The sequence below is a fragment of the Pipistrellus hanaki genome, assembly GCF_964339955.1.
Source record: "Pipistrellus hanaki genome assembly, chromosome: 5".
NCBI classification, from domain to species: domain Eukaryota; kingdom Metazoa; phylum Chordata; class Mammalia; order Chiroptera; family Vespertilionidae; genus Pipistrellus; species Pipistrellus hanaki.
Genome location: NC_140507.1, coordinates 18,243,561 through 18,384,769, shown reverse-complemented (window position 1 = coordinate 18,384,769; position 141,209 = coordinate 18,243,561). Strand labels below are relative to the sequence as shown.

The 141,209-nt window shown below is 46.0% G+C and overlaps 3 protein-coding genes and 1 long non-coding RNA gene across 8 annotated transcripts; 2 read left to right on the top strand and 2 right to left on the bottom strand.

Moving 5' to 3' along the window:
• Positions 1-8,979: 8,979 nt before the first annotated feature.
• LOC311622718 (proton-coupled zinc antiporter SLC30A2-like) lies at positions 8,980-10,143 on the bottom strand (the record flags this gene model as incomplete). The annotated part of the gene is given in 2 exon segments (XM_084883993.1): positions 8,980-9,945; positions 9,949-10,143. Coding segments are annotated over 2 exon segments (1,131 nt in total). The 5' UTR covers positions 10,114-10,143.
• Positions 10,144-23,873: 13,730 nt separating this feature from the next.
• LOC311622747 (proton-coupled amino acid transporter 1) lies at positions 23,874-63,078 on the top strand. Of its 3 annotated transcripts, none has more exons than XM_084884058.1 (11): positions 23,874-24,034; positions 30,146-30,276; positions 35,567-35,657; positions 36,639-36,727; positions 37,414-37,509; positions 39,685-39,769; positions 40,182-40,400; positions 45,602-45,700; positions 48,496-48,662; positions 51,659-51,828; positions 58,702-63,078. In XM_084884058.1, exons 4-11 carry the CDS (start codon positions 36,639-36,641, stop codon positions 58,971-58,973), a joined length of 1,197 nt encoding a protein of 398 aa, XP_084740184.1. In that variant the 5' UTR covers positions 23,874-24,034; positions 30,146-30,276; positions 35,567-35,657; the 3' UTR covers positions 58,974-63,078. The 3 variants fall into 3 exon arrangements, 2 of the variants coding, with proteins under 2 accessions (XP_084740184.1, XP_084740183.1); XM_084884057.1 differs by having other exon boundaries at positions 23,875-24,034; positions 30,129-30,276; XR_014795020.1 differs by lacking the exon at positions 23,874-24,034 and having other exon boundaries at positions 30,113-30,276; positions 58,702-59,991; positions 60,029-63,078.
• Positions 51,838-55,989, top strand: LOC311622764. Its single transcript, XR_014795022.1, has 2 exons — positions 51,838-55,460; positions 55,671-55,989. It is a non-coding gene; the product is annotated as an uncharacterized lncRNA (long non-coding RNA).
• A 3,642-nt stretch (positions 63,079-66,720) lies between the features above and the next one.
• FAT2 (FAT atypical cadherin 2) lies at positions 66,721-132,265 on the bottom strand. Of its 3 annotated transcripts, none has more exons than XM_084884037.1 (24): positions 132,109-132,265; positions 110,847-114,121; positions 108,812-109,126; positions 106,038-106,096; positions 104,235-104,546; positions 103,110-103,320; positions 101,346-101,485; positions 100,210-100,491; positions 98,954-99,164; positions 93,007-97,065; positions 91,834-92,030; positions 90,648-90,801; positions 88,178-88,411; positions 86,204-86,587; positions 84,540-84,754; positions 83,411-83,548; positions 82,677-82,820; positions 82,172-82,369; positions 79,641-80,451; positions 76,467-76,612; positions 72,113-72,554; positions 71,027-71,135; positions 69,688-70,145; positions 66,721-68,696 (listed from the first exon to the last, which is right to left on the bottom strand). In XM_084884037.1, the coding sequence occupies exons 2-24, from the start codon at positions 114,100-114,102 to the stop codon at positions 68,164-68,166; spliced, it is 13,008 nt and encodes a 4,335-aa protein (XP_084740163.1). In that variant the 5' UTR covers positions 114,103-114,121; positions 132,109-132,265; the 3' UTR covers positions 66,721-68,163. The 3 variants fall into 3 exon arrangements, with proteins under 3 accessions (XP_084740163.1, XP_084740165.1, XP_084740164.1); XM_084884039.1 differs by having other exon boundaries at positions 69,835-70,145; XM_084884038.1 differs by lacking the exon at positions 132,109-132,265 and adding an exon at positions 115,992-116,415.
• Positions 132,266-141,209: the final 8,944 nt, after the last annotated feature.

Here is a 141,209-nt window from a genome sequence, read left to right as displayed (position 1 = left end):
TTCACAGCTAACTGGTAGCATTCTAGACAGATTTTTCTGGTCCTCCCTTCCATGGGAACCTTTCCAAGGTCCAGATTTGTAATTTTGTATTCTCTTCCTTTAAGGGGCCCTCTCTCCCCCTTACCTTTACCCCAACCTCCTCCCCAATGGTGTAAGCTTCAGACTCCACAAAGCCTGGCTACTTCTATGCGCATCATTGTTATTTTGCTTTTACAGATGTGGAAACTAAGGCTCAAGTACTAGTAGAGAACAGCTTGTTCAAGGTCACAGCTAATCCTCAGCAGATCTTGAACTCCCTAGCCAGAACTTTAAAAAAAAAAAAAAAAAAAAAATGTTTTTATTGATTTTCAGGGAGAGGGAGAAAGACAGAGAAATGTCAATGAACGCCCAGAAGCGTTGCCACTCTTTAATAGATTAGAGAATCATCAATTGGCCACCTTTTGCACACCCCCTACTGGGGATCCAGCTAGCAACCTAGGCATGTACCCTGACTGGGAATCAAACCCTGTCCTCCTGGTTCATGGGTCGACACTCAACCAGTGAGTCACAGCAGCTGGACAGAGCTTTCTCTCATTTTTGAATTATGCTCACCTAAAGGTATTTTTCCATTGATTTTTAGAGAAAGTGGACTGGAGAAGGGAGAGACACACATGTTGTCGATTGGTTGCCTCCTGCCTGCGCCCCAACCCAGGCTGGGATTGAGCCTGCAACCAAGATATGTGCCCCTGACAAGAATCAAACCTGCGACCTTTTAAACAAGTTCCTTTAAACAGAGGCCTTGTTTCCTTTGTTCTTTCATGGCAGTTTGGAAATTTGATGTGTATCAGAATCTACTGGGGAGATAGAGCACACAGAGACCCAAACTCGAGGAAGCAGGAGAACCTGGGCCTCTGTAGTTTTACCAAGTCCTCCAGGTGGATCTGATATTGGCCAGAGTTTCAGCTCCAAGGCTCTACGGGAAGTGTTGCCCCTTTTTCTTTAATCGATTAGAGAATCCAAGCTTAGAGCTGGGAAATGCTTTGCCTGAAGTTGTATAATGTGGGGGAAATGAACCTAAGTGCTCCTCTGAGCTGGAAATTGGCAACTTTAGTAATAATGAAACCCTTTCCCAAATGGGAATTCAATTGAGTCTATTCTAGGTGCTTTACTCTATTCTGACATTCCAGAGCTAGCATCAGAGACTACGGGTTAAGGATTCAGTCCTACAAAGGCCTCCCTTCCCACTCCAGGCTCTTACCTGTGCTTCTGACCAATTGGCTATAGATTGAAGGTTCAACAACCTCCACCAGCTGAGAATGCCAATCACAATGTTACCGGAAATGGGACCTGCGGTTGTGTGAGGTTCTTGACTTCGTGCAGGAAAATTTTCACAACTCGAGTCCAGGAGATTTTTAGAGGATGTTTATGAAAGCTGGGGGCAGTGAGACAAGGAAGGGTTGGGGAAATAAGCCCAGGCTGGCTGCTCTGGCTCACTGAAAGTCAGAGTGAAGAGAACTTGGGGACAGGCTCAGGGCGTTTGCCCAGGATGAGCTGCCACTGCCCAGTGCTGCCCTGGCTGCAAGAGTTTAGGAGATGCATGCCTATGGGGAACAAGAAGGGGGAGGCACAGGTATACTCCTGGGAAGGAGAGCATGTGCCAGACCTTTGTTTTGAGGGGTTTTAAAGGCTGGGCATTTTAGGGGAGGTTGTAGGGGAGGAGCTCAATAGAATATTCATCAGTTTTATGCTGATGTACCAAAATTAGGTTTATTCTTAACTTAATCTGTCATTGAGTATGGTTGGCAAGTGACCCTAATTGGATTTCTGCTGTTTGTCTCCTTAGTAGGGTGATTTAAGTTATACCCTCTGTTTGGGGAGGAGAAGTACAGATGTGGAAACTAAGGCTAAAGTACTTGTAAAGAATAGCTGTTCAAGGTCACAGCTTGTAGGGAGCTGCCCTGAATGCAGGGGTCCTATATGCCTGAATGCAGGCATGGGTATAGGACACAGCTCTCCATGTGCCCCCCTTTCCATTAACCTAAGTGGAAAATTACTACTACCCCTAGGAATGCTGCTAACTGCAGATGTCTTTGCTTTAGGGTAAAACAATTGATAGGAGCCTGCTAACACAGAAGGAGCTGTAAAAGGAGTTGTAAAAGGTCAGGTGGTTATAAAAGGTCAGGTGCTGAAGGAACTTATCTGTACAGGAACTCATCATGCTAGCAGAAACGGCCACCTGCACGATTGCCTGAAATAAGTACTCCTCCTTCAGAATTGTATTTAAAGGTTGGAAAAATAAAATTCGGGGCTGCAGACCTCGGGTCTTGAGCCCTCCCGACCCCATCTGTTTTGTCTGTCTTTTTCTTATCCTCACCCCCTCATTCAGGTACTGTTGCTGGCAGGTTCCAGCAACAGCTAATTCTGTTTTAGGGAACATAAGATTTACTGGATGCCTGAAAACTGCTTGACATCTACAGAGGCAAAGAGGGAGAGAGGAACATCAATGTGAAAGAGAAACATTAATCGGTTGCCTCCCATAGGCGTCGCAACTGGGGATAGAACCCATAACCTAGGACCAGGAATCAAACCCTAAATCCTTTGGTGCCCGGGATGATGCTTCAACCAACTGACCCCCACCCCTTTTCCAGGGCTCCTGGTTGCTTCTTGTATGTGCCCTGACTGGAGATGAAATTGTACACCAACTGAGCTACCCGGCCAGGGCTGCATCCCTTGTTCTTAATACAGTAGCTTACCAAACAGGATGTTGCTTAATTCACCCAGGAACTGCCATCCCCAAATCAACCAGCTTAGATGATGAGAGCTGTTTACAGGACACTGCCCAAGTGACAACAGAATCCAGCATCTCCTCCTGCAATTCCAGAGTCAGTCCTGAGGAAAAGACAAAAAGACACTCTCTGCTCGTGAGTATCCTTTTTGCATTCCCCAGGCAGCGTGAGCCTGCACAAGCCACTTCTATGGTTCATAGAACTCATGACTGTGGAACTCTTCTGGGCACACCGTCCCCATCCATTAGAGTGTTCCAATTCCCTAGCCCAAAATCCCAATAGTCATCACTAGGTACTCTAGGCTCTTGCCACAAACCCCGGTCTATGCCCAATAAAGGGCTATGGCAGAGAATCTGTTCCTACTAGCACTCCAGCTCCACTGTGTGGGCTCAGGCAATCCTACTGGTTCCCATCAGCATGGTCCACTAATATTGTTTGAAGGGTGGATTTACATGCTTTTTGTTTTATAATACCTAGATAGGGGCAGTGTCCCCCAATCAGTTATGATAAAGACTAACTGGAACTTTAAGCAAACCATCAGTTGGGAGGGTCTCTGGGAGGAGCTAGGGCTTATGGAAGTTCTTGCATTCTGTAATCTAGAGAACCCTACACATGAGAACCCTCTAGGAAACTCTAAAATAAAGCTCTGCAGCCATTTCACATAATGTATATTTCAAACTTACCAACGCAACAAACTTTTACCTTAATTCCATCAACTTTGATGTTCCTAACTGTAGCCTCTCTTAGGACTTAATGAACAAGTTTGGATTTCACAGTTCATGGGAATTCCATATTAAGGAGGCCTCCTTTCTGTCCCCTGGTTTTTATCCGCTCTGTGCGAAAGGCTTTGGGTCCCCAGTAAGGGGCTGAGCCAAGGAACCTGGGTCCTTCTGCTGATTTTTAATTTCCTAACTGCTACCCCAGGTGATTGCTGATCAGGTCTCTCATTGCAGTTTTTGCCTTCAGGCTTTAAAATTTCTACAAATTGGAGTTCATTGAGCACACTTATGTGAAGCCCTTTACTAGCAGGGGTTCCCTTTGGTCTGCCCAAGCTTAGGTAGTGCTAGATTAAAACCTGTGTTTTAACCTCATCAGTAACCATGTAAAGATTTCTGCCCTACTGGGACATTTCCTAAGACTCTCCCTCTTCTGTTTCCAATTTGTTCCTCCCTTTTCAATATTTGCTTTATTCCCCTTATTTCTTAATAACCTTTAAGCATTATCCATCTTGTTGGGAAGTCTCTTAACTCTCCCCTCTTCCCACTCTTTTTGTTAAGAAACCTGTTTTTAATGAACATCTGTAAAACCCATCAGGGGGAGCTGAGACACCATGTTTGATAAGGCTTCCTGAACTGTTTTTCTATTTTGCAACAATGAGGTTACCTAGGTATGTGCCCTAGGCACATACCTAGTTTCAGAATGGACTCGTGAAAATTTTCCTGCACTCTCTTAAATCAAGAGTTTCAACAGCTCTCATCATCTAAGCTGGTTGCCATGAAAAATGAGCCCCCTTAACTACAGCATTTACTGTCACCTGGGAAACGGGCATATTCAGCAGGTGAATATCCTGGTTATCACAAAGTCCACATGGCTTGCTAACGAAGCATATCAGCTGCTTCCTCTGGGATGTTCCACTTGGAATTTATGGGGGGAGCTGGGAAGTCCCCATTCTCAGGATAAACTCTTTACAGTGGCTTTTAACCAGTCCACTAGGCTTGCTGTTCCCTCAATAATAACCTCCTGTTTTCTGAATCATGCATAGCCATCTGTGATTATTTCATAGGAATTGTGGGTCCTGAGTCAACCCAAACATCTCTTTCCACTCTCAATATTACAACCATATCAGACAACCAGAACCATTCCCCGAACATGCAATACACCTTCACAATTGGTGTTTTTGCATGTGCTGTTCCCTGTGCCAAGAATATTATTTCCCTTTATTCGTAATCTCTCACATTCCTGCTCATCATTCAAGTCTCAGAGGCTTCTGTGATGCCTCTCTGTTCCTTGGTCAGGATTAATTCTCTTTTTGAGTTCCCTTAACACTTAGTCATCACCAGGTTAGAGAGCCTCTCAGGTGGAATATGAATTGGTGGTGTATGAGGCCAGGGAATGTGGCCAAATCATGTCAGGATTCCTATCTTCTATGTGGTAGATGGGCAAATTAGATATGTCTGGAAACCACTTTGTGCAGGGGAAACATTCAATAAATACTTGCTATTCTTTCTTCTTCTTCTTAATGATGAGTGTGAGTTACTCAGACAACTAAATCTAAGTTATCACATATTTTTCCAAATGTTTATGCATTAGATTAAAATATGATTTTCTGTTCTTCAGGACCATAAACTTAAGCCAGCCCCACCTGCATGTCATCCTTCTGGCTCTGAGGCCTGAACTCACCAGCCATCAAAGAGGTTTCAGATGATGCATGTGTAGGTGGTGGCACCAAAAACTTAAGGTAGCCCAGGGTCCCAGGGCTTACGTACAGGGTGGTGATCACAAACATCTCTTGGCATAGGATGAGTGGAAACTGGGCAGGGTCCTTCATCTTTTTTCAAAGACGCAAAACTTGTGAATGGAGGGGCCATAACTACACAGTGGTTCCCATTTATGTGGAGACCCCATTGTCTATTATTCTAAATTCATTAATCTCATCCATCACAAAGCTTGAGAGAGGAAAAATACTCTAAAAGATAGAACTCTAGGTACAAGGAATTATATCAATTTTAGTATATCAATAATATAAATTATATCAAGAATATGAATATATGTCAATAGGAATTATAACAATATCAATTACTGAAAAGACTTGAAAGACCTCCAATTCGGCCATCCATACCTGAGTATTCACGTTCAGGAAAGGCTCTTCCTCTGGGCAGCTTTGTGGTCTATGGATGGTGATGACGATTATTGATGTTACAGAAAATCAGTTAAAATGTACAGGCTGGTCTAAAGGAGTTGTGCTTCTGTACTCTGACCACCAGGGGACGCTCCATTGCTAATTTCAGGTCTGGAAGGTGACCTTCCCCTGTAAGGGAGGTGTGTGGGGCTGCATTGTAATTTTGGATTCCTCCTGCTTGTGGGATAGGGAGGGGACTACTGTCTTATACATTGGAATATGGAATAGGAATATAAATTGTTCTGGAACCAGAATGAAGAAACCTGTTTCCTTATTTGTTGTTTGACTTAGTCAACTAGAAAATCTCTAGATTTTCCTTTATTCCAGTTCCAGCTTTATTCCAGTTCCAGCTCTGTGTGATCTGTGATTCTTCATCTCAGAACCAGCCCCATGGGACATTAGCTTTAAATAATGGTTCAGGCAAAAACATAAATTTTATAAAAAACTAAATATAAAAAATATTTTTCTTCAATCATAATTAACTATAGCTTACTGTAACTTATTACTTTATAAATTTAAATTTCATAACTTTTCAACTCTTTTGTAACAACACTTAGCTTAAAACACAAACATGGCACAGATGTACAAATATTTATATCTTTATCTACAATATGTTATTTTTTTCTATTAACTGCTTTTTTTTTTAATTTCTGAACAGGGTCAGGATCATCCATATCACATCTTGTCCCACTGAAGGTCTTTAGGTGCAATAACACTCATGGAGCCATGGAGCCATTGTCTCCTATGGCAACAGTGCCTTCTGGAACACCTCCTGAAGGACCTGCCTGAGGCTCTTCTTGAAAAGGTGTCACTCTTTCAGAAATATGTCCATGGTGGTTTGTTTCACTCATCATAGATTTGCTTGTAAGCAGATAATGCACAGTGAACATTCCTCTCTATTGATGAAAACCTACTGGCATTGGGGTCGATGTTATCAAACTTTTTAAGGAGCTTGATGAGGTCTGCAAAAGATTCTGCTAAAACCTTCGTTGTGAATTTTCTTATGGGTTCTTCTTTTTCTTTTCCTGCAGTCTCCTTGCCTCTTGCCTCTTCTTCAGTTACACAGTCCTGTTCTAATTCCTCTAACAACACCTCATTACTCAGTTCCTTAGGAACAACCTCAGGAGCTCCTCAATATCATCTTCATCCACACCCAAGTTGAAGTTGTTTGCTATCTCAACACCTGCCTTGTTGATTTTTGCAACCTCATCCTTGGCAAAATCTTTGAACTCATCACGAAACCTTTTGAGGGTCTTCTTCCAGATGCCACTCATACACTCCTTGGTGACATCGCCCCAAGTCCAAGCGAGATTCATCACCCAGTCATAGATGTAATCGTTCCAGAATTGCATTCAGCTGCAGCAATAGCTTGGGTAATGGTCCTCCTCAGGTAGGAGGCCTTAAAAGCTACGGTAACTCCTGGACCCATTGATTAAATCAAAGAGGTAGTATTTAGAGGGAGAAAAACCACTTTGATATTGGGCATAAAGATCACCAATAAAATGAGGATGTTCAGGAGCATGATCAACAATAAGCAAAATTGTAAATGGTGTATTATTTTCCAAACAGTATTTCTCCATGTTTCTGGCATAGCAATTCAGAAGGGCCTATTGGGAGGGGATCAGGGTAATTCATGACTTCTTATTGCTCTTGTAGGACACTGGCAGTGCGTGTTTAGTGATTTGCTTGAAGGTACTGGGGTTCTCACCACGCCAGATCACAAAGGGTTTCAATATGTAGCCTGCAACATTGCTCCCAAGCAAAACTGTCCTCCTGTCCTTAAAAGCCTTGAAAGCTGGCATTGACTTGGCCTCCTTGTAGGTGAAAGTCCTTTCAGGAGTCATCCATTTCCAGAATAGGGAGGTTTCAGTTACCCTGAATATTTGCTCTGGCAAATAGTTTTCCTCCCCAGTCAGCTTATCTAGAGTTTCCAAAAATTCTTTAGCTGCTTTCACATCAGCACTCACAGACTCACCATTCACTTTCACATTATGTAACAAATAATGATTCTTGAATCTTTAAAATCATCCAGAGCCAGCAGTAAATTGAACCCTGAATTTGGGCCGAGCCTTTTCTTTCAACATCACAAGCTTTTTGCTTTGGCCGTGATTGTCACGGTGCCGAGAGAGGGCTATGCTGTGTCTGGACTTCAATTCAGGTCATCAGAAGTTTCTCCATGTCTGATACAGGTCCTCCTCAACCTTTGGTCAGTCTCATTGTCTTCAATGAAGCCGATTCTTTAAAAAGTTTGTCACTATGTTCTTGTTCTTCAAGATTGCAGCTGTAAGTGAAATGGGACAAGCCTGACCGGTGAGCAGTAACCATCTCAGATTTTCCAACTTTGTAGTCCTTAACCATATTTTTTCTTCTTCAAATTTTAAGAGAAAGTTTACTTAGAAATTTACAGAAGGGCCCTTGGAACTCAGAGAAAGGTAATGCATGGGGGGATAGGGGGGATGGGAGGGGTGAGGGGAAGGGAGAAAAGGCTCCTAAGTCCTTCATCTTGAGGGTTTTAAAGGCTGGGAGTTGAGGGGAGGCTCTCAATAGACTAATCAGCTTTATGCTGATGCACCAAAATGAGACCTATTTCCCTAACTTCACCTGTCCTTGGGTGTGGTTGGTATAAATGGCACTCCTTGGTTTTGTGATCCGTCTTCCTGAGAGTTTAGCTGTTTATCCTCTGGTTGGGGAGAAGTGCAAACCACTTACTCTTAAGTGTCTTCGGCTAGGGGAGATGGGATTTTGTGATTTCCTCCATGGCTGGCTGGAACCAGCTTGGCCATTTATATGTGTGTCTCTGTTTCCCTATCCCACTGTCCTGGCTCACCAGTCTGTCTCACAATTCCCTAACCCCCATGGCCTCCTTAAACCAGATCCTGTTAGAGGCAGAGGAAGGGGGCTCAGTCCCAAGATTTCTTTACAGGTTCCTAAGGACAAGACGATGGGAAATGAGGCAGGTAGGCAGGGGGTGCTGTGGCCAGGCCCCCCTACAGCACCCTCCACTGCCTTTCCCTGAGGCTGGTGGTGAGACAGCAAAGCCAGCCCCACCAAGAACTGGCCCGGGAGCAGGAGGAGTGGGATTGCACCTGCCGAGTCCCCCTCCTGGGGCTGCCAGAGTCAGAGGGGAAGAGCCCCTTCCCGGAGCCCCTTCCACCTCATGTTCCTTCTCGCTGAACATGGAGCTCAAGTCAGAAGAGGGATCTGGCTTATGACACAACCAAGGTCAACAGAGTCCTGGCTGGGCCTGGGGGGGACGGGGACCCACCCTCTGCAGGTCCTGTCCATGCTCCAGTTGGCACCGGGCCAGGCAGTCAATCAGTCCAAGGGTCCCTGGCATGCCTGGCAGCCCTTCATGGCCTCAGAGTAGTCCTCGATCTGGATGGTCAGGGTGTGGAAGTTGAACTTCCAGTGTAGGCTGGTGCTGGCTGCCTTCAGCACGGCCTGGGCATCTGTGTTCTGAGCAATGGCGATGTGGACAGACAGCACAGGCTGGGTCACAGTCAGGGCCCAGATATGAAGGCTGTGCAAGGCTTCTACCCCCTCCACCGACAGCAGCAGGTCCCGGACAGCTGTGAAGTCCACGCCCTTGGGGGTCCCTTCCATTAGCACCAGGATCACGTCTCTCAGGATGGTTAGGGTGGTCCCCAGGACCAGGACGGAGAAGATGAAGGTGCAGATGTGGTCTACGTACTTGTGCTCTGGCTTGAAGTATAAAATAAAGGCTGCCACCAGGACACCCACACTCTGCAGCAAGTCTCCGATCACATGGATAAAGGCAGCTCGGACACTGGGGTTCTCCTGCTGCTGGATGGTGTCTTGGCTGTGCCCTTGGCCTTGGCCATGGCTGTGTCCGTGGCCAGACTGGTGAAGAGTTAATCCCATTATCATGTTTACGGCCATGGCACAGCCCGCGGTGATCAGTATCGTCTTCCCCTCGATCTCATAGTTCCCAGAGATTAGCCGCTCTATCGCCAGGTACATCAGCACCCCTGTCACCACCCAGATGGACAGCACAGAGAGCAGGGCTCCCAGGATCTCAGCTCTCTGCCAGCGGAAGTTCATGGTCTTGGTGGCCGGCCAGGAAGACATCCAGAGAGAGAAGAGGCTGATGAGCATGCTGGCAATGTCATTGAGGAGATGGGCTGCATCAGTCATGATGGCCAAGCTATGTGCTAGGTACCCACAGACGATTTCCCCAATCATGAACACCAGGCAGAAGGCAGAGGCCACGTACAGCTGCCGCCTGGCCTGCTCCTTCTTGGGGTCACTACCAGGACCCTTCTAGGAGTGGCAGTAGTGATTGTTATCTACGGGCAGCTCAATGGATGGCAAGTCCAGCTCAGGTCGTGACACGGAAATCCAGCCAGCCCCGTTCTGCCACAGAGACCCCATGTAAGATCGCGTTCCAGACCTGGCGTCCAGCAGGCGCTGCTTGTCCACGGTCTTCATCGCCCGGCGCCGGGGCGGGAGCCGCACGCCGACTCCCCGGAGTGGGACCTAGAAATTCGCCCTACGCTGCGCGGGCCGCGCTCACCTGCGGGACACGCTCACCTGCGGGGAGACCTCACTGTGGGGCGAGCTCACCTGCGGGGAGAGCTCACCGCGGGGAGAGCTCACCGCGGGAAGACTTCACTGTGGGGAGACTCACTGCGGGGCGCGCTCACCTGTGGAAAGACTTCACCTGCGGGGAGACCTCACCTGTGGGGAGAGCTCACCTGCGGGGAGAGCCCAGCCGGACGCTCGCGCCGCGCCCCGTGCGCCCCTTTCGCGCTCGCCCCGCCGCGCTGGGACCGTTCCGCTTCGCCCGGCTCCGCGAGCCGAGCCCTTTATCCGGCCGCGCCGACCCGTGTGAAGCGCCCGCCGTGCGTCGTGTGCAAAAGCCCTCGGGGAAGGGGGGTGGGGCGGCCGGGTGCAAAGGATGCCCAGAAGCTGCCGCCCCCTCCCCGCCCTCCCTGCCCGGCCCCCATCCCCGCGTCCCCGGGGCCCAGGGAGCCCACGCCCCTCGCGATAAAAGTCTCTGCTGAGTTGGGGCAGCGCGCTGGCTGCTCCACTCCCTTAACCATATTAATATCATTTCCAGTTCAAGTATAGCTTGGCCTTTTTAAAAAATTGTTTTGTTAATTCTCATCTGAGGTTTTTTTCCCCCATTAATTTTTAGAAAGAGTCAGAGTAACATCAATGTGAGAGACATCGATTGGTTGCTCTCAGCACATGCCCCAACTAGGGCTGGGGATCCAGCCTGCAACCAAGGTATGTGACCTTGATCAAAACTCGTACTGCAACCCATCAGTCTTGGAGCCAAAACTCTATCCACTGAGCCAAACCAGCTAGGGCACTTAGCTTGGCCTTTAATCGGCAACATTTGCAGTTGCTTTTGTATGTTTAGGGACCATCAGGAACAAAAATACACAAGATTAAATCAAACTCAAGAGAAAATGATGCAATCAAGAGATGTAAACAAGAGATGAGACAAACTTTCTAAGTAGAAAAGGTACACTCTAAAATAATAAAATGAATGTAAATACACAAACCAGTAACATAGTTGTTTATCAAGTATTATGCATTTTCCATAACTATATGTACTATACTTTTATACAACTGCGGGTTTGTTTATACCACATCACCACAAACCAGTGAGTAATGTTAGTGCATCATGCAAAGTGACTAAGTGGTAGGAATTTTTCAGCTCCACTGGGACCACCATAGTGTTTGTGGTCCATAGCTGTCATTATGTGGCACATGACCCTATTTGTGAAATGAATGAATAAATGAATGAAGTCATTCATTGAAAGAGCGCATTTAATGAAATTCTGAACAGAGACAGAAAGATGGCTAGACACTTCATTTTTTTTAAGTGAAAATTTTGTTTTATGATGACAGAAAATATTTATGGTTAAAAATTTAGAAAAACTAAAGGAACAAAGAGGAAATAGAGAGCAAAATTATCTCTGGAGATTCTCTTTTTAGCACTTTATGATAGTAATAACGTAAAAAAAAAAGAAATAAGTCATTAAATGTCTGTCAATAAGGAGTTGGTAAATACATCATGGATAATGAGTCATTAAGCAAGAAAAAAAGTTACATGGCATCACTGCCTGCCCCACCCATGACAAGCACTGGCCCAGAAGGCTGCCACAGAAACACTGTGGCGCATGGGCCCTGATCCCCTCTGCTGGGCCTCAGGGATAAATTTGGCTACAGACAAGGGGGGAAAAAAAGAAAAAAAGTTACATGGCAAATTAATATCATAGTGTGAAACTAACTTATATATGCATATTCAAATATTCATGAAAAAATGGAAAAACTATTCACATAACTTTTAGTGGTATGTTTTTGCAGGAAGAGAGATCTATGGGGACTTTTAACTTGATGTCTATATTAGTTTGTTTTTTTCTAAGAAGGAGCTATGCTGTTTTTGTATTCTGAAGGGAAAATAATATATATATATATATATATATATATATATATATATATATATAAGCTTAAGCGACCGTTAAGACTAGTCGACAGAACGACTGGTTGACTGGTTGACTGGTTGCTGTGACATGCACTGACTACCAGGAGGCAGTAGCTCAATGCAGTAGTTGCCCTCAGTGGTCAGTGTGCTCCCAAAGCCAACCTCCTGCGGCCAGCCAACCTCCTATGGTCCCTACCCCTGCTGGCTAGCCCGATCAGCCCCGATTGACAGCCAGGCCGAGGGACCCTACCCATGCATAAATACGTGCACCAGGCCTCTAGTCAACTATAAAGATTTAAAAATGAAGATACACACCTGTAGATTCGTTTCAGAGAGGCAATTGCTATTAACCTTTTAGAGTAAACATTATATTTGTACACATGTAAACTATTTGTGTTTCTTCCAGCATTAGGGTTTGAAGATCTATTGCTGAAAAGCAGTTACTTTAGTAGTTGCAAAGAAACTTTTATAGCCTCAGTTAGCTCACAGACTATAGAGAATAAATATGCATATATAACAATACTCGAGGAAAACTGAGTATTGACTTGAGAAAGGAAAAACAAGGTGGTGATTCCACTGTGTATATCAGGGAACAATACTCAAGAAGATCAGCATTCAGGATGGGGTGATTTGGATCATTGGAGAGGACAGAGTGGAGGGAGAAAATTGTGTTTGGGAAGAACAGCAGAAGTATAGGCTCAGTGATGGGAAAGGACTGGATAGCTTTGAGAATGGGAGATGGCTCCAGATGGGTTGAAACACAGGACACATACTGAAGAGAAGTATGTTTTACTATCATAAAACACTGGGCCAGAGGGTAGATGGAGGCCTGTCTGCTGAGTCTTTTGAGCCAGAGTAAGGAGTTTAGAAGGTACCTTGTTCAATAGGAAGATCTTGAAGATTCTCAAGTAGAAAAGGTGTGCTCAGTTTTCTCTGTTGCTCTGAGATGAGGACATGGAGGTTCCAAGGCAAAGGTTGGATTATTTGGGTTTTACTAACTTGGCTGCTTTGGAGGCAGCTGCTCGAGCTCCAGCTGGGCTATCTTTGCCATCTTGTATGCCTGTGCTAGCGCTCTGCCCTACCTGTTTACGGTTATTTGCCAGAAACATATGAAATGCGTAGCACGAGTCCAGCTGGCCCATAGTCAGGAAGAACACCGTGTACCTGGCATTGGAGAAGATTATGTATTAAAAAAAAAAGGGGGGGGGGCGGGGGGAGAAGGAAGGCAGAGAGAAGATGGGCCCTCTTGATGTGCTGGTATTACTGGCTCCTGCTTCACTTCTCTGACCTGGGTGCCTTTGCAGGTAAAAAGCCTTGTGGCAGCCTCAGAACTCCTCCTGCTTCAGAAGAAACAGGAACACACTTGCAGGCGCATTACACCTATATCCAGGTATCTTTCTAGGCAGAACCTTTGTGTCCAGGTGTTTATGGGGTCAAGAGGGCCTGCCTTGGCCTCCCTGTCCCTTTACCTGCTGCCCAATCTTATCTACTTAGAGAAGGAAGGCTCTGTCCGCCTGCAAATTCCAACTGATTTGACTTGGACACTCAATACCCTGCACAGAAATGGCTTCCCCTTCCCCCATGGAATGAATCTGCCTCCACTCTTGACCCTCCAATCTATGCTCCACACACAGCCAGTGATCTTTTTAAAATGATTGCTTATACTAGAGGCCTGATGCATGAAATTAGTGTAAGAGTAGGCCTTCCTTCCCCTGGCTGCTGGCACCAGCTTCCCTCCTGCCACCAGCAGGCACCCAGGACCTGGGCTTCCCTTGCAGCTCCACTTCATCTGGAAGGTCATCCTGAAGGACATCTGGTCTAATTAGCATATTATGCTTTTATTATTATAGATCATGCCCTTTCTCTGCTTAAAACCCATAAGGAACTTTCCTCTGCTCTTGGAAAAACATTCTAAGCCATGATTTGGCTCCTGCTATCTTTCCATTCTTTTCCTTTTACATCTCCTCCTCTTCAACTCATTATGCTTCTCCAGTTTCTGAGGGACTGTGAGTTCTTCCACTTTGTGATCTTTTGCTGATACCTTCCTTAATTAAGATAGTTCTCCCCATACCTCTTCAACTGGTTGGCTCTTACAGATCTTGGCTTAAACTTCACCTCCTCCGAGAGGTTTTTCCTGTCCCCCTATAGCTCTTATCTTAATGCATAATTATGAATTTACTTCTTTTATTTATTTTCCAACTCCACTTCCAGCTTGTGAAACTCCATCAATGTAGGGATCATACCTATTTTATTTACCCCCATCTCCCTAGCACCAAGCATGGTGCCATTGTAGGCACTAAATTGATACCTGTCCAATGAGTGGGTGAGTGAATTAATAAGTGAATGGGACACTGTTTTTTCAGTGAATAGAATGATCTTCTAGAAAGTATAGAATCCATTTGACTTTGAGTCACTGCATGCAGGCTGGCGTCCCCTGATGTTCAGGGTCCTGAACCATTGCAGACTGGCCCAGGGCCTCCTTAGTCTGGTCCCTTTTTGCTTACATGTAACTTCTAGCTTCTTGGCCCTGGCTGCTACAGTGCCTAGAGTATGAGGGTCTCTGCCACCCATGTCCTACAGCTTGGTCCCAGCATGCCATAGACCTATGCTCTTTCTGTTTAGACAGGTGTACAATGAACTTTTCTAATAAAGGGCATCTGTTGAATTGAGAATGACTTATTTCACACAGTGAGAGCAGTAGGAATATAGTCCCATTGTGTAATACTTTGACTTCCAACGACTCCAGACTAGTGGGCAGTGAGGCTGGGGTGGAAGGGTTTGGGGATGGCTGGTGAAAAAAACAATACAGCTCAGCTGTCAGACTGTCCCCTAACCACTGAGAGAGGTGGCTCCAAACTCCAGCCACCAGAATCAGTTAATCCACACTCACAGTAACTAGGATTATCCTTTCCCAGGATAACTAGCAGTTGACCCCATTTACACAACACTTTTATTCAGAGTTGTGGCTTTCAGCCTGTCATGACTCACTGTGCACCTGTGGGCACATTAAAGACTTAATTTCCCCATCATTCTAGGGGCTGGATCTAGAAGCACCTAGCTATGACTCAGTGATAGTCCACCTGGACCCATGTGCAAGTCCTGAGTCTGGTCCTTGCTAACTTCCTTTAATGATTAAAGAAAATTATCTGGGTAAGCCCAGAAAATGTCTTTTAAAACATACACACAAACATATTAATTTGCTCCTAGTAGCTGCATTGCATAACAATGTACAGTTATTTCTTTAGGACAGTGTTTCTCAAACTTTCATATGCATCAGAATCATCTGGATATCTTATTAAAATACAGATGAAGACACCCTCCCACCCTCCAGAGTTTCTAATTTAATAGGACTGGGGTGGGGCTGAAGAGTTTGCATTTCTAACAAGTTCCAAGGTGATAGTGATGCAGTTGAACTTGGGACCAGCATTGAGAACAATTGTCTTAGGACATCCAAAAATACTGGTATTAATTAGGATTGTATTTCCAGCAGGACAGATATCAACCTTGGATCACAGCTTCCCTGGAACTTCATTGGGGCCCACCATCCTATCTCATTTCAGGCAAGGAGAGAACAAAGTAGCTCTCCTAGTGGGTGTGTCCTGAAGCCAAGTGCAGGGCGGGCCTTCTTTCCTGCATCACTGTATTCCCACAGTACATTGCCGGCTTGTTGAGCCTTGGGAGAGAGCACAGGAACTTGGACTTTGTTGGGTTCAGAGGTATATTCTGGGGAGAGAGCAAGACAGGTCTTTCCCTACGAAAGGCTGAATAGAAAAATACGTTAGAGCCCTGGCAGAAATAATGGGTGCCACTGTGCCTCATTTCCCTGAAGAGCTCTGAAAACTCATTCACTAATTCATCTTAGATATGCAGTGAGTGACTACTGAGTGCCAAGAGCTGTGCAAGGCACAGGGTTCCATATCAGTGAATAAGATAAGGCAGGGCCCCGTTTTCCTGGAGCTATCAGCCAAGTGGATTAATGAATCCCTTCTAATGGCTGTGTAAGCCCCTAAATCCCATTATGAAATATATTTCTGCATTTTTTTTTGTGTGTGTGTCTAAAAACTTAAGTTTCATACCCTAAACCCTGACTGAGAGAAGGCAGGGATGTATAGGACAAGATGGCCTCCACAGTGGTTCCCTACTCTCAGTTTCTATGACTGCATGATATTGTCCCACAGCAGAAAAAGTACTCCTCAAAAACTGAGTGTTTTTACTGGGAGAAGAGGGAGCTGGGAGGAGCAAGAGGTGGCCCAGCTCCCATCTCACTGCCCTTTCCCCTTCCCCCGACTATGTCTCCAGGCCCTGTCATAGTGGTTCTTCAAGATCCATTGTTCTTTCTTGTTCCCTTGGCACTGACATCAATTCTAGATTCAATTGTACTCAGGGTTCCAGAACAGGAGGCCTGACCTTATCTTGGGGATGTTCTGGGGACAAATGATAAAGAACAAACATTTCCTCCTTTCACTGCCTTGTGAGCTCTTAAGGGAAAAGCTACTCATGAAATGGATAAAGTTGTGACAAAAAAAACCCATGACTGCCAACAGCAGACTCAGACCCTGCCCTGCACAGGATCTGAGGAGAAATGCTGGACATAAGTGCTGCCTGCATGAGTCTTAACACCCACTCCTCTTTTAACCCTCTCAACAACTCTAAGCAGTAGGGCTTCTTCTCACTATTTTACCTGTGGCTCAGAGACGGGAGAGCTTTGCCCAAGGTCACCTATGGGAGTAGCAAATTTGGGATGGGAATGAATGTTTCTCTGAGGTCTTAACCACAGGTTGTCCTGAAAACCCAGAAGCTATTAAGTTCAACATTGCCTTTCCTCCTATAAAATGCTACAGACAACGTTCCAACACTTTTAGAGATAAACCTCAAGCAGACTGGCCCTTAAACCTTCAAGATTCGATCATGCTCATGCCCCCTTGTCCCCCAATCTTCCCTGGTGCAATGTGAGAGGTTGATCAAGAGGATTTCTCCTTTGTTCATTCATTTTGCAAACCTTACTGAGATCCTTGTGCCCAGGCTCTGTGCTAAGTTTGGGAGGATACAGAAGTAAATGAGGCCTGGCCATTAACCTCGGGTTGCTCGCAGTCTGACTCTAGATTATTCCATGCTAGAGTTAGTTGACTTTTTATTGAACAATTATTATATGCCAGGCATTGTTTTAAGTGCTTTGCATGGATTATCTCAATTGATTACTTTTTTTAAATTAAAAAAATATTATTTTTTTATGATTTCAGAAAGGAAGAGAGAGGGAAGCATCAATAATGATAATTTATCAGCTGCCTCCTACATGCCCCCCACTAGGGATCAAGCCCTCAACCCAAGCACTCTAACTGGTGTCCTCCTGGTTCATAGGTTAATACTCAACCACTAAGCCATACCAGCTGGGCTCAACTGATTCTTAACTGTTTGAGGTAGGTGTTATTAATTATCTCCATTTACAGAGGAGAAAATGGAAAATAAGACAGGTCCACTAACTTGTCCCAGGTTACATAGCTAGAAAGTGATAGAGCTGGGATTTGAGCTCAATTTTTACTCACTCTAAAACCAGTGCTCATTTCTACAATGTTCTACTGAACCGGGTTAATGTCAAACCGGGATTCTTTGATTTTGCTGGTGAAAGTTTGATCTACTTTCTTGAGTGGAGACAGAAAATACTTTACCCCAAGGACTAGCAACATCATTACCTCAAGGACTAGCTCAGATGCCACCTCTACCACAAGCCTTCCCTCTTTTCATTGTCTAGGAAGAACACCTTCCTCTTCTGAACCCCCCAGAATACCTGACTTCCTGGTGCCGTTCCTTAGGGAATTTTAGTTATGTGTGTACATCTCTTCCTCCCTAGGCTGACCCTTGGAGGCCAGGACTTAATGGTGCCTCCTGTTCATTGCTATGGCCTCACAATGTTCAAGTATTCGGTAATGGAATGAATGCACCCCTAAAGAGCTACATTTAAGATTCAAAGCAATGACTTCAGGGAGCATTATCTTTGTCACTAATACAACTTCCTACACCTCTCTTTGCCTGTTTGTCCAGTATAGAGAAGAGCCCAGATTTATCTCCTTGAGTTACTGGAAGGAAGAAGGAAAAAAACCTCCCATAACAGTGTCCAAGTACAAGATGTCAGGCCTAGGAGCTCTTGGGAGGAAAGGACATTTACAAGATCCCACCAGCCTCCCCCAGGCAGCAGAAGCCCAGGTGGAGGAGTTGCTGATTCCAGGTGGAGGTGTTGCTGGCCCTTCCTGGGGGCATCTGGGGCATTCCTTGGGGTGCACCATCCCGGGTGGAGGTTTCCCAACTCTAAGTAGGAAGATACTCTGCTCCATGCACTGGGTAGATGAGGGGTTGGGAATGGCCATGGCTTTGGCAGGAACAACTTTGGCACGAGGAGCTGCCAGACACAGCTTGCAGCTTCTTGAGCCTTAATGGCTCAGGAGTTAAAATACAGTCCACCTCCCTCACCTGGAGTGACACAAGCTCTGTTCCTGAAAAAGAATAAATGGCCAAAAACATAAATGGGTGGAAATATGGGCCTCTCCACCCACACGGACTCCTCACAGTTGCTCTAACATCTGTTCTTTTCCCTCTTCCTTCTTGCCACAAATATTGATTGAGTATCCTTATGCTGACCCTCTGCTGGGTGCTGGGGACCCACTGGTGGCAGGCAGTGCAGCCCCCTGCCCTCCAGGAGCTTGGCTAGAAGCCAAGAATATTATTCAGAGTTTCCCAAACATAGGTAAAAAATTTCAACTGTGATAACTGCTCTGAAGGAGAATGAAAAGAGGCTTGCATGGGTATAGCAAAGCAGTTACTCTTGTGAAGGGGGCCAGCAAAGGTTTTCCCCAAGGAAGAGGGAAGCTTCCTGAATGGCCATGTTTGCTTCACCTTCTTGTCTAACTAAATGTGGTTCCCTCTGAGGTCACTGCTTCCTCTGCAGACCTCTAAGAGGGGGCTGCTTTCCCCCATACCTCTCATACCACATGGCTAGAACCCTGGCTCCTTGTTGCTTTACTCCCTCCCCTCTAAAAATGCTGGCTCCTTTGGCACCCTGTCTCTTTTTCCCTCCCTCCGCCATTTCACAATTATTGTCGATGACTTCAGCCACCATAAATGAGTCATCTGTACTCCAGCCTCTTCTACCCTTGATCACTTTTGCTTCCAAATCCACCCTACCTGAGTCACCCATTTCCATCATCAAACCCTAGACCTTGCCATTACACCAAATGGCAGCACCTTCAATCTCTATTTTATGCATCCCATTCTCTGGGTGGCTCATCAACTAACTCCTATTGGTCCACCTCACACCTATTAGTTGGCCAACTCAAAGCAGAGGCCCCAGTTAAACCAAGCCTGAACTTCTAACCCACAGGGACTGGGAGACAATAAACACATGCCATTTTAAGCCATTAAGTTTGTAGCAATTTATTACACTGCAATATAAACCTAATATAATCACCCATCTTTTTAATATGGTGCCTATAATGTTTGTTTTTTTCCCCACAACAGCATCTTATATTTTTTGAAAACTCAAACACAATTTATTTACATATTAAACAAGTACCACTCTGTACCCTCATATGGAAAATTGTGACCGCTAGGGTCTCAGGAGAAGGCCTCATAGGAGAACCCCACTTCTCACTCTTGTTACCAAGAGTGACCTTGAACAAAAATCTTTGTCTCTCTGAGGCTCAGTTTCCCATGCGTAAAAGGAATGGGTTACAGCAGATCATCTCAAAGAAACTCTAAAGTGTGAGATACAATGATTCTCTGGCTGACCTAGGATCCACCCAGCCATCTTCGAAAGGAGGAATGTAGCAGAAGTGGGGGAAAAGAAGGACTCGGTGCTAAAAGATTTGAGAGATAAACTTCCTTTTGAGTCCTTTCCTCCTTCATGGGTGAGAAACTGAAGTCCACATTAAAAAGGACTTGCTGCCGAAACCCGTTTGGCTCCATGGTGGAGCGTCGGTCTGCAGACTGAAGGGTCCCAGGTTCGATTCCGGTCAGGGGCATGTACGTTGGTTGCGGGCACATCCCCAGTAGGGGTTGTGCAAGAGGCAGCTGGTCGATGTTTCTCTCTCATCAACGTTTCTGGCTCTCTATCTCTCTCCCTTCCTCTCTGTAGAAAATCAATAGAATATGTTTTGAAAAGAAAAAAAAAAAAAAAAAGGACTTGCTACTAAGCTGCAGAGCTGGCCACAGCCCTTACCTCTGGATGCCTGCTTCAGGGCTTTTTTCAGTGGCAACACGAGCCCCTTCTCTCTTTAAAGCTCTCCCAGGCCCTTTGTTAGCACTGTGAGGTAACCCCAAGGTCTGCCTTACCTACAGATGGCCTTTGTAGGTTTGCTCTAGATCTCATCAAGTGCCTGGACACAGTTCTGGGAATATGTCTCACTCAATGGTGCATTCTTCAGCGCTCTTTCAGGGGATCTATGAGTTGTTCCTGTCTTGTGCCTAGGCTGAGAGCAAGGAAGCTGTTGGCTGAGTAAGCGGTTAAGGGAGGGTCTGGGAGTGAGGTGGAATCTGTAACCAGATTCAAGGAGGGCAGGGCTAAACCTTTCCAAACTACCATAAATCTATTTTCAGAACCGGATCACTTCTTGTCACCTCACTGCCATCACTCTTGTGTAAGTCATCATAATCTTACCCTGGATCTCCAGCTGGCCTCCCTGCCACTGCCTATGTCAACCCAAAAGTCCAGGTTACTAATTTATCTTTATTAACCTGTCTGCTGAGAACAATTCTTTGTGTGGACTATTGGCAGGATTAGGGTGAGGCAAGCTAGGAAGCTTGGGTCACAAAATTTAAGGAGGCATTCACTCTCTTGTTCATATTAGAGCCAATCCTGCATTTTCCACAACCCCAAGAGTAAGGACCTCCTTAATTTTTTCACCTGAGTCTTTATCCTAGTCCAGGCCCTGGTGTAAATACATGTTTTGATTTTTCTTGGGTAAATACCTAAGAGTAGAATTGCTGGATCATAGATTATGTGTGTAACTTTATTAAAAAAAAAAAAAAAACACAACAAAAAACAAAATACTGCCTGTCAATTTTCCAAAGTGGTTGTATCATTGGTATCCTCCCAACATCAATGGATGAAACTTCCAATTGTTCCACATTTTCACCAACCTGTGTATTTCAGTCTTTTCTTCTCTGTTGCCACAGATGGATTGCTTCCTGTAAATATGGCTTGTCTGTGTGATCCTCCCCCCGCCCCCCCCGCCCCTGTTATATGATGTGGCTTCCCTGATCCAAACCAGACTCAGGAGAGCTTTTGTTGCTAGTCTTGCTGAACTGTTTCCACGCCCACTGTTGCAAATAAAAGGGATATGGCTGTGCAGCTCTGGGTAAGCTCTTCACCTCAGAAAAGGTCTTTAATCGGTGCTTTTCTGAGATCTGCCCCACTGGGTCATATCACTATTCTCTGGATTTCTTTCTCATTCTCCTTCACAGCTTCTGTCTGATCTCTGCTGCTTCTGTTGGCCTTACACATATTTTGGTAATCTATTTATCTCCTGACTTTGCTGAATATAGAATTTTCAGAGTTTTTTCCTTTTTGCTTTTGCATTGTTTCCAGGAGTAAAAGAGTCAAAATGCTTATGTATGTATCCATTTTGAACTGGAAACCTTTATTTCTACTTTTGAGTAAGTAATGGGAGCAGAGGTGGAGATCTGTGTATTTGGGAACCATAAGATGTTACTGAATGTTAATCAGGACTGCATACTGACAAGATTGGTAAGAATCCTAACAGCACTTGAAAATGCTGCAACTTTTTTTCCAGGGTCTCTCTAATCAGGGTGTGATGGTCAGATACATGAAAGAATCCTTATTTATAGTCAATGCATTCCAGGAAGAGATTAAAGAAGGCAAGTTCCCACTTGCACCAGTAAGTCTAACTGTGTGGTTCTCACAAGATCTGGCTTCTTTAGGTAAGAAATTAGGAAGAGCCATAGAATCAATGATATTTGAGGCCTGGGGAAGATGTAAAGGTGCATTGATACGGCTCAGCAGTATTCCAAGAGTTACTCCTGGTACTGAGCAGTCACTTATCAGGTGGGTTCTTCCAAGGATGGGATAAGCTTACTGGCCTTCACATTTTGATTTGAGCATGTATCTCCATTTTCTTTTCTCTTTCCTTGGAAAGATGAACCAACCTGAGTAGATTTTTTTAAAAAGTCAACTAGGTTTTAACCATATGTAAAGTAGTATATGTTTATGAAAGAATTTAAACAGTATAGACAGTGAAGAGTACAAGTCTGAAGCAAAACAATATATAGGTATTTCCATCAATACATAGTGGAAGGTTTGGTGAACAATACTCACATGATAGTAAGTTTATCTTTGGAGAGGAGAGTGAATTTGGGAGAAGGGGGATTTCCACTATGAATATACTTACATAATCTAATGTTTCTGATAAGAATATGTCAATATATTGCTTATATAATTTTGCTAGATACTTTAAAAGCCTATTAAATATAATTTATACAGGGTATCCCAAAAATGTATACAAACTTTGAATAATTACTAATTCCAATGGGTTAAATATGAAAAGAAAGAAACATCAGTTGAGCTATCAGCTGTAAAGTGTGTATACATTTTGAGGGGACACTGTATATAATAAATTGCACATATTTAAAGTGTATAAATTGGGTAAGTTTCAACATATATATTTACCTGTGAAACCACCACCACAATCAAGATAGTGAACATATTTCTTGCCTTGAAAGTTTCGTTATGCCTCTTTGTAATCTATTCTCCTGACCTCCCACTCTTTGCCAAGCTACCACTGATGTGCTCTTTGACACCATAGGTTAGTTTAAATTTTCTAGAACGTTATATAAATGGAATTTTTTTTTCTGATTTCTCTCACTCGGCATAATTATTTTCATATTTGTCTATTTTACAGCTGCTCCCATAGTTTTTTTGTTTTGTTTGAGAGGGCAGGGCGGGGCAAGGATGAGCTCCCGACTCCACCCCGCAGGGCGGAGTTATCCCTAGCCCTCAAAACCCCTGGACTGGGAGAAATTCGCTCTCTTCCACCATGCTGCCGGCATGAGTTGGGGGGCCCATGCTAGCATGGTGAAGGCTCTTTTGTTTATTGCATCGGACTTGGCTCCCTGGTGGTCCTTGGGGATCATGAAGTCTGGGCATAACAGTTTTGTTTTGGTTTTTTTTTGGCTCAATAGTTAAATAATTTTTAAAAGTAAAATCTGCGGAGGACAAGGAGGAAAGAGAAGCACAGATAACACATAAACCTCACACATACTGAAATGTTGCCATTCGTTGAAAAACGTTGCTTAACATTTTTAAATATATTAAAAAGATAATGTTGCCTTACCTCACAGTCCTATTTCCAGTAGCAACTACAAGAGTTTGTGTCAACTTCTAAAAAACATGGCCAGGTGATTTTTTAAAAAGATGTATTATCTCTTGATTATAAAAGCAATGTGTGCTCATTGGGACGTGTTAAAGAAAATACAGCGAAAATAAAAACGACCTTTCACAAGCCCACACTCAGGGTACAGCGCGCTTAGACTCGGTGCTCACTGCGCATGCTCCGAGCCCTGGTCCCGCCCCAGCCCCGCCCCCAACCCCGCCCCCGCAGTGCCCTCTCGCAGTCCCAGCCCCAGGAGCGCGGTCTTGCCTGCAGTGGCAGCACTGGGTCGCCAGGGGGTGCTGCGCAGCCGCGCTCCGGAGCACCGCGAGAGGGGAGGAGCCGTGGCTCGCGGGAGTTTGTGACCGGGGCTTGGAGCTCGGGCGTCTGCATCACGTGACGAGGCCCGGAAGCGGCTGCCGGGCCGCCCAGGGGATGGAGAGACCTCCGCGCTGAGGTGGGGTGGGACGCACTTCACTGAGGCGGGAGCCCCGGCTGGAGCCGAATCGGAACCGGAACAAGAGCCGGATCCCGAGCGGTGAGTCCGTGGGCTGACAGGCTGTGTGGATGGCGGCCAGGCAGTGCCTTCCTCAGGACCGACGTCGCCTCCCTCCAGGGGAGCAGCGGGGATGCTCAGGGTCAGGCGCCGACCGGCCTGGGATGCGGGTCCGAGCCGCCCGGGCTCCGGGCCGCACTGTGGTACCGCGGGCACCCCTCCTGGGATGAGGCGGCCCGGAGACTCCCCTGTCCCTCACGCTGCCTCACGCGACCTGCCTGTCCCACTTGACAGGTAGGGGCACTGACATGGGGAACATCACCCTGACAACCGGCCAGGGCTCTGACCCGCATCCCAGCGGAGCCCGGCCGCGTCCCGCGAACTACCCGCCCCCTGTGGGAGCCGCGCCGTGGGGACTGAATCCCCAAATCGCAGGGACCTTGGAAATCATCTGGTGCAACTCCCCCCCCCCCCCCCACACACACCCTGCCCCGTCCCCCTGGGCTGTCGGGGAAATCGAGGCCCAGGAGGGGGAGGGGCTGGCTTAAGGGCACCGCGGAGGTCGCAGCGCCTGACCGGTGTCGGTCTCCCTGGGCTCCGACAGCTGTTGGTTTCCCACCGCCGCCGCCGCTGGCAGAGAACTTGTCGCTTGAAGGCACCCGCGCCCCGTCCCCTTCTCTCCGGTTCCGCTGCCCCTTCCGCTCTGCATCCTCCAGCGCCCCGTTGGATCGGCTCTGGGTGTGGTTCCCTGCCCAGTGTTCAGGCTTTTTTTTCCTGCAAACTCATCATTCTGTAGGTTTGTGTGTGGTTTTTTTTTGTGTTTTTGTTTTGTTTTGTTTTTGCCGTCCTGCAGTTTTGTGTCAAGTCAAACCCAATTACAAAGCAAGCCTCGGAGGGAGGCGACTCCCAGCGGAGGCGGTGAAGAGCCCTGGCATGAACTTGAAACTTATAAAGATCAATGCTTTTGTGTGTGTGTGTGTGTGTGTGTGTGTGTGTGTGTGTGTGTGTGTGTTATCCTGTAGCTGGTCAGATTCAGAGGGGGAGGGGATAGTGGTTATTTGGGGCGATGTTTTGCAGTTATGTGAAATATCTTATTTTGCAGCTTGCTGAAATAAGATAGCAACGCGGTGTAATGGAAAGAACCGAGATTGGGGAGTGGGGAGATTCTGTGTTAGCTCTGACACTTGCATGCAGCCTCCCGTGGGTTTAGGTTTCCCAGTCTGTGCAGGGATGGGGTTAAATCCCTAAGGATCTCCTCCTCTCCTGTGACATTCTGTTTTCTGATCAGAGAGCTTCCCTCCAGCCCTCTTCATCAGCATCTGCCTTGCAACAGACTTAACCCTGTTTTCCAGGAAGCAGTTTTCCTATTGAACATTTCTTTCTCCGTTGCTATGAAATCCTCCTCTTTCTTCCTATCTCTGTATGATGGCCAAGCTAAATGATGACAGCAGAAAATGAGTTGGACTGTCTTTTTTTTCTTTAAATAGGATCAAGGCTCTCTTTGACTCTTGTCAAGAGTGTAGTCAACAGTAATCAACTTGTACATTTACAGCACATTTTCTTTCTTCTTATTGTTTTAATCCTCACTGAGGATATGTTTATAGATTTTAGAGAGAAAGGAAGGGAGAGAGAGAAGAACATTGATATGTTCCTCCCATACGCACCCCCACCGGGGATCAGATCCAAAACCTAGGTATGTGCCCGGACCGGCAATCGAGCCTGCAACCTTTTGGTGTATGGGAAGAGAACCAGCTGGCCATGGCTAGAACACATTTTCTTTAAAGATGTTCTTAAAGTCAGGAAGCAAGAGGACACAAAAGTCTTTGGTCATTTGCTCTGTGCCCGAGACCCATTGCCTGGGATGAAGGCTGTAAGCCACGGAGGCTGCTTTGATGATGGCATTAAGTTTTTCTCCCTTTGTTTTCCGATGATGCCATTTATAATTGCCTGCTCTTGGGTCCTTATTTTCCCTTGACTGTTCATTCGGCCTCATCCTGTGCCAACTTGAAGTGCTCAGATCTGTCCTTGTCTATTTTAAAGGCAGAGTAAGGAGGTGGGTTCCATTTCTTTTGCAATCGTCTGGAGATTACAACAAGGATGGAAGTGCCGTAAGGGAAGTGGTTTGTGAGTGAGCATAAGAACTCTGAAAGAATTAGTGCTCTCTCACGTCGCAGTACAGCGTGGAGTTCCCTGCCACCGAAGCTAATTGTCAAGGGGCAGTTAGTTTTGGGGATGTTGTAGATTAGAAGATTGTGTTGGGTAGATGGTTGGACTATCGAAAGTTTTAAGTTTTCTCCCAATTCAGAGGTTCTGTGCAGTTAGGATGTGGGATATGAAATAGAATAGATAGATGTCTACTTTCAGGAATGCTTTATTTTCCCCCTTGCTTCAGATAACTGTTCTCACAGTTAAGTACTCCTGCTTTTTCTTTTCTTTTCAACCCCTCCACCCCCTCCCAGTGAGTACCTCTTTTTTACATGCTTGTGTCTTTGAGGGTCAGACGCTGAAGAATCATTGCTGTTAATAATACATTTTTTCACACCTTGACCTGAAGCAAGATCCTAGAACTGAGTCCAGTGAATAGACTTTGGGTCTATTTTTAAAAATATATATATATTATTGATTTTTTACAGAGAGGAAGGGAAAGGGATAGAGAGTTAGAAATATTGATCAGCTGCCTCCTGCACACCCACTACTGGTGATGTCCCTGCACTCAAGCTACATGACCTTAACTGGAATCAAACCTGGGACACTTCAGTCCGAAGGCCAATGTTCTATCCACTGAACCAAAACAGTTAGGGCATGGGGATCTATTTTTGCTAGCATGGTCCTGATAACACCTTCCAGAAGTAGGTGATTGACTAACCACTAACACCTAGCCTTTTCTTACTTAGTAGTTCACGCTTTTGGACCTAAATATCTTATGGAGATTTTGACTTTGCATTTATGGGCCACACATAATGTTCACTGTTCTCAAGGATGTGAAGGACAAGCTTGTCTTGAACTCTCACATATTACAACCCCTCATTTTGACAGTCAATAGGTTCTCCTGTTAAAACTTCCCACAAAACAGGAACTGCCTATTGCAGAAGTAGACTTGGAAACCAGGTTTCATCAAAGGGAGCCCAGGGGCAGGGTGACCTTGCAGGCTAGCACTCAGTGGGGAGAGCTAGAAAGCAAGAAGAGGAGCCTTAGTTGCTTGAAGGAACTTTAGGGAGTGACTGCTTAAATCCCTATCTAACATCTCTCAGGAGGGTTTCTGCTTGGGCTTTGCCAGGGATAGGAAACACGCTGCCTCCCAGAGCGAACCATTCCACCTGGACAACTCCTTTTGATAGAAGGTTCTTCTAAGCACCTGCCTCCCTTCACATTCCACCTCCTGATAATATTTCTAACCTACCTTCGAGGCCTCACAGAACAAGTCTTATCCATAGGACAGCTTCTGATGGCAGTTTTTATGCCTCCAGGTTGAGCCTTCTCTGTGTTTCCAACCATTCCTCACAGAGTTGGCGTTCATTCCCATCCTGCTGCTAACCCCTGGCTGCACCACAGTTTGCCATTGCTGCCTTTTATAGTTTGCTACCCGAAATACCATGCATAGCAAACTGAACAGTGCTATATCATCTGCATGGGGTTTCCTAGTGTAACCTAGAATTACATTGGCTTATTATTATTATATCACTGACTTCTGTGAAGCTTATCAACTAAAATATAAGTAGCATTTCTTCCCCCCTTTTCAACATTCACACAATTGCCAAGCCACATCTCCCACATCCCACCGTTGTTGCTTGGACTTTAGATCTATAGATGTCAGCCTCTTTTTGAGCAGTTTCTTAACAATAATCTGCTGTGGGTAGGTAACTGCAGTTTTTATACACAATATGAAAAGTCACCTTTACAGTGTTTGAAACAAGCATCTGTACCAAGAAGGCAACAGAGTTGTTTCTTGGTTGATGGGGAAGGATCGGGGAACCCGATGGAGAAGGTTTGTATACTGTCTCTTCTCCCTCAGTAACATGCAGGATGCAGTTGGAAAGCCCTGTTCCTCAGACACTTTTGGCATATTGGAGGAGACTAGAAATTAGCTGTTGCTTGCATAAATAGTTAGACTAGTTGATTCCTACAATATTAGAACTAGAGAGTTACTGAGAGAGATTTTAGTTCACCCCTTCCCCTTTTTGCATGTTTGGGGAAAAAGACCACAGACATAAAGAGAATTGTTCCAAATTACTAAGCAAGTTAGTGATAGAGGCAACATTAGAACCCAGGTCTTCTAAATTACATAGAAAGTAGCTTATTTATTATACTTTTGCCTGAATAGTAGCTTTTAACTACTTCATAATCCCCCTGCCCCCGACCCCTTTATGAACTTAACTGCCCCAGAGCTAGAAGACTTTCTTGAATTCTTCCAGCCTGTGAATGAAGGACACCCTGTTAGATATTTGGCAAAGTTGCTCTGGTGGTGAAGCTAGGCACGATCCTCTCTGGGACTTTCAAGCCCTTAAACTGGCTTTCTACCAAGCACTTTCCTTGTGAGATTCCATGGGGTCTCATTTCTATGTAATTACAGTCGGTGGGGAAAAATGAGGCCACCCTGGATCACTCAGGTGCCAGGGTGGGGATAGTTTCTGAAAAGTTCTGGGACTGGACTGTGGGAGCACTCACCACAGAGCTATCCTTCAGCAGTGTTGGGTGACAGGTGGAAGGCATGTTGTGTTGGCCGTCAGAGGTCCTGTCTCCTCACCATGTCTCTGAGATAGCACAGCAGATTCAGGGTGAACATCCAGCCAACATACTTTAGGCAGGCAGTTGTGCCAGTCTGCAAAGCGTCAGGAGGATTTTTATTTGTAATTTTAATATCCATGTACCTTTTATCACTTGATTGCAATTCTTGGAGAGCAGGAAGTTGAATCGTTTTCATCATAATATTCCCTCACTACAACTGGCACTGTATTCAGTAGATGTTTTCAGATTCAGGTAGTGTCAGGAGATACATTTATTGCTTTGCTCCTACCTGGCTGTAGCAGAGCAGGCCCCTTCATCTTTTTTTTTTTTCCCCCCGGGGGACGGGGGAAGGGGGTGTTGATTCTTCATCTGTAAAATGAGCAGCTGGAGTGACCTCTGAAGGCTCTTTTAACAACAGCCTCTAGGATTCTGGAGTCTATACGACTCTCAAATGTATCCTCATTATGTATCTTAGAGAAGTCATCGTTCTTTTCGGTAATAGCATTACTGAGAAAGGCCACCCAGGGAACACCACCCTCACCATCCTTTCCCAGCACAACAGGAAGGGTTTCTTCTTTCACCATCTTTAAAATATTGGCAAATCTATAAAATAAAAAGGAAGAGGCATTGTGGAAGGCAGCTATTGACACAAAGGCCAGTGGTGAGCACATCTCATGCTCCTGCTTTTCTTCTGTGCTGCTTTTAGCTGCCATTTTCTCAGTATTCAGGTTTGGTTACAAGCAAAGAGTCCTAGGGTCAGGGGATGAGAGTCACTGATGACCTCCCAAGAATATAGGATATGCCAGAGCTCATAGCAAAGAGAAAGAGAAAGTCATTTGTGGCTCTAGGACCTGGGGAGGAGTTTGAGCAGAACTGGAGGATCTGGAGGGCATTTCTTGAATGCAGCAAGGTCCTTTCTCTAATGAATGCAGAGGAAAAATAGAATATTCAGGTTTCTGTCCTCTGAGAGCTTGCTCTTGGGGAAAATGGAAATACATACAATTTAACTGTTGTTCAGGGTCCAAGAAATTAGCTCAAAGAAAAGGATAGTTCACTGGCCCTATGGAACAGGGAAGGCTTCCTGGAATCATCTGTTTGCCTCTTCGCCTACCTCTCCCAAGTATGCCTCACCTCTGCTCAGTCCAGGTGTGCTGGGACAAATTTAGAAACATATAAGTGTGGCACCAACTGGCAAGGCAGAGAGGTAAAAGCTGAGTCAACTCAGCCTGCCCATGTGAACTTTGCACCTTTTTCATTTTCATAAATCCAAGCACTTGCATTTGCACTTACTGCATAGTGCAGCCTCGTTGAGCGACTGTGACAATGGCTGCTTCTGCCCCAGAGCCCACCCCAGGTGTGGAGCTTAAGGCCCCAGCCACAGGAAGTCTTAGCACTGACTCTGCCCCCACAGCTACCATGTCCACACAGAGACTTCGGAATGAGGACTATGCTGACTACAGCTCCACTGATGTGAGTCCAGAAGAGAGCCCATCTGAAGGTCTGAACAACTTCTCTTCCTCGGGCTCCTACCAGCGATTTGGGGAGAGCAGCCGAACAACGTAAGTAACTGTTTCTTTTACCTCCTGGGGGAGAATCACATCCCTCAGTTTTATATCAGTGACATAGCCTCCCTTGGAGTTATTTTTGCTCCCCATCTTACCAGTTCCCCCCTCTATAGATGAAAATAAGAGGTTGGGCAATTAACTGCCACTCTGTGGTCTGTTTCTATCTTTCTTCCTTTCTTTCTTCCTTTCTTTCTTTCTTTTCTTTTTTTTTTAAATTCTGACTTTTTTAAAAAAATATATATTTTATTGATTCTTCACAGAGAGGAAGGGAGAGAGATAGAGAGCCAGAAACGTCGATGAGAGAGAAACATAGACCAGCTGCCTCCTGCACACCCCCCACCTGGGATGTGCCTGCAACCAATGTACATGCCCTTGACCGGAATCGAACCTGGGACCCTTCAGTCCACAGACCGACGCTCTACCACTGAGCCAAACCGGTTTCGGCTGTAGTCTGTTTCTTATTCTTTGTTCATTACAGCTGTATTGGTCCTAGAAGACTAAGAGCATAAACATAAGAAAAACTTGTAGAAAAAACAATCTCTTAATTTAGAACTAAGGGTCTTCTGTACTAGAACCTCAAGTACCTCCAAGCCCAGTTGGAAGCCTCCTTTGCAAAGTCTCCTCCAGACTTCTGTCCCTGTCACCAAACAGCCAATTCATCTGGCTGAAGGAGTAGGAAAAGGGAGGAATAACTTCTGCACTTAAAAAAAATCAAGGGGGTTATAGAGAAGAGGAGATCTGCTTTGCATTTCTAAGAAGGGCTTAGGTTTCATCCTTGGAAACTGAATCCCATCTCATCTGGGCTGAGTTTGGTCCTCTTTGGGCCTCAGTTCCCCCAAAATGTAAGTTAACATTGAGGACCTCACTGTGAAGCTATGCTTACTGTTTGGTATTCTCCACTCAAATTAGAAAATTCAGAGGAGCATTTTCTATTCCATTACATTCTCCAACCACTAGTAGATCCGCAGCAGACCCCTGACATTTTCTTGGGATCTCAGCATCCCATCTTTTGCAGTCCTTATGTTTATTCCTCAAGCTTAGCCATCACCCTTTTGAGTTCCTTTATGGATTAAGTATGACTCACTGAGGCATCCTTTGTATCATAGATTTATTCTGTCTCCTATGACTGCCCAAGGAGACCATAGGAGTTTCTCTTGGAAGCTATTGGTAGTGAAGCTCCTCTGGCTGCAGTCTCTCCCAGTGTAGGGCTCTTTCTGCAGTGAACTGGATAGAATTGGAGGATCTCCACCACTAGCTGATTTCAGCTCAGGAAGCTTCACACTCTATAGCTTCTTTATCATGTAATATTCTCTCTCTCTCTCTCTCTCTCTCTCTCTCTCTCTCTCTCTCTCTCTCTCTCTCTCTCTCTCTCTCTCTCTCCATTGTTAGCTGATGGAAAAGATACTTGGAGCACAACTTGGAGCAATGAGGAACATTGTTCTCTTCCCCCTTAACCTTTCCACCTAATTGGCTTCCCCCAGGCAGAGCTCCAAATGCAGCCAATGACATGTGATAGCTTCCCCTCAGAAGTCACACTCATTATTGTGAAATATTTCTTCCAAGTTTTTCTCTCTATAGTTTCCCTTCCAGTTTTTGCTCCTTGTTCTCAACTGTTGTCCATGCAATGCTTACCAGACAGTCTAGATTTTCATTTTTAAAGGGATGTTTCTGAAGTTCAACACCAACTAGCTAGCTACTTCAGGATGGTAGCTGATAGGTTTATATGTATTGAAGCTAATGCATGCCTGTTAGCTATTCTGAGTATCTCCTTTATTCACATTGGGTTATAACTAGTAGGCAACCTCACAGTATTTACCCTTGTTTATTGGAAATTGAGCGAATAAGAAGATACTTTCTTTAGGTTTTTTTATTGGGACATTTTCTAGGGTATACTTTGTTCTAAGGGGATCCTGCCCTCATATTGTGATACAAGTTAGGTGACCCAAAAGCCCATCTGTAAGTGATGGCGGGTATCACGGTCCCATCACAAGGAGACTGTCACCTCAAGAAAAAAAGTCAATAGTATTTGTTGTTTACAATAAAATTTGAGCTTTCAAAATTAGAAGAAAAAAAACAAACTTGTTTCTAGCCCTGTGACCTGGATGGTTTCCCTCTACTTAAAGATTTTCTGATGAGATCAGCTATGATATTCATACATGTAATTTTTTTATGTTATATAAGGTAATATGTCAGCATTTGGAAGGTCTATATAACCCAGAGAACCAATATCTTCCAAATGACCAAAGTGTGATGTTAGAACATTTTGCATGGGTAAAAGATCACTCAAAAAGCGAAATCACTAATGGGTTTTAATGTAATAGAGGATAAAAAGTTCAGATTCCACATTACAGCTTCCAAGAAGTGACCACATGTTGAGTTTTGATGTAGTATCAAAGAAAATTACCACAATTTTCTGAAGAGGTAATTAAAATACTCCTTCATTTTCCAACTACGTGTCTGTGTGAGGAGAGACTTTCTCTATACTTCAACCAAAACAACATATTGCAGCAGAGTGAATGCAGAAGTAGATAATCCAGCTATCTTCTATTAAGCAAGACATGAAAGAGATTTCTCACATTGTATTTTTGGGAAATAGTTACTTTTCATTAAAAATCTGTTATTTATTTATATTAACATTTATTCTGTCTCCTCTGATGCTTATTGTTATTTTAATTTGATAAATATTTGTATAATTTCTTGGTTTTAATTTGTAATATAGTATATATCCATAGACATAATCCATATAAGCTAAAGCTATTTGTGATCTTCAATAATTTATAAGTGTATTAAGAGATCCTGAGACCAAAAAGTCTAAGAACTACTGATTTGGAACATAAACAGAACCAGAAAAATTTGTAAGGCTTATTAAGATGTTATTTGCCTCCCTGTCCCCTCCACCCCCCACCTCCATAATTAAGACTTTGCAGTCCCTTAGAGTTGATTTTGTGACATGGTTTTGAGTAATCTCAACTTGGGGTCATTGAATAAAAAGAGTAATATTGGTCAGTTGCTTCAAATCCTGGTGTTTCAGAGCTGAAGGGACCTTGGAGAGTATGTTTTCCTAGTCCAGTCTCCTCACTCTACAGACGAGAAAACAAGCCCAGTGAAGGGAGAAGGGAATTGTCATATGGAGTTAGTGGCAGAGCCAAGGCTAGAGGGACCTGGTCTCATAAAAACCAGCTTAGGCCTTTAGGGGAGGGCTCTGGGAGGCATGTAGGTTTGGTACAGTGCTTATTTTGTTAAAATAGAAATTTGATTGGCCCATCATCCTGCCCATGATCTCCTGGTCACTGGCTGCTGATGATAGAGTCACTCCTGGAACCTTGCAGTCTGGTCCTTAAGCTGTTTCCTCACAATAGTCCAGAAGAGCACTCAGCCTCTCATTTTTAGACTCGAAGCAGGATCCTCTTTTTCTTGAAAAGCTTGGGGACAGTAGGACATTAGAGAGGTTTTCTTCCTGGAGGCAAAAGGAGAAAGGTTACAAAAAATAAAATTTCCTTTATAGAGGGTAAAGATCAGTGTAATATGGTCAAATAACATGTTGTTTGCTTTCTGTTTCTACTAAATTGCACATTTGAAGACATGTGTAAGCAGCATTTAGGAGGGATTTAGGTTATTTGTACAGAAGAATTTTAAGACAGTGCCAGGGGCTAAATCTTGAGTGAGTCTGTGATTTGGGTAAAAGCCATACCATATATGACTTAGTCTTTCTGGAAGTAACAGAAGAATAGAAAATGCTGAAGATGAGGCCTCTGCTCTGTCAGTCCTTTGACAAGTTCCAATTCCCCAGGGAAAAAGTAGAAATTCTTTGCCCATCCTCACCCCTACCCTAGGGGCCTCAGAACCAAGGCATTCTTTCATGTTGGTGCCCTGCGTTTCTCTCTCTAGGCTTGTGTTCCCAGGCCTTTCTTCCTTATTGGCACTTACAGACCCTGCCTGTCTTGCTGGACTCTGCTCAGACCTCTCCCTTTTGAGCCCTCACCTGCCTCCCCTCCCTGGGCATTGTTCCTGGCTTTTCTTCAGATCGGGATCTTTCTACCTTGCAACATTGTTAGCTTCTAGAGACGGAGATCCATATCTGATTCTTACTTATTTCTGTCACTGAGTTAACACAGTGTTTTACACATGATAGCAGTTTGCTGAATGAAAAAATAAATGAGGCTATAAGAGGCTTTATAATTGTACCTTTGAGGGGGAAAATCTGGATAATAGGTGAGGGAAAACTCTGCCCTCAAGGCAGAAGGAAACTAGGTGACTAACTAGGGCTTATCCAACCCTAGATCTATGGCAGCAGTCACCAACCTTTCGGACCTCTGTCGACCACCGGTTGGTCTATGGCAAACTGTTTTTATTAGTTTGTTTTTTAAAGTAAAGTATGCCAGGGATTTCTGGCCTGTTGTGGTACTGCATGACTTTTATTCTGTTCACTTTGTTTTGTTTTATTAATCCTTACCAGAGGATACTTTTTCCGTTGATTTATTTTTAAAGAGATTGGGAGGGAAGGGAGAGGGAGGGGAGGAAGAGAGAAATAATGAGAGACATTGATTGGATGTCTCCTGCACATGCCCCCGACTGGGGTGAGGGATCAAACCTGCAACTCAGGTATATGCCCTTGACTGGAATTGAACCCAAGACCCTCCAGTTCATAGGGCAATGCTCTAACCACTGAGTTTCATGGGCCAGGACAAAAAAATTTTTTTTTTTTTAAACAGGAGAAAAACTTTAATACAAGCATAAGGAAAATTAATGTAAGCATGAAAATTCCCTCCATAAAATTTTCTGTTAAGAGTTTTGGGCTTCTCTTTTTTATTTTTCCTGTTCTTTGATACTAGTGTCTGTCCTTTGCAGTTAAGCTTGTCATCCTGTTACAGTGTGGTTCTGATTCTTTACAGTGAACGGGCCTGTGGTGAAAACCAGGCCCAGATACACTAGGAAAGGATACACTGCCTAGAGAGATCCCTACTGTCCCTCTGGTATAATCTCCAAGAAAGAGAGGGTTCTCAGAGATGCCGCAGGGAATGGACCTTATAGCCCAGTGGCTAGGAGAGTGAGTTTGGGGAACAGACTGCCTGAGTGTGAAACCTGGTTCAATTATTTACCAGGTATGTGACCTTGGGCAAGTTATTTCCTCAACCATAAAATAAAGTTAAAACATGTCTCATAGGGTTGTTGTGGAAACTGAATGGGGTAATAACATACGAAGGCACTTAACACAGTACTAAATGCCTAATAAATGTTAGCTCTTGTTGTTAACATGTGCTTGTCTACCTTCTTCCCACTTCAGATGGTTCCAGACCTTGATCCACTTGTTAAAAGGCAACATTGGCACAGGACTCCTGGGGCTGCCCCTGGCAGTGAAAAATGCAGGCATCTTGGTAAGGGTCTGCATCAGCGGAGGGAAGTTTCATGACAATCTTAGAATATAATGGATCTTTAAAAAATATGTTTACTTTCTTTAAAACATTGTAATGGGAAGCTTTAAAAAAATATCAGCTGAGAAAAAGCAAAATTCAGATGTTCATTTATCTACAATATTTATTGAGGGCCTTTAGTGTGCCAGATATTGTTCTAGGCTCTTAGGATGCTATCAGTGAATAAAACAGACATAGATTCCTGCCCTCAGGGAGCTTAGTTTTTGGTGGAAGGGTGTAATTAAAATGTCTCAGGCATTTTCTATCAGTAATGTTAACTAATGAATTAGTAACAGAAGTCTGTCCATTTTCTACACAGTTCTTCCACACCCTGTCTCTAGATGGCCAACTCTGAGAATATTTTTCTTTTATGATTCACTCTCTAATGTCCAAAGCCATTCTGGTTTTTGTTAGAGTTGGAGATAGCTCAGAGATGTGGGTTGTCCTTAGCTGAAGGACAACCTTTATCCTTTCTTGATCTGATACTGCTTTTTTAAAAAAAATTTCTTTATTGATTAAGGTGTTAAATATGTGTCCTTATTCCCCCATTACTCTCCATCCCCCCTAATGAACAACATAAACTGATCATACTGCTTTTAAAAGAACTTTCACCTTCCTCCCACACTCCTGAACTCATCTCTTTTTTCTCAGACACAGGAGCCTTCTGTTTTACTGATTGGCCACAGTCTTGGAACAGCCTTATCTTGTGTCATTCTCCACAAGGTTAATTCTCTGGAAGGCATGCTAAGTTTCAGATGATGCTCATCTCACTGAGCTAATCTCCATGCTCACATTTCTGTTTTCAGTGCTGTGTCAGAACTTCTGTCATTGGAAAGTACCTTAGTGGAGTAGCATTGTGATCATCTGCAAATCCAGTCTCTGTTAGCTCACTCCTAATTGTCGCTGCTTGTCTCTCCCTCTCTTGCCCGCAACACCTGTCCCCAGATGGGTCCCCTCAGCCTGCTGGTGATAGGCATCGTGGCCGTGCACTGCATGGGTATCCTGGTGAAATGTGCTCACCACTTCTGCCACAGGTGAGAGCCCTCTGAGTTACCTCTTTTTTAAAAATATTTTTTTTATTGATTTCAGAAAGGAAAAGAGAGGAAGAGAGATAGAAACGTCAATGATGAGAGGGAATCTCTGATTGGCCGCCTCCTGCATTCCCCCAACTGGGGATTGAGCCTGCTACCCTTCCATGTGCTCTTGACCAGAATCAAACCCGGGACCCTCCAGTCTACAGGCCAATGCTCTATCCACCGAGCCAAACCGGCCAGGACATGAGCTTCCTCTTGAGTGACAGATTGTCCCTTCAGGTTTCATTATCTGAAAGTGAGCACTTACACAGATCACTCTAAATTTTTTATGCTACCTGAAGGTGATTGCTGATTAACATTGCCCTGTTATTTTTGTGTCCTTTTTTTTTTTTTTTTTTTTTTTTTTTTATCATGTGTCATCTGTCAAATTATGTGCAGTGGACAGAAGTAAATTATAATTTTATATTTACCCATTGAAATGATTTTGCCAGATGGTTTTCAATTATAATGAAAGTAACTGTGCCATTGACTTGCTACTTCTGATCCTTGAAAGCATTTGGCCCAGGACTCAGTGATATCTCCAGGGTGAGAGATGGGGAACTAGCCTAGGTCTCAAGGAGCTGCATTTGTTCTGTCATTGTCTAACTCACACACTCTTCCCTCCTGCTCTCCCTGTCTCCTCCCAGACTGAACAAGCCTTTTGTGGACTATGGAGAGACAGTGATGTACGGACTGGAATCCAGCCCTATCTCCTGGCTCCGGAACCATGCACACTGGGGAAGGTAACTGGTTTCCTCTCTTACTGGGGCTGTGGCTGCCCAGTGGTAAGGCCTTCAGATATGGGGGTAAGAAAGACCATTGTTTGGGTCAGGAACTTGAGTTCCAGTACAGCCTTTCAGAGGTAATCTCTGTGACCTTGGGCTGTGTGATCTCTCCCTTCTCTGGGCCTCAGTTTGCTCATTGGTAAAACAAGGGTTCTGGCCTTAAAGAGCTTTATAGGTTGTTCCAGCTTTGACAGTCTATGAGCAGAGATTATATTAATTCCCTCATTGCTCAACAAATATATATAAGCACTCTCTAAAAAGTGGTACAAAACAATTCTAGGTTTAGGGAGAATGGGGTTCTCTGAGGTAAACTATATGGCCCCAACACTCCAGGGGCTTGCAGTTTTTCTAAGGAACAAGGTGCATGAAATGTTTGTGTCCAAGAGATCAGGAATAGTATAAATCAGCAGGAAGAGTGTCCTGAGCTTCCTGCACGCCTAGGCACTCAGGGCAAGAGGCTTTCCAAATTCTCTCATCCACTGTGCCAAATGAGAAGTGCACATGGTAGGTGCTTTAAGGGCAGGGCACTGGGCAGGAGAAGGAAGGCTTCAAGGAGGAAGTGAGGTGACCTAGTGAGGTCAGCTGGAACAAATGGATTTATGAGGGAAAGTGACGTTTCAGGTGGTGGGGAGTATTTTGGAAATTTCTCCTATGGTAACTTGTCAGATGCCTGAAAGGATATTTCCTACTTTTTGTTTTCTATTTGAGGAAACAATGCATTTAAATGTAGAGAATTGATACTATCAAGGACCGAGTTCTTTAAAAAAAAAAAAAATTTGGCCAAGACCAGTTTGGCTCAATGGATGGAGCGTCGGCTTGGGGACTGAAGGGACCCGGGTTCGATTCCGGTCAAGGGCATGTACCTTGGTTGCGGGCATATCCCCAGTGGGGGGTGTGCAAGAGGCAGCTGATTGATGACTCTCTCATCGATGTTTCTAGCTTTCTATCTCTCTCTCCCGTCCTCTCTGTACAAAATCAATAAAAAAAACATTAAAAAAAATTTGAACCACATTAAAACTATATTCTTCAGAAAAACTTCTTTATGTGGTTACAGGGAGACTTTCACCTTCATTCGTTCATTATTAACTTCTGCCTGTGATGCACTTTTGTGTAATTCTTTCAGCAAAATCATTTTCTGTGTTTGGGAGAACCCAGATTACCAAGTGACCACTGTTGGTTGATGGGTTGGTTGTTGATTAATTCTTCCCTTTTTCCCTCTTCTTTTTCCCTTCCCCCTCCTCTTCTTTCTTTTTTCCTCTCTTTATCTCCCTCTTTCCCTCTCTTTCCATGGTTCACCCTGCTCCCTTCCTTACTCACCCTCTTACTCCCTTCTTTCCTTGCTTTAATAAAATTAAAAAAAATATTTTTGACCAAGATAAAAGGACATAAAGTGAAAAGTAAAGATACATATAATGGACACAGTTGCATGGGTATCCTTTTGGAATATCTGTATATATACAAACATGTACATGTTCTCAAACATGTTTGGAAACTTATTTTTTCCCTTAAAGGTGTTAGTTATTTCTCTGTCAGCCCATATAGATTTAACATATGCTTTTTACCTGCCGAATACTGTTTTATTTAAGAATGGTCTATAATTTAATCCTTTTTCTTTTGACAACCCCTTAAGTTGTTGTCATTGTAACAGTGCTTCAACCAGCAGTCTGATGGGTTACATCTATTTTTGTGTACTTCTGTGAGAGTAGATTGGTTCTTGGATTCAAGTTATAGACAGAGGGTCCACACTTCCTGGTTGTTACATTGAGGGTTCCCTGTCCCTGTAGAACAGATGGTAAGAGATGGGACAGGCGGGCCATGGGGAGGGGGCGCCAAGGGCTGGGAAGTGGTCCTGATGTGCTCTGCTCAGGCCACTCAGTCTCAGGCTCGCCTGGCCTCGTGCAGCTTTCCTGCAAGAAGCCGGGAAGGGGACCTTGGGAACCGCACCTGCTTCACCTTCCTCCAAAGCTCTAGACTGGTGGCATTTAGCACAGTTTCTCCTCTCACCAGGCACACTCATCCTTGTCACCTGATCAGAAGGGTCTATGACGACTGGGGCAAAAGTGTGTTCAAACATCTCTCAGGGAATCTTGCTTTTTATCATGATCTTCATATTTCTTCCACTTCCACCTTCAGGCACACTGTGGACTTCTTCCTGATTGTCACGCAGCTGGGATTCTGCTGTGTCTATTTTGTTTTTCTGGCTGACAACTTTAAACAGGTAGGACCCTAGGGGCTGGAGAGAGAAGCGGGATAGAGAAGGTGGGGGGAAAGAATGGCAAGAGATAATGGACTTTTTGTTCAGGATTTTTTTTAAACCATTTCTTTTTATTAAAACCAGTTTTGATCAACAAAAGAATTAAGATTCTTTTCATAGAACACTTTATATAGAATAGTGTCTTTTGTTTTATTTCATATAAAGTCCTAAGGGTATCAAGAAACTCAAAAGGCCTTGTGCGTCTTCCTATCTTTTGGTAAGATATGATCAAACCTAGCTATGGTAATTATGAAGATTTCCAAAGATAGTTCACCAACCACAGACTTCCCTACGGCCTTTTTCACACGCTGAACCGTTAGTCAGGCCTTGGTCATTTGAAAGGCTTTTTCTGTTTCTTGTCTTCCCCTTGTTCTAGGTGATAGAAGCAGCCAATGCAACCACCAACAACTGCCACAACAATGAGACGGTGATTCTGACACCCACCATGGACTCGAGACTCTACATGCTCACCTTCCTTCCATTCCTGGTGCTGCTGGTTTTCGTTAGGAACCTTCGAGTCCTGTCCATCTTCTCCCTGTTGGCCAACATCACCATGCTGGTCAGCCTGTTCATGATCTACCAGTTCATTGTTCAGGTATGAACTCAGGCTCTCTCCTCCCACCTGTTAACTCAGGGGTCTTCAAACTACGGCCCGCGGGCCACATGCGGCCCGCAGAGGAGTCTGATCCGGCCCGCCAGGTTTTTTGGGCAGTGAGCGCAGCCGAGGTGTTACAGTAGGAATTAGTAGTTCATATAGTCCGGCCCTCCAGCTCTCTGAGGGACCGTGATCTGGCCCCCACTTTAAAAAGTTTGAGGACCCCTGTGAAACGAACAAAGTAAGTAGAGCGTCAGTAGGAATATGTTACTTATGTGTGGTGTATTTACAGTAGGGGTTCTCAACTTCAGCACTATTGTCATTTTGGGCCAGATAATTCTGTCATGGGGGCTGTCCTATATCTCATGGGATATTTAGCAGCCTCCCTCGTCTCTACCTGCTAGGTGCTAGTAGCAGCCCCTCCTCCTGAGCTGTAACAATGAAAATATCTCCAGATATTGCCAAACATCAGGGAGGGGTGGGAATAAAGTCATTCACCTTGAAATCACTGATTTAAACTTTTCTCTAATTACACAGTTAATACATGGATCATTTTATAATATTGGAAAATAGAGAAAAATATTAACAGAAAAATAAAAACAAAATTTTCTAACCTATTCTATCCAATAAAAGGATAATATGCAAATTAATTGCCACTCCATCACAAAGATATCAGCGCCCACAGCCATAAGATGGCAGCGCCCAGTCCTCTCAGCCCCACCGGAGTCCTCCAGTCCCAGGGCGGACGGCTGCTGAGAGTGGGCAGTGTGAATGACCTGGCGGAATGCCACAGCAACGAGGCAAGCATTCCACCCCAGCCACGGTGGGCGAGGAGCAGCCAGGCCCCACAGAGAGCTACTGGCACAGGAATTTGTGTGCAGGGCTACTAGTATTTAAATAAAATAATTCCTTACCACTCTAGTTTTATATTTATTTGTCAAAATTATAAATCCAGTAATTGTTTCTTCTCGCATAGCCCTTGTGGGCAGGGTAATACACAAGGAGATATCTCTATATAGATGGGTAGATCATGCTGGGAAAAATATGCCCTTAAACACTGTGGCTGTTTGGGGGCAATACATTGCATTTTGCCAAAACTTGAGAAAAGGAAAAGAGTGACAGCGGGGGAATAAAAGCATAACTTCTCCAAAGTATTTAAATTTGATTCCCTTGCCCTGGATGGTGTGGCTCAGTTGGTTGGGCATTGTCCCCTTCACCAAGAGGATACTGGTTTCATTCCAGGTCAGGGCACATGCCAGGGTTGTGGGCTCGATCCCCCGTAGGGGTCATGCAGAAGGCAGCTGATCTATGCTTTGTTCTAACATTGATGTTTCTCTCTTCTCCCTCCTTTCTCTAAAATATCAAAAACTATTTTTAAAAATTTTTAATTCCCCCAATAACTCATCAATACTTACTCATTGAAGTGCAGACAACACAAGTGCTTATTGAATACCACATGCTTACCCTGAGTCTCCTCCACTCAGGCACCTTTGGTGTCATTGTCTGTCTTCTTCTAGGTCCTATGAGCGAATTACACACTATGTAAGTATGTACAGGAATATATAAAAACAAAAATATCTTTTTGGGGTTTTTTTAAACATACATAAAAAGATTATTATATGTGGTTTTTGTCTATTTTGGTTTGTTTTCCTCAATAGTGCCTGAGAGAGCTTTCCAAATTGATAAACCTGATTTTACCTCATTTTTTTAAATTGCTACACAGTATCTCAGAAAATAGATGCTGCCTTAGTTTATTTGACCAGTCCTCAGTCAGTGGACTGTCAGATCATTTATAGATTTTAGTATTTTTTCAGTATTTTGACAGTGCATTTTATTACACCTTTCTTTTTGTGGGCATGTATAAGTACACCTCCAAGACATTTATCCAGAAGAGAATTGCTGAAGAGTTTGCACTTTTGAAATTTTTATATTACCAAGTTGCTTTTTCTAAGCACTATTTACTGATTTCATATTGACTCCTTTCCATGGTTCCTAAGTTTCCTATTCTAGCCAACACTGGATATATCAGTTTTTAATTTCGACAGTTTGATAGGTGAACTTTGCCTCATTTTTAAACAGTTACCTACTGATGTGGTTTCTAGGAACAGTGGGTCATAAAAAGGAGGGACTTCCTGTACTGAAGAAATTACAGTGAGTTTAAATTGGACTTAATGAGTATGACTGTTTTTTCCTTGCCCTCATTAGTCAGAAGGATGGCAGATGCTGACTCTATTGCAGAATTACTATTTAAAACATAAGCATCTCTGCATGTCCCATTTTATTGAGACTGGAAAAAGGGCCTGTGAATGCATGATGGATCATTTCCTGAGAGTTCTCCCCGTCCCACCTCTGGCAAATTAAGTTAAAGCAGAGAAGGGTAGATAAATTCTTGATTTAACTTTGTAATTAGAGATCTCAATCGCTGACTAGGAAACACTTGCAGTAGACATTAAAGGTGAGGTGAGTGACACACATACCACATTTAATTATAAACCCGTGCAGGTAGTTGGACTGTGGTCGATGCCACGATCAGAGGGCTGGGTTGGGAATATGAGTTGTGATAGCATCTCAGTCCCAACTGCAGGAAGTCTTTGTCTGTGCACAGTACAACCTGCACTTTGGTGAGGCAGTCCTGCTCATTGCTTGAGAGCAATTCTGAGCCTGCCTCTCTGCTCAGCCTGGAGGTGTGTTGTGATCAAGTAGTGCTATCTGCCCTGGGTGCAGCATGAGAGAGTGCTGTGTTGAGTGGCTTCATTTTGATGTGGCACATAGCTAAACATGTTCCCTTTGGGTACTTTTTGTTGTTCCTGCTGCTGCTAATTTTGTCCTCTCCTGACATTTTGCACTGTTTACCATGATGATTCCACTGCTGTTTGATATTCCTGAATTTTTACCTAATCCTTGCATTTAGTATGTATTGCAATTCTTGTTCCTCATGCACATGCCATCATAGGAAGCTGACTGAGGTCTTCCACCTCAGCAGGTTTTCCTGGAACGAACGGATGGCAGTGCATTTCTGAGCAGAATGCCTTGCCGAAAGGGTCTCCCAATAAATATTTTATCACTGCATATCCTTAATTCTGAGATGCATTTTCTCACACTTGTAATGTTTCCAAACTTGGAGTACATCTTGTAGTCCTTACATACCTTTAATAGCGCTTTCTCAAAAAACTTAATATCATTGATAGTAGTATAGAATTGTGGAGATAATATTGATAGTGAACTGATTTTAATTTGTACATTTCTTTGCATAAACTTTTTTCACATTTAGTTGGTTGTGCTATAAGTCGATAGCAATTAACTATGTGAGGCGAACGTGATAACCACTACACTACGGAAACGCGGTAGCAATTAACTATGTAGAATTTTAAATTCCTGTTGCTTGTCTCATTCACACAGTATCCCCAGACATACATTCTGAAATTTCCTCTCTGATACGTCAACTTGATCTGATGTATAAACTTGAGCAGTAGTCATCCCCTTCCCAACAGATTGCTCATGTTTCTAGAAACTTTAAGTTGCACTGTGACTCAGGAATAATTGCAGGGCACTCTCACTCTCTTGTCTCATTGCAGAGCAAGAATATTTATTGTTTGTCATCATTCCAGTTACTGAAATGCTTCTTGTGAAGAGATCTAACTGATTTCTTAGCAGCAGCTGAAAAAAAAGTATTTTTAAAATTCTTTACATTTTTAGGGAGACCATTAGTATAATCACTTTGAAACCTTTTAAAGAGAAGCCCATTTACATAGCTTAATACTAGATCTTCGTTTGTTCACTGATATTATTCTGTTATACTGTTAGAACATGCCCCATATTTATCTAAATACCTCTATAGTTAAATCATTTTTAAAACATTGTAAAAGGCAGTTGTAAAGTCAGTTTTTATTTTAATCTAAGCAATGTACACACACGGTTTAAAAAGCCAAATTATAGCCCTAATCAGTTTGGCTCAGTGGATAGAGCATAGTCTGTGGACTGAAGGTTCCGAAGTTCAATTCCTATCAAGGGCATGTACCTTAGTTGCGGGCACATTCCCAGTAGGGGATATTCAGGAGGCAGCTGATCAATTTGTCTTTATCATCAATGTTTCTAACTCTCTATCCCTCTTCCCTTCCTCTCTGTATAATATCAATTAAAAATATATATATATATACACACACACACACACACACACACACACACACACACACACATATATATATATATATATATATATATATATATATATATATATATATATTTTTTTTTTTAAAGCCGAATTATAAAAGGATGGCAGCTTCTAGCCCACTCTGCATCCTACTTCTTCGATGCTGTCTGTTATTGGGCACTACTGTCCAGTGGTGAGCTGGTAGGATTCTGTTTCTCCACTTCTTGCTTATACATCCTTACATTATACCTGCAGTTGCCAGTTGCCTTGGTTTTTATTTTGCCTATTTTTTAAATGCTCTTTTTGCCCCCCCCCCCCACAAATGTTTCAATACTCCTATCAATATTTTCCAAGTACTCAAACTTATTCAAACTTATTTATAAGTTTTGTTTTTTTTTAAAGAAAGAAATGTAGAAAAAAAGGAAAAAGAACGCATCTAAAAATATACCATCTTCCCTCCAGCTTTATCTGTGTGGAGTGTTCATGTAGTTGTAGCATAGTGAATATATACATTTAAAAAAAATTTTTAACTATTATTTCATAAGTAGTTTTTCATGTGCTACTTAGTTATCTTAGATTTTACTTTTTAAATAGTGTGATATTCTATGGCATAGTTGATCTGAGTAAACTAAATGTTCACTTGTTTGGGAGCATTTAGGTCGTTTTTAGTTACTAATAATTTTGTTCAACTTTTCTATATTTTGCTTTTCCTTTTCCTGATCAGATTAAATTTCTAGGGATGGGATTACCTATGAAAAGAATGTGATTTTTCTTGTGCAGGCTTCAGCATTTGAGTGTTGCTGGGTTTTTTTGACATTTGAATTTTTTTATGGTACATTGGGCTAGTCCTCTTCCAAACCAAGTGGGTTTTCTCATCCTGAAGGGAAAAATATATACAGGCTAAATGTTCCCCAATCATCTGTCAGGTGTCAGACTTTCTACCTTCTGAAAATCTAGGGATTAGGAAAGGTGTGACCTGTCTGACGTTGGGATTCAAATCTCGAAGCTCTGTTCATATAGCTTTTGCTTTGTTTTATTTTCTCTCTTTTAGGGGATCCCAGACCCCAGGCGCCTCCCTTTGGTAGCACCCTGGAAGACCTACCCTCTGTTCTTTGGCACAGCCATTTTTGCATTTGAAGGCATCGGGATGGTAAGAGCTGCGCTGTGATTCTCTGGTGTCCTTGGTGTCCTTGAGGAATGCTTTAAGGAATGCTGAGGAAAAGCTATTAGAAATAATCTTCTGAGACTTAATGACCAGTTAGTGTACAGAACTTCAGGGATTTCATTGAAGTTCCTCAGCTCCAACTTTTGAAAATAAATTATATGCAATTTGAGAATGTTTACATTCAAACCAGCACTTTTGCACACCCATCTTCTGTATGTGCACTAAGCAATAGTACATGGCAATTAGGAATGTAGGGTCTGGAATGTAGAGTCTTCCTGCCAGAAAGTAGCTGAGTGACCTTTGCAAGGACTTATCCTATCTGACCTTCACTGTTTGCCTCTGAAAAGTGATTTTAATGTTTAGTAATTATTAGGATTAAGTGAGATATATGTTAAGTGCTTCACAGAGTCCCTGACATATGATGAGCATTGAATAATTTTTATTTTTATTACTGATATCAGTTTTATTTTAAATCAATAAACTTGTGAAGTTACCTTAACTCTGTGCCAAGCACATAATCAACCTTATTGGGCTATGGTGTTAAATGAGATATGGTCTTTGCCCTTGGGAAGTCCTCCAACTAGGTGGGAAATAGATAAATACCTGGCTAGGTATCAAAGTCAATCAAGATTCTTCTGGTTTCAGGTGATGGCAAATTTAACTCAAAATACCCTGTTTGCCCAAAAATAAGACAGTGTCTTATATTAATTTTTGCTCCCAAAGATGCGCTAGGTCTTATTTTCAGGGGATGTCTTATTTTTCCATGAAGAAGAATACGGTACACATTTATTGTTAAATGAAAATAAAGGAAATTTATTACCTGTATACGGTACGGTAGTTGTCAACACAAACCAGACAAACTGTGAATCCTACAGTATTAAGAATTTACTCATTTATTCAATGACAATCATGTCATCATCTTCTGGAACATCATCATAACAATCCAATTCCTGAATTTCCTGGTGAATTTCTTGTGACTCCATTTCTTTCAGAATCAGTGGACCAAATCTCTCATGTTTAGCCTAGGGGGGCCTTATTTTCAGGGGGATGCCTTATATTTCACTCAGAAGGAAACCTGTAAGTAGGTCTTATTTTCGTAGGATGTCTTATTTTCGGGGAAACACGGTAGGAGCCTGACAAATTTTTGTCAAAATAGAGAGGAAGTAGTGCTGATGGACTGTGTGAAAGCACTAACATTATGGGGGAGGCTTTCAGAGTGATTGTGTAGAGGTTGTCCTGGGGTTTTAAACTTTTCCTATATTCCTTCTTGGGGCTTCTCATCACCCAGGAAGAATGTCTCACCTTGATTCACAAACACCAGTGGTTTCCCTGCTGCTGGGGCAGAGGCCTAAATGGCCCCGTATTGCAACAGTGAGAAAGTGGCAGGAGTGGGAAGAAGAGGTTGAGTAAATGTGGAAGGATGCCTGGAGGTCCTGTGTCCTCAGAGTGCATTGTACTGAGTTTATCAGTTTTCCCTAATAGTACAGAGCAGAAGTTATTCTTTACTTCATTTCATTAGCCACAACTTGAATATGGAGTCATTCTGTAATCACGATCATCTGTTACTTCAAGATGTTTCTGTTTTCTATTTTTACAATAGAGAGAACACTGCTGTTTGGACTGTTAGTTTGGATTTGAGGACTGTTGAGCATGTCTGGCAGACATGGAGGAGAAAGTTTCCTGCCCTCTGTCTCTTTAGACTCTTCATAGGAGGAAGCTAAAGGAAAGCTTAGAAACTGACTCTTATTGCATATGGACCTACTATAGCTTGAGACCTTGAGCTGGTAGGATGGGGGTTGCTGAAAGCCAGTTGGAAATGCAGAGCTGTTGCTCCCCTCAGAGCACAGGCTTTTGTTCGTGGCGTCTGCTGGAGTGTGTCTGGCACAGACCTGCTCTGCCTCATGGCCACAAGCACTGGAGGCAAATCAGTGTAATGACAAGGTCAGAGATAGTTTGTAGTCATTGCATTGTGCTGCTTTTCCTTGTCAGTCATGCCAGAAGCAGTTGATGGCAGATTGTGAAGATTGTCACAATCATACCTGCTTTCTTCCCTGTTCTAAGTGAACCAGTCTTCCTAATCTTTCCTTTGCTTTAGAATGTCCTGTGCTGTGAGGGAGGAGACGGCAAGGGTCAATGGTTTGAAATAGGAGTCTAGAAACTGGGTTTTACTATATATCTCCAAGATCCTGAATAAACAAGATCCTCTATTAAGTCATGCATCACCTCAGTTCTTCTAACTTGGAGGTTTAAACTTGTCACTGCTGGTGTCTACCCCTTTTGAGGTAAGAAAACCATTTCTGTGGACTAGAGTGGCCGTTTTCCCTGACCTGTGTGTTGTATTCTTTAGACAGATTAGCAAAGTATGATCTCAGATGAGCTACAACTGACCTATGTCACCACCTGGTGGGTATGATGCAAAAGGGTCTGTTAGTTACCGGCGGCTGCATTCAAAGGGCAAAAAGAACTCTCAGCCTACAGTGATCTCAGAGCAGGAGGCAGGGTGTTAGTCTGGACCAGGAGTCTTGGGTTTCAGTCTCGCCATCCTAACCTCTCAGGAGTTCTCTGTTGACATTATGGGCTCTATGTCTCAAGCTCTGAGAGGAGAGCTACTGAGGAAATAACTTGCATTTATTTGTTTGTCTCTCTAATAAAGGATAGATGTCCTTTTCGGAAATTCTAAGGATAAAGAAATTACTTTTTTCTGAAAATACTACATTTTTTTATTGGCCATTAATATTGGTCTTTGCTGTGTTTTCTCTTCTCTTTCACTACTCTCATAGGTTCTGCCCCTTGAAAACAAAATGAAGGATCCCCGGAAATTTCCAGTCATACTGTATGTGGGAATGGCCATTGTCACTACCCTCTACATCAGCCTGGGATGTTTGGGGTACCTGCAATTTGGAGCTGATATTCAAGGCAGCATAACCCTCAACCTGCCCAACTGCTGGTAAGTGGGTGAGGATGGAAGCCCAGGAACACTAGATTTTTTTAAAATAACTCTAATAGGTCAGAATGTAGATTCTTTCTCTTACTTATCTCTTAAGTCAGCCTGCTTCACTTTAATTCTTTTTGGTGTGTGTGTGTGAATCCTCACCCAAGATATTTTTCCATTGCTTTTAGATAGAGTGGAAGAGGAGACCCATCACGCGCTGCCTGTATCTTAATCTTTCTCCACATCAGGGCTCCTCCTTGTTACTTGTGTGAGCTGCCTGATGCTCAGTGCAGTCATGCATTGGAGAGAACACTCAGTCCGATCATGCCTTGTGGAGAGCTCCTCAAAGGCTTCCGCTTGCCTTTCTTAATGTGCCTTGTCCGGTTCCCATTCAGTGAGGGGGACTTGGTATAGGAGTTGCTCTTTTTGAGAAACTCTGATGTCTCACTGATCACACTTCAAGTCTCAATGAGATGCCCCTTCCCTCTGCTCCCATAAGTTCCCAATAGGCTTTTTATTCCTTTGCATTGTAATGGTTCATCTGCCTGTACTGTAAGCTGTATGATGGCAGCAGCCGTCCATTTCTCCATTTTATCCAAGCCCTTGGTGTGATCATCACCCAGGGAATGATTTTGGACAAAAGGAGGAATAAATGCTGAGACTGAAGCATTTTCTACATGAGGAGATGTTATCATGAAGCAGCTGGGGCGTAGAGGACAGAGGTGATCTGCCATGTACTAGCTCTGTGGCCTTGGACAAATCACAGCTTCTTGCTGCCTCTCTTCCCTCTTTTGGGAATGAGGAATAGTCATTTCTTCCTGCCAGGATTGCCATGAATATCAAATGATATGCACGAGAAAGAGCTTTGTAATAGTATGTTGGTGTCATGGAGAAGTAGAATGTTGCCCTAGCTTTAGTCTTTGTTTGGGTAATTCCTATGGAGGCATATCCTGAATGGATGGGTTGATAAGCTGATTGAAATACTATTTTTCCCTGGAAATACGAAACTCCAAGGGCCAAGTATCTAGTCTATTCACCTTAAACCAGTCCAAATAGAGATAGGGCATATCTGCTTAGTCTCCAGCCTCTCCCATGCAGTCACTGATTTGATATGCACATGGAGGCCTCTCACCTTGGACCAAGGGTTATTGGGGCCCTTCTATATCTCACTTTCCTTAACTTTTGGTTGCTGTATTATAGGGAAATAGACATATTGAAATGCTTCCTAAAAAGGTACTAGATGTCACAGGGTGTGTCCTAAGCAACAGTTCTGTTTTGAAGATTAAAATTTCATTATGGAGAGCAGCTGCAAGCAGACACAGATGCTTGCTGAGTGCCCTGGGGATCAGAATAACCTTTCGAGATGGCCCGTTGATCTGCCAGTGTGTTTTTTAGAGCTCTGATTGGTGAGGCATTGTGCAAGGGCAGCTTGAGAAAATTGAGAAAAATGTTTATTCAGTAGTCTGTGTTTAGCAAACGATACTCTAGTCAGCAGGGGTCTGGGAGCTAAGTTTGTTATGTGGCCATCCAACTGGTAGCCCTGAAATGGGTTATTGTTTTTTAGAAACTCTTTCTTTATCTTTTCCTCTGATGCTTGCTTTTACATTCCCTATCGAGAATCAGGTGGTAGCTCGGCATAACAACATAAGTGGATCAGGAGCAGCAGAAGCTGCCCACATAATATAAAGCCATGGGCATCTGTCTCCTTTCCTCTGAGATTTTTAAACCCAGCTATTCTAATCTTTCTGCCTCAATTCAGGCACAATTTATTTGGCCTGCAGGTGGCTGTTCTGATTCCTGACTTCCCTGAACTCCAGCAAGCTTTGGTGCTGCCCTGAGTTTAATTATAGAGCCATTGGCTGATTTTTTCCAAAGAGTTTTTATTATCTATTCTTAGAGCAAGTAAGACCTTTTGTCAAACTCAGTCTCTCCTGGGGTATTCTGCTTCTAGCACAAGAACATGTTTCAGGTATTTAGTTCAACCACAGAGAAATTCAGTGCATGTTATATACAATATAATCATCACTTTTAAATAGATTTCCAACAAGGGAGGGAGGCCTATGTTTCTTACTGCTCAACCCCTCAGGGTCTTGTTTGACATGGAGTTTTGCTTAGGAACAGAGCGGTCTTCCATTTAATGGTCATGTGAGATCCATAAGTGCTTGTAAGGCTTTTATTCTATTCTGCATAGTCGTAGGCATGGGGTAGACAGAGATATCTCCCGACGAATTAATGGTCTTCTTAAGAAGCTGCACATGAAGCAGTGATAGGAAGACGGCTATAGTGGGTGGAAAGATAAATTCTGCTCCTGCCTCTTGATCCTGCTGGTCACCATCTGATTCTAGGGAGCTCTGAATTAGATGGGAGGATATAAATAAACAGGCTTGTTACATTTATTTGTATTTTTAATTGTTTTATGTTTGAAAGGATATATGCCTCTGGTAAAGATTTCAAATGTTAAAAAGTATACAGAAAAGGTTAAGCTCCCACTCACCTCCTATACTCCCCAGTTCTACAACTTTCCATTTCAGAGGCAACCATATCAACGTTTTCTTCTGGAGATGTTTCATGTGTGTAAGAGTGTCACATGTATGTCTGTGAGGGGCAATAGTTTTTCTCTTTTTAAACAAATTGCAGCACACTGTAGACACTGTACTGCTTCATATAGTATATCATAAAGCTAATCCCATGTGAGTTGTGCCTCACGCTTTTTAACTGCTATATGGGGACACCATGATATATTTAACCAGTTCTCCACTGGTTAACATTTAAACCGTTTTCAGTCGTTTGTGCTTAAATAACGCAGCAGTGATATAAGTTTCTGTGCACATGTGCAAATATATCTACAAGATAAATTGCTAGATATGAAACTGCTGTGTCCAAAAAACACATGCATCTGTAGCTTGGATAGATATGGTCAAATCACAATGGGACCGGACCAATTTGCACTATGCCTACTACTATATGAGTGTGCGGAGCGGCTTTTGAATGTGTCTGGCTTTTCTCTGCAGGCTGTATCAGTCGGTGAAGTTGCTCTACTCCATTGGCATCTTCTTCACCTATGCCATCCAGTTCTTTGTCCCAGCCGAGATCATCATTCCCTTCTTCGTGTCCCGCGTGCCTGAGCATTGGGAGCTGGTGGTGGACCTGTTGGTGCGCACCATGGTGGTTTGCCTAACATGTGAGTAGGACATGGGAGAATTGCCTTGTTTTTTTTTTTTTTCCCCAAAAGGGCTTTCATGAGGGAGAGTTTACATTGTAGTGAAATTGCCAGTGTAGGTGTACCAGAGGCTGGGCACGCTCCTGTTTCAGAGTTGAGATGTGTCCAGATGGTTAGGTGAATTAATGACATATGCACTATACAGTACATGGGAATGGGAACTGACATTTATTTATCAATATGGTGTGAAATGCTACGGAGGTGGTCAAAAGTCATAGTAAAGATGTATAAGTACTATTCCATATAAAATACAGTAAAAGCCTAAAAGAGAGCTATTTCACCATATTCATAACCAGTGAGTACAGGTTACTTTGATAGGTGGTACATGTTTACTTGTTTTTTCAAATGATCACTTTTGCAGTGACAGTCTGTTCCTTAGATTTCCTTTCAGCTGCATGATACTCCTCTAGACATTTTTGGATATTGGTCTACATAAAGGTTTCTTAGAAAATTTTCTGTTGTTTAATCAGGTGTTTGATTAATCACTTTGTGTTTTATTTCTCTTCTCTGGAACACACATGTATGGGTGTGAATTAAGAGATAAAATTTCATCCTATTTGCTGTTGGTTGAAACTGGTATCAATTTAAAACAAAAATTATTTCTACTTTTTTCAAATGATGTGAGTTGATACAATAGAGAACCCCAAATGAATTGATCTGTACCATTTAATTTAAATTCTAGGAGATTTGCAATTGCTTTTCAAATTGAAATTCTTAAATCATATATTTCTCTTTAGGCTATATTGGCTTTTTATTTTATTTTTTAAATTTTTATTCTTTTGGGACAAGATGATTTTTCATAATACATTGAGACTTCCCCAGAAATTTTAATATTATTCATTTCATCTTTGGAATAAATTTAGGACTCTATGATTTTTTAATTGAACCAGAATTGAGTGTTTAGGGATGAAATTTGTGGATGTTGTCTGGCATTCATTCATAGTATGGGAAATCAGAAATTATTTTATTGGTTGCCTGTTAGCAAGAGAAGGGCAGGCAGGAGATTATCCATCCTCTTCAACCATCCAAGCAAAATGTTATGAACAGCTTAGTGCCTATCTCAGAATGGACTCCTCAGGGAGACAGTCTTGTGCCTCTCCGAGAACAGACCTCGTCAGGGGAACAGACAAGTGCCTCTCACAGAATGGACCTTGTTAGGGGAACAGACAAATGTCTATCACAGGATAGACCCCTTCAAGGGAACAGACTAGTGCCTACCTGAGGATAGACATCTTCAAGAGAATAGCCTAGAGCAGCGGTCGGCAAACTCATTAGTCAACAGAGCCAAATATCAACAGTACAACGATTGACATTTCTTTTGAGAGCCAAATTTTTTAAACTTCAACTTCTTCTAACGCCACTTCTTTAAAATAGACTAGCCCAGGCTGGGGTATTATGTGGCAGAGCCACACTCAAGGGGCCAAAGAGCCACATGTGGCTCGCGAGCTGCAGTTTGCCGACCACAGGCCTAGAGATATTGCAAATTGGATCTCCTCAAGCTACCTGCAGTTCTTCTTTATGTTTCTTCAAGGATAGAGGGTAGAAGCTTATCATTCTGGATATCTGTGTGGAAAGAACCCACTAGAGTAAAGAAGTAAAGGCCTTTCCTTATGGCTTTCTGATTTAATTTTAGACAGCACTATGGAGGATTATATCTGGGTGGAGTTGGAAAGGAATTGGGCAGAGGGTGGACACCTTGATTTTTCCAGGCTCAGAGAGCTGATGGCAACCAAGAATCTGAATCTCCTTGTAGCCTTTACTTGGTAGACCTTCAGTCTCTCTCTAGTCTAGCTCAATAGAAACAACACACTCAGCAGCTGATCCAGGGCAGCCCACAGGTCATTGTTGGCCCAGAGCTACTGCAAAGGAAGGAAGGTGATATATTTTGCTTTTTAAGGCAGTAAATTGCCTTAATGTGTGCTGATAGGATTCTTGGACTCTAGATTTTACTCCTGTCTTCTGTCAGCAACTGCGGATGCTTTGATTCAGATATGTATGTTTTTTCTGTGGATGGATTAGTCTTAAGTATTGAGGAGACAGATTCCACATGCAGGTGTTTATAATGTCAACTCTCAGGGCCCCAATTCTTTGATCCAAAGGGCATTGGGAGAAAGGGTGGAGATAATTCACCTGATTTGCTTTGTTTCAAAGTGGTTCCTCTTAGGTCTGTCTGGGATGAAATGTGCTGTGACTGCATAGATAGTAGCTCTCCCTGACCGAAGAGCTGGGCAGTGACGCTGGGCCAGATTCCTTTCGCGGCCTCATTTCCTTCTCAAGTCTGGCTTTAGCCTTCAGTAGCATATGTCTTGCTTCCTGCCAGATTTCTTTCTGCTGCTCCCTGCAGGAGCCACCAGTCTCTGATTCACAGGCCTCATGCTGTCCTTAGATGCCTTTGGTTTTTGCTTCACTTTTCCTGGCTGTGTCTGTGGGTCTCATCTTTCTTCTACAGCATGATACTCAAAGGACTCAAGCTGCTTTTGATCTTTAAGCGCGTTTAGTTGTTTTTTTCCTTCTGTGATCTCTTGTGACTTAGCATTGCATTGTCATCCTATTAAGGGATGCAGCCCCTTCAAATCTGAGCACTCTGGCTTCCCCAGCTTTCCCTGGAGATTCTGAAGTAATTGTGGGATTCAGCAGTGGCCTTTCACTGTAGCACCAACTTAAACGAATTTATGTGAGTTTGTTTTGTTTTTGTTTCTTTGTACTTTCAGATGTTTTTGCATAAGGTTAATTGGTATGTGATTTTAGAGCTTTGAAGTAACTCATTATTTTCAGTGATACCTCTGCATTTTAATGGCAACTTGTTTTATTTTTATTTCTGGTGTTTTCTTGTCTTCTCCTCAATTTTTCCTCTTCTTCCTCAAGGGGAGCAGGGCAATTTGGTCCAGCCTCAAATTTTTTATATCCAATTGAAATTAAACTTTCTCATCACTCTCTGCTATCCCCCAAAGATGGCTCTACTTTAAAATATACATTTTTAAAAATTGATTTCAGAGAAAGGAGGGGGGGAGATAGAAATATCAAAGAGAATCATTGATTGGTTTCCTCCTGCACACTCCCCACCAGGGACCGAGCCCGCAACCTGGGCATGTACCCTGACCGGAATCGAACCACAGCCTCCTGGTTCATGGGTCGATGCTGAACCACTGAGTAACACTGGCCCGGCGCTCCTTCTACTTTTTTATGTTGTTTTAGAATTCTGGGGAGGAGGGGCTGGGAAAACATGCATGCCAGAGAATGGTGCTCATTTTGCTATGATTTCAGTATTTACTTTCAGCCCATATGTTTATAAATGTCAACTCTGCAGGTCACCTTATGTCCAAGCTTGTGTAGGAGAGGCTGGCTCCATCTGGGGAGCCGAGAGGTGTAGGAAAAATACTTTTTTAGGATTCCATGAGGCACTAACCTGTCCTTCAGTGGTTGGTATTAATTGTCTATGGTATTTGCCATGTGAAACATTTCACTTCAGTTAGCTATGAGAATTTCAGAAACCTATTGTTGAGATGTAATAACATAAAATAATATCAACTGAGAGGCCTGTTCAGACTACAGTACATACTTATAAAACATTCCAGGAGCCAGACCCTTTAGACGTAGGGGTGTCGAACTCAATCAGAGAAGGGGCCAAAATCTAAAATCCAGCCTAAATCGCGGGCCGAATGGTTTACTGAACAGTCATAAACTGACAATGTCATAAACTGACAGTGGAGTGCAGTGATGACAGCTCGGTGCGGGCCACATTGCAAGGCCTGGCCGGCCGGATTTGGCCCGCGGGCCTTGTGTTTGACACATGTGCTTTAGAGCGTAAAGCTTCCAAATCCACAGTGGCTTCTCTGCAACTTTTGGCCTTCCATACTTCTTGGTCTTGCAGCTAAATGAAGAAGGAAGCAGCATAAATTAGCTGTGCCTGGGCCCCAGCTCCGGGAACCCTCGTTAGGCCTCAATTATAAGATATGACGGGCATCCGATCACTAAGGTTTCTCTCAAGTTTAAAATTCTGTGATTCTGTACAGCTACTTTGAGCCTGATTTTAGATTTTGACCAAAATATTGCTTGAAAAAATAAAGTTAGTGTAAAGATATTTGGAGAATGTCTATATCTGAGATTTTTGAGGAAGAAATTCCCAATATCCCACTGACTTAACAAAATAATTTTCTTTTGCATATTCTGCATGAATCCTCATGGGTGCATTTAAAAAATAGTTTCAATCATAATATACACATAATTTTGATGCATTTTATTGGATATTATATCATGAATATGCATAACCTTCATAAATATTTTCATGACTGTATAGTATTCCATTATATTGCTGGATCATATTTTCTAAACTACTCCATTAGTATTAAACATTTAGGTTGTTTTTCTTGCTTTTGTATTTTTTTAAATTTATATTTCAACTAAATAAAACTATATATTCTAAGATTATAATTAATTTAAAGGTAGATTTCTAGATTAAGAGTAACACGGGTGGGCTTTCCCACCATCAATCATAATAAAATGGCAGAAAAGAGCTCAGACCCAAGAGCTGTAAGTGTCCAATTGGGATATGATTTTAGATCATATTTCTGTAAGTGTGTATTTGTTCTTTTAAATTCTTTCTCTCTTGTGCATTAGTCAGCTCTTTCTGTTGCTGGCCTAAAACCACAGACTTCAGAATCCCAATCGGTTCCTGCTCTGAACATGGCCGTTTGTGTCATGTTACTTCAGCCGTTAGATCACGCTTGTAGTCTTTTTAACCCAAAGGGAAGATGTTTTGTAATACCGTTGGAGCTCTTGACTGATCACATGGTCCAGCTGAGTTGTCCTCAGCCCCGCTTTCTGCTGCTGCTTCAGCGAGCTATGTCCTGCAGTTGGGAGTGTGCTATCTTCCTCTTTTATGGGGTGTTCTTCTGGGAAAGCGCAGAGAGAGTGGGAGAGGGTGGTTCCAGTTGGCTATATCCTGAGATCTCTACCTTCTTGAGTTTCTCTTTCTAGAGAGCTTTAACTCATAAGAACATTTGAAAGTTTTAGTTGCTCCCATATATTTCCTAAGTACCTGGTTTCTACCTCTGGAATTAGTTAAAAGTAGTTTGCCACATTTTGCATGGTGGCAAAACAGATATCCTTGCTGTTGAACCCTTGGGGCTTTATGCTACTTTGGGTTCTCTTCTCTTTCTCTTCCCCCAGATTAGTGGGAGGCTCATTCTTCTTGCCTTCTCCCCCCATTATCTTTCTCCACTGCAAGGCTTTACTTAGGATTCAGTTGTGGTATCTGGTTCATTTAGGATAGGAAAAGAGTCTTTTGCCACCCTGTGGTCCTGGCTTTAAGAGAAAAATTTTGCCTGTTTTAAAAAAATTCTGTTAAGGATATTTTTGTTAAATATGCTTATCTTATTTATCCTTAGCAGTAAAAAAAAACAAAAAACAAAAAAAACATAATTTTAGATTGCTTTTAAAAATGTCATGATGAAGTGTAACATCTCTGTTCAATCTGAGAAAAGATTCTGATCACACAAGCTTCTATTTCTCTTTCCACTTAATTCTTATCTCAGAGTAGATGGAGCACATCTGACTTCATTTCACACCCATATCATGAATGTCCATCTGTCCTTCAGGTTACTGTGAGAGATGGAAAGGAAATGGCAGACTTGGAGCTGGGAAGGGGCCAGGCAGGTCATCTGTCTTGTCTCCTCCCAGGGCTCACTGTCCCTGATAAAGGCCTCCCTTCTCTTTAGCAAGTGGAGCAGCCATGGAAACCAGGGACTGGCACCGGAGGAATAACACTCCCTTTAATGGTACAAAATCAGGGCGAGGAGCTGTTTTGGCACAACTGTGTGTTCGAGGCGAGGAGTACCCATCCCTCACTCTGCTGTGCCGTTTCCACTTTCTCTAAAAATCACTAGAAAAATATCTTTTGATGAGGATTAACAGGAAAAAAAATGAGAGCCAACACAACAGTATCTGTTCAGTGTGAATAAATTAAAATCATACCTATATTTTTTTTTTGTCATATTGGCAAAAAAGTGTATTTTTTGGTGTGCTGGCAGAATTTTAGTTTATGGGTTTATTTATGAGTTTATTAGTTTATGAGTACCATAAGATGAAAAAGGTTGAAAATCACTGCACCAGACATTCTATTGTGTTGGAAGTATTCCGGTCTATGTTGTCCAGGACAGGAGTCACTAGGCACAGGTGGCTGGTAAGTCCTTGAAATGTGGCCAGCAGATTCACATCTCCTGTCTCATACATACTCTGCAGCTGTGGGGTCCCATGCATGGTCCCCAACTATTTAAATTGATATGAATTCAGTTCCTCATTCACGACCTGTTCAAAAACTGAGTCTTGACTGTACTTCTACTTTCCATGTATGGACGTGCTCTGTGAAATGGGGTTTATCATAGTACCGTTCCAGAAAAAGGTCCCCCCCCCCCCCCTATTTTGTTTCTTGTCAGTCAAGTAGAGATGTTTGCGTTGGAGGCATCCTCAGGGGTAAGCGAGGGAGCAGTTACTCAGATATGGCCCACTTCCTTTTTGCTCTACACTCTCTCCCTTAGTAGGACCAGATTGCCCTGGAATGTCATGTGATGGAAGTGATGAACAGAGATAGCCAGGTGACTAGGGCCGGGAGATACGAGTTCCAGTCCCAGTTTTGCTGATCTTGCATTGAAATCCAGGTTACTCCACCTCTCTGGGCATTTATTTCTCATCTGTGGATTAAAAGATTGGGCTGGATAATGTCTAAGTTTCCCTAGAGTTCTCCATTTTATGAGAAGGACACTTGCTAAAAAATAGAATAGTGAGGTCTTTTCCAGTTCTGGGCAGTCTTGAATATCCCTGTCCTCTCTCCCACAGGCATCTTGGCCATCCTCATCCCCCGCCTGGACCTGGTCATCTCCCTAGTGGGCTCCGTGAGCAGCAGTGCCCTGGCCCTCATCATCCCACCCCTCCTGGAGATCACCACCTACTACTCAGAGGGCCTGAGCCCCCTCACCATCGCCAAGGACGCCCTGATCAGCATCCTGGGCTTCGTGGGCTTTGTGGTGGGGACATATGAGGCTCTCTACGAGCTGATCCAGCCAAGCGCTGCTCCCAGTATTATCAACTCCACCAGTGCCTTTGCATAGCTTTCTGGTGTATTTTCTGCACCTGCTCACCCCACCTCTGTGTGTTCCCTAGCAACTGGCTCCAGAGCCTCAGGGAGGGTCCAGGCTCTGGGGGAAATCAAGGTTGCTGTTCAGGAACCTTTCTACCTTGCTTCTAGGTGCCCTGGGCCAGACCTGAGGGCAAGCAGGAGAGTGGGTAGCAGACATGCAGGAGGTACCTTTAGTGGCAGTGCCATCATTGCTCATATACTTGCTTTAACCCAGAACTTTACAACAGTTTTCCCTCGTCATGCCTCCTCCCTTACTTGTCTCTCTCCTCTGACCCACCTCCCCCAAATTATTCTTGTTGCACAGCTCACTTTATTTAAAAATTTTAGCATCTCCTTTTCTGGTCCAGGCCTAGATGAAATAAGTGAGAACTCCCTCTCTTTAGAAAGCCGGGCATATCTCTTTTTCATCTCTCTCCCCAATATTTTACCTCAATATTCACCTACCTTTCAAGTCTCCAGCAGGTGTCTGGATCTACCTAGTAGTTTAAAACCAGCGCCCAAAGCTGGAGTTTTTAATTTTTACTCTCTCTGGCTTGCTGTGACTGGCAATACCTCCTCTCTGACTCCTTGTGTGGGTCACAATACTATATTCTTAGTTGCTTTAGCTCCCCAAAAATATCAAGTGCTGCCTCAATTGAAAATATTTATATTTTATTTAAAATTAGCTTTTGTTCTTAGACTCTCTAGAATAGATCGTGACGTGTTCCTTCCTCGGTACACCCGTACTGAGCTGCTCCTGCTGAAAAGAAACTTGCTGCAGGAAAAGTCTGCTCAGGTCCTCAGCCCACATGGCTGAGCCCTCCAGAGGTTTTAATCAGGAGCATCTGACTGTGAGCCTCTGTGGGAGGCATGGACTTGGCCTCCCATCGGCCTGCCTGATTTCATACTGAGAAGACGGGAAGGACTCGGGAAATATTTGCCAGTGCACGAGGCCGAGGTAAAGGACGGCTGAGTGGGGTGTGTTTCTGCCCACAGAGGCTTATAAAATGGTGGCTTTGTGCATTCAGGCCTGTTTTTGAGCCTCAGCTCCTGACGTGCAAACAGCATGGCAGCATGCGATTGTGCTGGGAAGACACCCACACTGTTGCCATGGACGAGATGATGAGGTCATGGTGCATAGAGAGTATGAAATTAAGTTCAGAGAATTGACTGCAGCTGGTCTGACACTAAGTGTGGTGCTTGGTTGTTTACAATCAGCAGGGGATAGGGCAGACGCTGTCCCATCCTGGCTGCCTTCATGGCCTGGACTCTAAAGGAACCACTTGCTTGGGATTTTGGTCTCCTGTGTTCTAAACACTAATATGACTCCTGTCCCTCCCCCTGAGTATCAGAAATGGCCTCAGGGTTGGCACACCTTTAGGTCAGCCTTCATATTTGGGAACAAACTACAGAGAAGGCCTGTAGTTTGGCTGCCCCTTCTTCCCTCTTGGTGTGAGAAGTCTCTAGCAGGGGGGGGGTGGGGCGGGGGGGGAATTAGTCATTAACACCACTTCTTGAGCTGTGTCTATGTATGTGTGTGTTCATGCATATGTGGTAGGATCCTGCTGACCACTCCTGTCACCAGGCTCTTGCTTCCTTACCTGGAGTTACCATTCACCCTGAAAGTTGGGAGGTAGCACAATTTTATCAGGGTTTTTGTGTTTCACCAAAGCTCGTAAGGGCTATGACCCACCTTTACAGCCCCAATTTTTTCTCTTTTTTCTCTCCCAAAGCCAAACTCTCTCATTGCAGTGACTCCTGTGCTACCTAACTTAGGAAGATGAGATTGGTGGTGTCTTGGTCTCCCTTAGTGTAATGACACTTTTCATCACTGTTCCTGCTCTTTGGTGGTCACTAACAGGTGCTCATATGACCAAGATTCTAGCTGGAGATGGCAGCAGCCCTGCCCCCTAAAGCCTCAGGCTTAGAGGTTGTCAGAGTGGGTTCAGGAATCACCATGTTCTTTTTGCAAGCCTGGGTTCGGGCAGTCTCCCCACAGTGGGCCTGAGAGCTGTTTTCAGTGAGAAGGTGCATGCCAGGAGAGTGGGTCAGATGTGTGTCCTGCCCGCAGCTGCTGTGGTGGAGGCTTCTGTGCATGAAGGGAGCTGCTGGAAGCAGTCCTGTCCAGGTGGGCAGTGACACTGGGACTGTGATGCTGGGACACGAGGGCTGGATAGCACAATACTGAGGTCCTCTGGCCTCTGGTCTTAGCACAATGCAGGCTATTGCCTCAGGATCCCTGACCTAGAGAACGTGATATATAGGAAAGAGAGCTCCAGCTTTGGGGCTTTTGGGAGCTTTGTGCATGGCCTTCACCCTGTTTGATCTCTTTCCTGGCCCCTGCTTTGACAGCCTGATCGAATGGCTGCTTCAGAAGTCCAGGCAAGGCGAATCCCATCAGTGGGCCTTTCTGGTTGTGTACTTGCACTGCAGTTAGGTGTTGAGTAAAAGGGTCAGCCAGAGGATGGCAGGGGTAGGGACCCTCCTCATCTGGAGCCAGCCCTCTGGGCCAGCTGCCTGTGGGCCTCCTGTAGGCAGGAGCCCTTTGTTTCCTCTCACCGCTCCTTAGGAACAGCTGCCCCGCCTCCTCCCGTACCTTGCTGGAACAAAGCTCCAGCATAAGTAGCAGTCTGATCAGGAGCAGCAGAGCAAAGGTTTCTGGAGTGTGAGGCTGCATCTGCCAAACCAAAGGCGAATCCTGGATTTTCTGGCCCAATACTGTTAGGCTCTGTGCCCCTCCTCCAATGCATTACCAGGTTTTTATTAGCTCGGAGGTAGCTGCTCAGAGCCCCTTGTTCTGTCCTGCAGATGCCACTATTGGGAGCATGTTTCCAGCTCCCGGTCGGCAGTGTACCTCCCCTTAAATGTAGGTGCTTGCTGGGAAGCGCATGGCCTGGCATCTTCTATTCAATTTGCCTAGAGTTGTCATTATTCACAAGTGGCATTATTTGTTGTGTGCTGCTGTCCGGCTACTAGGAGCCCTTCATCTGCACAAACCTTGGCCAGATATCTCTGAATGTATGGCAGGCCAATAGCTGAGAATCTGCAGCTTATGCCCGCCCTCCTTCTCTGTCACTCACCTTCCAGCCATCTTCATTGGCTGATGCTCACTACTCACTCTCTACCTTCACAAAAGGTAAAAATTGTAATATTAGCAATTATCTTAAAGTGATGATCCCTTCAAATAGGAATGTTAGGAAAATCTTCCCCCTACCCCTGTATTCCTGTCTTGCTATTTTCTCCTCCATTTTCTCCCAAAATTATAGAATATCACTTGTGTCTAACACTACATGCTCGCCTCATATTTTTTTGGAAGTGCAAAACCTCAGTGTCTGTTTACAGCTCTCTCTAGTCACCATCCACAGCAAGGGGGTTTGTATCTGTGGGTTTTATTTCATAGCTGATCAGCGGGCCCTGGTCAGAACGCAAAGCTGGCTCCTCACAGCGGAGACACAAAGTATAAGAAGCACGACTTGGTGATTAGGGAGTCAGCTCCAAGTCTGCAGTTGAATTAAATTTTCCAGAGTACATTACAAATCTCCAAGACTGTTAGGGGAAGAGGAGACGGTGTGGTTTGTCTTTGAAATCATGGTCGATACTTTTAGGCAATTGGCCTTGCTGACTGCAAGGCTGTTTGCTCTGACAGCATCAGTCTGTTGCATTTCTTCCCTGTTCTTTGTATACCACTGGGTCATTCCCTGGCCAGGGGACATAAATGGTGCTGATACCAGATTATCAGAGTGTGTGGGGGGACAGAGGGGGGATAAGCGTGGAGGGTGCCTGTGCTCTTTTATTTAAATCAAGGTGATACTGGGGAAGCTATTTTATTTTAGTGAATGATAAAAATATGTGACTATTGTCAAATGTGTCAGTGAATGTGTGAATAAGAGGAGTATGAAAACTACTGTCCAGCAGATCTTAATAACCACACAGTACTATGTATGTTGTGTGTCTACATGAATGTATGTTGCCACATGGTATGTGTAGAGATGAGGATCATGCAGGAGCTAATAGAAGATATTGCTTTGGGTTCTGCATACGGATCATGTGTTAAACTTTTCCTGTTCAATAAATGAATTTTATTTTTTATTTTTGAAGGTTGTAGTCTGTGTCTTTGTTTTCACTTAAAAAAAAGAAAGTCACTCAGATTCCCTTACTTGATCCTAGGTCAAAATGTTTCTGGTGTAGCTGAAACCGGTTTGGCTCACTGGATAGAGCGACTGACTGCGGACTGAAAAGTCCCGGGTTCGATTCCGGTCAAGGGCATGTACCTTGGTTGCGGGCACATCCCCAGTGGGGAGGGGTGTGTGGGTGTGCAGGAGGCACCTGATCGATGATTCTCTCTCATTGATGTTTCTAACACTCTATCCCTCTCTCTTCTTCTCTGTAAAAAAATCAATAAAATATATATTTTTTAAAAATGTTTCTGGTGTATTTCATGGAGCTCATCTGGGGAGAAGTGTGAACAATAAAACCATCTATGGAATTGAGAGTTTCCCAAAAAAGGGCCAGGAAGTGATTTTTCTGTTAGACCAGTGGTTGGCAAACTCATTAGTCAACAGAGCCAAATATCAACAGTACAACGATTGAAATTTCTTTTGAGAGCCAAATTTTTTAAACTTCAACTTCTAGCGCCACTTCTTCAAAATAGACTCGCCCAGGCCGTGGTATTTTATGGAAGAGCCACACTCGGGGGGCCAAAGATCCACATGTGGCTCGCGAGCCGCAGTTTGCCAACCACGGTGTTAGACAGTCCTGCCCTTCCTATCTGCTCCTGCTTCTCCTGAAAACTTGAGTAGGAATTCTCAACACTCCTGTGCCTATCAGAGGATCACACATACCAGGGGTTTTAGTTTTATGATTCAGTGTGGCTAGGCGTTGAATAGCGTTGAATAATGCAGTTATTCAAACACTAACCTAGGTGTTTCTGTGAAGGTATTTTGTAGATGTGGCTAAAATCTACAATCAGTAACCTTTAAAGAAAAGAGATTATCCTCAAAATGTAGGTGGGCCCCCTCCTTTAATCAGTTGAAGGACATTTAGAGCAAAACTGAGGTAGAAGAAATTTGCTTCAAGACTACAGCATCAGTTTTTGCCCAAGAGTTTCCAGCTTGCTAGCCTACCCTATGAATTTTTTACTTAGGATTCTAACAATCACATAAGTCAATACTTTGGAATCCTCCCCCCAACCCCCCTCTCCACATTCAAGTACCTGGCTCTGTTTCTCTCAAGAACCCTGACTGATATGAGAGGTATCATCCAATTTTCTTGAAGTTGGGGGACTGATTTCAAGACGTGGAAGAGATGACTTTCCTTTGCTTCTTGTCACATTTAAGAAGAAAAACAAGACCTTCTCACTGACCCTTAGAGGATCTGAAAACTGATCTTTGTTGGCCACTGAATTAGATTTATTAAAAAAGCAGAGCCCTCAAGGAACACTATTAAGTATAACACTTCTCCAGGGCCTTGTCTCTGCCCTTCTTGTGCCCCAGATACTCATTTTTTTAGGTTCTAGCCATGGCTTCAGTCTCCCCACTGTGACCTCACCAGCACTGCTCTGGTTTCTGGAAGATATATTTGCCTTCTGTACAAAGCCTTGAGAAATTCTATGTGATGGCACTGTTGTGCTGTCCCACCCTCACTCCACTATCACCTGGAGGAGCAGTCTTATGTCTCTTTGCTGTCCTGGTGAATTCCAGCTGCCCTCCTCACAGGTCTTGGTTATAAGTCCTGCCCCCACCCCTACATCTTCCTGGCCACCCCTTAAGGTCCAGCCTCAGAACTGAACCAGAATTATAGGAGTGGCCTGGGGTTGAGCCCCAGGTTTGAGCAGACTCCACCTTCCCAAATCCAGACACTCTGGTTAATACCACCTAGAATTACAGTGACGTTCTTGGCCTCTGCACTCAGTTGGATCATTGGACTAAGCCTTCTCAGTCCTTCTTGCTTCTATTCCTCAATCCCTGTATTTGTCATTTGTTTTATGAACCCAAATGTGAGGCATGGGTCTGGAGTCAGGCAGCCCTGAATTGAATCCTGGCACTGTTCTCATCCACTGGGTGGCCTCACTTTAAGTTACCAACATAAGTTATAAGCTATTGAATTTCTGTGTGCTCTGCACCTCCACCTGTAAAATGGAGATGTCGGTACTTATCTCATGGTGTTTTTTTTGTTTGTTTGTTTTGTGTTTTTTTGAGGATTAAATAAGATGAGATGTGCCAAGTACTTGCACGGCCAGTGTCTGTCAGGGGTGGTAGTGAGGATGAACATGGTGAACTACAATAGAAAATCACCCAGCCTGGAAGTCAGGAGACCTGGGTAGCTGTTTTTCTCTGCCATTGTTATGCACTGTCATTCTCAGGGTGTTTGGAACTCAGTGGCCTAAGAGGATTCCCCTGAAAATCTTTGGGTCTTCCACAACCTGCTGGGCTAGGTCTCAATCTTAGAGAGCCCTCTGGTGGCTTACTCATGAAGGTGCAAGCTCCAGAGGCTAATGGGAAAGAGGGGCCTGGTTCATGGAGAGGTGGGTTGAGTGGGCAGAGGCTGAGCGAGTGATTTGTAGGGAAGTTTCTGGGTTGGGTGTTGGACCTGAATGTGGGTCTCATCCCTGTAAAGTTCTATGTAAGATCTCGGACAAGCACCTCCTCCTCTGTGAGCCGTGGGAAGAGGAATATTAGGAATGGAGATGGACCAGATCAGTCTTTCCCAAAGATGATTTAGGGGCTCCCTGGATAATCATCTTTTTAAAAATCTGAATAGTTCTGTATTTTCATGTGTGCTAGTAGAAATAGTAACTTTCAAATCCTTTAGCTTATGGGTATTATCGTTTAAAAGTGAGTAAAAAATGTAAAGATCTAAATCTAAAAGAAAAATATTAAGTAAATAATAGTACTGGTGGTATTCTATCAGGGCAAAAATCATCAAAGTGGTAAGCACAACAGTTTAGGCAACACTGGACTAGATTATTTGTGATTTTCTGCACAGTTCTGAGAAGTTGCTTCTACCTGTATACTACTTGGTATTATATATTAGCATAATAATCACCATTTATTGTTTATGCAGCTATAAGCTTTTTACTTTTATTCCTCAGTATAGTATTATTTATTATCTTAGTTTTACTGAAAAACGAGAGGCAAGTCATACCTGCCCGTTAGTATGTGGCAGAACAGGTTTGGAACTGAGCCTGTCTGACCCCAGAGCCACAGTCTGCAGAGGGAGCCAGAGGACAGGGACTGGGCTTTCCAGTCTCCTCAGTGTTACCTGCAAGGCTTGTGTGGACCACGGTCGCCTGGTGACATTCACGTCCAGTGGGCCTCAGTGGCCACAGGCTGACTCAGCTGGAGGAAAAGGAGGGACAGGCCGTGCCTAGCTTCCCAAGACCTAGAACAGTAAGCCCCTCTCCCCAACCAGTGCCGTGGTGCAGACATGCCAGCTGGGTCGGCAGTCCTGAAGCCCTGTCCCGGCCTTTCACTGACCTACTAGTTAGTGAACTTGTCTGCTGTGGAACATTGATTCAGCATTGGAGCCATTCCCCCCCCCCCGCCCCCAAGGTATTGTCCTGGGCCCCATCCCCAGAGGTTCTAATTTTGCAGGTCTGTGGTAGGGCTCAGGGATCTTTATTTTGGCCATTTTGCTAGATTTGGGGATCACGGTGTTTGATGACTTCTAAGGTCCCTTCCAGCTCCCAAATTCTGTGAAGCTCAGCTTGGAAGCATCTATAGATCTTGTGACACAGAAAATAACAGTAAAAAAGATACTTTATTGTTTAAAAAAAAGAAAAAAAAAAGAAGGCCATGCATACCGTCATTCACACTCACAGTCACACACACAGTCGCGAACCACTCACACAAATACGCCCTCACCCACACAGCCTCTGTCTCGCTGTAAGCAGCAACTCTGAGGGTGAGAGTCTTTGTTGCTCTTCCTTTTGACTTTTGTCTCCAGAAACAACACGTGAAAAAGTAGTGGACCCGAGAAAGGGATGGGGGATGGGTGGAATAGCAAGGTCACCAGAACTCTCTGGTTGCTGCCACTCCTGGCTACATACACTCTACACATGTGTACAAACGTACTATACATGAGTGCCCACATATGTAGACACGTGCCCACATTGACCCTCCATGCATAGGGTTGAGTCACTGCAGGTAACACTTAGATTGGCAGGCTTCTGAGATGGTGGGACAAGGGCAGGGTGTCCTACTTTCTGGCTCCCTGCCTCCACCCTCCCCTGAATGGACATTCTGAGTTCCTTGTGTCTATGGAAGAAAAATCCCTCATCCAGACAGCAAGGTTGAAAAGTGCCTAACATATTTTAAAATGATGAATGGTGTCTTCCTGCCTTTGGCCCAAAGTGCTTGAGAAACTTGGGATGCAGAACCCAGAGTTCCATGAGGTCTGAATTCTTTAACAAAGAAGGTCCAGGGAATCCTGACTGGCCCTGGCTAGTAGAAAGTAACGTGACTTAAATAGGTAGAGCAAGTGGCCTAGTTGGAATCTGGATTAGAGGAGGAGTGGGACCTCCAGGAGACTGAGGCCAAAGTGATGCTCCTCGGCTACCCTTGTTGCCCTCGTTCACCATCTTATCCCCGATGCCTCGCACAGCACCTGGCACAGAGCAGATGCTGCAATGGATGTATGCATGAGGCAGGGTGCCTAGGTGACTTTTGGTAACTGCTTGCCTGCTGCTCACCTGTCAGCCCTTAGGACACCCTGTGGCCCTCCAGGACCCTGGGACCTTGTCTCTCTCGTGGGTGTCGTGGTAGCCTGTGGGGCATCAGCCTGCCTCTGCCTCCAGAATGGAGCTGTGGCAGGTGTAAGGAAGTGCCCCAACAGGGTTGACCCCGTAGTTCAGGCCCTGCCTCCCTGGGCCCTGAGAGGCGGCATATCAGAGACTGACTGCCTCTTGCCCATCTCAGGAGGCTTCTCCTGGTTCTCCAGCATAGCCGTCCTGTGCATCCCCTTTCTGCTGGGGCCCTCGTGCTGCTTTTGGAGTCCTACCCTCAGCTTCCCTCCATCCTCAGGGACTAGCTGGGGGTCTGGAAGAGCACATTTCAATGTACGGCAGCCTGGAATGGGTATGGGGGCTTCCCTCCCACTTCCCCAGCCACACTGTACTCACTCTCTATAAGACAGGAAGAAGGTGCCAAGTCCTTGACCTCCCGCCTGCCTTCCTCTGAGGACAGCTAGAACATGACCTCCTCACAGCTCCCATAATCACTCTCTACCATGTCAGAGCCCTCATAGTTGGGGGGCGCCTCGGGCCGGCCCCGGCCTGCGGGAAGCCCACCCACCACCTCGCAGTCGGCATAAGAGGGCCCGGCGCGGCTGAGGCGCATCCTCACCCCTTTGTAGCCCCCCTCTGCCAGGCAGGGCCCTCCCCCTCCCTGCCGGAGCTGCGAATGGTAGTAACTGATGGCTGTGTACTCATTGAGACGGGGGTCCAGCAGGCGCTCCCGAGGACTGGGCGGCCGCGGGGGCATCAGGTCTTCCAGGTTCTGGTTGCTATAGCGGGGTGGGAGGGGTGCCCGCTTGTTTTCCAGCTCCAGTGGGAAGGGGAAACCCCCATAGAGGCCATTGGGCTCCTGCATCACAGCTGGGTTCTGGTGGTGCTGTGGTGACGGTGGCAGAGGGCCCGGGGTCACTTCAGAGTTGGAGTATTCCCAGTGTTCCTTCCTGGAGTAAGTAGGGGGCCAGACCGTGGCTCCACCTGGATACACTGTAAGAGAACAGTAAGAGAAAGTGAGTTTCCCTGGTGAAGTTTCCAGCTGGCCTGACAGCTACTACTTAGCATATGGTGAAGACAGCCCAAGGAGTTGGTGGATATGTGGCCCATCTACATGTTGTCTCTTGCAGCTGAGGTTGATATCTAGAATCCAATGGGGACAAGTTTAAGGCCAGAGGCTTAACCCAAAGCCGCCCATTTTGCAAATCTGTGCCACTGATCAAAGGGTCAATGTAAAAGGGAAGAATATGGATGACTCCGTGCAGCCCACCCCCAGTGCTAAAGGCAGCAGCTCCCTCCCAAGTCTTACTGGTGGGTTTTGTCTCCTTAATTGAAGGAAACAGACACATGAGATGTATCTTAGAAGATCGGAGACCATGTGTCTTTGGTCCTAGCTGTGTCCCTGATACTGAGTAGTTGTGTGAATTAGAACTGTACCTTTATGGACCCTAGCTACTCAACTGGCAAAAAGTTAGTGAAAATACCTGGTTTAACTATTGGTGAGTAAGCCAGGAAATAGAAAGTGCTTACATATTCACCTCCTTTTGAGTAAAAAATAAGAAAGTGGTAAAGATGGTGCCTCAAAGCCAGCTAGGTCTGGCCTAAGATTAGGCAATCAGAAGGTTGAACTACTGCTTCTCTTTTGCTTCCCAGAAGAGCACAGACGTGCAGAAGCCCCCTTTCACCCAGGGATCCTACCCCCTCCTTTCCGGAGTCTATAAGTTTCTGCCATGGACATCGAGCCTATGGAGTATCTTAGAATTTAGAGGAGTGGATCATGATGCAGCTGAATGAGCCATGGGCTCTGACTCCAGAGACCTGGCTTCTGTTCCCATCCATTAGTTCACTGTGACCTTGAACACCCCACATTCCTAGAGCATGGACTGAATGGTGGCCAAAACCCCTCTGCCTGAGGTAGTGAAGTGCTTAGGTCTACTCCTCCATTCCACCAGTCCCCAAGGCTAAGGGCTCTGGCTATACTGACCCATCTCCTCGCCTGACCAGGTCCTCTTAATGATGGACTCGTTGTCAGAGCGGGGAGGGACTGTAGCTGGTGGGAGTCTGGGAGGCACGCTGCAGACTATTGGCTGCTGCTTAGAGCTGGGTCCAAAAGTGATGAATTCATTTGGACCTGAGGTCTTGCTGGGCTCTAGTTGGTTCAAGTTGTTGCAGGAGTTGGTGCTCAGGGGGTTGAGCTCGATGTCAGGCATGGCTTGGGTGTCAACACCAACACTCCTGGCCAGAAGGTCTGGGTCTTCCATGGCCACAGGCTTGTGAGACTTGCAACGGCGGCAGTAGAAGAGAAGCCCAAGGGAGCTAGCAATAATGACCAATAGGCCCCCTGCGATGATCAGAAGCTCCTGCTGCCCCCAGTCTCCCTTTTTGATCTCAGGGATGACTAGGCATTCTCCTCCTGGGCAAGCCCTCACCTTCTGTTCACACCTGTAGAGACAGAAAAGTAGGTAGGGGCTGAGCCACTCTTCTGCCCTTTCCCTCTCCCCTCTTACAAAGATCAATGGATGGAGACCCCTGCATTTAAGCCTATCCTCTCCAATTTTCCACCAAAAAAAGAGAGAAGAGCCTGGCCAGTGTTACTCAGTGGTTGACTGTTGACCCATACACCAAGAGGCTGCTGGTTCAATTCCCGGTCTGAACACATACCCGGTTGCAAGGCTCAGTTACCGGTGGGTCTGTGCAGAGGGCAGCCAGTCAATGTTTCTCTGTCAGCAATCTCTCTCTCTCTCTCTCTCTCCCCATCTCTGAACACATAATAATCTGGTCACTCAATGTGTGTGTGTGTGTGTGTGTGTGTATGAGGCCCGGTGCATGAATTCGTGCATGGGTGGGGTCCGGCCAGCCTGGCCAGGGGGTGGGCTCATGGGCGGTTGGCCAGCCTATCTGACTGCTGATTCAACTCCTGGTCGAGGGGACAATTTGCATATTAGCCTTTTATTATATAAGATATACACTGAGTGGCCAGATCATTATGGGTTCAGAGATCATAATAATCTGGCCACTCAGTGTATTTTCAAACTTTATCAGATATCAGAGCCGCCTGAGAAGCTGGTTAGAAGTGCAGGTTCCTGAGTCCCAGCCTGGGGAGTCTTATTCAGCAGGTTCAGAACAGGGCTTGGGAAATATCAACAAGTACCTCCCTCTCCCAGAGGCTTTGCTGCAGGTGATTGGAGGGAGAAGCTAGGTCCTGGAGCACTCAGCCCCTTGCCTCCCATCAGCCTCCCTGGAGTTCAGAGAACAGAGCTCATTCCCTAATGGTGCCAAATCCAGGGTGAGGAGCCAATGGCAGGTGCCGCTCCCGTACTTACCTGTCTCCCGTGTGAGGGTAGGCTCCAGGGGAGGAGCTGCAGTTTCTGTTCTCCTTTCTCTGTTCACAGTGTTTTCCAGAGAACTGTGGGGGACACTCGCAGAAATAGCCTGGGAGGAAGAGCAGGGAGGTGAGAGAGTGCAGTGGCTGGGCAGTCAAGCTGCCAGGCGGAGAGGCCGTCCGGGCGAGGGGAGGCCTCAGCATGTCTGCAGGCACCTGTGTGCACATTTATTTATTGAGGGCCAGACACCATCTTGATTACTGATGCCCCGCTGGTCAGGGAGACTTGATCCTGGCCCTCAAACAGCTTACAGTCCTGCAGAAAGTGGGCATCTCAAGAATACTGTATATCCTCCTCATTTACTCAGACAACACTTATCCTAAGTAAGAATCTTCATGGACGAGCTTATTTGATCCTCACGACAACTCCAATATTGGTTTCTGTTATCCTCCTCATGAGGGGAAGAAGGTACAAGTGGGTGGCAGGTGAGGAGATGAGGCACAGAGAATGTATGGTCACACAGCCAGTAAGTGGCAAAATTGGGATCAATACTAATAGTAATTATTATAAAAATGAGTTTATTGAAGGGACATGTTGGGGGAGGTTTTGCAGAGCAGACACTATTTCATTTGAGACCTGAAGAATGAGTAAAGATTAGCCAGGCAGAAAAATAGAAGGGCAAAGCGGAGGTGTTTCAGGCAGAAGAAAATGTGTGTAAAGGCTTAGAGTAGAGTATGTTAAGTCCCATTAAAATGATGCTTGGGTGGGCAAGCCTGCTGAAAGAGGGGGGAGTGGGAGCTGCAGGGCCAGGAGGTGGGAGGGGCCATGGCAGGGGAGGTATGAGCCATATGCAGGAAATAGGAATTGGGACTCTATTGAACAGCAGGGGGAAGATATTGCAAGGCTCTAAGCAAAAAAGTGAAGTAAGTGCTCAGATCTGCAGCTGTGTCCCTGCTACTGAATAGGTGGGTGCGTTAGAACAGGATATTGTGTCTTCATGGGCCTTAGCTACTCCATCAGCAAACAGTTAGTGAAAACACCTGTTTTAACTATTGGTGAGTAAGCCAGAAAATATAAAGTGCTTACCTGTCCCGTGGGCCTGTGAGCACCTCCCGCCGTTGAGACACGGGTTCTGGCTGCAGTCTTGGCTGTGGGCGCAGCACTGGGTGAGGGCCTGGCTCTCCAGCAAGCCTGCCACCTTCTTGCCATGGGCCATCAGCTCCAGTGCCTTTCCATTGATCATGACCTCATCTAGGCAGCCTTCAAAGCCCTGGGAGACGTTCGGGGGAGAGTGAGAGAGGACAAAGCCACCTAGGAAAAGGTCTCTTTTGGGCCTCAGGCCCCAGCAGTTCTCCGGGAGCACAAGGGAGCCATTGCCTGAGCTGTCAACCAACAGCCGAGTGGAAGTGTCTGTCTCCTTCACCAGAACTGAGTGCCACTTCCCGTCATTCACGTGGGGCCAGGAGGAAAGCGTTCCATTGAAACCGCGTGGGCAACTGTACTCCAGCTGGAGCACTCCATGGACCAGCTGCAAGAAAACCCAGATGGCCATTAGCAAAGCCAAGGAGTGTTTATAGAAAGCCCTGCAACAGGCTGCCAGGGCAAAGCATGCTGGTCATATTTTCATGGGTGGGAGGGGTATTGTCTGATGATTTTTATATATTTATATATTTTTTTATTTTAGAGAAGAAGGGAGAGGAATAGAGAGATAGAAACATCAATGATGAGAGAGAATCACTGATTGGCTGCCTCCTGCACACCCCCACTGGGGATCAAGCCTTCAATCCAGGCATATGCCCCTGGCTGGAATCGAACCTGGGACCCTTCAGTCTGCAGGCTGATGTTCTATCCACTGAGCCAAACTGGCCAGGGCTGTCTGGTGATTTTTAAGGCAGTTTTAGTTTTGTGTTTGTAGAGAATAAAAACCTTCAAACTGCTCTTCTGTCTCTGGTTTTATTGTTCCCTCACTGAACTCCACGGGATGTCCTGGGCAGGGACATCTCCATTTCACAAACGGGGGAACTGAGGCCCAGAGATGCCTTGCTGTCTTTGCGTTCTTGTTCACAGGCCTCTCCAGTGTTCTGCATTCCTGAGCATTGGCCTTCAAGGACACCAAAACCCCCTCTCTCTCCCACTGCCTTAGGCAACAGGTCAGCAGTCCTTGAAGTGTCTCCAAGATCTATTCAGGAGATCTGCACATGGAAACTACTTTTTGTAATAGTCCTAAGACATTATTTGCCTTTTTTTTCTCTCACAAATATACAATGAAGATTTCTGACATGTGCTATCATAATAGATGAAGGCAGCAGTAAATATGAAAAGCCAGCTGTCTTCTATTAAACCAGACATAAGAGAGATTTGTAAAACACTGCTCCTTTTTATTTTTGGAAAATATAATTATTCTTTAAATATATGGTTTTTATGTGAACATGTAGTGACTTCCTTAGTTTTAAATGAAGTAACAAATATTTTAACATTTGTCAGTTTTAATTTCTAATACTGAAAACATTGATAGCTATATATAACTCATATAAACAAAACTTCCTTAGGATCTTCAGTCATTTTTAAAAGAGTGAAAGACCTCCAAATCAAAAAATCTGAAATCCCACTGGATTAAAACATTTTAGTTCACCTCATCCTAAGAAGTGGGTCTTTTTCTGGCCACTGTAGGGTAGGTAGCGCTTCTTCTGGGTGAAATGTAAAGATACAACCCAGTGTTTTCAGGAGTTAGCCATTTATACACAACCTTCCTGAGTTTTGCCGATTCAACCCTGCCTATACCAGCAAATTCATTAGTCAACAGAGCGGCAAACCGCTGCTCTCAAGCTGCATGTGGCTCGCAAGCCGCAGTTTGCCGACCACTGGCCTATACCATTACTTAAAAAGGAAACTTATATACAGTAAATAGAAAAAGATAATGACTAAGTACAACTCAAAACATTGTCCTTAAATCACTCCTTTGACTTTACCCTGGACCACAAATCCATTGCTCCCACCATCTTTTCACTGTCTCTGTCATCTCAGCAAAGCCATCCTTCCTCTCCTCATCCAATTGTCCTGTCCCTTTCTTACTTTGTAGAACTTGACTAGCAAACTCACAAATAGGTAAAACTCAACTATTCTCTTATTCTATATGACGATCATGGAGCTGAATTTGGCTGGAGAGAAACACAGGCTTACTTGTTGGTCTCCTTTTAATTTCACAACCATGAGTCTCCAATAAGCCCTTCATGCTGTTCAACAGTTGAGCTATCTTCCTTAGTTCATTTACTCTCCCATGTGCCTGTTTTCACAACTTCTCTCTCCTCAGATCCCTAATTCCCCCCCACCCCCACCCCAATTCTTATACTACAAATCAGATGGGGACTTGAAGACACTCGTAATCACATGGATACACTTTGGTGAAAGCCAATTTCTCCATGTACTAGATCTTCCCCCTCATTTCTTCAAGGGCAAGATATCACTGACTTTCCTTCCTTTTTTCTAGATCTTCGTTAATTCTCTGCTGGATCATCCCATTTGTCATGCAAACATCATTGCTCTAATATTATTTTTTTTAAAAGTTGGCTTGAACCCATTTCTCTTATCAATTATCTTTGTTTTTCTTCTTTGCTTCTCTTTTGCAGCAAAATTCCACCCTCACCCATGACAACACTGAAACTACTGGTGTCAGGGTATTCAGTGACCTCTGTGTTGCCAAATCCAGTGATTAGTATCACTTTCCATCTTAGCTGACCTCTCAGTAGCATATCACCCAGCTGATCACTCACTCCTTCCTTCTTGATACATGGTCTTCATTTGGTTTCCTGGATATAGTACTGTCTTGTTTTCCTTCACCATCATTGGTTGCTCCTTTTCAGTCTCCTTTGTTGGATCCTCCTCTTCCCCCTACATCTCAATGTTAGAGTGTCTTTGTCTACTCTCTTTTTAATCTACACTCCTTAGTGACCTTCATCTCCAGCCCAGACCTTTCTTACAAACACTAGATTTGTTTATGCAGCTCTGCTTGGAAGTCTAATTTCAAACTTACACGTCCAAAACTGAACTCTGGATCTTCCCCCCCAAACCTGCTTTACCAATATTCTTACCTGGGTCTGTTGGTGGCAACTCTATCCCTTCTAGTTGCTCACGACAAAATCTTACTCCTTGCTTCCTCTCTCAGCCCTTATTCAATTCATCTGGAAATCCTGTTGTCTTTACCTTCAAAATCTATCCAGAATCTGAACTCTTCTTCCCAGTTCCACTGTCATTGCCCTGATCTAAACCACAGTCATCTCTCACCTGAATTATTGCTTCTTTGTCTGGGTCTCTCTGCTTCTGTCCTTGTCCTTCCCAGGTCTATTCTTAGCAGAGTAGCCATGAGGATCCTTTCTACACATGTTAATTCTCTGCTCAAAAGCTTCCGAGGCCCTCCATTTTGCTCAGAATAAAAGCCAAAGTCCTTAAATGGCCTGTGCAAACTATATAAATCTGCCCCCGTTTCATTACATGCTGACCTCAACTCCTACTACTACTGTCCCTTTTGCTCACTTCTGTCAAGCTGTACAGACCTCTGGCTTGTGCCTTAAGCATGTAAGGAATCTCCTGCCAATTACTATTCTTTCGACCTAGAATGCTGTTCCCCCAGCTATCTAAGCTAACTCCCTCACCCCCTTCAAATTATTGTTCAATTACCACCTCAATGAAACCTTTCCTAACCATTTTATTTAAAATTGCAACTCTCCATACTCCCGATTGCCCTTCACCTTCTCCCCCCTCCTTTAACCCAAAGCACTTATCACATTTGGGCAAAATCTATAATTTTCTGAGATATTATGATTATTGTCAGTCTGCCCTGTAGGATGAAAGTTCTAAGGGCTTGTTTTTTTTTAATCTTATTCGCTGATGAGACCCAAACACCTAGAACAGAGCCTGTCACATAGCAGATGCTCAGTCAATATTTATTAGATGAATTAAATTCTAACTAGCCCAAGTCTAGTTCTCTTTGTCAGAGTGGGAGACTGAAATGTGTGCTAGAGGTGTTAAAATCAGGAAGGTACACCGAGACTTTCTAGATGACATAAGCAGAAGGACTGAAAGGCCATTAGCAAGGAAACTTATTTTCTTCCATGTAATGTAATCTGTGTTTGTCATCTTGAGTGCCCCAGTGGTAAACACTGTTTTATTACTCAGCAAAAGTGATAAAAGCACCAGGGCCAGGTGGCCACACCCACCTCTCTTTCTATCTTCAGAGACTCTCTGTTAACCCCTAGAACAGCCCGACATCTGTTGTTGTACTTGGACATATATCTAGGTGGGGTGGCTTTGGCCATCATGACTGGAAAGTCTCGTGTCCTGACCCAATAGTCAGGGATTTCTTTGCAGAAATTAGCCTTCTTGGCCATGCTCATGCTGCCCCCACCTCCCAGCCTGGCACATTCCCATGACATCGGGGCCTTACCTTCAGGGAGACATACACTGTCCCATTGCTGAACAGGAGAATGGCCTGTGACTGGAGTGTTTTCAGACGGAAATGGATATGCCAGTTCTGAGCCTCTGGGAGAGTGTACCGCCCGAAGCTCTGACCACTGAACCTTGCAGCAGTACCTGTGAAGCAACCAGATGTGTCACCTCCATGTAAAATGGTCCCCATGGAGCCCTGGCACTGATTGTCTCGTTCAACCCTTGGGCGGCCAGCAGAGTCATTGCTCATTTAATAGACGGAAAAATGAGGCTGGGGGTTACTTGTCCTGGGTCACACAACAAAACAAGGGCCATCACCCTGCATACCCTCCTTTGGCCCCAGGAACCAGCCTGGTCAGAAGCGTGAGCTCACACCATTAACAAAGCAGGAATCAAGGCAGAAATATAATCAAGTGTGTGGAAATAAAAATGTCTATTATACATAGTTTCTGTGTCATTTCTATGTCACTTGGGGAAGAAGGAATTAGACTTGGAGAGGACTTTGCATATCTGTGTGATTTCAGGAACACCATATGGTTTGTGTGTTTTTTTGTTTTGTTTTGTTTTTTGGTTCTTTTCTGCCTCAAGCAATCTCCCTCATTAGGAGTGCAACCATTTGGGTAGGCACTTCCCAAATGAAATGCCACTGAGAGGCCAGGAGACACTGTGATAGATCGTGTGGCTAAAACTTCTGCATTACTTCCAACTCTGGGCAGTTGCACAAGGAGTCTAAGCTTTCACCCACACTTGATTTCTCAAGCTCATTTGGCCATGGAACCCTCTTATGTGGACCATCTACCCATAGTCCTTGGAAACTGCATTCTGTGGAACCCCCTTTGGGAAATGCTGTGCAATCTTAAGCACTGCCCTCCTGAGACTCTTTAAACTCCACCCTCCCCAGAACTGAGTTCAGATATCAATTCCCTGTGAATAGGCTTATCGTTGTCAGGGGGAGGGGTTAGTGGTACAGACCCCGAGACCTAGGGAAGAGGAGTTGTTGAAGAGGGAACAAGGCCAAAAGGGAAAGGAAGAACCCAAAAGCCTGAGGCATTCGGGATTGCAAAATCCTAAGAGGCCGTCATAGTGTAGGTCAAATCCTCCCTGATGTTGGCAATTCCATGTGGTAGCTCATTATTGGCTGGGTTATTGAAGGTAATCTAGGTCAGGAATTCCCAAACCTGGCTGAATATCAGCCTCAACTGGAGTCCTTTAAGATACGGAATACCAGGCTCTCCCCGCGGAGAGTACGGCTCAGTGGTTCTGCTGGCACACAGGAGCCTGCATTTTCAATCTCTCCCCAGAATGGCTGTAGCAACTGGAAGAGGAGCCAGGGGAGGTTTCTGTGCTAGTCGTGTTCTGACTCTGGATCTAGGTTCTGGTTACACCTGTGTATTTTGGCTTGTGAAAACTTGCTGAGCTGTACACTTATGACACAGGGATCTTTCTGTATGTCCTAGTTCCATAAGGTTAAAAAAAAAATCACCCAAAACTTCTGTCCAAGTGATTCTGGTGATGTGTGAGCCTGCCCATCTAGATTTCTTAAAGTGTAGTCCTTGGACCACTGGCTTCAGCATCGACTGAGGTGCAGGTTAAAAATGTCAATGCAATGAAAAACAACAACAGTGACCCCCCCAAAAAAGCCCACAGAAAATGCCAATGCCAGGCCTTACCCAAGGCTTTCTAAATAAAAGTCTGGAGGTGACACCAGGAGCAGGTCTCTTTAAAAATACACTGCCTGGGTAAATTTGCACAATCTTAACTTTTTGAACCTCTGCTGTCTGATGCCAGATGGTCAAGAGAGAATCTTCAGCCATCATTTTCCCTGCAACCCACTCTGGGGCAAAGGATATAGAAAGGAACCCCTCACCCCGAGAATAGCTCACCTAACCTAAATCCAGTGGGCCCAGAGAAAGTCCACAAATCTGAGAAAGAATTCCCTAGTGCAAACCAGGAAGGTAGGCCATGCCAGGCAGGGGGCGATGGTGAGGTGGGGCAAGGCCATTCTCTTTCTGCCAATGCTTGCATGTATTGGTCTTAATGCCATGGCGCTGGGTGAAGCCAGTCAGAAAACTGAGTTCATAAAGAGATGGCCAAAGAGCTCAGGCTTTAGAGTGGGATGCACAGGTATATGAATAACCAGTCTGTTAGAGGCTACAGTTTCAGACAAACCAATCTATAATAATAAAAGCATAATATGCTAATTAGGCTGGACATCCTTCAGGACAAAGCCAGGGCTGCGAGGGAAGCCGGGTCCCAGGTGCCAGAGGGAAGCCGGTGCTGGGCAGCCAGGGGAAGGAAAGCCTACTCTTGCACAAATTTTGTGCATCGGGCCTCCAGTATAATATAATCCCCATTCTTCAGTTCCAAATATAGATGGAGCTATGACCCTGCTTCATATGCTTGTGGTAATACTGAGTTTGGGTAACCTACACAGAGCCTGGCACATAGCAGAGTTCTCATAGCAACAGCTGCTATACTGAATGACAGCTGCCACTCATGGGGTGCTCATAATGGGTCACCCAGGTTTAAGTGCTTTCATCTTCATAAGTAATTTACTCCCCAAGCCAACCCAAGGAGGCATAATTTTCATTATTTTATGGATGGGAAACTAAAGCCCAGAGGATTTTAATAAATCCCCAAGGTTACACAGCTAGTAAGTGACAGAGCTGGGGCTTGAACCTGAGCCATCTAGTTTAAACCTTGATGTTGTAACCAGCAGGCTACGGTAATAATAGTAGTAGTATTAGGAACTGTTGTTTATGGACCACTTTCCATATCAGGTGCTTTTCTAAGCAAACACTTGCTATTTTATTTCTACAACAGCCCTAAGGCACAGAGAAATTAAGTAATGTTCCTGAGGTCATGTGGCCAGCAAGTGGCAGAGCTGAGATTCGAACCCAGGAAGCTTGATACCAGAGTCTATGCTTTTAACTATGATGCTAAACTGCCTCTTGTATTACCATTGTTTTCAAAATTCCAACAAGTGACCAGGAATAGGGTGCTATCCTGTGACTAGAGTTTGTGAGGCCACACCTGCCTTCTAGGAGTCCCTGGTCTTTCACCTAAAACTTCCCTCTCAGTATCCCACAGACCCTCCCTGGGATCTCCATCCTGAGAGTCAGGCCGATGGAGCCCGCAGTGTTGACTGCCCTGGGGGAGGCCCATTCCTTACCGTTGCAGGTGCAGTTCCCCTCCAGGCGGTGCCGTGGGGTTAGGATGCTGAGCCTGGCTGTGCTGTACGTGGGCCCCACCCTGGGGTCCAGGTGCACTGTCTCTTGGCAGATTTGACGCTGGCAGCTTGGCCCCTGGCAGGGCACCACAGGCAGGGCTGACCTCATCTGAATTCCCACCGAGTGCTCCATTTCCTTGGCTGAGTGAGCGATGACGGTTGCCAGCTCCTGCAGCTTGTGGAAGGTACCAGAATGCCCCTCGAAGACCAGAAGCACATCCACCCCAGCTGTGGCCTCTGCAGGCTGAAGGCTGGCCAGGTGGATGTTGGCTCTTTTGATGTCCAGCTTGTTGCTGAGGAACCTCTGCAGGTTCCTCCAGTGGTCACTCACCAGCTCCTCCGGGGTGACCTGGCGGAAGCCCATCCACATGCTCTGCTGCAGAGCCACCTGCCCCGCGTGCCACACGTGGATGTGGACCCCAGCAGTGGTGGTGAAGGTCCCGTCGCTGACTGTGACGTTGAATGTGTAGCGACCCTCAGGCAGTCCCTGGGCAGCAATGATCTTGCCGTCGGATGCACCCACTGAGAAGCGCCTGCCCAGGGTCTTCTCTTCTGCCAGGCTGTAGGTCAGCATGTCCTGTGGATCTCGGTCTGTGGCATGGATTTTGCCCACCATGCCACCCTGGAACTCTTCCTCCCCGGTGGTGATAAAGATCTCCAGTGGGAGGGCAGAGGGTGGGTAGTGGCTCCGCTCCGTGACGTGGATGCTAACAGATGTGGAAGATGAAAGGGGCGGGATGCCACTGTCTGATACCTGTGGGCGAGGGAAGCAGGCATTACCTTAGGACTGTGGCCCCAACAGGCTGCCTGCCTCCGTGGGGAATCACTCTCCCTAAACCCTTCCAGCCACAAGATCCACCTCTTTCCTCTTGAACTTCTCTCATTGTCTAAGTGAGTCATCAAAGGTCTCTTAGCGAGCCCAGTGTGCATCTCTCATGGCCCCCATCAGCCACAGGAGGTTCTCTCTGGGATTCCCTTTTACTCTGTGATTGGGCTCAGGGTTCAAGCGAGCAATTGTTAAGTGCCTTCTACGGGCCAGGCCCTCTGCTGTGATCAGGAGAAAAGAGGCAATAAGTAAGTTGCCAAATAAACCAAAGGATGTCACTCTTGGGCAAAGTACTATTGAGGAAATAAATAGCGAAGTGACAGAGACATCTGAAGATTGAAAGACCTAAGTTAGATCAGGTGGGAGAGAAGGCCTTTCTTCTTAGAGGAGGTAAACTTGACAAGATGAGAAGAGGGGAGGACAAGATGTGACAGACAGGGAACAACTCTCCAATAGGAAAGAATGTGGTGTGCTTCACAAAACAGCAAGGGGCCACCATTGCCAGAGGAGTGGGCAGAGCAGAAGTTGAGATGAGAGAGAGAAAAGCAGGGACCCGGTCGCTGATGGGCAGAGGAGCACAAGGTGGCATTTTATGGGAGAGCCATAACATAAAATGACTATTCCCACCATTGCTCACAATGTCTGACCACATTGACACATCTCAGGTCACTGCAAGGTCTTTTCCAATGCAGGACCTTCCTGTCTGTGACACTTTCCTGCCCACTTTTCACATAGTTGGCTCCTCAGGTCTCGTCTCAAAATGTCCCTTCTTCATGAGGGCAGCCACCCTATGGATATGTATCATCCTGTGCCTTAGGAGCTTCTCATCACTTTCTTTCTTCATCTACTCATTGTTTTCCTCCACAGTTAGAATCAAAAGCCCACAAGGGCAGGAATCATTCACTTCTTTCCCCATTACTTAAAGCTAGCATATGGTTTGGCTAATAATAGGTGCTCAATAAATATTTGTTGAAAGAATGAATGAATGAATGAATGAATGACTAGTTGTCTGGCTGAATGGATGAATACATCATCCTGAACCCAGAGTAGTTCACAGAATATCAGGGTCCACTAGACTTGAGATTTAGGAAAAGGATTTGGGGAGAATGAAATGAGAGAGTAGTTTTTGACCACCATCTTGGCCACTATCACTGGGTAATTCTCATTCAACCCATAGCAATAAAACCCAAATCCCATACACATATATATGTTCTCTCATTTGACCCCATACCAATTCTCTGGGGTAGGTCTTTAACAAGACCTGAGGTTCAGAGAGCTGTCCTGACCAACCGTAAGGAGTGATAGCCAGGTTGAGGGTGTTCTGCCTGGGAGAAGAGCAGAAATTAAGAGCTTGAGTCTTTGGGTCAGAGCAATACACCTCTGCCACTTACTAGTAGTATTACTTTGAGCCAATCAGTTAACCTCTGTGCACCTCAGTTATCACATCTATAAAGTGGGGTTATATTAACACCTACCCTAGAGCATGTTGTGAAGATTTAGTGCAATTATGCATGTTTAGTACTTAGCCCAGTGCTTGGCACATAGTAAGAGCTCTTTGTTTTTTTATAATAATTGAAGCAGGGTAGTGTTTTTGCCAGCACATTTATTGTCCCTATTATCACCGCCACCGGCCCAACACACCTCTCACCTCGATCTGAAGCTGATACCATTCCTGGACTCTCCTGCTCAGGTATGTGGTGGTCACCAGCCATCCATCTGGGGTCACTCGGAAGGCAGAGCCGTCATTCCCCTTGGTGATTTGAAATGAGTAGGGGGGCCCATTCTCTGGGGAGTCTGGGTCACTCAGGATCAACTGCAGGACTTTGCTGCCGATGGGGCAATTCTCCTAGACCAAGAGTAACAGGAAATCAAAGAGCAAAATGAGCCCCAGTTCTTCCTCTCACAGTTTTCTGCACCCCCTTTTCTGGGATGTGTCCTCAGCATTCTGGCTGCTCCCAGGCCAGAATGACCCTGAGCTGTCTGTCATTCATGCATTTTGCCTGCTTGTGAGTTAGTTGCTGACTTTGTCAATCTAGACCAGTGCAAGGTCACAGCCATTGTGCAGGTAGACTGATACCAGTGGTGAGCACTCTCTTCCAGGAGGGAAGTGAAGGGAGGGTGGGTTCCGTATGCCTTTGGAAGGTCAAGCATACCTGAACAGAGGTGCTGTAGTTGAGCTGGAAGAATCTTGGTGGGTTGTCATTGACATCAACCACTTGGATGGCAATGTCTGTGTCCTCATGCAGTGGGGGCCGCCCGCTGTCTGTGGCTCGGATCCTCAGGGAATAACTAGAAACCTACATAGCAGGATGCCCAGTGAAGAGTTAGCAATGAGACCCTTCAATTCCACCCCCTGATTTATCATTAATGTTTTCAGAAAAATAAGATAGAAACACTTCCTGTGTCCATCCCCCATTACCCAACCATGACATTTTAGGACCTAGGTTCTGGAATTAGGCAGAAATACTTAATTTCCAAGTAAACCATTTATTAGCTGTGAAACCTTGGGAAAGTGACCAGACTTCTGTGAGGATGATATCAGGACCCACCTTGTTGGATTATTTTAAGGACCAAATGGCACAGTGAATGTAAAGCACTTAGCAAAGTTCCTGGCACAGCGCAGGAGCTTGATAAATGATAACTTGTTATAATGATCTGATGATCCTTGGCCAATGGTGAGAAGCTGGCCTGAGGGAAGGTTAAGGGTCATCAGTCCCTCTCCTGCCTCTGGCCTCAAATGCCATAGAGGCCTCACTGAGAAAACAAGTGAGGGCAGGTCTGGAGAAGTGTTAGGATGGGGTGTTGACCACAATTCATACTCTGGACCTGTAGCAGGGCTATAATCTGCTTTGATGAGCTCAGCTTGGGCCCCTCCCACATGACTTACCTGTTCCCAATCCAAGGCCTTGGCCACCTGTAGCTCTCCCTTCTTGGGGTCAATGGCAAAGTGCCCGAGCTGGTTCCCTCCTATCAGGCTGTAGGTAATGGCACTATTTAGGGGCCCATCTTCATCAGTAGCTGACACCTGCAGTGGAAGGGGGTGATGGTTGTGAATTGAGGACAAGAGGGACCAAGAAGGAATCTTGACCTCTGGGATATAGGGATAACAGATATGTCCCCTCTACAATGACTGGACCACAGCCATCCTTGCCAAAGGAATCTCAGTATTTATATCTTCGTATGGACTTCAGCATGCCATGGTTCATTCATTTATCCATTCATTAATTCATTTACTCATTGACCCATACCAATAGGCTGTGAGGTCCTGTGCTAGGAGATAAGGAATGTGGCAAAAGAAATATGCTCACAAAAAGCTTAATATCTAATTTTATGGCTGATTCTAACTTGTGGGCAAAATATGATCAGCTTTAGAAAACACGGTGATAAATTCCATCTGGAGAGATTAGAAAAGGATTCATGAAGCCTTGAAGGAAGGATGGCTTCTGGGAGTAGAGCCCACATTCCAAGCAGAGGAAACAATGTGAGCCCAGAGGTGTGAAAGTGCAGAGGATGCGTGGGAAAAGGTACATCCTCCAATGTGGTTGGAACATAGTGTGTATGTCAGGGAGTAGAAGGAGATAAGACTAGAAGCCAGACTGAAGAAGGGTCATAGGGAACCTTGACTATGAGCATAAAGAATTTCACTCATGCATTGGGAACAGTTACACGCTTAAGATGCAAAGAGGTGTTATTTGATGTCCTCTCCTTCCCCTCCTATACGAACACTCCCTGTCATGCACTGTCACTAGGCCTTTCTCAGGCTTTGGAGCCTCTAATAGTCTTCTGGGACCTCTCCCGAGCCCCATTCCACCAGTACTTGATCTAGATCTTATTAAACATGTCCCTGAGACATTTTGTCTTGGGAAGCAGTTTGATTGAGTGGCTGCAGTCAGAGTCAGGTCTGTAGTGTATTAATTGATAAAGTAATTCATGCTCATGGATGACCAGGAGAGAGAGAGAGATAAGAGTGACCCCAGAGTCTAGGTCCCCCAAACAGCAAAATTGTAGATCCTTACTGTGAGCACAGTGTCACCCACGATGGCATTCTCTAAGACCCTCGTGCTGTACAGATCCTGGGGGAATCTCGGTTGGTGTTCATTGATATCGGTGATGTTGACCACAACTGTGGTCATGTCCCCGAGGGAGGAAGAACCTTTCCGGCTGCACTCGATGGACAGGAAGTACTTGGGGTTTGTCTCAAAGTCCAGGCTTTTGTTGACGTACAAGATCCCTGGGGGTTGAGGGGACAAAGGAGAGGGAAGGTGATGAGAGCATTGAGGCAGTTGAGAGCATAAAGGCAGAGGGTTGAGAGGCCTTGAGCCAAATCCCAGGAGAGGCAGCTCAATAGGGTTAGGTACAGATCTCCTCCATCACCTCCTTCATCCTCTCCTTCTTCAGCTTTTCCCTCAGTTCCTCCATCATCTCTCATCCCCTCTTTCACCTCCCTCTTTATTTACACTCCCTCACTACCTCCATTTCCTCTCATTTTTCCTATTTTTGTTCTCAATAGCAATGTTTCCCTCATTTATTTCTGTAATATTTCATTGACAACTCATTAAGTTTGAAGTATTAAATCTACCTATATTAGATCTAAGAGTGATTCCCATTTTGTAGGTGAGTTAACTGATTCTCTTAACAGCTAAGTGATCTGTTCAAACTCACTCAGCTAGTACACAACAGAAGTTAAATTATAAAGAGCCATATAATACACAAAGTTGTTCAATAGATTGTTAGGACATAGACGTGTTATCCTGAAAATCAGAAAGTAAAAGAACAAGGTTTTTCCTGCCATTCCTAGATAAGCAAATAGTTAATGGTGGAAAACTCTTCTTTATAAACAAATTCCAGTTAGTACATGAATGAGGAATGATTGGATTAGAAAACCACTATTTTGCAGTTCCAAATTGAATAATATACCTAGGCAATAATCATCAAAGCATGCTAAAACCCTTAGAGGAAGAACTGATGAAGAGCTCTATATTGGATGAATCAGGCTGACAACCCCAAGCTCATGGTCAATCTTAACCTCAGAAAAAAGAATTAGTCAGCCTATGGGGAGGACTCGCATGGGTATAGGTTGCCCTGGGAACCTCTCAGGCCCTTCCATGGAGCCTGATTTAGATTCTTCAATGGCTAGGAGCAAAGAGAGGAGACAGTTTCCTAGTTAGATATCTCTCTCTCTCTCTCTCTCTCTCTCTCTCTCTCTCTCTCTCTCTCTCTCTCTCTCTCTCCTCCTTCCCCCGCCACCATCCCACTATCCCCCCTCTCTCTCTTCACTAGAATACGGAGAAAACCAGGGGTGCCAGGATATTTGGGGAGGGCTCTAGGAAAGAAGCTGGCAGCCTTGTCCTAGACTGTTAAGCCCCACATTTCACTGTTTATACCTCTGCAACCAAGAATGGAGGGTGGCCTCAGCTGAGTCTGAGCTGAAATCTTGAAGCTGAAAACTGGGAGGAGAGTGGATTGATGAGAGTGCTGGGTTGAGGTGTAGGAGATAAGGGAGGCTGCCACATAAGCTGGCCCTGGGGTGCAGAAGGGACCTGGTACTTGGAGAGATGCAGAGTAAGAAAGGGCCAAAGAGTTAGAATGGGAAGAGTTGTGTGGGGCGCATATGCTCTGTATGTGAGGAATCCAAAATTCCCCAAGACCAGGGGCAGGGCTGCCTCCAGCGCTCTCTCACCTGTGCGGGCATCCAGGCGGAACCTCCCCTGCTCATTCCCGCTGACCATGCGGTAGCCAGTCTTCTCAGACCCCGGGCGGGTGAGGGTGGACAGCTGCAGCACCTCCATGCCGAGCAGGGCGTCCTCGGGCACCTGCACGCTGTGCTCCGTGTTCAGGAACACGGGTAGGTAGTCTTCGAGGCCCACCACGGACACCGTGACGGTGCCCAGTGTGGACAGCGGGATCGGGGTGCCCAGGTCAGAGGCACGGACGGTGAGCTGCAGTGCCGCCTGCGGCCCGACCCGCAGGGGCTTCTCTAGTCGGATCACACCCGTGGTGGCTTCGATGGAAAAGTGGCCTTCGGCAGAGTCCGGCAGGGAGTAAACCACCTGGGCGTTGGCGCCTGTGGGGGAGACCGAGGGCATTTGGGCAGTTCATGGTAAACGGGTGCAAGGTCAGAGGATGTGTCCCAGGAGTGTGGTGGGATTGGAAACAGGTGACTGGAGACACTAGGGCTCCTCCACCCTGAAAGGGAAGGTTGGGGCTGAAGCAGTTAGGGGCTGAAGTCGCCACCTTCTGGTCTTGGAATGGCTGTCATGGGCTAGGGTCTGGGAGATCTGTGTGGCCACAGAGGCAGGAGCAGGACTAATGATTGTCAGCTTCAAATAGGTAGCACTTGATCGTTATCTGAGATACCATGGAAGGAAGGGCTGCCTAGGAAGTAGGGAGCTTCCTGTCCCTGGAGGTGAGCAAGCACTGGCTAATTGAGCATTTGCAGTGCCTTGTAGTCATTCATTGCGTTTGCACTATTTGCCCTTCCTACCTCCTCCCTCCCCCCCTCCCCTCCTGCCAAATCTCTCACCAAGCTAAAGCTCACTTCCTCTAGGAAGTCTTCAATTTACTTTGCTGGGGTCAAACAAAAGAGAATATTTTGATCCCACTTTTATCATCATCATCATCGTCATATCCTATGGTGATCTGATTATTTTGACCCCAGGGCATTTTTTTATCCTACCTCAATTATAAAACTTGACTCGAGAAAAATTAGACACATACACACACACACACATAAATACATACTGCACACATACATGACACCCCATGTATATGTGTGTGTATGTGTGTGTGTGTATAATCACAATAAAACACTTGATGGCAGAAGCTATTAATTGGCACAATATGGAAAAAATACTCCCAATGATTCCAATATGCCTTGTAAATTTTAAAAGGAAAATAATTAAATCTAATGAAAATTATGTCATTAAAATTAAAATGTAAGATATTGAAAAGGATTCCACATTATTGTATAGAAAATTGATCAAGGAATTTAGTGCCCCAAATTCCTTTCTTATAGCAAATCAATCAGAGTTAAATAATTCTGATTGGTATACTTCAGATTAAATTAGTATGCTTGCCGAAACCGGTTTGGCTCAGTGGATAGAACGTCAACCTGCAGACTGAGGGGTCCCGGGTTTGATTCTGGTCAAGGGCATGTACATTGGTTGTGGGCACATCCCCAATGGGGGGTGTGCAAGAGGCAGCTGATTGATGATTCTCTCTCATCGATGTATCTAACTCTCTCTCTCTCTCTCTCTCTTCCTCTCTGTAAAAAATCAATAAAATGTATTAAATAAATAAATAAATTAGTATGCTTAAGATTTCACTTCTAGGAATATATCCTTTAGAATAATCAACCCAATAAAGGACATTCAAAATGTCCTTGAGGTTCAATGGCAGGATTGAAAGGACTCCAGGTCTAAGTGGCAATGAGAAACAATGAGGTTAAAATGCTCCATACCAGCCTCAAAAAATTGCCAAAATCTTTTGTCATATAGCACTGAGGTATACAGTTTGTGGATATTTTCCACTTGTACGTGTCCATTAACTCAGTGAAGAGGCACAGTCCTTACCAATCCCAGAGCAACACACAGAGCCAAACCCTCACTCAAGGTGACCCCATGAGCAAATGGCTTCCAACCCTTCCTGTTCTCACCTTGGTCTGGATCCCGAGCCAGTACCACGGCCACAGGGGTCTTAATAGTGGTGTTGTCAAAGACAGCCACAGCACAGTGGCTGGGGAAGAATCGGGGGGCGTTGTCATTCACGTCCTCCACCTGGAGGGTCACATCTGCTTGGCAAGATTGGCCGCCTCCATCCGTCGCCTTAGCAACAAGGCTATACACATCCTTCCTCTCTCGATCTAGGGCTGTGAGTGTGGTCAGCACCCCTGTCCAAAGAAATAACAGCAAGTGAGCTTTCTGGGGGGGAGGGGGGAATGTAATCCTAATGCACACCTTTTAGATACCTATGTGAGACAACACCACCCATACAGCTTTGACCCAGGTATAAGAACTCAGTCCTGTGTATGGACATTTAGAAAAGAAGGCCGGCCTACACGCCCCTCGGCCTCCCCTCCCCCCCATCCCCCCGAGCCCCAATACCTACTCACTTCCCTAATCCTCTCAAATACACTCCACCACCACATCACCAACTTGACATCCACACCAACAAGCTGCAAGAAGCGTAACATTTCAAAAGAGCAATTTCTAACAACACATAACTGTGTTTACCCTTTAGCCCACAATTTCACTTCTAGGAATATATCCTCTAGAATATTCAACCCAACAAAGATATTGTTTATAATAGCAACATACTGAAAACATCCTATATGTTTTTCAAAAAAGGACTGGTTAAATATATTATGATTTAGCCATATAGTAAAATACTGTGCAACCAAAAAGGGATTATAATAGAGCTTTATGTATTGTCTTGCTAATTTCTCCAAGATATTGTTATATGCGGAAAAAAAAGCAAGTCACAGAACAGAATTCTATATAGAGATTTTGGAGATGCATGGAAAACCAATCTGATAGACTATACACTAAGGGTATCTTAGGGGAAGAGGCTAATTATTATGTAGGCTTTCCAATTTCTGCATAATATACGCCTACATTGTTTGAATTTTTGTACAATAAACATGTATTATTTCCATATTGAGAAAAAACAGCCCCCCCCCCCTTTGTTTTTTACTCCACTAATCATCCTGCAGCTGAACAAACAACAGCAGAAAGAGATCAGGTAACCCGCCTGGGGTGACTCAGCATTCCCATTCTAGAGTCAGGAAGGACAATGTTGTCTCCTGTCTATTCAACCAGCTTCCTGGAACACCACTCTCACCGCCACCTCCCTGCTCAGGAATCTCCAAGGGTCCTGGTTCCAAGCCAACTGTTGGCAGCTGGCCCATCGTGACCGGGCCCTTCTGTGCTGCCCATCCCCACACTCTCTCCTACATCAGGATAGGGATCCTACCTTTGTGGGCTGCTCTTCCAAAGGAAGCAGACCCCACCCTATCTTTACCAGACTCTCAGAGCCCAACCTCTCCCAGGGATTCCCAGTCTGTCCTTCAGGACTTTCAGCTTCCTGCTCTCTGCTTTGTCCCTTAACTAATGATATTGACAATGGCAACCACATCTGTTGAATTCTTATTGTGTGCCAGACCTGGGTTAGGTTTCCACATACTTTATCTCTGATCCTTACAATATTACAGATTTTATCCCCAGGCTGCAGATCTTTGACCTTGACGCTCACCTGCATAAATCCTTCAGTGGCTCTAAAGGTGGATTTGGAACCCCTGTCCTGAGGGTCTTATCCTTTGCCCTGTCTCCTCCTCTCTGTACACCAGTTTCTGGCCCTCTATCAAGTCCTCTGTGCACGCTCTTTTCAAAAACCAGGTCTGTATAAATTCTCCTTCTGTCTCAAATGTTTGTCCCTACTACTTACTACTCTTTTACCCCATGACTAACTCCTCTATATCAAGTCTCACATAAAATGGCCTTTCTTCAGAGAGCTTTTAGTTAATCGCCTAAGTCAAATTCTCCTATCAAAACTCTCCTTAAAACCCTGCATTTTTTTCTTAACTCAGCACATTGCAAGCCACTGATTCAATGACTGACTTTCCTAATGTATAAAAGGCCAGGGGCCATCACGACCGAAACAACTGGATGGGTGACTGAACACAGGCTGCATGGGGTGACAAGGCTGATGATCGGGGTGGGGGTGGGGGCAGTTAGGGGCAATCAGGAAGGCAGGCAGGTGAGCAGTTAAGAGCCAGTGGTCCTGAATTGTGAGAGGGATGTCCTGGGGATCGGACCTAAACTAGCAGTCAGACATCCCCTGAGGGGTCCTGGGTTGGAGAGGGTGCAGGCTGGGCTGAGGGGACCCCCCTCCCCCATGCATGAATTTCATGCACTAGGCCTCTAGTTAGATTATAAAGCCTGGATCATTATGTGCCCAGTATCTAGTTCAATGCTCAGCACATTGTGCCAGTATACATGTTTGCTGAATAAATGGATGGATGGATGGATAAGTTAATTCCTGTTTCTTTCCCCAAGGAGCCTACCATAATACTGGGCACTTGGTATTCAATAAATAAATGGTTCAATGCTGTAGCTCAGGAAACCCACCTGTATGAGGATCTAGTTTAAATTCATCTGCTCCAGGACCATGCAGAGTATATGTGATCTGAGCATTGGTATCAGAGTCCAAGTCTGTTGCAGAAACTTGCAAAATGAAGTGTCCTGGAGATATATCTTCACTGACTTTGCCAGTGTAGAGAAGCTGGAGATGGAAGACAAAGAAGAGGGGAATTATGGGAGATTCACTTAGATCTAGAGAGAGGCAGGGTGACACAGAGAGAGACAGAAACACACACAGAGAGTTTAGGGTTTAATTATATGAGGCCCTTAGGGAAATATCTCATCAAAATGTAACTGCCCTTGCCCTAGCCAGTTAGGCTCAGTGGATAGAGCATTGATCTGCGGACAGAGGGTCCCAGGTTCAATCCCAGTTAAGGGCATGTACCTCAGTTGCAGGCTCCTCCCTGGCCCAGGCCTCAGCCCTGATCAGGGCATGTGCAGGAGGCAACCAATCAACGTGTTTCTCTCATATTAATATTTATCTCTGTCTTTCCCTCTCTTCCATTCTCTCTAAAAATCAATGGAAAAATATATCCTCGGTGAGAATTAAAAAAAAAAAAAGTAACTGCTCTGTCTGTATGTTTGTGAATACCTGTAACCAGGAGGAGGTTATTTGTGTTGGTATGTATTACCCATGAATAAGTGGGCATATACTATGCACATGTGAGCATGGGGGGCAGTGTAGTGTGTCTCTGGAGGCAGGTCTTTATGGATGCATTTGGTAAGAATGATCCATGCTAACAAACTAAGCCATGGAAGGGGCTTCCCATTTGGCATGGCAGGTTGTGTTTAGAGAATGAAGAAGTTACTTTATTTCTGGGCATGTTTTGCGGAGAAATAGTCCTTTGTAAGGCATGTAGGGGCAGAGGTATAGACCCTGGGTTCTAAAGAGCTTGATGACATCCCTATGGGAAGACCAAGGAATTACTTAGAACAGTGGTCGGCAAACTGCGGCTCGAGAGCTGAGGTTTGCCGCTCTGTTGAATAATGAATTTGCCCACCACTGACTTAGAATGATCCCTGCTCAAGGCACTAGTTTGAGGCCAACTGGGGAAAAGCAAGGACCGGTGTAGTCAGAATTGGCCAGTCTCAGAGACGGTCCCCTGAGTCGTACTCCTTCCTCTTGCGCTTCCCTCCAGCTTCCCACCCACCCAACTCCTCACCAGGCCTTCACCTGTGAGCACTGAGGGCTGTTATCATTGATGTCCAGGACAAAGATCTCCACAATGACTGAAGCCTGGAACTTTCCATCAGAAGCTGTGATTCTGAGCAAGTACTTGGCTATGTGCTCACGGTCCAGGGTTTTCCTTGAGAAAATACTCCATTCATCTCCCACTTGGCTGATGCCAAATTGGCCCAAGGGATCTCCCTCTAAAAACATGAGACAGAGAGTCCAGAAGTTGAGCAACTCGAATGAACCAAGCTTTATGCCACAGGTGGCTGCACACCTAACACTTTTAGAATTGCTGGCCCTTAACTAGGGATTTACCATTCTACATTAAGTCATTTATTTGTTGTTATTAAGCATAACCATGTCTTCCAACTTCATGGGCCACATGCATAATTGAATTATTAGTGCAGAAACACCACTCCAAAATATGTGCCTACGGCAGGTTTCTTATTTTTTGTTTTGGAAGGAATTGGAGGAAGTTAAAGGGAAGACATTTTAATTCTATACAAGAACCTTCTAGTATCTATTCAACAGTAGAGGGGTGGAAAGTGACCAATAATACTAAATGCTAAGATCTTATTTTACAGCTGATGACACAGACTAAGTTGAGGGCCAGATGATTACTAGGTTTGCTTCTGAGTCATCTTTCCTTGACACCATTCACTGGTAGAAGAGATGGGTTTCTGAGGTTCTAAGATTCCGGAGTTCTAAGATTCAACTATTCTAAGAGTTGATAATATTCTATTATTCAGAGATTTAAAAACTTTGTGTTTTTAAGAGTCTAATATAAGAGGACAGCATTATATTTCCCTACGACTTGTGGAGTATTGAACTGTTGATGCCTTCTCTATCTACCAGAAGCTGAGAACAGTAACTCATTTCTATTCTATCTATGCCAGCTAAAGTAATAAGAGATCCTCTTTGCAAAGCCCTTTCCAATTTATAGGGTGCTCTCAGAATTTTTTCAAGTTACATTTAACAGCATCCCTGTTATGGGAATGAAAACAGGCATGTCAAGTCTGTAGATGGAGCAATGAGGTTCTGGGAGGTTCAGTGATTTACCCAAGGTCACACTGTTAGTAAGTGGCAGAGAAAGACTTAAACCTATGTCTTATGGTGACTCTCACTGGATTTCAGTGCATCCCATTGCCTCCATTCCAAGATAGGTATTCTTACCTGTGATATAGCAGGTAACCTGTCTGTTCTGCTCAGAGATATCAGCATCAAAGGTTTTAAGAATGGCCACTGGTTCTCCAGGTTCACTGTTCTCAACCACAGATCCTCTGTAGTCTTCAGAAGCAAATTGGGGAGCATTGTCATTCTCATCTGTAATGGAGACTTCAACCAGAACCTGAGAAGATAGCTGGATGGTCCGGCCATGATCATAGGCTACCACATAAAAGTGGTAGGTCTGGCGGGTCTCACAGTCAAGTTCCTGGAGTGTGGTGATCCAGCCAGTCTCACTGTCAATGGCAAAGAGCTCATGGATATTACTATCAGGGTCCACGGGCAGTCTATAACTCACCTGGCCATCCTTCCCAGTGTCCTGATCATTGGCTGTCACTTGAATGACTGCAGTCCCCACTGGCATATTCTCAGTGAGGATCGCCTTATATGGATCAGCCTCAAATATAGGCCTATTGTCATTGACATCCTTCACTTGGATGTTGACAGACACCAAGGAAATCAAGTTAGTGTCATTGTGGGGGCAATGTGCCATCAAATCAATCTGGTACCATTTAGTGGACTCATAGTCCATGGCCTTCCTCACCTTTAGAGCTCCTGTGTTTCGGTCCAAGGAGAAGACACCATCCCTGTTGCTCTCTGGTGTGGTGCCCTGCACTAGACTATAGATGACTGGATCTTGAGCTGCTACTGCCTTGACAGAACCAATTTCAGACCCTTCTGGAAGGTCTTCAGATGCAGAGAAACTATACAGAGGTTCAGAAAATTTGGGCAAGGATACTTCATTATCAACCACCTGAAGTCGTAACAGCACCTGAGAGTTCCAGTGAGGAGGGCCTCCATCTTGGGCTTTGATTTTTAAGTCAAAAACCTGATTTTCCAAGCCCACCAGGCTCTCTTTCACTTTGACCACACCAGTGGTTGGGTTAATGTCAATGATTTGTTCATGCAAATCCTCTATTGAGTCCACTGAGTAGGTGACATCTGCATTTCGACCTTCATCTGCGTCATAGGCCAGTACCTGAATAACTGGGGAGTCTTTACTGACATTGGATTGAACGGACACTGTGTACTCAGAGGCTTTGAACTGTGGGGCATTGTCATTTTCATCTGTGAGGATGATCTTCACAGTACAGAAGCCCACTTTTCCTCCTCCATCCTGAGCCATGACTTTAATAGCAATGACTCTTTCTGTTGAATTTTCTCGATCTAGTTTCTTCAGAGTAGTGATCTGGCCACGGGGGTTTATAGAGAACTTCTCACCTGCTAGTTTATTGATGATGGTATAATCTACAGTGCCATAGGGGCCACTATCTTTATCTATGGCTAGCAACTCAATCACCTTAGTTCCTACCTTTGCATTCTCTGCTAACTCTGCCTCATAAACATGCTGCTGGAACTCTGGGTTGTACTTATTGGCATTTGTGGTGTTGATATACACGGGCACAGTTGCTCGGAAGACCCCATCAGAAGCACCTACCCTCAAATTGTAAGAAGAGTCCAGGTGCTTTTTGCAAAGGTTTAACATAGAAATTATTCCTGAGGAGCTGTTAATGGAGAACTGCCGGTCCTGATTGCCAGAGAGAATCAGGTACTGTAGACGAGAGGTGTCCCTGCTATCAGGGTCAAGAGCTTGGACTTTGAGAACCAGGTGTCCACAGGTTGCCAGCTCACTGACATTGGCTTCATACTGAGGTTGCCTGAACTCTGGAGGGTTGTCATTGATGTCAGACACACCGACAACCACAAGGGTTTCCCCAGTGAGTGGAGGGTTTCCTCTATCCATGGCCCTAACCTTCACATGAAAGTGCTGTTGGGATTCATAATCCAGCTCTTGAACTGTGGACATCTCTCCTGTGCTCCCATTGATTTGGAAGAATTTGGAAACATCCGAGCCATCCTCTACAATCTGATAGGAGACATCACGGTTCTGCCCTGAGTCCTGGTCAGAAGCCAACAGTTGGATCACAGGTGTCTGCGCAGGCAAACCTTCTGAGATCGAAGTGGTGTAGACCAATTGGGAGAAAGTGGGAGGATTATCATTGACATCCTCCACCAGGACTTCCACAGTGGCTTCAGAAAATGACCCCTGAGCTGTGTCTGTGGCTCTGACTGTGAACACATGTTTGGTCTTAGACTCATAGTCCAAAGGGCCTGTTACTGTTAGCACACCAGTCTTAAAGTCAATGGTGAACAGCATCAAGGGCTCTTCCTCCACAATGTTGTAGATGAGTCGAAGTCCCTCTGGACTCCGGGCCTGGGTGTGGAGGATTGGGGTATATAGTGTGATATTTTCAGGCACTCTGACTTGATAGTAAGGACTCTGAAACAATGGGTTCGATTTATTTCTTACAATGACAAGTACCTCTTCTGTAGTCTGGAGGGATGGGGTTCCTCCATCCTGAGCAATGACTTTGAGGTGATACTTATTTAAAGCTTGATAATCAAAAGGTTTCTTCAGTGATATGTCCCCAAGATAGGGGTCAATTCGAAAATATGTGTACTCTTCTGCAAATGCATATGTGACAGCACCATTTACCCCCAAGTCTTGGTCACTGGCAGATACCTGAAAGATGACATCCCCTGGCTCAGTGCCATCTTGGATGATTGTGTAATAAGGCAGATGCTTAAATAAAGGGTGATTATCATTGACATCTTCAACAGAAACTATGACCAGAGCCTGAGCCACCCGTTGAGGGGTCCGATTGTCCCTCAGTTCCACTGCCAACTTGTGTATGTCCTGTTGTTCTCGGTCAAAGGCCACACCTCTTGTCTGCAACACACCTGCTGACTTGACCATACAAAACATATCGGTGCCATTTAAGAGGGAGTAGTAAAGGGTGTCATTCAAATGATTGCCCTGGACCCCAAAAATCACCAGTGCCTTTCTGTCTTGCAAATTCTCCTTGACTGTTGCCCTGTAAACATTCTGGTCAAACTGTAAGCTTGTGTTAAGAGCTTGTGTCAAAGAAATTTTTACCTGTGCAGTATCTTGATACAAGCCATCAGAAGCCCTAATGGTGAGCTCCCGGGAGTGTCCCAGGAGAACAGGATTCAACACAGATATTCGACCATCAATAGGATGGATAGCAACAGCTTCATCGGCATTGCCACTTTTGATGCTATAACTGACTTTGGAGTCATCATCGCTGGCCCACACCGTGAGGATCTCCATACCCCAATGGACAGGCATCACTATTGCTACTTCATATATCTTGTCTGAGAATTTGGGAGGAGAGTCATTTACATCTCTGATATAGATGATGACCTGAGCAGGCCTGGGTGCAAATAAGATGGGGCTTCCTTGGTCATGGACATAGATGCTGAATTGCAAAGAGGGCATGCTCTCATAATCCATCTCTGATATGATGGTTAGCGTTCCCATGCTGGGATCAATTTTGACAAACTTCAAGGCCTCCTGTTCCAAAATTTCATAGACCAACAAGGAATTAGATTCTTTGTCTCTGTCAGAGGCTCGAATCACAAAGGGGCTATTGTTTTCATCCATGATCATGCTGTACAATGGAGCTGCTTCACTAATTTGGCCCACAAAAGTCGGCCTTAAGAACATGGGAGCATTGTCATTTTCGTCAATGATGTAAACAAGAACCAGGATGTCAGTAAATGCTCCCACCATATTGCAGCCTCGGATTTTCAGCTGGTAAGATGAAATTTTCTCATAGTCCAAGTTCTTCTGGGTGGAAATGAGGCCAGAATATGAGTTCATAGAGAATACACCATCCTTGTTTCCCTCTCTTAACTCATAGGTAACTTCCGAGGAGCTTGTAGCCGAGACAAGGAGGATTGGGGAACCAACAGGGATTGATTCAGGAATCTCTACGAAGTACTCGGCTTTTGAAAAGATGGGGGCGCTGCTTTCTGAAGGGTGGACATGAATGATCACTGTAGCCAGGTCATGCCACCGTGGGGAGCCTTGGTCTTCCGCTTTCACTGTCAAAGTATACCGGGCATGATTTGTCTGATTAAGTTTCTGGGCTAGAGTGATGATGCCTAGTAGGGCATTGATGTTGAAGAAACCCTCACTGTTCCCTAAAACAAAAGATAAGACAAATTGAATTACACCTTCAAGAGGTACCAACTAAGCTTTCTACATTGGTAAAGAGACTATTACACAAAAGTTGGACAGGGCAAAATTCTCATCCCATGTCACATGGATTTAGTTATGATATAATAATGTATTATACATATATAATAATAAACTAATATTATGCTCTATGAGGGAAGAGAGCAAGTCATATTCATCTCTGCTCCTCCACAGCATCCAACTTGCTAAAGTATTAATTATTATGAAAGGCAATTATTGTTAAATATCATTCATTATGAATTATTAAACATTACAAATTATTAAAATTAGATACTAGATGTTATCATTTTTGTTACATTAATTACCTATAATTAACACTTATCAGTAATAGCAATAATCCCTGGCATTTGTAGAGTATTCTACAGTTTACAACATGTATTAACATACATTTTCTCTTTCAATCTTTACAAAGGCTTTTTGGCATATGTAATATTATCCAATTTTTGAGATGAAGAAAATTACCTAAGCGATACAAAATCATGATGTGGCCCTTAGCAGGAAATGAAAATTACTCCTAAAACTATGCCATACATCCTATGAAGTATTATAGGTCCCTTCTATTGTATAAGCACAAAGATATTCTATTTTTAAATGTTGCATGTATTTATAAGCATCCTCTTTGTGTATTGTCATTGGTAGGTTTATATAATATACTAGAGGCCCGGTGGACAACATTCGTGTACAGGGGAGGGGGGGTGGAGGGGGAGTTACTTAGCCTGGCCTGCACCCACTCGCAGTTTGGGACCGCTTGGGAGATGTCCACCTGCCAGCTTAGGCCTGCTTCCCACAGCAGGGAGCGGGCCTAAGCCAGCAGGCAGACATCCCCCAAGGGGTCCTTAGCGCTGCTATGAAGGTAGGAGAGGCTCCCACCACAGCCACTGCACTCATCAGCTATGAGCCCGTATTCTGGCTGAGCGGCACTTCCCGTGGGAGCACACTGACCACCAGGGGGCAACTCCTGCATTGAGTGACTGCCTCCTGGTGGTCATTACACATCATATCAACCAGTAGTTCTGTCATTCAGTCAATTTGCATATTAGGGTTTTATTATATAGGATGTGCAAATTCTCTTGTAACACCAGTAGTCTCTTAGTTATTGTTCTTACCATCTTTGAAAGTATATTATCTTAGGTCACTATAGTCCTAGGAAATGTTCTAGAGCAGTGGTCGGCAAACTCATTGGTCAACAGAGCCAAATATCAACAGTACAACATTTGAAATTTCTTTTGAGAGCCAAATTTTTTAAACTTAAACTATGTAAGTAGGCACATTGTTATTAACTTAATTAGGGTACTTTCTTCAATCCCACTGTACATGTGCGCTCGCACGTGGTATTTTGTGGGAGAGCCACACTTAAGAGGCCAAAGAGCTGCATGTGGCTTGTGAGCCGCTATTTGCTGACCACTGCTCTAGGGCTTCAGCCACCAACCTTTCAGACCTCATGGACCACCAGTTGTCCATGGTCCACCAGTTGGTGACCACTGCTCTAGAGCAAAGGTGGGGAACTTATTTTCTGCCAAGGGCCATTGGATATTTATGACATCATTCACTTAATATAATTCACTTAATATAAATTTATTTTGCTATGAAAAAAGCTCCTAGATTTATTGAATTTCATGTCTTTCCTGGGATGATTTCACAGGGCCAGAACAAATCATCTCGCAGGCCTTATATGGCCTGCGGGCCAAATGTTCCCCACCCCTGTTCTAGAGTGATAGCTTGCCAAAATTTAGAGAGCTTGGATCTTGAGTAAATTCCAGCTTCATGCCTGTAGTGCTTCTCTTTATTACCAAAACCCCTACCCCCTTCTGGACTTATAGCCAGGCCTCTCACCTTTCAGAAGGGAGTAGTGGACCTCAGCATTGGCTCCCCGGTCACCATCCGTGGCTCGGACTTGGAGCAGCTCTGTGCCTGGGGCTGTGGTGTCAGGAACTCTTGCCTCATAGTGGAGCTGGGTGAAGCGGGGTGGGTGGCGGTTTCCATCTTCCACGTGAATAGACACCCACACAAAGTTCCTCCTGATGGGCATCTCCTGGTCTCGGACCTATGGGCCCGAGGAGATAATGGGGTGAGTAGCAAATGGAATGGGAAGAGGCTTGGTTAGATTGAGGTCAATGAAGTAGAATGCCTATGTACACCCAATTGTAGCTCAGTTCCTTTCAATTTGTTCTCATTTATGCTCTTTTTTCTTTTAAAATAAGTTTTTATTAATTATTGATTATTAGGCTTAGCTATTTTAATGGATAATCTCACTTTAGGAGAAAGGCAGAAATTAACAGAGAAACAGTATTTGCCAAATTCTGTCTCAGAGAATTTTAGTTTTTCAAGCTGTTAACATGTTGTGCAGGGATGAAGAAATATTCTATAGTTAAGTAAATTTAGGGAGCACTAAATTAAATGAAGTTAAATCTTTCTTTACTGCTGGACTTCTCAGAGCCTTTAATATACATCAATATACCCAAAGAATAATATACTAATATATAAAAACCCTGAACCTCGAGTCAGGAAGGCTGGACTCTAGTTTTAGTTCCTTCAGAAAGAACTATATGATGGTGAGCACATCTCTCTTCTTCTGTGGACCTCAGGTATAAGAGAAATGGTAGGATCAGGGCTTGGACTGGAGTGAGACAAATAGGGCATAAATATAAGGAGGCACTGACTCTCAGGGTCATAAAAGTGTAGACAAAAGACCCTGAGAGTGAGTCCTCCTTAAATTTTGTGCCCTATATACCTGGCTCACCTCACCCTAGTGTTTGCTCTGGGTGAGAGGGTCTCTGGGTCCCTCCCAGCTCTGACACTATATAAATCCATATTGTGGTCATGCAGTTCATGAAACAGGGAGAGAACTGTTGGGGGATATTTGGAGCAAGTCTAAGATTGCAGGAGTTTTCTTGGCAGCTGTCCCATCTCTTTCTTCACTCCCAGGCATCCTTTATGAAATGTCACAACTCATCTCATGGATTATCATTCTGAGCATCAGTACACCTGGCCTATCAGGGGGAAAGGGAACTTTCAGCATGCCCCTAAGCGTCCACCCCCACATATCTTTATGCAAGTAGATTTTTTACCTGATTTTTCAGCTAACTCACCATAACTGTCAGCATGTGCTGGGAGGGCCCTGAGCTCAGGTCCAATTTCCCCACCGTTACCAGGACACCACTGCTTGGGTCCAGCTGGAAGAGGCTGGCACTTTCTGGGTCTTGGCTGCCATGTATGGTGTAGATGAGGCCCTTGCCCTTGTCTTGATCTGTGGCCTGGACGTGGAGGAGCTCAACCCCAGGCAGTGTGTCTTGGGGAACTCTGACTTCATAATGAGCTTCCAGAAACTGGGGCCTGTGGTGGTTAACGTTGGCAATCATGACAATGTAGACCTAGGGAGGAGAGTGAGACAGAAGATAGACTGGAAACTCCATAAAGTCAGGGTTCACCACCGTATCATCTGCCTAGTACCATGCCTGGTGCACAGTACTTAAGAATGTGTTGAATGAATAATGAAATTTCAAACTCCTAAAACTTTCAGTTAACATGTAATCTAGTGGTTTTCAAAAACAATTTTTTATAGGGTCTTTTCTTTAGATGAAATTTTATGTGAAATCTCAATATATGAAACAGATAAAATCTGACTGAAGCCAAAGTAGAAATCCAGAGCCCCATTTACTTGGCTATAATTCCTCATGTCCATAGTAGTCCCATGGCCCTCTATCTTTAATTAAAAACTACTAATTTAGCCTGGCTGATGTGGCTCTGTGGTTGAGCATCTAGCTATGAATCAGGAGGTCATGATTCGATTCCGGGTCAGGGCACATGCCTGGATTGTGGGCTTGATCACCAATGGGCAGTCTGCAGGAGACAGCCAATCAATGATTCTCTCTCATCATTGATGTTTCTATCTCTCTCCCTCTCCCTTCCTCTCTGATATATATATATATATATATATATATATATATATATATATATATATATATATATATATATAACAAAACAACAAAAAACTAGTAATTTAAACAAACCCCTTAATATACAGAGATCCACAATGGGAAAAAGGATCCTTCCAAGATCACAGAAGTAGGATGTGTGTCAGATTAGACTGGGATGCATAACATTGATTCCATTTTAGCATTCTTTGAGGAAAACACAAGCACAGAAAGCCATTTGTAGTTTCATCCCAACTAAGCAGGACTCCTATCTCCTCTCAACTTGAGAATTCCCAGCGGAGGCTTCTAACCTGGGTGGCAATGGTGTGGAACCCATCAGTCACCTCCACAGTCAAATTATAGCTCGACCTCTTCCGCGTGTCGAGAGGCTTGGCGATGATGATGCTGCCTGTGGTCTTCTCAATATCAAAGTCCATGTCTTTGTCCCCACCTGGAGTGTGAGGGGGTGGGAAGCACACAATCTCAGTGACTTAGGCAGCAGGAGCACAACATGGGGTTTGGCTGGCAGATTTAGAGGAGTTGGGAGTGGGTGCCAACCTTGGCTGGAGGGACTGTAGGCATTCAAGGAAGAACCTGAACCAGGGGTTTAAGACTGTTCAGAAACAGTGCAATATCTGGGTGACAGGCTGGAGTTTATTCCCCAGGCATCCAAAAAGCTGTCATTTTCTTGTTAAGTTATTGTCAAATTTTTATCAAGATCCAAGTAATGATATGGAAAAAGGTGAACTTATGTGGAACGAAGAGTCTCAGAGGAAGATCAAAATTAGTCACAGAATATATTCTGCAACTAGGATTAAACATGTAGGAGTGATGGAGCTCTACTTCATGGCTTCCAGGCAGTTTCTCTGGCCTAAAGATGCCAATGCCCAGGAAAAAAAAAAAGAAAATAACTCTAATCATCAAGAGGAAATTGATTTCATGAATTCTAAGAATCTAAAATATAGGATTAGCATGCAGCTATTTAAATGTCTACTAAATAGAGATCTATTTAGTGACATGGAAATATGTTCATCATACATTTTTAAAACTTAGAAAGCAATATTTTCATATAACCTTGTGTGTGTGTGTGTGTGTGTGTGTGTGTGTAGAAAAATGACTAGAACAAAACATATCAAAATTATAACAGTGGATTAGCTTCTGATTGGTGAGAGTTTAGGTGATTTTTATTATCTGCTTTGCATTCATTTGTATTTTCTCAATGTTCTTTAGAGTACATGTATTCATTTTATATAAAAGAAAGAAAACCAAACAATAAAAAAGAGCAGTGAGTCAGAACTGGAAGTAATTGCAGGAGGCCAAAAGCTTAAGACAAGTGCACATCCAATCTCTGAACCAGGCTGGGAAACTGTAATAGAAATCCATGGTTTGTGCTAAAACTCTTGATTACAGGTTCTTAACCTGGAATCCCTGACTGGGTTTCAGAGAATGTATGAAACCACTAAATTTGTCTACAAATCTATGTTGGTGTGTGCAACTTTCTGGGAAGAGGATCCCAAGCATTCATCAGATGCCCAAAGTGGGTCTGTGCCACCCCCACCACCCCACTGATTTTTTTTTTTTTAATCTTGGATTAAGAATAGAAAGGAGTTTCAGAGCAGGCCATCAGAGCTTGGACCCAAGTATCTCCTACAATGAAAATGGACACTTTCCCCTGATCTTGAGGATAGAACATATAGCTGGGACCAGAACATATAGCTGGCCTCAGGCTCACGGTCAATGAAGTTAGTGCTGCTTTTCACATGGAGGCAGAAGAAGAAACATAAAACTTGTCCTTTCTCCTCTGGGTCTCTCTGACCACCCTCTTAGGGGTAGCTGAAGCACTGTCCAACTCTGGCTCTACTTATCAGTGAGACCAGGAGGTTGCATCTGAGAACTACCTGGTGTGGAAGTCTGGCACAAATGGTGCCCCTACTACTCATTGCCCCAGAGAACCACCTGTGGCCCAAAAAGGGGCTTCCATGGAGCATGACCTTGAAAGGACTCAGAAGGATCATGCTTTGAGGACTAGGGATAGTCTATAAGGAAGGGAGGGGCTGGCCCTCTGAGGGCCTCACCTGAGATGTTGAACCAGAAGAGTCCAGGTCGGCCCTCGACACTAATGACCCCCACCATGTGATTCACGGGGTCTGTCTCCATGACTGTAAAGCTGTAGTGGGGCTCGTCAAAGGCCAGTGGGATGGAGGAGGGCCGGGGCTGAGGGATCCACTCGATGTGTAGCCGGACACTGGCCGAGAGTGGTGGCTGCCCACTGTCTGTTGCCTGGATCTGAAAAGAGGCCAAAACTGAGAGTGAGGCTTTGTCTCTAGGAGCAGAAGATCCAAGAAAAAAGAAGATCCAGGTGACCATCCAAGAAACAGGGTGCCCTGTGACTGACTGAGCTGGCCTCTCGTCTACTCATTCAACACAGAGTTGAGGGCTTACTGTAAGCAGGTACATGCTGGTGGTTGCAGGCACAGTGGTGAACAGACCATAGAACCTGTGTTCAAGAACCTCATGAGAAGTGACAAAATAATGCTTACGATGTGCTGGTTCCTAAACCAGATTTTACACACATGGACCCTTTACCCTCCCATCAACTGTAAACATAATAAACTAGAATTTATGAGCTTTCACTATGTCAGGCCCTGCTCTAAGAGCCACATGTGCCATATCTAATTTAATACACATGACAGACCTGAGAGAGGCACCATTATCACCTCCCCTTTTGCAGGAGGAAACTGGGGCTCAGCATGGTGAATATATAGCCTGGGGTTTTCTGCCTGGATGGCAATGAGTCTGGGTTGGATTTAGGCTGTCTGACATGAGATCCCATGCCCTAAACATTGCTATCTTGCCTTCCTACAAGGAAAGTGTTCTTAGTCCCTTTTACAGATGATAAAGCAAAAGCTCAAAGGGATTAAATGACTTGCACAAGGCCACAGAGCTAGGATAAGAACTCAGGCTTATCTTGATTCTAAAGCTCTTGCTACTCTCACCAAAATCTTTATCGTTAAGAATAGGACCTTATTACCCTCAGATAGAAAGGCCCATAATTCTGACCCTTTGGCTGATGTTGGGGTTCCTAGGCTCTATGGGAGTAGCACCTTCATCATGCCTGGTGGCTGCCTCCTTCCTCCTGTATCAGAGAAAATCCCTAACCGGCAATGTCACACCCCTCCAAGGCCTCTGTGCCCCCTCACCGTTAGGATGTTGTATTCTCCGGCCGCGAAGGTGTTGCTGGACGACACCATGCCTGTGACCGGGTGGATGCTGAAGCCCTCCTTGTCACTCTCCTCAATACTGTAGGTGACCCTGCCATTGAGACCCTCATCCAGGTCTGAAGCCACGAGCCTGTACACAGGCCCAGGGGTCACCGGGCTCAGCCTCTCTGGAAGGCGGACATTGAAGAGCTTGTGGGAGAACACAGGGGGGTTGTCATTGACGTCCGAGATGCATACCACCACCCTGGAGGTGGACCTTAGGGAGGGCTCCCCATTGTCCAGCACCGTCACCTGGGAACAGAATCCAGCATGAGTTGCCAAATACAAAGCAGAAAATATGTGTTGCCACCCACTGCAACCACTACCCCTGCTTTCAACAGCCCGGAAACATCAGTCTGTTCTTCGGTGTATGAGTGTGACTTTTATTATCCCAACCTCACCTACTTGGAACCCTGTTCTGGCAACCTCACCCACAGGGAAGCCAGCGGGAACAGAGAAAGAACCAGAAATAACTGGAAGAAGACAAAGTCACAGAGGCTCTTTAAAACAAGACAGTGCCCTTTCTCAGGAGGCCTGTGGGCCATTTCTCAGAGTCCATTGACTTTTTATTTGCTCATAATTCTCATAAGCTTTGTTCTCCAGTGTCTTTAAGTTACTAGATGATAGAAGAAACAAATGAGATGTTTATGAAGGATTGGGTGGTACCTTTTGAGTCAGACAGACAGCTCGATGCATGAAATGAAATCCAGAATGAAAGAAAAGACAGACAATTTTAGAATCAGGGAGTATTTCCTGAAGGGGCAGATGGTCCCATGTATCGGTGACCCCGAGGGTAGGAGACAGGACATTGCTACTCTAAATGGTTCCCATTTTTAAAAATACATTGGTGTTTAAAGATAAATGCCTTTCCTAGACTCCGGAGAGTGCTCCAATCTCTAGAAGGCCGGTTAGTTACTGTTCACTCCTGATTCTTACAAAGGTATGTGCAGAGCCTGGGAGCACAGTCAAGTTTATTTCGGTTCTGCTGAGGAATATGTGCCCCTCACAACTGATGTCTTTAAGATTAGAAGAGAGGTGCCTATTCAATGGTATGGATAGCTCAGGAGGGGGCATAGCTAGAATCCTTTGACTAGGTCAAGATCAATTCCTCTAGTTTAGTGGTCAGCAAACTCATTAGTCAACAGAGCCAAATATCACAGTACAATGATTGAAATTTCTTTTGAGAGTTGAAAACTGGCTACTGCGCAAGGGCCACGAAGTTTCAATCATAATGTACATGCACGCCCGCACGTGGTATTTTGTGGAAGAGCCAAACTTGCAGTTTGGCGACCACTGCTCTAGTTGAAATGGGCACCAGGTGGTGCACGCTCATGGGATTTTAGAAAAGGTCTGGTTTTTATCCTGGCCCTGTTGCTGACCTGGTGTTTACCCTTGGGTGACCCTCTCTCTGAATCATGGGGATCGGCTGGAAACCAGACTAACCTGCACAGCACATGTGCACTGCTCCCTCTTACTGCACTCACTACAGGCATTACTAATAAATCAGTACTTCCTGCCCAGCCTGGACATGGTTTTAGGTTCTTTCCCTTCACAGCACTAATGAGCCAGCAGAGATTCTCAGAGTCTTCACCACCAACGACAGCTTAAGTAGCAACTCCTCCCTGAGCTTAGCACCCTCCTCAGCTTGGAGATATGCATGTGGCCCAAGGCCTGGCTGGGCTCCAGCCTGGCATCCTTCAGGAGGTTTCAAATCCAGTGAGTGGGTGCACCACCATTACTCACCTCCAGGATGTGTTCATCCTTGTTCTCTCGGTCCAGTTGCCGAGCAGTGGACAGCAGACCTGGGGGAGAGATGGTAGGAGAGAGACCTGAGCTCCCAGGGCTCCCAGGGCCACTTCACTGGGGTAACTTGGAGGGGTACATACAAATCCTTGACTGGAATTCTGGCCTTTGAAGAACAAGAACATTAAGGGGAAATGGAACTCTGGAGGAAGAGAAAGGCAAGGGAGGAAGCGGGAGAATACACCCATGCCCCCCTTTCACCATGAGGAGGCTGCTGTGCACAATGCATTGTTGAGTAAAACAGGCAGCTTGTCAGGAGTTACAACAAGGATCTCAGTCATCGTGTTCAGTTCATGAAAAATCACAAAGTGGTAGCTTTTTACTCCTCTGTTCCTATTGTATTATTCAGCTCTTTCCCATGACCCTGGTACAGATAAGCCAGAGGAAGGCTCCTCTCAGCTCACTTGTCCCTTTAAGTACAGTTTTAATTTTATGAGGTGCTATGGCTATAATTGAGGCCACAAAGGAGAGAAGATGCCAGTCCTTTGCATGCATTAGGAAAGTCAAGAATGAGGTTATCAAAGGTACAACAGGCATCCAAACCCGTAGATATTATATTGTGCTTAATCAACATTCCTTTTCTAGAAAGCCTTTGAAGTCTAGTAAAAGACATGGATAAGTTAATAGAATAATCATACAAATGCATATAATGTTCTATGTGACAAATGCTTTTTAAAAGGAGGCAAGGAGATGGTGCTGGGAAGTATATTATAGTGTCAAAAAAAACTTCTCTGAGGAAAGCAGAGCTGGGCTGGGACCTGAAAGAAGAGCAAGAGTTAGCCAGACAAAAGGAGAGGAAAAGCCTGGCCAGCGTGGCTCAGTGGTTGAGCATCAACCTATGCACCTGGAGGTCACAGGTCCAATTCCTGGTCAAGGGACATGCCTGGGTTGCAGGCTCAATCTCCAGTGTGGGATGTGCAGGTGGAAGCTAATCGATGATTCTCTCTCATCATTGATGTTTCTCTCTCTTCTTCCTTCCTCTTTGAAATAAATAAACTGAATAACAATATATTAAAGAAACAAAAAAAGGAGAGGAAGAGACTCGTGGCTCAGAACAGCATGGGCAAAGGCTTTGTGCCAGGAAAGGGTATGGCCATGTGGCTCGACTCAGAGAGTGGCAAGGTGAGAGAGGCCAGAAAGGTTCGGAGGGGCCATGTCAGGCACAAGGTTGCGGGACACAGCAGGATCTGGCTTTAACTTAAGGGCATAGGGACACCATTCATGGTATCCAAGCAGAGAAGCGGAACAATAACATGGTGCTGTTAAGAAAGCTAGGTTGAGAGTTCATTGCTGATTATTTTATTTTTAGATGTTTATTCTGGTAAAAATTTCTTCCTCAACTTCAGGAAGACTAAGAACATCTCTGTCCTCGGGGGCACTTTGCCAGACCCCATGCCAGGGAACTGTTGACAGTAAACAGAATAGGGATTTGAAGACATTGAGAAGCTAATGCCTTAGGTGAGAGATCTCTTTCCTCTTCTGAAAAGGGAGGGAGAGGGTGGAACCAGGTAGAGCCAGCTAGGCCTGTTTCTAGGCTGAAAGCATCTTTCTAGGAAGACTAATCCGTTCCCCGAGGTCAAAGGTTAACAGGAAAGGTTCCAACAAATGCCACTGTGCAAACAGACACGTGTATCCCCCACCTACTGTCTGCCCCAGGACCCCCAGGCTCATGCTTTTCCTGGTTTCCTTGACTTGAGGATGGGGAGGCTGTCCGCTAGCTTTCTCTCTTTCCCCCTCCTCCAGTCTCACCAGGGTGAGTTGTTGGAGCTGGAAAATAGAATCCTAGGTTCAGAAGAGAGAATGTCAGCCTTCTCTGCAATCGGGTTGTTGTTCATCCTCCAAGAGGAAGATGTGGCCCTGGAGAAGTATCTGTAGTGGGGACTGAATCCCAGATTTCAACAGGAGGCAGGCAGATAGCCGAAAAGTGGAAAGCAGGCTAGCAGTAATGCAATGGGGAATGAGGGGACTGTGGGGACCAGAGGACAAGCACCTGCTCTACCTAGGGAGCCAAGCAATTGTGGTCCTGAGGAATGGGGGGCAGGGCGGACCGTGTTACCAGATCTTTTAGTGACAACCAAAAACATGGAATGTTTTGTTGGAATTCCCCACTTTTCAAAACAACTTGAAAAATCATTGTTTAAAGCTTGTGCAAGCCACACAAAACCCCTGTGTGGGCTACAGATGGCTGGCTACTGCAAGCTGGTGACATCTGACTCCTCTAAACCTCACAACAACCTTGCCCCAGAGGGCCTTGGGCTTAGGATAGGTATCTGTGAGATGGTTGACTCTGCTCAAGTGGATCTCTGTTGCCACCACTCTGTGGGCAGGCTCGAGATCAGTTTGGATCTAGGGTTAGGAAATTCAGACTGTGGCTTGTGACTCAGGGGAGTGGTCATTTTGGAGGACTTGGAGGTCTGGAGTCACTAAGCAAACTGTTAACATCCCTAGGCCCCAAAGAAAGAGAGCTTTCATATCTTGTTTTCCCATAGAGATGACTTTGGGGAGCAGTGGTTCTCAGTGTTACCACCCATCGGAATCCCCTGGCTATCTTGTTACAATACAGATTCCTGGGCCCACCCTGAGTTCTGATTCAGTAGTTCTAAGGTGAGACCTTCTAACAAGTTTATAGGTCCATGACTATGCTGGTCCGGGACCACACTTTGAGAAGCACTGAGTTAAGGGATCCCATTCATCCAGATTTCTGAGGTACTTACCTGTGAAAGGGTGAATAACAAAAAATCCCATGTGGTTCCCACTGGTGATGTTGAAGGTCAGCTTCCCTTTGGAGCTGGAGTCTGGGTCCCAGGCATCCAGCTGAAGCACAGAAGTGTGCAGGGGCGCATCCTCCTGGACTGAGGGGTAGAACACAGGTCTGGACATCCGGGGTGGGTTGTCGTTGACATCCGTCACCTCGATGTAGACTTCCGTTACAGCAGAGAGGGGCACGGAACCCCGATCCACTGCCAGTACCGTGAGCCAGTAGCAGGACACGAATTCTCGGTCCAAGGTTGCCAGGGTCTGAATCATTCCTAGGGATAGTCGATTGCCAAACCCCAGAATATTTTAGAGCTCAAAGTAGCTTTAGAGATCATCTTACCTAACCCTCCCCAAACAGTTCTCTGGAAAGGATACTGAAAGGTGTTCTGTGAGAAAAGGAAACTGTTGGCAATATGGTGTGGGAGCTGCTGAGTTAAACATGGGGAAATTCATATCCTTACTGTTGAACCTCTCAGAGCCTTTCTCTGCCAAAATAGGCCCAGGACTCTGGCACATGCAGCTTTCCAGAAGACGGTGGTAGCTGACCTACTTTCTCCTGGCCTCTTCAACCCAAGGCCTATTGTTTGCTTTACTTCACATTCTCGAAGGGATTTCCTCACAGTTGTCCTCAAACTGGTTCCTTCAAGTTTCAGATAGTATAGATACAGTTTAAGGGTTGGGGATTTGATAGATAAATTGCTATTCCCCTTTGCAGTATCTTCATGATTTTAAAGACTTAGCTCCACAAATTGCTTGCTCTGGGTCTGCACTGTTCTAGAAGTTGAGAGTTCACTAGTGAGCAAAAGAGGCTTGCACCCTCAGTTCTCATGGCTCACACTCATCTGGAAGGGCTGATGTGAGGGGGCAGGGCCCCTGTTCAGAGTCAACATGTCAGAGATGAAGGAACCTAGTCCTTTGATGGGTGGGGAAACTAAGGCTCAAAGAAGGAGCATGACTTGACTAAGACTATGTAGTAATAGGTGGGAAAACTGGGTTTGAACTGACTCTCAGTCTAATGCTCTTTCCACCACATCACCCTGCCCTTTACCCTGGAAATAAATCAGCCATCAGACTGTAAAGTCCTTGAGGGCAGTGACCTACCTTTATTCACCAGGGATCTCCCCCAAAGTGTCTATGAGGGGCCTCACAAGTAGAGGGTGCTCAGTAAGTGTTTGATGAAATGCACTTATTTTCTATGAAGCTTGAAAGGGATAAATAAGTTGGTTCCACGTTTTGTGGAGGGCAATTTGGAAATACCTATTCACATTGAAAATACGAATTATTTTTTGACGCAACAACTGCGTTTTTAATGGGTTTTCCTATAGACACTAATGCATATGAGTAAAAGTATATGAACAAGGATGTTACACCTATATGATAGGATAAAATGCAGCCATTCAAAAGGAATTACAAAGATTTATATGTACTAACATATAAGATACCCTGGAGTTATGTTACATGAAAAAAATAAGTTTCAGAATTAGCTTCTATTATGTTTTCATGATAATGACACGAACAGTGATAATATCCCAGATACAAAGAAGAAAAGTTTAGAAGATTATAGACAAATTTGTTAATATATACTGTATCTGAGGAGATGGGTGACAGAGAAACATTCATTTTTAAATTATATACAAGATATATAACCATGATGTATTACTTTTATAAGCAAATATATGTAATATGTTTGTATGTGTATTGTATATGTATATATACACACATATACAGATGCTAGTGATATGGTTAATTCAACTTAAATGGATGCACACACATATGCATATATATATATATATATATATATATATATATATGTAGCCCCAGTATGATAAAAACAGATTAAAAATCAAATGAAAGGGACAGGAAGGAGAGTTCCTATTTGTAGCTTTTCTTTTTCGCCTGCAGTCTGACTGGACAGATCAGGACAGATTCTGATTTACCTTAGCCCCATCCTCTCCCAGCACCTGGCACTCCCATCCTGCCCCACTTTGGTACCTGTGTCTTGGTCGATGCTAAAGGTTGTGAGACTGGTGCCGTCCCGCAGGAAGTACTGGAGCTCCCCATCCAAGCCACTGTCATCATCCTGGGCAGTCACTATGATCACCTGGGTTCCCGGGGGGCTGTTCTCCTGTACCTGGCCCTGGTGCACAAAGGAGTCAAAGCGGGGAGGGTGGAGATTCTCATTTACATCCAGGACTATCACCTCCACATGGCAGAGAGTCCTGCGAGCCAAGGGCCTCCCACTGTCACTGGCCCACAGGCTCAGGTTATATCCAGCCCTCCTCTCAAAGTCCAGCTCTTTCTCCAGAGAGAGGGCACCAGTCACCAGGTCCACATGGAAGGTCCCCTGGGCATCATTTAACAGGACATGTCGCACTTCTCCCGCTGGGCCCAGGTCAGGGTCAAAGGCATCCAGAAATGTTAGGATAGTTCCTGGGGGCAGGTCCTCTGGGACCTTCAGGCTGCTGAGTTCTGTGACGCACTGGGGGGAGTTGTCATTGACATCTTCCAACGTGATGGTAAGGTCGGTGACAGAGAAGAGCTGGTGGCCCTTCCTGGGCTGATCCCTGGCCTCCACCTTGAGTATGTACTGAGGTTCTGATTCCCTGTCCAGGTGCCCTGTGACAACCAGTTCCCCAGTGAGGGGATGGAGGGAGAACTTCTCCGTGGGGCTTAGCAGGGTGTAGCGAACCCTCCCATTGTCATCCGAGTCAGCGTCTTTTGCTTTCAGCTCTGCAATTGTGGTTCCAACTTCTGTGTCCTCTGAGATGGTTATCTGGTATCCACCAGGAGGAAATCGGGGTGCATTGTCATTGCAGTCCTTCACATGCACTGTCAGCAGCTTCCAGGAGGACTTTTGGGGTGTGCCCAGGTCATACACTGTGACATTGAGGATGTAAAAACTGGTGGTTTCATAGTCCAAGGGGGCAGCTACAGTAAGCAGCCCTGTCTCTAGCTCAATGTCAAAGCAGCCCTCTTCATTGCCATCTGCAATCACATAGACCAGTTTGCCATTAAAACCAGTATCAGGGTCAGTGGCTGCCAGGCGGGCCAGGGTGGTGTTGAGAGGAACACGCTCAAGGATGTCAATGGACTGCGGGAAGTGGTCCTCAAACTGTGGGGCATGATGGTTGATCTGATATGCACTCAAGGAAGTAAAGTCCTCATCATCGGAGTCCTGGTTGGGAAGCCCAACAGAGTGGAGGATGGTCTTTGTGAAACGTGTCAGTACCCCTGTTTTCTCACATGTTATAGGAACCTCGAGACGGGGATCCTTCACTACAGTAAGATTCAAAGTTGTGGGTGAGGCATAGTATTTCCCATCTGAGGCTGTAATTTTCAGGGAGTAACTGATGGGCTGACTAGAAGTATGATACATAAAAGAGCGTTTGAGGGATATCACTCCAGAAGAATGATTTAGATAAAAATACTCTAGCTCATTGCCTGACACAAACTCATACTTGAGGTTCTGAAGCTCATCCACATCTATAGCTGACACAGCCATCACAGGTCTTCCTACCGGCCAGTCTTCCCGGAGAGACCCAGTGCAGTTGACTTCCTCAAACATAGGTTTGTTGTCATTCAAGTTATTGAGCACAAGAGAAACAGATACTTCCTTTTCTTGGCGAAATGGAGATCCCCAATCGGATGCCCGTATCTGGAGGGTATAAATTCTTTTCATGAGCTCATAGTCCATGGGTTTGGTGGTGAAGATGATCCCCAGAGAAGGGTCGATAGAAAAGGGCACATCTTTCGGACGAGCAATGGAATAGGTGACATAGCCATTCTCCCCATGATCCCGGTCTGTGGCAGTCACAGTCAGAACACTGGTGCCCGGGGGGACGTTCTCATCAAAGGTGCCAGCATAAGACAACCTGTGGAAGACGGGGGCATGGTTGTTACAGTCCACGATGTCGATGACCACAGTGGTGGAGGCCAGGCCCGGGGAGGTTTTGATGTGTAGCTGGTAGTGGGCTTGGTCGTGGAAGTCCATGAGCTTCGTGGTGGTGATGAGCCCGGTGCGAGCATTCAGTTTAAACCCCGCGCCCTCTGAGGATGGCTTCAGAACATACTGCAGGTTGGGGAAGGCTCTGATTACTTTCACCATCACCACGCGGCTGCCAGGAGGGGAGAACTCACTAAGCTGTACTCTGTAAACAGCCTTCTCAAATTTGAGGGAAGCCAGTTTGGAAGGGGGGAGGTGAAAGCCCCTGATCTGGGAATAGGAGGGAGGACTGCCCCCACTCCTGGCCCGCAGGCTGAGGTTGAAGCCATGAAGGTGCTCCAGCCAGTTGATGTCTCTGACGGACACCAGACCGAACTCACTGCTCCGGGCATAAGACTTGATGGCTTTGAAGTACTTCCCGGGGTCACCATCCACAATCTCCAGTGAGTCCACTTCGCCGGAGCTGTTGGCATCTACCATGACAGTGGCATAGGGGGCCCCCTCACTGCTGTCTGGCAGGGCCACCACCACAGAGGTGATGGCCGGGGGCTTCCTGAGGGCCGGCTCTACATGGATGATGAGTGCAGCCAAGTTACCAAACCCGTTGCCCTCGGAGATTTTCCGCATGCGGTCCACAGCCAGCACCTGGAGCTCGTACTTCCCTCGCCAGGTGACGTTGAGCTTCCCAGCCAACGTGACCACGCCACTGGTGGGATGGATGGCAAACGTCTCCGACCTTGTGTGGAAGGCATAATAGAACTCTGCGTTCTGGCCCAGGTCAGCATCCGTGGCGGTCACCTTGCAGATGGGGCTCTTGAGGGCCATATCCTCCGAGATGGTGACTCGGTATGAAGGCGGGGAGAAGAGGGGCTTCAGGTCATTCTGGTCCAGGATGTGGACCACCACGCGGGTCAGAGCCTCCAACTCCAAAGTCTTCTCTGTGGCTTGGACGATGAGGGTGTAGCTGTCCCGCACCTCCCTGTTCAGAAGGGCCGTGTTGCTGCTCTTCGTCCTGATTCTCAGAAAGCAGAAGTTGCCCACCACATACTCTTCTGTTTTAAACACACTGGCCACGTCCCCAGAGATGATCCGGTACCTCACTGCCCACTGGGGCTCGGCGATGTAAATGCCCATCTTCACGGAGCTCTCCACGTAGGTCTTGGGGGCAGAGTTTTCATAGATGGTCGCATTATAAAGGGTGTGCGTGAAGCGCAAGGAGGAGGAGGCGATGATCCCTTCCAGGGGCCTGTCACAGGTTGTACGATGGAGCGAGAAAACAACAAAGCCCAGCAAAGCAATAATCATGGTGGAAACTCCCAAAGCCCTAAGCAAAAAAAAAAAAAAAAAAAAAAAAAAAAAAGCACATTAGGAAGAAAATGGTTTCCACTGCTGTAGTTCCTAACTGGGGGTGATTTTGCCCCTCAGGGGACATGGTCTGAAGATATTCTCAGCTACCCCAGGATGGGGGCAGGGGTGCTGATGGCATTCAGTGGGTAAAGGCCGGGGATGCTGCTCAACATCCTACAATGCACAGAACCCCCCTCCCGCCCCAACAACAAGAAGTGATCAGGCCCCAAATGTCAATAGTGCTGAGGTGAAGAAACCCTGCATTTGAGAACTAACAATAGCAGACTAGTTTAAATCTCAAGGGCACGTGGCACATACAACACAATCCTGACCTCTTCTCTGCTTTCCCCCCAAACCCTTCAGTGGCTCCCCAGTGATGGTGAAATAGTTTCCAACCAGCTCAGCAGCCTGTCTCTTCCAGAGCTAAGCTCCAGTGAAACGGAACTCCGTCGGCATGTGCAGGGCTGCAGGAAAACCAAGCGGCCAGGGTCACCAGCCTGGCATTAGGCTGCCTGGCCACCAGCCCTGGCTCCACTGCTTACTACCTGGGAGCCTTCCTGGGCAGGGTGCTTAATCTCTGTGCACCTCCATCTCCTCTTCTGTAGAACAGACATAAGATTATTGTCAACCTCATTGGGTGCCTGACACATAGTAAGTTTTTACTTACTAGCTGTGATTAGTAAACGGAAACTAAGCTTCACAGAGGAGAGGAACTGCTCAGAGCCTTGCAGCAAGATAGAAGCAAAGCAAGAGTTAGATCTGGAACTCCTTGCAGCATGGGCCAGGGCTGCTTGCCCTACTCCAAGCCCACCCGTTCCTGTCCCAGCACAGGTCCCTCTGGACAGGAGGACCTGACTCTGGCTCACCTTGTAACCTTGAACATAGAAAACCCCTCAATGCCTGGGATGTCAGAGCTGACATGGACCCTAGGGATGAGGGAGTTCTGATCCTGCTCCTCGTGCATGGCTGAGAAATAAAGTCCGGGGGTGGGGGGGGCATGTCATGTGGTGGGTGGCTAGGTGAGACGGTACTGACCTAATGCTCCGCCCCTCAAACACTTGCTGCTCTCTCCGTTCTCTCCCTTCAAACTGTGAGGCTCCTGGGGGCAAGGACAGGACAGGGCAGGGAGGAGGGCAAAGTTGGTTGCCAAACTGAGCCTCCTAGAAGCTGGTGCCTGCCGCTCATGGGAGCTGAGTGAGGTGCTGGGCTGCTGCCTCCTCCAACAGATGGGCCCCGCATTCCTGGATGAAACAGGCAGGACTTGTTTTTCCAGCTGCCTGCTCTTCAAAGGCGAGGAAGAGTTAAACTTCCAGGGCAAGGGGGAAAGGGAAAGTCTTGCATCCTCCTCTTCCCAGATTTTTGCGGGAGGGAACTCAATGCAGGTTCTTTCAAACCTTGCAGGTCCATTCCAGGATGGAAGGCAGGATGGATGCAGGAATGGAAAAAGGGCCTAATGCAGGCAGGACCTGAAAACTAGTGACAGAAAAGAATGTGAATATGCCCCACTCTCTGACCTCCCTACTATCGTTCCTCACTTCAGATCCTGCTGGTGGTGCCCTAAGCCTGGGCACCCCAGGAAAGGGAGGGCAGGATGGAGGCAGGTTCTACACTTGGGTTCCTAACGCCAGTTACAGAAAAAAGCATTGTCTGCTCTCCACCCCTATGCTCCTTACTTACCACTGCACCCTCCTGGAGCCAGCCTGAGGCCAAAGCCATACTCACTTCACCCCTGATATAGTCCCTTGCAAGCAGGAGGGTCCCCTGAGTTCTTTGGACACCCCTCTCGCCCTTCTCCACAGGATGGCATTGCTTTGGAAGGTGAAGCCCAGGGGGAAATGAGTGCTTACCCCACTCCCAGGTCCACTCACTCCATGCGCGGCCCAGCGAGCCCGTGGTGCACGCAGCCTCCAGCTCCACCTGCCCTGCTTTGCAGGAAGCTTCCTGTTCACCAGGTCAGCACCCGTGTCAGACAGGCCCCAACAAGACACCCTGCTCGGCAGCTGCACAGGAGGCTTGCAGAGTGGGGGAGGCGTTAGGGTGAAATGTAGGGAAGGGAGCAGGGGCGGAGTCTCCCTGGAGGGGGATGAGATGCAAAAAGAATGCACCCTTGGGTGGGGGTGGGGTGCCCAGGGCTGTATTCCAGCTGAGGGACCTGCAGACCTGGTGACTGGTTTGCTAAGGAAAAGACCTATCTGGGCATCAGTTTCCTGGTATCAGGTCCAGGCGAGTGAACAGGTTTGCAGGGTGCAAGGCCCGTTGGGCTCCCTGAGGCACCCTTCTGGCCCACACCACCTGGCACCGCTGTTTTGAAACACCTTGTGAAAACGTAAGTCAATTTGTATCACCTTCCTGCTTAAAAATTTCCAGTAGCTTCCCCGTAGTGTTTCAGTTAAAATCCAAACTCCTTACCATATCCAGGATGACCCCTGCCTTCTTCTCTAATGATTGTTCACCAAGCTGCAGCCACACGGGCCCTTTCTCCTCTGCAGGCATACAAACTGGGATCTGCCTCAGGGCCTTTGCACTTGCTGTCTCTCTCTCCTTAAGATTCTCACATGGCTGGCTCCTTCTTGTTATCCAGTTCTCAGCTCAGATGTCAACTCCTCACCCTCATTTTGCTGTAGTGTCCTTCCTAACACCCTTCTTTATCACATCACTCCATTCTCTCCAGGGCAGTTATCGCCACACAGTATGCTCTTGTTTATTTGTTTAATGACTATCTCTTGCACTAGACATTGGACTCCACGTAGACGGGAGCTTTGCGTATCTTATTCATGAATGAATTCCCAGTGCCTAGCTCAGTGCCTGGTGTACAACTACTAGTTGAAAAATGGAACTGTTTGGACTTAGGAAAAGGAAAAGCAATGACAGAATGAAAGTAGAAAAAAACCTTTAATGAACATCTCTTACTTTTTAAAGCTGAAAAATAGTCCTAAAGAAAGAAAGGGCCCAGCTGGTGTGGCTCAGAGATTGGGCTCAGAGATTGACCAGGAAGTCACAATTTGATTCCTGGTCAGGCCGCATACCCAGGTTGCAGGCTCTGACCCCAGTGGAGGGCATCCAGGAGGCAGCCGAGCAATGGTTCTCTCTCATCATTGATGTTTCTATCTCCCTCTCTCTCTGAAATCAATAAAAATATATTGCGTAAAAAAAGAAAGGGACTTGCCTAAGGTCACATGGTGAGAACTGAAGCCAGGTCCTTTCCTCCTGACCATGCTGCCAGAGAGAGAAGCTGTAGTCACATGAATCTAACTGTTTGGGCTCTGGCTAACTGCATCCCATCGGGCAAGTTGCAAAACATCTCTGAACTTTGGTTTTCTCAGCTGTAAGATGGGGCTATTAAGAGCACTACTTTCCTGGGGTGTAATGAAGAATGAATAAGACCATGCACATTAATGTGCTTAGCACAGTGTCTGGCCCATAGGAAAACACTCAATAAATCTTAGTTATTATTAGTTTTCAAAGCCAAAGCAGAATCAAAGTCTAAGTTTGGGGTGAGGGTGGGGGCCCCTGAATCCTCTGGGAAGGACCAGCCTGCACCCTGGCAGAGCAGGAAGCCGCTGGTCGCTGGTCGAGTCTGAGCTTGCTGGCCCTGCCACAGGCTGTTCTGGGAAGCTGCGAGCAGGCGCTTGTCTGGGGTGGGGCCTCATGCTCTTGGCTCCCCAGGCCCGGAGAGAGATCTGCATGTGGGTGAACGTGCACATTTGCAAGAGGCACACACACTTAGGAGGCAATTTTTGAATAATTCTTGTGGGTTCATTAGTTGTACATGCCTGCTTGATGGAATGAGTATGATGTGAGTAAATAAAGGGATAGGATGGAGCTTGTGTGTGCACAGGTGTAAGCAAGTGCAGGCAAGGGGTTCATGCATGGACCCTTCTAGGATATGTGTGACTCAAACTCTGGCTCCTTGTCATTCCTGACCCCATTTCAAAGATGGGAAGACAACAGAAGGTGGTTCTGACTGTGTGACGTTGGGTAAATGGCTTACCTTCTCTTACCCTAACTTTCCCTACTTCATAATACCATTTTTTAAAAATGTATTTTTATTGACTTCCAGGAAAAAGGGAGAGAGAGAGATAGAAACATCCACGATGAGAGAGAATCATGGATCAGCTGTTTCCTGCACGCCCCCCACTGGGGATTGAGCCCACAACCCAGGCATGTGCCCTGACTGGGAATCAAACTGTAACCTCCTGGTTCATAGGTTGATGCTCAACCGCTGAGCCACGCTGGCCACTGAGCCACGCTGGCCAAGCTATAATACCATTTTGATAATGACATTAGTTAATGTACACAAAGGCTAAACATAGTATGCAACATGGTTTTCAACAAATACCAAATACTCTTACTTTTATAGCAGCTGACTCATACTATTGGCTGGGTGATGAAAACTCCCAGGCATATTATCAGGTCACCCTCTCTCTGTTCTCTGTGCAGGCTGATTTTTGCAGGTAACTGCTGGCGGACTTTAGTGAGACCCTGATTAGTTTCACCCTGTGTTTCAGCCCACTGCTCCCCCTTCTCAGAATCTTGATTCTGATATTCAGAAACTTGCCGGTTGTAACATCCATGTCTTAACCCAACTCATTGATCAAAGTCTGAGCATAGCTGGGAGGAGCAGGGCTCTGAGACCTTCCCTGTTTTCTTGGTTAGTGATCTCAAGTGCAATCCTGGAATGAGTCTCCTCAGAATGTGGAGAGCTCCCCTCCTGGGGGCATCCAAGCAGAGTCTAGGTGGCCCTTGGGGAAGGTGAGAAGAGCTCTAAAGCACCTTTGATCATGCGTCTTTGGCCTGTGCGAGCCTATGGTCTCTGTGAGACTCTAACGGGGCTTTCAAAGGCAGCGAGGGGATCTCCCGTGGCTGTGGGTCAGGGTTGTTCAATCGTCAGTGTAGTTCAATCGTCAGTGTAGTAAGCTGACCTGGCTGTTGGGAGACCTAGGTCTAAGGTCCCTCTTCTCTGTGTAGCCTTGGTCAAATTCATCACCAAAACCCGGTGGCCCTCTTTCCTCATCTGTAATGACATGTGTATGTTGGGGGAGGGGCTGCGATGGATCAGTGACTTCAAACCCCTCTATTGCTTTCAGAGGCAGAGTCTCTTTCTTTCCCTAATGAAATTGGACACAATCTATAAAGAGGTCAAAGCAGAGCTGCATTATTGGAAGCAGGGCTGGAGGCCTAGGACTCTGCCCCCAGGCTTGACCTTTATCCCCTGGTGAACACCCCCTGGGAAGCACAGGTTAAAAACCTGGAGTAAAGACCTGTAAGAGCCCCCTCCATCTGACAAGCTGGAGTCCTGCTAGTCTAACATTCTGTGTCCCCTCATGGAAGGTTCTAAGACGTGCGGTTGGATATGCTACAATTCTAATGCTCTATGATGGGTGTTCGTAACAGTTAGTCCCCAAGCAGTCACTCTGGCGAAAGGTTCTAGAAGTCTATGACTCCGGCTAATTCTGTCCCTCTACAAGGAATCACGTGTACTTGGAGGAATTCAAAGCCCAACCAAACTGAATTGAAGAAGCTTCTTCCAGATTTGTTCCAAACAACAGGCTTTGTTTTTGAGGGTGAAATTCCTCCCCGTCATTCCCGAAGTACCCAGGCACAGGCCGGCTATGGCATTCTCTCTTGTGGCCCAGCACCTTCCCTTTTCTTAGCCATGACACAGACCATAAATAATAATCCACACGTTACTCCTGGGAAACACATCTGCCCTTTTACTCCCGTATCTAAGATAAGGGAAACTGAGATTTGCATGGCACACTCAAGGCCACCCAGGAGGATGGTGGCTGAACTGAAAAGACATACACATTTCCTAACCTGGGTGTTCTGGGGAGAAGCAATGAGATAGGATTTTTATTTTTATTTTTATTTTTATTTTTATTAGTTAATCCTTACCGGAGGATATTTTTTCCATTGATTTTTAGAGAGAATAGAAGGAAAGGGTAAAAACAAAGAGAACCATCAATGTGAGAGAGGCACATTGGTTGGTTGCCTCCTGCACTTGCCTGGGAGGAGCCTCCAACCGAGGTAGGCACCCTTGACCAGAATCAAATTCTCGACCCTTCAGAATGCGGGCCGACGCTGTAACCACTGATCCAAACCGGCCAGGGCGATAAGGTATTTTTTAAAGTTGGGAGAGCTTTTCATGAAATAAAGAACCACTGGGTTCATTCCTCTGGATTGGAGAATGTTCCCACTCTACCCTCCCCAAATCTAAATGTAAAATGACCGTGGACTTGGGTACCTCGATATATATTTTCTGACCCTACTTTCCTCCAGCCACTACATCTCCCTCAGGCATCCAGTGTTAGCGCTGGCTTTTGTGACTGTCAAGAAAGAATCCTAGACATATTCAGTTTGTTAGAAAAGCTTAAAAGTAGCAATGGTGGTAGTGATGGTGAGGGATTAGGAGGGATTGTGCCTTTAAACCAGAATTTAAATTATAAGTGATAGAATGGTGACATTCCAGGTACCCGCTAAGGTGACCAGACGTCCCGCTTTTGGCAGGAGAGTCCCAATTTTTAACAATTTGTCCTGTGTCCAGAGGCGTTTTTAAAAAAAGTCCAAAAGATTTAAAAGAATCTTTCCAAAAATCGGGACTTTTTTTAAAATGCCGCGGGATGCTGGACAAATTGTTAAAAATCGGGACTGTCCCGCCAAAAGCGGGATGTCTGGTCACCTTATGCTAGATGGAAGTCTTTAGCTACTGATATAAAATTTCCCCTTCGAAGTAGGGAGGCATTGGTTTTTGATCAGAACAGAACCACACGCTGGGAAGAGTAATCTGACATCAGATCAAAAGGGAGAGTTTCCATTGAAGACTCCCACTCTGCTGTGGACTGGGTTTGAACAACAGCTTTATTAGTTTAGGCCAGCTGAAATTTACTGTGAATAGGAGGGCTTGATTTGCCTCCAGGAAACTTGGATGAACACTGGGGTCATTTGCTGGTTTGTCGGCAGCAGCCACTGTGAGGTTCTCATGTAACAAAACAAGTCAAAGAACTGGATATGAACTGGAAAAGGGCCATGCCTTGAGTCTGTGATGGGTCGTGTGACCTTGGGAAGGCCACAGAACCTCTTAGGAGCCTCAATTTCCCTGTCTGTAAAGTGGAGCTAATAGCTACTCCTCCCTCCTTCCCAGGGCTGCAGGGCACAGGGAGGAAAGACAGAGTAACACCTTATCAGGCCCAATAATGGCTTGATACCTGAGGGCTGCCTTAAGAGGATGTCTGAAAAAGCCAGGCCTGCACAGCTGGAATCAGAGGAAAAAGAAAAGGAAGTCCTCGCCAAGGCATGGGCGAAAGGGAGCTGGGACTGGGGGTCCCCTTCTTTATCGGTATTCCAATTATCATTATTGGTGACAAAAAAATTACAGTGTCCTATATCAATATGGTAATCTATACGTTTTCCAAAATAAGTCTTCATGCATTATCTCCCTTGGTCTTTGAATAGGAGGTACAGTCCTGGATAGAATGAATAAGAAGAAAGTGGACTCTGGCGTCAGATAGCCCTCATTTCAAATCCCAGCTCTACCACTCACCCGCTGTGTGACCATGGGCAGTGGTTCCAGAAAAGAGGACATGATAATAGCACCTAATCTCATGGAATGGTGGAGAAGGCTGAGTAAGAAAGTGCATGGCAAATTCCCAGGGCACAAATGTGACTGGACCGACATCATCCTATCATGATGCTTTTCGTTGCTCTTGTTTTGTAAAGGAGAAACTGAGGCTCGGATCATTTGAAGGTTCTACCTAGATCCACCCAAGGCTGGAATATACCCAGTACAAGTGTTACTATACCAACATTCATTGTTACTGAACCCACATTCTCGGAAGAGAGACTCAGAAGGCTGGAGGGGCTGGAGCAGCGTCTCCAACAGCACTGGACAGTGATGGCTGTGTTCTAGTGTCCCGCTGTCCAGGTGGGAGGTACGAGCCATGGAGGACTGTCCAGAATTTGAAACATGGCTGGTAGGAAGTGAGTTTGTAATCTTATGGCATTTTGACTCACATAGCCATGGCTTTGCCCTGGCTCACTTCCCCCAACCCAGCTCCTCTCCCACCTGGGGCTCCTCAGGAGCCCACAGTTCCATGGTCCTTCTACTCATTAGGCAGGGTCGTTGGGAAGGAGCCAGGCTTTGGGATCAGACCTGCCCTCAATCTTGTCTCTGCTTTTATCTAAGGGCCTTGCTTCCTCTATCTTAGCCTCATTTTCCCCATGTGTGAGGACTTAGTGAGTTTATGCATGGAAAGCATTTAGCATTGTGCCAGGAACACAGAAAGTCATTAATGTTATTACTATTATTAGTTACTACTATTACTATTGTAATGATTACAGTAATTCTATTAACTATTACAATAGGTATTCAAAAGATGTGTAGAATGAGGGAACTCTTTTCTGTATGTGTACTGATTTCCCCCCACCCCATTCTACACACACACACACACACACACACACACACATACACACACACACACAAAACCTGTGGGGTTTTGTGACATTCCTTCTCTCCTTGCAACAAATTGTAATCAAGCTCAAGCCACAGCTTATGCAGCATTATAATAATTGCTATTCCTGTCACACTGTGGGTGCAGAGAGGTCACAGACATGACCCCATTCCAAGTCTGAGGGGGCAGGTTTTGGGATGAAGTGGGGAGAAGAGGGTGGGCAGTGAAAACAGGAAGTAAAGAATGGTGTGCACACCCTGAAACAACATGGGTTTCCTGCCGCCGGGGTGACCGCTCTGGGCCTCATCTTAACGTGATTTATAAAAGGAGGTCATTCAGCACAGTCCCCTCTCTATCCAGGACAAAACACACTTCCTTCCCAGGGGGCTCTCTGGCCCTGCGGCCACCCGTGAGGTGAACCCTGCTCCTCATAGCTGAGAAGCTGCTGGGACCAAAGCCTCTGTATGAGACCATCAGCCACCCAAGGCCACCCCAGCCAGGCCAGCCCAGCCAGGCACCCTGGGGGTGGGGAGTTACGATAAGAGCTGGATAAGAGCTGTGCAACACGACAAGGGCCACAGAACACGGTGGCCACGTGCTCACGCTCTGGAGTAAAGCAGCCTGTATTTGAGTCCTGTCTTGGCCCACTGCTGGGCTTGACCTTGAGCAAATCGTTGACCCTGCTGGAGCCTCAGTCTTCTGACATATAAACTGAGGAAGGTAATCACCAGGCTGCTGTGAGGATCAGTTAAGATGACAGTTGGCACAAGGCCTCGCCTGTGAGCCCTCGGCAATGACTGTTGTGCTGAGGATGAGGCAGGGATTGGAGGCCCTACTCCTTTGACGCCAGGAGGCCTCAGTAACATATCAGAGTCTCCCAACTGGGAGAACCTGGGCAAGCTCCTCTTTTCCTGGGGCTTCCACTTGGCCATCTGGGCACTAGGAACAGGCCCAGGGAGCTATTGTCAATGGTGGGCCCTGAAGAAGGCAAGGTTTGGGTACTATGAAGGGCTTACAAGGCACAGGCACTGGTCACAGCGGGCATTTATTGAACATTTACTATGTGCCAGGCCTGCGGTAAGTGCTTGGCATGCAATATCGCTTTTAAGCTACCTGCTTACAGCAACCCTATAATTATGCTCAGTTTGGGGATAAGTGAGTCTCAGAGAGGTTACCTAACCTCCAAGTTCACACAGCTAACATGTGGCCAAGCAAGGATTAAAACTCAGATCACCTGTGTGTCTAACAGTTCCTCAGCCACCTCCCCTGTCCTCAGGTTAGATATATGATCCCTCCCCCACAACAGGACTCTACAATGATGGGTCCTCGAACACTAGCAAACACAGCATTTCAGCAAAGACTTCATCTTAGCCCTCCCTCTGGATCCATTCCCTCTGGTCTGGCCTGGCCCAGCTGCCTGCCTGTCTATCCAAGGCCAATCCCCTCCGAGCAGAACAGTTTAGGGGCACAAAGCCGGCAGGCGGGCAGGCCTGGGCAGGTGAGACCGGCTTCTATCTGTGGGGCAAGGCAGGCGGTTCGGCTGTCTGAGACACCAGGGCTTGCAGTTTTGCAGGCCCAACCTGACTGAGGGCCAGAGGCACTAGAGGGGTTAGGGCTGATTTGGGAGCATCAAGGTGCATACGAATGAGATGCAAACAAGCCTTGAATGGTGAGCTCCAGGCCCAGGCCCAGGCCCAGGTCCACGTTTAAGCCCCCTGGTCTCTGTCCTCACGATTCTTCTTACCCAGGGTAACTGCTCCCCCAGCCATAGGCAGACACAGAATTCAACCAAGCTATGTTCTCACCCACAGGGCTGGCCATGGACCTGAACCAGCCGTTCCCACCAGTGGGAATCCCCTAAGGGTGTGGGGGTGGGGCTTAAAAAGACATATTCCCAGCCCCACCCCAGATCTACTGAATTAAAATCCTCAGGGGTGGGGCTCAGGAATAGATGTTTAACAAGTTCCTGGGGGTGATTTGGTGCGTCTGGTGTTTGGGTTCCGCTGAAAAAGGGAATCTCTTTCTCTGTGATCTTACCTTCTGCCATGCCTATTTCAGACCCATATGTGGTACTCTCCTAGGCCCCAGTGGAGTGGGGAGGGGCACATTAAGAAAAGACCACAATTTTCATGGCGTTTATAGACTGGAGAAGTGTTTCTCAAATGTCAGTGTGTTAAAAACCACAGCGTCATCCTCGAGAAGTCTGATGGATGAGTGAGTAGGGCCACTGTGGGTTCAGGTACACGTTTCTCTGTAGGTGGTCCACTAACCACTTGGAGGGGAACATTGGCCCTCAGGCAAAGCAGATGCAAGGTTATCTCTAGGTCAAATAGAAGAATGCAGGAGAGGGAAAGAAGCAGATCTGATTTTTGCACTTGACTTTCACCTGGAAATCTCTGAGTCTGCAAATCTCACTGTTCATCAACATCTCAAACCCCAGAGGCAACTGTTTCTCTTCCCAGATAGACACCAACCCCAGGAATCACATTCTACTTGCCGTGAATAGCACTGAACCTGGAAATCAAAGGGATCCGTCCACATCTACATACCTGGTGACCCAGCAATTCCACTCCTAGTTAAATACACAACGAAAGTGTGTGCCTACTACATTCACCAAAAGATGTGCACGTTCAGAGCAGCACTCCTCATAATAGCCCACCTTGGGAACAACCCAAATGCCCATCCAGAGCAGCATGGATAAGTGAATTGTAGTAGTCACACAGTAGAATGCTATAGAGCAAGGAAAACCAGGCATTGCTCTGGGCAACGATATAGAGGCATCTCATTCACATAATGTGGGTGAAAGCAGCCATGTATAAAGAAGACATACTGTGCTATCCCGACTATATATAGTTTAGGAACAGGCAAAAGCTATGGATTACATTAGAATAAAGTTATCCTTGGTGAGGCAGGTGGTGACTGGAAGGGGCGGGGTGCACAAAGGAGGTGTAGAGAATGGTGGAAATGTTCTAATTCTCTATCTGGAAACTGGTTCGTTTCTGGAAAGCTAATTGAGCAGTAAGGACAGTTGGGATTTGTGTACTTTCCTGTGTGCATATTACACTGGATTAGAAAGTTCCCTAAAAGTGCTAGAAAAGGACTTCAAAGAGGACTTGTAAAAAGAGGGAAGACATTTAAATAATAAAAGCATCTGACAGGCAGATGGCACAGGATTTCATAGCTATGGGATCTTGGTCTCTCTCTGCCCCAGGAACCAGGAAGGAGACAGTTCTCAAAAACCAAGAAGCTCGGAGGCGTGCCAGGGCACACCAGGGCTGTGGAAAACCAAAGCCTCAGCAGTTCCCTGTCCCCACCCCCACCAGGCCCGCCCTCCGCAGAACCGCAAGCACCGTGGCAAGCCCACTTCCACTAGGTTCCCAGGTTCCGCTCAGTTCCGGGTCATTGGGGTTCACTTTGTGCAGCATTTTTCTGTCCTGAGAGCAGTCTTCTGGTCCATGTTCTTGTTTGGTCCCCTCAGAGACCCAATAAGGGGAGCAAGGAGTATTCTCATTTATAGATGGGGAAGTTGAGACCCAGAGGCAGGGGTCAAAAGACTTGTCCAAGGTCATACTGCTAAGCAAGTTGCCCCATCAGGACTCAAACACCAAGCTCAACTTCCAGATCCAGCCCTTCCACAATGTGCTGTCCCCAGTAATAGCCATGCTAGTGATAGCACCTGTCACTTAGTGAGCACCTTCTCTGTGGATGGACCCAAGGAAGTAGGTACTATTACTTCATCCCCATTTCACAAATGAAAAAACAACAACAACAACAACAACAAAAAAAACTAAACTGAGAGTAGAGAGTCCCAATGCTTTGTCCAAGGTCAATGGCCGGTTGGAGTGGAGGATGGATTGGGACAGTCTGTCTGAATTGAGTCTGAGCCCTGAACCACTAGCCCAGTGGCTCCCAAACCCAGTTGGACCTCACCTGGAGTTCCCGTGGAGCTTGCAGAAATACAGGTGCCCTGACCCCACCCCGGACCCACATTTTAATTTTGTAGACTTAGGCTAGGTCTGAGAAACCAGTATATATATATATATATATATATATATATATGATTTTTTACAGAGAGGAAGGGAGATAGAGAGCTAGAAACGTTGATGAGAGAGAAATATCGACCAGCCGCCTCTTGCACACCTCCTACCGGGGATGTGCCCGCAACCAAGGTACATGCCCTTGACCGGAATCGAACCTGGGACCTTTCAGTCCGCAGGCTTCTGCAAGAAACCAGTATTTTTAATAACAGTCCTAGGCATTGGGGAGGCTCAGCTCTTAACAAGACTACCCCTGAAATATGACAGTGTAAACAAAACAATTTAAAGGTGAAGTTTAATGTAGCAACTTCCAAATTAACTAACTCACTGAGCGTCTCTAGTCATTAGAGTTCTCCTAACGATGGTACACACCCCACAGGAAGGTTTTCGGGAACAGCCCAGCCGGCTGGGGAATAGCTACACTCGGGGTGGGGTGGTGACTGACAAGGGATCCCAGGAGGGATCTTGAGGGCTGGTGAGGCCATTGTTCGCGTTACTTGGTAAACATCCACCAAACTGTAACTTAAATGGATGCACTCTGGTTTGGAATATTTACAAAAAGAAAAAAATCAAGGTTGACCACTTGTCAGAGACACTGTACAAGGAATCTTTGCACAGAGTTGAGAGGTGTATTAGAAATCCAATAGGGGCCTTCTCATTGTTCCCTTCCAAGAGTTTGAGATTCTGGGATTTAAATTTTCCAAGAGCCTATGACTTCTGAGTCAATGCCAAGATTTCAGGAGCCCCCAAGTCTGTAAAGTAGCTAACATTTAGTGAGCTCTTAATGCACGATGACTATCGGCTTTACATGTGTCCATGCACAGCTGCCCTGTGAGGTGAAGAGCACGCTGCATCCCTAACCCTCAGGGAGGTGGAAGGATGTGCCCAAGGTCACAGTCAGGACAGGACCTCTGACCCCTGGCTCCAGAGCTCATGCGCCCAACCATGGTGCCATACTAATCTTAGCTCTGCCCCTTCCCAAGGCTGAACTTCTAAATGTCTGAAGGACGCATTCTGTGCCATCTAGCCTTGCATTTGCTGGGAGGCAGGTGGTGAAGGGAGGGGATGCTGCAGGGATAGGCAGCAAGCAGCTCTGACCTGGGACATGTGAGCACACACAGGCCAACACGCACACACATGCTGACGTTACCCCACAGCTGGCATGTATAGTCCTGCTCAGCTTGCTCCGAGGCCAACTACTGTGGGCACTGGAGCTGAATGAGAACTGGGAACTGGAGAAGTCTCCAGTGTGGGCTCCCTGCCCCCAGCCAGGGGATAGACTGCCACCTCATAGTCCCTGCCACTTCCTCCTTGCAGGAGTCACGCCAGTCTCAGGAATGAATGAAGACTCAGCAAGGGAGGGGTCAGGGAGAGATTTCTCTCTCCCTCAGGCTTCAAACTGGAAGGCATCACCTCTTTCAAAATGAGATGGATTTTAGGAAATAATTTGATAATCAATGGGTAATGGTAGAATATTAGGCTCTATACTTGGCCAAGGGGAGACAAGACACTTGAACCTTCTATTCCAACCCCTCTCTTTAAATGCATGCTCCACTCATAGCCACGTACACCCAGTCAAGGTGCTCTTTGCTGTAACTCCTTCAACACGGTCCTCTAATATTTACAAAGTAAAAGCCATGCCCCTGTGGTGATTTTATGAAGTCCTTATGTTTTAGAGATATACAATACATGGAAATATTTCCAGATGCAATTATATATCTGGGATATGCTTCAAAATAATCTGGTGAAGCAAGGATCAGTGGGGATAGAGAGAAAGCATTAATTGTTGAAGCTGGTTGATGGGTTCGTGGGTTGTTTATTTATTTTTTTAAATATTATCCTGCTTACGTTTGTGTATTTCTAGAATTTCCTATTAATTAAAAATTACATATAAATTACTTTAAAAAACAAAACAAAACAAAAAAACTTCTTGGCCTGGCACCTGGGCCTTCAGTGACCTGGCCCTGTTTGGCGGATAGTTTCTGCACACACCTGCTGTTACCTTTGAACCACTGTGCCTTTGCACACGCTCCTTTCACTCCTCGGGGCCCCCATGCCAAAACTGAGTTTGCCTCCGTTTTAGCACTTACCTCGAGGTATGTTAACCATCCACTACAGGCCTGCCTCCACCAACGGTGAATCTTTGGGAGCCTGACACTTCATAAGTGCTTACTCGGTGTCTATTGAATGAATTGAGGAAACAGAAGCTGTGTGACTGAAAGGAAGTGGCTTAGCTTTTCTGAGTCTATTCGTCTCTACACTGAAAACCATAGCAACAACAAACAGGAAAGGTAGTGGACAGGGACAGATGGCCTGCAAGTATCTGTGAGTCTAACCTCGTGACAGATGCATAAAGGGGCTGCATAAATCAGGTTTTCTTTCCAACATTTAAATTGCATGCTCAGAAATGGCTCCCGGAAATGACAGACCCACCCAGGACACCAGTGCTAACTGGCTATTGACTTTAGGCAAAAATTCAAAATCTAGGTGTCATCTGTAAAATGAAGGCAAGTTTCAGGGAACTCCCAAGGACCTTGCCATTGTGCAGTTACAGATTCCTTGTGGACTTGCTGGCAATAGGTATGAAGTGGTGTGTGTGCATGCTTGTGTGTGTGTGTGTGTGTGTGTGTGTGTGTGTGTAGGTGCTGGTGAGGGTTGGGGGAATGGTCTGATTGATGTCCCCTATTCTCTGAAGGGCAGCTTAAGCTTCTTGCTAATCCCTAATTGTCTCCAGAGTATATGTATATGGGGACAGTTGACTGGCCTCCAAGACTGACCACCCGCATAGAAAACAGCGTCATCTCATTACCTGGATTAGGTAGAAAAGGCAGAGGAAAGTGAAAAGATCTGGCTAGTGGGCCTGCCTTTCCCACTCACTTGCTGTGTGACTTCAGCCAAATTACCAGCCTTCTTTGGTGAGACGTCAGTGCCTCCATTTGTCTGATTTAATTATCTCTGGGGCCCCTTCCACTCCCAGCTCTTACCTGTGACTGGGTTGGGCTAATGCTTAGTCCCTGTAAGTGACAGTTCTCATCTATGACTTAGACATAAAAGTTCATTCATTCTCTCAACAGATATGCAATGAGCTTCTTGTATGTGCCCGGTATGCTAGACACGGGTGTATGCCTGAGCAACACTTAGTAGAAGAGAAAATATCAAACAAAAAATATACAAATAACTAAAATTCCAATTGTGATGTGTCTGAGGAAGAACTTAGGTTAGGGTGCTGTGGGTGATCTCCCCTCTTGGGGGGAGCAGGGGGAGCCCCGTAATGACTTCACTGATGACTTCGAACATAATGACTAAGGCCCTGGGAACGACATTTAATGCTCACATCAGTTCTCTGAGAAAAGGACTATTATTATCCTCATTTTTTCCGGTGAGGAGGCTGAGCATTAGAGAAGCTGTGGCTCAGGTCACTCATGACTACTTTCCAGGATTTGGACCCACACTTTTCTTCATATGCCTGTCTAGAAACCCCATTATGAATGGAAGCATTCGTACCAATAATCATAGAAATAGTAGCACTGGGGTTCCGGGCTAGCTGAGCTTGTGCTGGGACCCAGCAGTCAGGGGAGCTTCTAGAGGCTCTGCCCATCCATCCAGTCCTGAAGAAATCCAAAAGGCAGGGCCAATCCGGAGTTCAGGAAGGTCCCTGAGTGTACCAACCTTGTTGCCCCCCAGCGCACACTGGTTTTCTTTAACGCTGCCGGCCCCACATTCTCTCCCACCTGACCCCACCTGGCCAGCAACAATACCGGTGCCATGGCCTGTCGTGCGGCGACCGGAAAGAGACTTTCCAGGTGGAGGTTAGTTCAGAGCAAAGTGTGCAGAGAATGGAGCGTGGTGGCCCAATTCACAGGGGATGGTGCAGAGGCATCTCGGGAATAGAGGGAGCCTGGTGGTTCCCATAGAAAGCACAGGCACGGCTGTGTGTGTCCAGAGGGAATGTCAGTGTCCTTCTGTCTGGTTCCTTGAGTCCCTAAGGAGGCCACTGAGACTCATGGAATCAGTGGGGAGTTCCAGAGAGACCTTCACTTCCTCTGGTTATTCCCCCATTTTACAGATGAGGAAACTGAGGCCCCTCTCACTCCTTCGGGCTAGCCAACATCATGCACTCAGCTCATTCCTGCCAGAGAGTCACCTGGGCTCCTGGGGGACCCAAGCTGCCGCTACTGACGAGGGACGTTAAGCCCCTTGGATTCCTCTCCCGCAAAATGCCATCATTCCTGCTCTGCCTACCTAACAGGCTTGTCAGGGTGAATCGATTAATTCCGGCTCTTAATAATCCAAGCACCTTCGCTTTACAAGTAGGGAAAAGGGCCCAAAGGAGATAGTCGGAGGCCACAGAGCCTGTGGGTCACAGAGACGCAGATAATGAAATTTTCTGTTCACCTTGCCTGCTTTGAAAACTCCAATTTTTCAAATGACTGTGCGTGCTCAGCACAGGCCCCCAGCACAGAAAGCAGCCAGCGCATGTCAGCTGTAATAATAGCTGCTAGAACTGTGCTGCGTGGAGGGCACTGCCCACCTGCCCGGGCTCAGCTCCCCATCTGTGCAGCCGGCTGAGGAACAGGAACACAGGAGCCCTGAGCCCGGGCACCAGCTCCAGAGTGTGGCTGGGGGCAGGGGCAGCCTTCCGAGCCCTCGGCACACCTGAGCACAGCTGCCGTTTCCCACATTGGGGCAGAGAGCACCCCTGATCCCCAGTAGAGGGCTGAACTCTGGCCTGGTGGCTCTGCTCAGCGTTCCACTCCAGCACTCCTGCCTCTAAAGATATGCATCAGATTCCTGCTTCCCCCGAGATGGGAGAATAGAGCTGCCCCCACACCCCCACCCAACCCCATCTCACAGCCAGGAAAGCAGAGGTTCTGATCCAGGTGAGCTAGAGTCGCAGGAGAACCAGGGCTGGCCAGGTTACCTGACTGTCCCTCCCGCCCTCCCTCCGCCTTACCAGGTGGCTTTGTCTGTCCTAGGGCCCCTGTGCCCCCCTGGACACACACAGCAGCCAGCACCTCTCCTTTCCCCAGCCTCAGCATTTCCCCTAAAACCACAGAGAACATGGCCCTCAAATCTCCCTAAAGGCTCATCCCCAGAAAGCCGAAGCAAGGGATTTCATTCTTCCGGGAACAGGAGTCCAACTTTCCATTCATGCAAATATGACCTTGCTCCTCCATGAGATCAAAGTCCTAGCCTTGTCCATCCCTGAGCCCCGATCCCCCGGCCCAGACTCAGGCTGTACATCTCCAGCTTCATTCAGTGTACGGGGCGATCTAAGGTCCAGGTGTCCTGTCCTACTGCTCCATGCCGGCCTCGGTCATGTCCTGGTTCTGCCCCCACTTGCCAAGAGTCCCCAATACCCGCCTTCTCTGGGACAAGGCACAAGAACGGATTAGCTTTGCACACCTTTCCGCCTGCAACCCCCTCCCCCACCCCCACCCCCACACCCCGCCAAGTTGCCATCCACCAGCAGTTCTTACCTGTGCCCTTCAGGTAGGGGAGGGTGCCCGGCTGGGCGGCTGGGCTGGAGCCACTTTCGCTAGCAAGAGGGGCTGACAGGCTCTGGAGAGAGGTGCAGAGAGGGAGCAGGAAGGCGCGCACTGCACTCCACACTCCCACTCCAGAGAGGCTGCTGAGAAAGTTGGAGTAGGTGTGTCCCAGCCCGGGAGGAGGAGGGAAAAGGAGGTGGGAGAATTGAGGCGGATCAGCCCCTCCTGCCAGCTCTCTGTCTCACCGAGAGGGAGGGAGGGAGCCAACTGGTTTGTGGCCCAGAACTCACGGTGGGGAATCAAGTCATGGAAAATGACGGCTGGAAAGTTGCTGAGAAATCAGGCCCATCTCCACCTCCCTTCTCAGTTTTACAGGGATCAAGGGAGACCCTAGACAGGTAGTGCTTGCCCCAGGAACCATAGAGGCCATGGCGGGACTGGGAGAGGACCCAGGCTGCTAGCTCTCCAGGCTGCTAGAGGATTCTGCCCTCCCTCACACTAGGGATCTGAGAGACAACCTAGTCACCCCTCAGCCCAGCACCTGGTTCCAAACCCTGGCACTATCATGTCCTGTCTCAGTAACCTTCGGCGAGTGATGTCATCAGAGCCTCAGTTTCCAGTTTTGGAAAAGATGGAGGCAGTACCTCCTACCTCATGAGGTGGTTGCGGGGGTTGAACGAGATAAAGTTGGTGGAAAGCAGTAGCAGAGAAAGTCCCTCATAAAAGGTCACTCTTCTTGTCCTTGCTATTGGCTGTGACCCCCTCCATTCACGACAGCCTCCCTGATCGCTGGCTTCCGTCTGTCTCTGAAATGGGGTAACAAGAATCTCTACTTCCTACGGTTGTGCAGGGTGATGAGACAGATGATGTGTGCAAAGTGAAAAGCACAAAGCCTGGCATCTCGCTGGGAAGCAAGACATCTTTGTTTTGATGTATTTTACAGGGTGCCTCTCTGCTCTGGCTCCCCAAATATTCCAATGTGCTCCCCATGTTGAGAACCAATGTTCTAAGGGAAGGAAAGAAGAATTAGACAGAAAATAGAGGGCCCCCCCCCCCTCTCTCTCTCTCATTACCACTCTTCTTTGCTATAGATGTATTCATTTGCTTGTTTCTTGTGCACACACAGGTAAGACCCTGCATTTCCCCTTTTCTAGGCACTGGGCCAGGCACTGGGGACTTAGAGGGAAATGAAATAGTTCCTGCCCCACAAGAGTTAAAAACGGCTCTGCAACCATCCTGTCTAATTCCCTCTCTCTCTCCCCAGGACTTGCAGCCCCTCTGCAGCTTTTCTGGCAAATGAGTGAGTCTTTGCTTGCACACCTCTAATTCCAGGGAGCTCATTACCTCTCCCAGCAGTCAGTTCCGATTGTTAGTAAATTCTACTTGATGCTCCACTGAGCAGCCAGCCTTGAACTGGCTAATACTCAAGAATTCTACATATTATTACTGTTATTATAAACTATATGATCCAAGGCAAATGACTTAGATTTGCAGAGTCTCTGTTTCCTTATTTGTTAAATGGACTCACAACTGCCGGGGCCACTCAGAACAGATCTACTTCCTCTACCATGGGACAGAAACTGAGGCCTGGCTCTGTGGTCTCTTAGTTTCCTAGAAGTTCAAGCCGGACCCTGTGGATAAGTGAAACCGTTAAGGTTCAGGAGGCTCTTGGCTGTTTCCCAGTTCTCAGAATATGTTCATTCATGAGCTGCTGCAGCCATGACGGACTGTGCCCAGTGACCTGTCACGAGCAGCAGGATAGCCACAGGTGTCAAGCAGGCCGCTGTGGTGTGTTGCCCAGGGTGCCCAGAGGAGCTCCCTTCAAGGAAGACTCTCCTAGGTCCCCTCCCCCAAGCTGCCTCAGCGCTGCATGAGAATCCTAGGGGTTCGCAGTGTGAGGGGAGCTACTGCAATCCACTCTCCACGCTGGTGGGAAGGCTACCTGGGTAATTATCCACTTGGCTGATTGCCGCCCAAGTCCCCGAGCCTGGGCCGGTTAGGCATTAACCCGAGGGAGGGTGGCTGAGTGGCCCCACGAGCTCTTTGACTAGTCATGTGTGGAGCGGCAGGCGACTGTCTTCCTTCAGACCCCCATCTGGGCCAAGGGTGGTTCCAGCCTGCCCAGGGCAGGACTGTCCCCTGGGGGACAGGGAAAAGGGGGAGGTGAGTTGGGATGGGTTGCAGAATCCTATAATGCTACCGGCATTCCCCTTCTGACCCTGACCCTAATCCCTGTCCTCCCTGCTGGCTCCAGGACCCAGCAGGGGATCTGCTGCCTCTAGTCCTTCTTGCACCAGGAGATGGACTCCTCAGCGTCCTCCCCAGCCTCTTGTTCCCAGGCCCCTGCTCACAGCCTCCTGTGTATCTGAAATTGTACTCATCTATCTTAGTACAACCATATGTCACCTCCTTCTGTAAGCTCCCCCTGACCATGCCCCAGATCTGATCGATTAGTAATAATCCTGTATAATAACAGGCCAATATGCAAATTGACCGAACAGCAGAAAGACCGGTTGCTATGATGCGCATTGACCACCAGAGGGCAGGTACTCAATGCAGGAGGTGCCCCCTGGTGGTCAGTGTACTCCCACAGGGGGGTACTGCTCAGTCAGAAGCCAGGCTCATGGCTGGTGAGCACAGTGGCAGTGGCAGGAGCCTCTCCTGCCTCCACGGCAGGCAGGCAGTAAGGAGTGACAGGTCCTGGACTGTGAGAGGGCGCAGGCCAGGCTGCGGGACACTGTCGTCCTCTCCCTCCCCCCATACACGAATCTCATGCACTGGGCCTCTAGTAATATTAATACAATAATTGTCCATCTTTCTGTCAGGCACTAAACTCAGCACTCTGTAGGGATTATCTACTTTCTCTGAACACCACCACAACAGATTAGGTGCTGTTATCAATCTCTATTTTTCACACGAAGAATCTGAAGCTCACAAAAGTTTTAGCCCCTGACCCAACATTGCCGGTCTAAAGTAAGCTGAGTCTCAAGCCCTAGTCTATCTGAGTCTGGCCACTGAGCTGTACTTCTCTGGGTCTCTCCTTCCAACCCTCTGGCCGAACTTCCTGTGTGACCCTCTGCTTTGTGTCTCCTGTCCGTGTGCTCCTCTCTGGTCTTCAAGCCCAGCCCCACTTTATTTCAACCTCCTCGGGAATGTATCTCTGTCTAACCCAGTGGTTCTCAGCTAAGGTCGTACCCCTGGGAGTCAGAGGGTGAGAGTGGGGGCTTCCACAAATCCTGATGCCCAGACCCTATCCCAGACTAATTGCATGGAACTCTCTGGGATGGGCCCCACATCAGGGTTGCTACACAGGGGCAGGCATGTTGTAGGCACTAAAGAATTACATCTGATTCTGAATCCCCCTCTGGGACCTGTTTCCTGACCTGAATAAAGCAGGTATTGAACTCTGACCTTTAACATCTAGCTCTGAGGTTCTACAGTTCTGCTATTCCCTGAAAGGATGCTGTAGGCTTCTAAGAAAGACCTAGCAAATAGTCTTTGTCCACTTCCCTGCTTGCCTAGGAAAGCCGCTCTCTCCCCTTGGACTGTCCCTCCCTGCCTCCTAAGTTTTCCTACACTCGTTGTGGGGTGGAGAGCATAAATGAGGACCCGAGCAGTGATGAAAACTCTAAGCAGGTGGCAAGTTTCCCATAGAGTCTGGAAGCACTGATAGTGTTATTTTCATTTTTGACAGACTGAATCCCTTTGAGTCCTTCTGGGGCAGGCTTAAGGCTCAGGTTTATTTGGTGAAAATCAGACACACATCATTAGAAACAGCACATCACAGATGCATGTGCAGGGGTGGTTGGCCAATGGCCTGCTTGGCCCAGGCTGAAGGGGTTCCCAGGATATGGGACTTTCAGTGCTATAAGTGGGAGGGTCCCAGGGGAAGGGGGCTAGTCGGTGACCCTAGAGGCAGGAACTGCTGCCTTACTGCATTACCCACACCTGTTGCACACCCAGCAGAGATGCCAAGTGTGTGTGGTCTATCTTGGAAGACCGGCCTTGAGAGAAGATTCAGCTCACTGGGAACAGTGGGCTGGTGGACTGGTTACACTGAGATGGTGCGTTCAATGAACATGAAATGCAAACTGTCATTTCCAGGGCAGGGGTTCCTCTGACAGACTGCGTTCTCCCCAGGGTGGGTCACACAGCAGGATGGGAGTGAGGCTGGGAGACAGGTCCAGAACAGAGACCCCAGAGTCTGCTCTGTGGACAGAAAAGGCTCAGAGGCCTGGGAGTCAAAGGGACATTATGCCTTTAAGGGGGATGAAGTCATCGGGGCTGAGGCCACCTGGCTGCTCGAGGGCTGCAGGCTCGAGAGGGAGAGGCAGAAGGTGGAAGGCAGGTGGGACGTGGGGCCGAGCCTGGGATGTCAGCTCTGCGGCTGACAGACGGGACCCAGCAGGAGTGGGAACGGCCAGCCCTGGCATTGCATGGGGTGCCTGGGAATGTAATCAAACACCCAGCAGACCCGCTGGTCATGGGCATCTGGATACCACCGGGCCCTCCAGCTCATCCCGACCCCCAGCTGGCAGTTCTGACAGGCTCCCGCCAGGAGAAGCGTCCGGCCTTGTTGGCCAGGCCGGCGAGCATGAGCTCATCTGCCACCAATCCTTCCCTTCTCGGCCTGCCCCAAGCTGGTGCTGGTGGGCGGGGCTCTGGCTGGGAGCTAATGGAGCCAGGCAGGTCTTGTCAATGGCCTTGGTTAGATCATCCCAACAGGAAGCCTGGAAGGCGGACTTGAAACAGAATCTCTGGTGTTATCCCCAGCCGGTCCTGCCCCAGACTTGGGGCATTGAAGTGGCCTTGGCCCAGGGAACCAGTACCCTCCCTGGTCCCCTTCTCCATAACCATGAACTATATTCCAGCATCATCTCCCATTTCTCCTTATTGTATGGTAGCAACAATAGCAACTGTGGTGCTAATAACTAATATTTGTTATAGTTTAAGTGCATCATTTCATTTAATACCCAAATAGGTCATCCTAATGAAGTACTGTTATTATCATCATTCTCAGGCAAAGGAAGAAACTGAGAGTCAGAGACTTCACTGACCTGTCCACGGTCATCCTCCCTTAAAAGGCAGAGCCAGGATTGGACTAGGTTTTCTAGCTCCCAAGCCTGAGCTCTGAGCCCTGGTGTTATGCCCCAACCAGATCACAGGAGTGGGATCCATGAGCCAGCCACGGGCATCTGGAAGGCCCCGCTCTTGATTCAGTGCTCTGCTGTCTCTACCTTGCAAATCTCAATTTTGAATACAGCCCTCACATTGTCAAACTGCAGATCAGCTGGTTTGTTGCTCCCCAGCCTCAGCCCAGAACCTTCCATTGGCTCATGGGGGGTGTCTACACAGATTGCTGCCCCCCCCCCCTCCCACTTACCTGGCACTGCTCAGTAGCAGCTCTTCATCTCCTCGCCATGATCGTAGGGATGGCAGGGAGTCCGTGCCCTTGTAGAGCACAGGTTGCTCTGTTCTGGTCTCACAGTGAGGTCAGGACAGGGTGTCACCGTGTGGCCCTCACACCCCTGGCTGTACTCATGGGGAGTGTGGAGCACACAGGCTGAGGTTGTCCTTAAAGTTAGGCAGCTGGATTCAAAGCCAGCTCTGCCATCCTGCAACCACGTGGCCTTGGATCAGTTACTAACCCCTTTGGGGAGCAGTTTTCTCATCTGCCAAATGGAGGTGGGAACAGTTCTTATCTTGCAGGGGTGGGGGAGTCCTCGGAATTAAATAGGTGATGAATCAGTAAAACACTAAACACAGTGCCTGAGGCAAAATGGTAGTTTCCAGGATCAGTTTAGTACCTAATTTACCCATGAATTTCCTATAGCTCTTTGTATCCTGCTAATGAAATGGGAGAGGTGCAGAGGATGGATAGATTATCCCTTTGGAAGTGCCATAGGGTCACTCATGTGGAGAAACAGGACATGGTTTTACAGATGAAGAAACTGAGGCCCAGTGAGATTTGCTGGCCTGTCGAGGCCCCGCAGCCCTCCTTCTGCCCCCTCCCTGGGTGCTTGGGTCCTGATGGGTCAGTTCAAGGCCAGCAGGGCAGAGGCCCTGGGGGGCAGGAGTCTGCTCTCTGCTGCCTGAATTCCAGTTCCAGAGGCAGCTCTGGAGCCTCACCACCCCTGTCTCCCTCGGCTGCACATTCCAGACATTCTGCCCAGGCTAGAAAGAGGCTGGCCCTGACGGAGGAAACCCCACAAGCTTGGCCTAGCCGGGGAGAGAGGCTGGTGTCTCCCAGGAGCTGAGTGGGGATTGCTGGTCACTATGATTCTTCTTCGGCATTTCAAGCCCTCCTCACTGGGCCAGCCTCAGGCAACCCAAGGGCCAAGATTCGGGGGAGGGGGCTAAAGGGAGAGGGAGAGAGAGGTTACACAGGGAAAATAGGCTAGTAGCCCAGTAGCTATCTAACTGGACTTTGTAGGAATCATCTGGTGGGAGTGGAAGTCAGGGGTTAACATGCTCATTCTAGACCCCCCTACCACGGAGGGACCCGGAACTCTGCATTTTTAAATGAACCTCCATGAGGCTGATTCAGTCCACTGTATAAATGATAGATGAGGAAGCTAACTCAGGTCAAGAGAGGGAAGGGATTGCCCACAGTTACCCAGCAACAAGGAGCCAATGCCCTGCTGGAAACAGGAGGAGCCCAGAGGCACACTGCACAGGGGCAGAAGAATCCAGGAAGGGAGGAGGGCTGAGAGCAGAGCAGCTCAAAGTTAGAAAGATGGGCAGTATTTGCCCCTTCTCCCCCCATCACCCTCCCTGTGCCTCCTCCCCCGTGGAGGCTGCTAACTGGCCTAACTCAGGGTGCATGGAGCCCCAGCCTCACGCACTCTGGCTCTGAATACCACTGTGTGGTCCTCCCCCAGCCCGCCCCCAACTGCACTCATCAGAGGTGTCCATGGAACAAAGGGTGAGGTTGTTGTTGAAGTTAGGCAGCTGGATTCAAATACAGCTCTGCCATCTTGCAACTGTGTACAACCTCTGGTCATCTATCCCTCCTCCATCTCTTCCCTTCTAGCTGCTCTCCTTTTCCTATCACTGTGTACGAGAGCACTACTTGGAGTAAAACATCCTGGGCTCAAGTGACAACTGAGTCACTGCTATGCTGTGTGGTCTTAGGTAAGTTCCTTACCCTCTCTGAGCTCAAGTTACTCACCTGTACAATGGTGGACCAGAGCAGCTTTTCTGAAAGTGCAGTTCATGGATCAACTCCACAGAAGCCCCCAGAAACTTTGCTAAAATGAAGATTCTCAGACTTCCAATCAGATAAAGTGGGTGGAAATTTTTATAAATATATTTTATTGATTTTTTACAGAGAGGAAGGGAGAGAGATAGAAACGTCGATGAGAGAGAAACATCAACCAGCTGCCTCTTGTACACCTCCTACTGGGGATGTGCCCGCAACCAATGTACATGCCCCTGACTGGAATCGAACCTGGGACCTTTCAGTCCACAGACCAACACTCTGCCACTGAGCCAAACCCATTTCAGCAAGTGGGTGGAAATTTTTACAGACAGGGAGAGGAAAGCCCCAAGAAGGATGGGGGCTTGCATTTAGACAAGTAATACAAGATATATTTTCCTTATAAAGTAATAAGGGGACATTACATTAAAGGCTAAAGCCCCCTTTGCCGGTGCCGCCAATGCCTTCTCCAAAGGCAACCAATGTAATCATTTTCATACACAAATATACCACCAGTATGAAATACAGGGTGGGGCAAAAGTAGGTTTACAGTTGTTGGTATGGAAAATAATGAATAATCAATAAACAATACAAGAATAAATCTGTGTTTTGTATCTTCACAGCTGTAAACCCACTTTGCCCCACCCTGTATATAACATTTGTGGGTTTGTTTGTTTGGGGGGGAGGTGGTTGTTAAAACAGTATGTTGTGTGTCGTTCTGCAACTTTTCACTCAACAGTATCTCCACAGGGCTGGACAGAGTGTTTTCATGGAGCACGCGTACATCCATCTTACACTTCCAGCTCCAGAGTTATGCGGGGGCTCACTCGGGTTTGGTTTGAGAACCTCTGAGCTAGATAAAGTCTCACATCACATCTTATGAGTCTGAGTTTGACATAGCATAGTGGCAGGGGCAGTGGGGTATCTCTCAGGAATGAGAGCATGTCCTACCTAAATGGAGTGTCTTTGGCATTGAAGCTGGACTCCACTGCCCAGATAGTCCCTATCAAGGGTGTGGTCCCCTGGGATCCAGCTAGGGCCTCCTACTTCCCTCCCTTAGAACCCTCAGGGCCACTCCCTTCCTCCCTTGCCAGCTCTTGATCACCCTGATGTCATCGCTGCAGGTGAGGCTGACTCAGGCTCTCCCTGCCACCCCGAGGGCAGCTGCCCCTGGTGTTGGATGGGGCCTGACTTGTTTGACTCGGTGGGGCGGCCCCTGGTTTCCTAATACCTCCTCTCTGGGGACCTTCAAGCACCAACCCTCTGGCTCTGTGAGGAGCCCAGGAGCTGTCTGGGTCCTGAGTAGTGACATTCTCTTCACTGTCCTCAAGGTTCTGCCACAGCTGGGGACCTTGACACGCCCTGTCCTTCTCTGGGCTTTCCTCTCCCTGTCTGTACTCATTTCTCTCTATGCCTGGAAAGAGCATCTAATGAGCAAATCTAGACAAGTTTGTAGAATGAATAAAAGTTGAAAAGTCTTCCCACTCTTAAGGACTGACTGCGAATTCAGGCCAACCAGTGGAACAAAATGCATACCATGTGCATGCCCTAGACTGGGAACTGAGGGGGTTAGAACCCTGGGAAAGACACACTCCTTGCAAACAGTCTGTCACCCAGTCAATCAACATTGCCCTGCAGTTTAGCATGGGGCAGGAATGGAGCCAGGTCAAGGCAGTAAAGAAAAACAAGAGGTCCACTCACAAGTGACCAGGGACACTCACAAGTGACCATGGTGTGAATCGGGACAGAGGCAAGTGGAGGTCATGGTCACTCAGACTAAGGGTTCTGCAAAGAGGTCATAGGAGAAAGTGTCCGTGGGAAGAAGGGGTATATGGAGAGTGGAAGTAGGGAAGAACAGGTGACACAGGGCAGGCTCTGCATAAATGTTTGCTAA

What these genes read in the sequence shown, in the direction of transcription:
- LOC311622747 (XM_084884057.1), top strand. Translation starts at nt 30,134, where the DNA reads ATGTCCACACAGAGACTTCGGAATGAGGACTATGCTGACTACAGCTCC. An exon ending in GGGGAGAGCAGCCGAACAAC is followed by an intron (nt 30,277 to 35,566) that starts GTAAGTAACTGT and finishes TTCCCACTTCAG; the next exon opens with ATGGTTCCAGACCTTGATCC. An exon ending in TGAAAAATGCAGGCATCTTG is followed by an intron (nt 35,658 to 36,638) that starts GTAAGGGTCTGC and finishes ACCTGTCCCCAG; the next exon opens with ATGGGTCCCCTCAGCCTGCT.
- FAT2 (XM_084884037.1), bottom strand. Translation starts at nt 114,102, where the DNA reads ATGATTATTGCTTTGCTGGGCTTTGTTGTTTTCTCGCTCCATCGTACA. An exon ending in CAGTGTATGTCTCCCTGAAG is followed by an intron (nt 72,555 to 76,466) that starts GTAAGGCCCCGA and finishes GTTTTCTTGCAG; the next exon opens with CTGGTCCATGGAGTGCTCCA. An exon ending in TACCCTCACACGGGAGACAG is followed by an intron (nt 70,146 to 71,026) that starts GTAAGTACGGGA and finishes CTGTCTCTACAG; the next exon opens with GTGTGAACAGAAGGTGAGGG.